The sequence below is a fragment of the Orbicella faveolata genome, unplaced genomic scaffold, assembly GCF_042242905.1.
Source record: "Orbicella faveolata isolate gen_17 unplaced genomic scaffold, um_ofav_v1 contig_13, whole genome shotgun sequence".
Taxonomy (NCBI): domain Eukaryota; kingdom Metazoa; phylum Cnidaria; class Anthozoa; order Scleractinia; family Merulinidae; genus Orbicella; species Orbicella faveolata.
Genome location: NW_028301540.1, coordinates 8,473,345 through 8,610,000, shown reverse-complemented (window position 1 = coordinate 8,610,000; position 136,656 = coordinate 8,473,345). Strand labels below are relative to the sequence as shown.

General features: G+C 41.2%; 4 protein-coding genes, 3 long non-coding RNA genes and 1 pseudogene across 11 annotated transcripts; 4 read left to right on the top strand and 4 right to left on the bottom strand.

Moving 5' to 3' along the window:
• Positions 1-2,583: 2,583 nt before the first annotated feature.
• Positions 2,584-10,431, bottom strand: LOC149114863 (uncharacterized). 3 transcript variants are annotated; one of them, XR_016206202.1, is made up of 6 exons: positions 9,618-10,431; positions 7,129-7,500; positions 6,932-7,029; positions 4,980-5,107; positions 4,320-4,539; positions 2,584-4,006 (listed from the first exon to the last, which is right to left on the bottom strand). It is a non-coding gene; the product is annotated as an uncharacterized LOC149114863 (long non-coding RNA). The 3 variants fall into 3 exon arrangements; XR_016206201.1 differs by having other exon boundaries at positions 2,584-4,539; XR_016206203.1 differs by having other exon boundaries at positions 2,584-4,539; positions 7,417-7,500.
• A 4,864-nt stretch (positions 10,432-15,295) lies between these two features.
• Positions 15,296-84,319, bottom strand: LOC110052891 (sacsin-like). Of its 2 annotated transcripts, none has more exons than XM_089285743.1 (10): positions 84,242-84,319; positions 39,563-39,606; positions 37,149-37,249; positions 34,162-34,272; positions 33,833-33,980; positions 32,223-33,231; positions 31,197-31,771; positions 19,473-30,628; positions 16,711-16,989; positions 15,296-16,194 (listed from the first exon to the last, which is right to left on the bottom strand). In XM_089285743.1, exons 2-9 carry the CDS (start codon positions 39,564-39,566, stop codon positions 16,711-16,713), a joined length of 13,383 nt encoding a protein of 4,460 aa, XP_089141869.1. In that variant the 5' UTR covers positions 39,567-39,606; positions 84,242-84,319; the 3' UTR covers positions 15,296-16,194. The 2 variants fall into 2 exon arrangements, with proteins under 2 accessions (XP_089141869.1, XP_089141868.1); XM_089285742.1 differs by lacking the exon at positions 84,242-84,319 and adding an exon at positions 40,244-40,364.
• On the top strand, positions 37,512-37,824 carry LOC149114862 (uncharacterized). Its single transcript, XM_089285768.1, has 2 exons — positions 37,512-37,717; positions 37,758-37,824. Exons 1-2 carry the CDS (start codon positions 37,512-37,514, stop codon positions 37,822-37,824), a joined length of 273 nt encoding a protein of 90 aa, XP_089141894.1.
• LOC149114861 (uncharacterized) lies at positions 42,329-57,772 on the top strand. Its single transcript, XR_016206205.1, has 2 exons — positions 42,329-42,871; positions 48,762-57,772. It is a non-coding gene; the product is annotated as an uncharacterized LOC149114861 (long non-coding RNA).
• Positions 62,382-84,325, bottom strand: LOC110052820 (sacsin-like; annotated as a pseudogene). The gene is made up of 10 exons (XR_016206204.1): positions 84,242-84,325; positions 83,517-83,560; positions 81,278-81,378; positions 80,477-80,587; positions 80,162-80,306; positions 78,517-79,528; positions 77,487-78,061; positions 65,770-76,902; positions 64,868-65,147; positions 62,382-63,842 (listed from the first exon to the last, which is right to left on the bottom strand). The product of XR_016206204.1 is annotated as a sacsin-like (transcript).
• A 6,687-nt stretch (positions 84,326-91,012) lies between these two features.
• On the top strand, positions 91,013-92,861 carry LOC149114860 (uncharacterized). The gene is made up of 2 exons (XM_089285762.1): positions 91,013-91,472; positions 91,581-92,861. Exons 1-2 carry the CDS (start codon positions 91,354-91,356, stop codon positions 91,933-91,935), a joined length of 474 nt encoding a protein of 157 aa, XP_089141888.1. The 5' UTR covers positions 91,013-91,353; the 3' UTR covers positions 91,936-92,861.
• Positions 92,862-93,102: 241 nt separating this feature from the next.
• LOC149114859 (uncharacterized) lies at positions 93,103-101,580 on the top strand. Its single transcript, XR_016206206.1, has 2 exons — positions 93,103-93,294; positions 99,164-101,580. It is a non-coding gene; the product is annotated as an uncharacterized LOC149114859 (long non-coding RNA).
• Positions 101,581-112,838: 11,258 nt separating this feature from the next.
• LOC110052535 (sacsin-like) lies at positions 112,839-135,079 on the bottom strand. The gene is made up of 10 exons (XM_089285744.1): positions 134,955-135,079; positions 134,247-134,290; positions 131,793-131,893; positions 130,947-131,057; positions 130,618-130,765; positions 128,964-129,972; positions 127,938-128,512; positions 116,227-127,361; positions 115,325-115,604; positions 112,839-114,299 (listed from the first exon to the last, which is right to left on the bottom strand). The coding sequence occupies exons 2-9, from the start codon at positions 134,248-134,250 to the stop codon at positions 115,326-115,328; spliced, it is 13,362 nt and encodes a 4,453-aa protein (XP_089141870.1). The 5' UTR covers positions 134,251-134,290; positions 134,955-135,079; the 3' UTR covers positions 112,839-114,299; position 115,325.
• Positions 135,080-136,656: the final 1,577 nt, after the last annotated feature.

The following is a 136,656-nucleotide window of genomic DNA, read 5'->3' as shown; positions in this document are numbered from 1 at the left end:
GTTATGGCTGCATTCGCATCTTTCATTATTTCAAAAATTCCGAATATTTGCATTTGGCGGAAGATTCCAGCTACACCGGTAGTAAGATCGCGGGGCTTAACAGAATCCAATCTCTTTTTTTTAGTTAATCTGAGTTTGTAACCATCCCTTTATCTATGCACTGTTATCTAATGACATTAATTTATTTATTTTCTTAGTAAAACACGGTAAACTATGTATTGAAAGTTGATTAACAAATGCTCACATGCAAAGCACAAGATGTAAATCACTAAGATCCTATCTTAAAAGTCAATCAAAGTTACTCACCCATGGATCATCCATCAATAGCTCTATTGTCAGTATTGTCCTTTTATCTGTGCAGTGTTATTTAATAACATTAACCTCGTTATTTTCTTAGTAAAACACGGTAATAGCTGATACGTTCATGAACAATGTTATTTAATAACATTAACTTCTTTATTTTCTTAATAAAACACGGTAAATTACGTATTGAAAGTTGATTAACAAATGCTCACGTGCAAAGCACAAGACGCAAATCATTAAGATCTTACCTAATCTGAAAGTCAGTCAAATTCAGTCACCCATGGATCATCCATTAACAGCTCTATTGTCAGTAGAATGGTAGTGGCATTGTTCATGAACGTATCAGCAGTAAAATTCCGTTAATGAGTCCGGTGAACCCTGAAGCTGAAGCGCACTACGCATGCATGCCTAGCGTCTGAGAAGGTGATGCTTCCGGTAGCGGTAGCTATTGGAAGATCAACAGGATAAAAGGATTACGTGATATGTTGCAAGCCATCCTTCTGTCGAAAAGTTCTTCTTTTGAAGTGTTCCAGAACAACTACACGTTCCACATCAATCAAACGTGTCCTCCCATTTATGTACGAATCTGCAACCACTTTTATTGCTACAAGGTCTAGAGTGACATTTCAACAATAAAATCCCGAATATTTGCATTTGGCGGAAGACTCCAGTTACACCGGTAGTAAGATCGCGGGGTTTACCAGACAGTCATTTTTTTTTTAATCTGCGTTTCTTACGCTCCTTTATCTATGCACTGTTATTTAATAACATTAATTTCGTTATTTTCTTAGTAAAACACGGTAAACGACGTATTGAAAGTTGATTAACAAATGCTCACATGCAAAGCACAAGATAAAATGCAAATCACTAAGATCTTATCTTGAAAGTCAATCACATTTACTCGTACACGGATCATCCATTAATAGCTTTATTGTCAGTAGAATGGTAGTGGCATTGTTCATGAACGTATCAGCAGTACAATTCAGATAATGAGTCGTGTGAGCCCTGAAGCGCACAATGCATGCACGTCTAGCGTCTGAGCATTGTGAGGTAAATGCTAACGACCAAAATGACAGAAAAAAACTTGGACTGAAGATCATAATATAAATCATTAATCCATTATGGAACTCAGCTACGTGTTATAAGGGACCGTTCATTTTTTTTTTGAGGTAGTGGGGACTGGTGAGATTCGGAAGGTAGGGGGGGTGGGTATATCAAAAAATATGGCTTTAAAGGGAGTGCCGGCAGAAAAATATATTGCTTAAAGGGGAGGGGGCACTCAAAATATTACCTTATTGACGGCTTCCACGGTAGTGTAGTGCAAAAGTTCCGCCAGAATGACTGATATAGCATTCCTGAGGTTCTGAAAATTTAAAAATTTCCCTGGGGAACATGCTCCCGCACCCCCTACTTTGTTAGGTACCCTAGCCCTGCAGCAGGAAGTAAGCCCCGACTTAGCATTTGGTTGCTAAATATAACTCAACTTCTACAAATAACTTCGTTTTGATAAAACAGAGGAAAGTCAGCTTTTGTCATGCTTTTGGCTATTTTTACCAGCGTTCCTGGGGTTCTGAAAATTCAAAATTTCCGAGGGAGTATATGAGCCGGACAGACCTCTCCTACTATACTAAGTACCCTGCAGCAGGAACTAAAACCCCTAGTAAACATTTGGTTGCTAAATATAGCTGAACCTCCACGAGTAACTTAATAGTGCAACAGGTCTGCCAGAATGCCTAAAATAACGTTCCTGAGGTCCTAAACATTCAATTTTTCCCGGGGGAGCATGCCCCCAGACACCCCTACTTTGGACCCTGTAAATACGCTCAAACCTTCACTAAAAACCATGCAACTCCCTTTCATGAAACAGTCAAGGTAATGTCAGCTCTGATTTAGGCCTGCTTTGACATGTCTACGGTGCAGTGTCAAAAACTGCTTAAACTTGCTTGAAATTGGTATATTGTTCTTCTATGTTTTTCAGACCACAGCGATTTTAATTTTTAATTTCCGTGCCGGGTGGGGGGGGGGGGGGTCATCCAAAAATGTAGGGGTTGAAGGGGGGGCAGGAAAAAAATTTGATGAAGAGGGGGTCATTAGATTTAATAGGGACTATCTATCAAATCCCACCAGCATCCCCCTCCCCCCCCTCCCCCGCTAACCCATGAAAAATGAACAGTCCCTTAGCAATTACTTTGTTAATATATAGATTTAGGCCAGCCTAAAAGCGGAGCTCCTCAGTTATTTTTCGGAATGTTGTTACTAATGAAAATAATCCAACATGTATGAGGTAAATTGCGAATGATTTAATAGTTTCAGCCGGAACTAGTATTACTTCAGCAGATCGAGGTGTAAGATGGTGTGATTATGAAATATAGAGCCACAATTTCAAGGATTTCTGGGAAGCTACCAAAAATCTTGATCACATAACAGAACTGTCTTCTGTGCTTTTTGGTGGCATTTCTTGTTCTTTCCTACCTTATTCAGAAAGACAAGGCATTGTCATTAATCATTATATTCTTCCTTAGTTAACATGGGGACTCCCACACAAAAGAAGTTTACACATTTTTTTTGTTGTGGGGACTGATTGAAATGCAGTGGTTACAATATACTCAGTCCCTGAATCTCTACCAAATGAAATCTCACAAAAATACCAAAACAGTATACATATGTGAAAAGTTGGAAAGTTTTGTTTTCTAACTTGTCCCCAAAGATACATTTAGCCATCTTCACTATTGTATGGAGTCTCCTCCTGCTGGAAGGGTTTGCAATAAGCAAAATCACCCTCGCATGAATGGTAATTACGGTTTTTTTTTTTTGCTGATCATGAATACTTGCATAGGCTCCTAATAATAATTTTATTATTCAATTTCAATGTGATTTGTTCTTTTTCTCGACTGGCATTGTGGACTACAAGAGCTGTGATTGGGTTCCATTGATTAATTTTGCTATGATTAAATTATACCTAGAATTATCAGTGAGCTAAGAGGAAGTTATATTATGTACATGTATTTTGTCTGCACTACACAACCAAATGCACTCAAAGGTTATGAGGCATAGGTACATTTGTCAGAAGAGCCCAGCATATCCAAGATATGTTTTGATTGACACATCAATTAAGATAATTTACAGCAAAATGGATAAAAAATACATCAATATCCCACATGCACCAAAGCCAGACATGGGGTTATAAGGCAATCGTTTAAACAACAGATTGAAATAATTTATAAATTAGAGAACACTATTTCTACAACAGAATGGAACAAATTAACCTTATTGGACATTGCGAATGGCAAGGCTGTCTGTAGAATGTCACAAATTTCTCAACCCTTTCTTTCTACAAAAATGCTAATCCTGCAACTTTGCTTAAGACCCAGTTCTCCATTTCGTGTTGGCAAAATATCAATTTATGCCATGTCCAATGCAGATTATCACAAAATTGAATTAAAAGCTCAATAAATATCATTTTAAAGCCAAAAAGCCAATTATTTAAATAAACAATGAGTAAATTATCTCTAAGAAAAACTGATTAAATTAACAGGCACTTAAAAATAATTAGTTAATATGTGTTTCTTAATAATGTAATGCAGTGTATCTGTCACAATGTTGCAGCTATGATATTACTACAAACAGGATGGGTTGCAGAACTGAACCTCCAAGTCAGTTTATTCAATGAACTTGATGCAGAAATATAATCCCATCAAGTTGTCTGTAAATACAGAGAAACCAAACAAAGCATTACAATCATAAGTAATGAATTACTAAACTCTTTTACATGTACTGTATGAACAGTGTATGTTCCATTAATATTGGGGATCTCTCAGAAGCTGCATCCATGATAAATTAATTTGTTCCCAGATGCATTTGTTTATAGAACTTTTCACAAATTAATATCTCTGTCATAACAGTGACCTCTGTGTTCTCCAACAATTAGCACACAAGAAAAATACACTCAGTAAGATATTGTTTACAATAAAAATCAATGCCTATAAGCAATCATAAGGACCTTAAATTTATATTACCTCAGAAATATCTCACCAGGCCATGGTTGCTTTGAAAATCTTTCATGTTTTAATACAGGCTCCCCATCTGTAACCTGTTCATATATTGACTGACAGGAACAGGCATGTAATTCCTTTCTTTGATATACAGTGTACTTCATTGTTAGCTGTTTACTGAGTGTTAGTAGTGAATCAAATGCTAGGGGTTGGTACTCCAACTTTCACTGTGGCAGGCTCTGCCCTGAGATACAAAGCAAACTTACATAACTGTTATGAACTTCACCACTTGCTTTCGAGAGCAAATGCAATTTGCTTCAAACAAGCAACTGGAACATTGAGGGTTACAACAATGTGCACAGTCCCAATCACAGGGTCATCCAGGCTGTTTGGTTGTACATATAACTGTACAACTGTATATGAGTTCAGCTTCCAGAAGAAAATCAGAGTTTGTCAGGATAAATACTGATGTTCTTGCCTACTCAATGAATGAATGTGCAGTTCCAGAAGATATTCACACCCAACACCCATTCACGGCCAGTCTTTAGAAATTCCAAATTAAAGTATCAGGAATCAAGAGCTCTAATAGAGAAAAAACCTCCATGTGGGGTATGAATCTTTTCTTGAAGAAAACAATGTCTGAGAAATCATTAATTACAAAATAATGTTTAAGAAACATCTTACCTTTCAGAGAATTTTGTAATCTACACTGTCTGGCCAGTTCATATACATGTATTTGACAAGTTGACACTGGGCATGTTTGTAAATTTGTGCACTTCAACATCACATTACTATGTAGTAGCACTGGCCAACTAAAAACAAACAGCATAATTTGGTTAATTAATATACATTGTACATTATTAGGTTGAAATATTGGTGTAGATTGTTGCACATCAACAGATACAGAAACTATTTGCACCTGAATCATAATGAGTGAAAAATCGTGCATGAGACATTTGCATGTACATGTAACAGCCCTCCACCTCAGAACCATCGCAGATATGATATGATATTTTTAAACTCTCTGAAATTTCAGATTATTCAAGATTAACATATGCACATACATCATCTGGGGCAACCCTAAAACACTGAATTTGGAAACCGAAATCCGGAATCCAGAATCTGGAATCCAGAATCCGGAACTAAAAACCAGAATCTGGAATCCAGATATTATGAATGATGATAGAAATAATTCACTTCAGCAATGTCTAATAAATAAATATGAGCAAAAATCATTTTGTTGTTATTTATTTTCTTGGCTTTACTTCAGCCACAGACTGTAATTGCTAAAAAATTATTGACTAGTTCTGAACAACCCTTAGCTATATATCTGGCCCCGTTGTTCAAAAGCTGCATAAAGCTATTCATTCGGTACATCACTATCCAGTCAGGGTTACTGATTTTTTGGGTGGATAGAGTTACTCATAGCCTGCGAGCAGGCTCTAGTATCTGTCTCTATTGTCTGAGCAGGCTAAATAGGTGTCTAGTGTTTTTCTGCATTGGCATGTCACCAAGAGCCTTCATGCGGCTTTGCCAATCACACCCCCAGCCCAAACACGAGAGCCTGCTCATAGGCTAAGTTATCCATCTTTTGTTCAAGCTGGCCCTGGTGAGAGCCCAGTTCTTGTCTAGATCAAATTGCTCTGAGAAGACTGGTGAGCAGCACATTAACAACAAGCTATTATAGGCTATTGCAGTGAGTTTCTGGCAGTCTTTTAGCATCTTTGAACAGGATGTGGTCTGATCTGTCAGCAAGTGAGAAGCAGACGGAAGTAAGTGTGCAACATTTCTACAAATTGTTTTAATATGATGGCCGCCAAGAATATGAAATGCTGATTTGTCACAGTATGTGTGGAAATTGTGTTAATCTGGAATTGGTCTCATATCTGTTGGAAAAATCAAATTTCATATTTAGACCAGACGGGTTAGCCCTTGGACTTCGAAATTGGGGGGCGTGACCGTCAATGTACAGGGGGCTGCCACTGATGGATATCCTGTTCCCTATGACATTTTCTATCTTGTTCAGTATGTACTAGACATAAAGGATAAATTTATACTTCCGGTAAATTGAAGATCACTTATTAAACAAAATGGCAATTACCAGCAAGCTTATTTTAGACACTCTCAAGGTGCTTGGAGTAAAATTAAGATGCACTTTACTGAGATTCTCATAATCATAGCCCTCACTAAAAATAACGGTTGCACAATTTCAACAGACGGGGAATTTTCGTTTCAAAAGAGGTTAAGTTTGAGGTCCTTTTTACTTGGCAACTTACTTTTTACAGTCGAAAAGCTAAGCAAAACAATTTTCGCGTACTTGAAGAACTTATTTTCTTTGATTTGCGGATTCCGGTTTCCAGTTTCTGGATTCCGGGTTTTGGTTCCAGATTCCGGATTCCGGTTTCTGGGTTTTAGGGTTGCCCCATATTTAACATATTGTTTGCTTCACATTCAGTTTACACATGGCTGTTATCCAGCATAGGCAGACTTACAAGTTTTCCTTCAAAAATATATTGCAACAACTATTGCATCTTTCGTTACCTATTCTTGTGATGAAATGACACAAAATTCAAGAACAAGAAGTCATAAGCATAAATTAAACTAACTTACATGGTAGTGCTTACAGTTCCTCTTACCGTCTGCATATGCTGTCCATAAACTGATGCTGCCTGGACAATGTACTCATTATTTTTCTGATCACACCTTTTAAAACGTCACTGTTATATAATTTGTCCTGAAAAAGCAATACATGAAATGTTATGCCTTTGGCCCCACCAAATGCCTTTACAAGATGTATAATGTACACCATATCAACATTCACAATTCTCTTTACTTTCATTGTAACTCTTTTGTGTCATTTTCCCTCACTTGAAGACAGGACTTCCACATTAGGTTATAATTGCCTCTGGAATCTCTATGAATTCACAGGGAGTGATAACAATTAAATCATGACTAATTTTAGCAAAGGAGGCATTCAAATGTCAGATTTTAATGCTAAGTTTATACAGTAACTTTACATTACTCTTCGTACATATATATAACCTCTCAATTATTGCACCTATAGACAGAAGGTGTGCTGGGGGAAGAAATGTTCTAAACTCTCTGAACTTTTCCCCCTTACCTGTAATAGGATGACTATTATGAACTACAGTTTGTAACCAACACCAACATCAGGTTATGTATACACATGTATATTTGTTGTCATCTGTAATCATAAAAAAATAAAAATTTAAAATCCCCCATAAAGTTCACACTCAATAACACTGCTACATGTAGCGCTGTTACTGGAAATCAATTTAAGTGAAACTGTTGAAACAGCTCTGCCAAAATTTTTCCTAGCAGTTAAGGCAGGATAACAGAATATACATGTAGCTTCTGTGCTGTAGGTATGGTGGAAAATAATAGATTATCAGAAATGAAGGTTCCTGAGACATTTTGACAGCACTGAGAGGAATTAATATATAAATTCACAAAAGAAGGAGAAGTTCTTGCCCTGTCCAGTTCTCTGTAATAAAAATATCATTTATATGAGTCATTTATAATATGTGGTTTGTGTTTAAAGCCGATATAATGCACACTCTGATTCGCCAATTCCAGTGCATTATTTACATTTACATGGTATACCTCGGTAAAACCATAAAACATTGCATGGGACTAAAATAAAAAATATAAAAAATAAAAAGAAATGCCTAATTCATAACAATTTAAAATACTCAACACTAAAACGAATGTAATTCTTTCCTTGAAAATTATTCTCCCGTAATGCCCATGGGCCAATTACAGGCAGGTTAAAAAGTCCTAACACAAAGTAAAAGGAAATTAAGAAAACTATTGCTTTTTTCCGGAAAATTGTAGCGACTGAAGACAATGATGGAACACTCTGAGAGTGCATTCTATCAACCTGATGAGATAAAATTTAAGGAGAATAGAGAATTCACGAAGTTATATCACAAACAAATTGGTACAGGACAGGAGAAAGGAAACTGTACAGCCAGGAAGAAACTGAAACTTTCTTCGACCAGCAAAAAAGTATGCATGCACAACAAAGAAAACAGTCAGTGACATTCATTTAATAAGTTAGTAAATAAAAAATTAGTGTGAAGAAGAGAGTAAAGAGAGAGAGAGAGTGGAGATAGGAGAGCACTCTCTCCAACTAAATTGTGTATATATGTATGTAAAAGTTCTTCTTATTACTGAGAAATGGTCAGGGTAAGAACTTCTATTACACTGTTCAATTTACCGAGTCAATTAGTACTATCTCACTTTTTTGGAACATTTCCATATTAAGTGTAAATACCGCATTGGGGAATAACCTCTTATTAACAAAATACGGTCCATGTACCCCCAACCAAAAGCAATGGCACAAATAACATGAAATAGCCAATCAAAATCAAAGCAGAGCTTCATTTGCAGACAGGATTGCCATGCATAATCGTCTACTCGACATTTTGGACTATATAAGCATTTCACCAAACCGAACTAATTGGACAGACAACAAAATAAAACGAGGAAATCTACATTATAAACACAAGATGCATATCACTACATCTGAGCTCGAGTATCAACAGCAAATCCCTTTTCAGTGAACGGTGACCGAATAAAAGAGAGGGTAAAGAAAATTCGTTTAAGCTTGCGGTGTTAAAGTTGAAAAATTATTCACGCTTAAATTTGAATATTACTGAGAGTCTGTATTTTTGCCGACGGCTTAATTTAGCTATGCAGTCATTTCATTGGCAGTAGCTTTTATTACCAGTCTTCAACCAATTTAACCTCGGAATTCACAAAAGCATTTCGCCAAACCGAATAAATTGAACTAACAAAACGAGGAAATCTCCATACTTTGTAATCACAATATGCAAATATTCACATAGGAACAAAAGTAAATTTAGCAAATCCTGTTCGCTTCGGCTTAAAATGGTTTGTAGACCTTTCTTGGTTCAGTTTTCAACAACAGAAGAACAAATTTTAGCAGTCTACGAAGCGGCAGTGCTACCTAAATCAGAGAAAACTTCAAAACTCGCCCGGCCGTGTTTACAAGTACGATTTTGGTTAAGCTTATTTTTAGATGTGAGGTTATAAGCTTAAATTGACGACGAAAATCGATAGAAAACATAATTTGTTTACAACTTACAGCAACCTCCAAAGCGACCCACGTGTTATTGTTTAGAGACGAGCGAAATTAAAACGATGCAATTTTTAAAATCTCTTACAGCATGGCTTCAAATAAGGAAGACTTTTAATGGATTCCAATTGAAAATAAGCTTATATCGCCGATGAAACTTGTTAATTTTCATACCAAACGCAACAACAAAAGTCACTTACCGCAAGTTGGCAATTCAGTTCGGCCAGTGTAAATCTTCCAGGCAGAAACTTGCAGCAAAAGTTGTGAAGAATAAACTGAAGTTATATTTTCGATAGATCAACGAATCAACCACTTCTTTCCGCTACGTTTAGTGTTTTGCAATTTCTCTAAAACACTCGGGTACGTTTGATTTCTCTAATGTTCATCACCTGACCAAATCAGGTGACTTTTGAATTTTCTTGCACGGCTGCACAGCATCACGTTCGCGCGAATTTTGAACTTGGCCATGGGGAGTTCGGCAGTCTTCTGAATCAATTTGTCGGGTACTTTCGCCTCCTTTCTATAGCCCTCGTTAGCTTTGGTTCACGGCATTGTTCGGTATTATTTCACCTCCTTTCTCTAGCCCTTGACTAGCTATAATTCACGGCATTGTTTAGTACTGTTTCGCCTCCTTCCCCAGCGCTGGCCCGCTCAGTCTTTTTCGCGATATTCTTCGCTACTTCTTTGCCTGTTAATTCTTGCTTTCTGTCTTTTGCTTCAGCGCAACCCTGTCTTAAAAATATTAAATCAACCTCCGCTATCGTTTTTCTTTAAAAGTCCCGCCAAGAAAAATGGCATTCACCCGCTACCAACTGAGGGTGCATGTCTCTGCCAACCTATTAGCTGGAGTATGGCCGCCATCTTGCGCGACTCCGTCGTCGTCGTCGTCGTCGTCGTCGCCGTCGTGCGTACGCGCCCACGAGCAATACCGCTAGCCATGATAACCATGAGAAAATCAATTCATGGGTTTCCTTTTCTCCCCTATATGGGTATGGGGCTCCGCCGGAGCTCCGCTAAAAAATGTGAAATGCAAAACGTTTATATTGATCTGCAATGCGCTTAATTGAGGTGCACCAAGGTAGTTATCAGGTATGCACCTGAAAGAAACAGACATGTTAACACCAGAAACACTAAGAAACACTTGCTGTCTATATTGAAATAATTAAGATATAAACAAATGCATGAATGTTCTCGGCTTTTTGCGGATTGAATTTTATCCAACCGCACAGACTTGCATTTTAAAAATATTCTTACTCCGTAAATAAGCACAAATAAGCATTAGGGAGATTGTCTTGAACTGCGTTGAACGAATTAAGAAGGATTCGAAATTGCTTGAAATGAAAAAGTTCAAGCGGGTAATTTATTTTGTTTCCCAGCGAATGCGAGGGAAGTGGCAGCATGTAACAACGACACTAAATGATCAATAATCTTCAGAAACCGAAGTGATCTAACAACTAAAAGATGTGGAAAGTTGCAAACGTGGCACCAAAAACAATAACGTATTGATCAACAATCGGGAGTACAAGCTTACTCATACCCCCCCCCCCCTCCACCCTCGCCTTAGTACAAGGGCGAGGGGGTGGTAACCCCCTTGGGTTTTCGCTCTGTTAAGGCACAGCGAAATAAATTTACATTGATTAGATAGCCCTGAGCTTGCATTACAAATGATACCATATTTGTTGGTTGTGACGTAATATGAGGTCAAATGACGTTATTTGACCCGCCATCTTGGATTTTACTATTTTCTTACAAATCAATACAACTCAAGCCAGAATGCTTATGAGATGTTCAAATCGGTGAATTTCTGGAATTTGATGAAGAAAACTGGAAAAAATACAGAATTATGTCAAAAAAGTTGATTTTTGGCCAAACCTACATGAAATTTGCCGTTGTCATGGCAACGTCTAAAACGATGGACACACAACTGACATATCATAAAACATCAGTTGCAAGACTGAGACTTTTTTTTAAAAAATTATTTACATGTTTGCCGTGTGAGAATACGAGGAGGACAGTTGGCGATTTATCTCATACCTAAAGTTAATAAGTAATGGTAATAGGACTGAGTGGAGTCCAATTCGGTCCGTTTTGTTTATCACGAGTATGATTACAGACCGAATTGGACGACACGAAGTCTTATTACCAATTAATCATAAAATCACAATTTCCGAGAAAAGAAGAATAGCCAAGTTATGAATGAAAAGGAAAATTTGCATTTAAATACCTACAAAGAAGATGTAAACATTCTAAGGCCACCGCGCCCCCTACCGGCAATTAGACGCCAAAAACACAAAAGCAAGCGCGCGCGCGCACGCACGTACCACAACTTTGAATGTGATTGCTTGATTTAAACTACAACTCTGAATGTGATTGGCATATTGAACTGTCCGATAACAAACTGTCCAATAACAAACTGTCCGATAAGAACTTGGCAAGTGAATTAGTGGAAAATAGGAGTTTTTTAAACCAATCACAATCGAGGAAATTGTAATTTTTATGATCAAAGATCTTATGGCTCTGACGTTAGATGGAGGGCTATTACACTAATGCGCCCTACTGTGGCAGAAACTGCGTTTCAAAAAATCGGTACGGGGCTTAGGCAGAGCCAATTTGTTTTTAATACTTCTGAGTCCATAAACCGTGCTGAAGGGTTTAAATAGGCTTTTCAGGTACTTCAGAGACTGATCATTCAAAGTTTTAAACATTAATTTCAATTTTTGCTTTTTTCTTCTGATATAGAGAGGGTTAAGAATGGAGATGAAGGAAGACAAAAGTGAGAGTAAAAAATAAGTTTGCCAGTACCTATAGTTCTGGGAATGCGCGCACGCGAAAAAGCAGCGGTCAATTTCGTCTAAGGCACACTCAGAAATACATGATCAATTTCTAATTTGCAGGGAATATGTGATCGCTGAAAAGGTAAATAAATACGTCGAGTCATAAGTACTCGATAGACATTTGAACAACCATGCATGCGTTTAGAAAACCCCACCTACTACAACGATACTGAGCGTACTTCGAAATGTGCTGTTGTAAAAATATATTCTGCCCTTACCGTGTTACTGTAAGAGTCTGTGGGAGCCCATATGATCATCCCATGCCGAAAGTGAGATGCTTCCACTAGCGGTAACCATTGAAAGATCAAGAGGATAAAGAGATTACGGGTATCCTTCAAGCCATCTTTCTGCTGAAGTGTAGTTGTTCTGGAGGGTTCCAGGAAGGTGATAAGACTATATCATTTACACGTCAATCAAATCTGTGCTCCTATTTGTGGACCATTCTGCAATCCACTTGTTTTGGAACGAAGTCGCGAATGACATCTCAATAGAAAAATCCTTGTAATAGTCTCTTAGCTTGTGACTCGATTTACTTCCTTTCAGATCAGAAAACTGGTAGTGAGCACGCGGGGCCAGAATCCAATCACTTCCTTTTAGATCTAATTTGCTTACCATCGCATTATCTACTATTCACTTCTCTTTACTTCCTTTGTTTAAGCTCCATCCACAACTAATTCATAACTATGTTAAAATGGCTGAACTCATTCCCGACTGTTTTGATGCTGATGCCGGTTAATCAGCGCTTGACGATCAATACTAGTGAACAGACAATTTCAAGGGGAGACAAATATAATTATTTAAGCCAAACTTAACAGCATAAAGGAGACCTTTAGTAAAGGGATTGCCTCGTTTAGAATCAAGCATTTCATAATATAAAATGAAGTTTCATCAGTCCCGGTATCGATCTCTGGGCTTATAAGACTCGACTCGCTTTCCTTTACGTGTCACTGCATTGCTCATTTCTGGATCGATCCTCAATGCTTAGTATAGCTAAAAAGCACGACATAAATGGATCACTACCTGAAGTTCTTAAGTACACTCGCATAAAAAATAGGCACTCAAAGGAGTGCATGCGGCTAGAGTCAATAGGACTACTTTTGGGTTGCATAGCCTCTATATACTCCTTCGAACCCGGTCAGCTACGAAACTATCTGCTCTTGGGCTTAAGCAACTGATAGGACGAAAGGCTAAACTAGATAGGGAGCAGCTTGGGAAATGTAAGATGTTTGAAACCACGAGAAAACTAAAAGCTCTTAAAAACTTACAATGTTTAAAGAAGTGAGCGGGTCCTCTATCCCGATCGAATTGGAAATTGAAGATGTTGGTTTTTGTGAAGGGAGGAAAACTGGGAAACCCGGAGAAAAACCCTCGGCGCAAGGCGAGAACCAACTACAAACTCAACCCGCATATGACACCGGGCTGAAACTGAACCCAGCCCACATTGGCGGGAGGTGAGCGCTCTGATCACTGCGCCAACTCCGCTCCCCAATATATTTTCCCCGAGATATTTTCTGTAATCAATAGACCAAAATAGAGTTCGAAAAACTCTTAATTGTCACGCTCCAACTGCGAAAGTCGATTAAACGTTTCTGGCGATGATCTGTCTTAACAGAAGCACAAGGCAGTAAACATAGGTGGATGTGAGAGGCACAAAGGCGGGATCAAAGGTACAGAGGTAACGCAGAATTCTGGAGAATGAAAGGACTAGAGAGGGGTAGACTACCCAGGGGTATACATGGGTACCGACGAATTGTTGGGGAAACCTAACAAATTGCAAGGGAGTGACCAGCGATGGACTAGCACCCCGTCCAGGGGGAGTAGAAATACTCCAAGCCGCTTCATGCTACAGAAACCGGGATAAGCTCCGACAGCTATGAGCCAGTCGGCTTCAAGGCTTCACTTTATTTATTATTTAGAGGGCGATCGTTTCGAATTTTTTCCTGAAAGTGCCCAAAATCACAAAATCTAAGTCTCCTAACTTTGCCAAATACAGTCGAATCTCGCGTAAGCGACCACCCAAAATGTCAAGCCTATGTGGTCACTTACGAAAGGTGGTCACTTACGAGAATCTTGGCCATATTGAGTCAAACTTTTGATCCATTTAAGACTGATAAAGTACAGTTTAAGTGCATTTTTTCTTCAAATTTTTAACTGCGTTTCCTAGTGGAATGTCAATTTCGAGAAAATATTCCGGTAATTCTCAATGAGAATTTCCGTCTCTTGAACAACCCAGGAATACAACTCCTTATTATCCAATTTCCACTCTATTATATGACAGATGGTCGTTTACAGAAGGTTAAAAACAAAAACAAAAAAATTCAAACTTTAAGCTCTAGACGTGGTCGCGGTCGTTTACGACAGGTTCCAAATAGAGTGATTTGACTTGGAAATTCTGGAAAACTGGTCGCTGAGGAGAGGTGGTCGCAGCCGGAAGTTCGACTGTATAGGTCTGGCTGAACTATTTGTAAAAAAAATACTTTAATTCCGATTAGAGTTTTATATACCACGGACGGCGGCCAAATTGGTTTGGCGGCTCTCAAGTCAGTTTCAGATGCACACAATCCATCATTTGAATGTCGCTTAAAAGTGAACAAAACGAAAATATCTGACCACTGAATATCGTAGTTAAAAGAACACATATTCACGAACAGTCTGAAATGTTATTTGCCCGATTCCATATCGAACTAAATTTTTTGGGGATAATAACCACAATAGCCTCCATTTGGCGCGAAAATATATGCTCGGATATTTGTCCTTGGACATTATCTCTTCCTCGAAGCTCACAGCTTTCCTAGATCTTCGCTCTCGGGAAACTCTTCGCCTCTCGGAACTGGTATAAACGTCCAAGGACAAATATCCGAGCAAATCTTTTCGCGCGAAATGGAAGCTTTTGTTTATTTAGCTACACGTTTCTTCCCCAGGAGTAATCTTTATAAGACCTGACCGTAATAAACAATGCGTTAACTTCATTTGATTGACAGGAGAGTTGTATTACGTGACAAGCTTAGTGGGGGAGTGGCCTAAAGGAGGTGGTAGCGTCAAAGTGAGAAACAACCTTAAATCTTTATTAAACTAACTTCTTGCTTTATAATGACCATCCGTAACACCAGTTAACTGTCGGTTGAAGAGAACCCAGCTATTTTTACCATACTAGTTACGTTGTGTAGTGACGTACGGCAGTACAATATCTCGCTCACACAATTCCCTTGTTGGAAAGATCACCATGAGATAAAGCAATGCTCCATGCTACTTCAATAGGGTTATTAATGCTGTTTCATCAATTAAACCCATGGTCAGAACTATAGCTACTTTTGATCTTAATGAAACTCCTTTACCCCTTGTAAATCATACCCTTTTTTCACTAGTCACTTTGCGTTACTAACGGTAACCTCGCTAAAATAATCAGAAGAGGGTATACGAATACAACAGTACTACTTAACTGTAAATTAAGCGTAAAACAAAGAAACGATCCTTAAATGATAAAGTACTTCAATGGAGAATAGCAACTAGTTTAACTACAAAACTTACTCGGCTCCTCGCCCTGACACTGGCCTTTACCAAGCAACATAACATTTGGATATCTCAAAGGAAATTACGCGAAATACCTTCTAAAGCAAAGCTCGTTCAAAGTTATAACTCTTATATACTAGTCCTTCATGCACAAAAACTATTCCTAAAACTGCAGTATATGCTACCGTAAGTCGTCCTGTAAGGTCATTCATAGACATGGTTTCAAAATGCTAGACTACATCAAGTTTTACTTTAGCTCTATCAAACAACTACTATTTCAAAGACGTTTGCACTTTCCAAATACAAGATACATCGATCTCTATCGTGGCTAAAATTATTGTAGTAAGAATCGCACTAACATCTTGGCATGGAAGACATCTTTGGCTGCAAATTTAATTGTCTTGTGATGTGTGGTAATCTAGTGCAGCATTTCCTGAAACCAAAATTAAAGAGAAATTAATTATCGATTTAAAATTAAAGAAAATATATTATATCGATGAAATACATTTGCAACAACAAAGAAATATTTGTTTACTTGCCTATTGCCCGACCTCTCTACTAAATTTAGCCTAAATACAATTTAGCTGAAATCTGGAGCGAGGGAGGTGGCGAGTCAACGTAAAGCGAGGAAAGAGAGGGTGAACACGTACAATATACCATATGACTTCTTGAGAGAAAAAAAAATTCCTTGCAAGCTTTTACACTAATGAAAAGCCGCCATTCTGGTAATATGCATGTGGCACTTCCCGATAACTTGGATGCTTAACTTCTAAAGCATCTTCTCGCGTTCGCAATACTTAAACCTTAGCTGACCTCAGCTGGCAAGGTTTTGTCTGTGTGGATTAGTGTTCTGGACATAACAAAGGAACAGAATGAATATCAAAAATGAACTGCGTCCCATCCTTCTTTGCCTTCTTATTTTTTTCTCAGTCTCTATAGAGGTACGCACCTATAAAACTCTGCCTCTGACTCTGTCTAGGATACTCCTGGCTAGTCCTAGTGCTTCTTGGGCCATGTCTCGAGAGTAAACGTCGTGTGGAATCCGAGGAAAACAAACCTGATCGGGGTAGCGCATGCGCGTTGAATCACCCAGGCAACTCTCAAGTTGGCTTGATAGCGTGGTCAACTGCGAATCATCCAGTGTCAGTGAGTTTTGGACTAAGTTGTGAATGTTAGTCTTGTGAGCATCTACAGAATATTGGGCAGCCTTCAGTGCTTTTTCCGCAGCCTGCAACACGAACAGCCTTTCTTGTTACTCGGTCATATGATTGGAAATAAATAATTACACATAGAGCAGTTTTCACTTAGGCCTCGAAATAAATTCGCATTTGTTTGGATTTTGCATTACTACACCGGGAGCTTGGTTTAAACCTCACGCCACTTTTTGATCCAATCAGTGGTAAAGGACTGTGCAATAATTACCTGGAGGGAGGGGGGGGGGGGTTGGAAAATTAGAGGGGGGGGCATAGGAGAAAATGACAACGAGAGAGGGGGGTTGGATGTAAAATTTAATACATACAGGGGGCATTACTTTTTCGTTCCTTTTTGCAAACTGGAAAAGTAGTGGAAGAATTATTAGAGTTCAAATATAAATACTAACATTGGAATAAAACTAACAAACTTATCAACTCTAAGGTGTTCTGATCTATGAAATGTTGTTTTCCTATCTGTCATGCAGTAGGAAAGGAATGCCTTTGTTATATATGTTAAAGCAGTGCTACTTTATTTGCACTAGGATTTAATAAAACAGGAAACTTTAATTAAAAGTTGCCAAAGCAGCACTGTTATTCAATGAAAAAGAAAGATGCCAATATTAGCACACATGGCATCATAATTGCATGAGGTATGTTCCCAGTACAACGTGGACGAGACTGCATGCTTAAGTTATGTACAGCACCTTGAGTTCCCCGATGCAAAAGCCAAAAAAAAAGAGTACCAGAAAGGAACGCTCTTCCACTTATTTCTTGGACAATTGAAAAAGATGTAAAAGCGCTTACCAACAAGCAGCTGAAAATGTATCTAAAACAAAAAGGCCTTTAGATAAGTGGAAGCAAGGCCGAGGTGATTGATCAAGTTCTCACCCACGCACGCGGTAACCTTAGTGCCAGAGATGCTGTAGAAGATGAGGAATCTCCCAATTCATGCGAAGACGACACAAGCTCAGAGTCCAGTGATTCTGATGACTCTTTAAATGACTCTTCGACATACGACATACGAAGTGATGTTTGTACCGGAGGAACTCCAACGAGCTAGGTATGAGGGAATCAATAGGAGGAGACTTTTTTCAAGGGGGAGGGGGGAGGGGGCGCTAGCCTTAATAGTATCATTATGTGACGGGGGGGGGGGGTGAAATGAATTTTTCCTTAATAAGACGGGGGTATGACTTAGTTTTGGGACATATTTCACTCATTTCCCCCCCACCCCGTCCTCCAGGTAATTATTGCACAGTCCCTAAAAGCAGGACCAATCGTGACTCACTCGTGCACTTTTTCCCGTACTTTTTTTGCTTAGTTCACTGGATTGCCTGTGTACTTTGTGATTGGCCAAAGTGATTGCTTTGGTTTTGGTTGGGTTTACGACACTCAGCTGAAATCAGCTCTATGAAGATTGTTACAGAGTTATTACTTAGTCATTGGCATATGCTACCGACACTTTCAGCTCACCGGTCGACCACTGCACCCCTAAGTTACAGGAGATTCGTACGGGAGCTAAACTATGTAGAACTAGTTTCAAGCCCCCTGCATAAAGATAAGATTGTTACAAAAACCGTATACTGCGACTTTTAACAAAACGCGAACACTTTTTAGACCAAGGTAGCTCTTTTCACTGCCATTAATTACCTTAGCGGGTCTCCCAAGAAACAGTTGTTCACTTTAAAAGGCTCAACATGTCACTTTTGAAGGTTGCGATTTGTTACCTGTGATCGAATTAATTCGCTTCTTTTCAAGGTTCTTTGAATGCCATCGTAATTATGATGGAAAGACACAATGGTTAGTTAGGTTTTGAACTTGAGTTTGCCATTTATCCAAAGGCACAGTTATGCGCCAGTCATTCAAGGCGGTTGTATTAAGCGGAACTGCAAACTAATGGCGTGTAGGATTCGCGTCTTGACAGGATGAGCGCTTTCATGTTGGTACTCTCTATGGGAAAAGACACGCTTACAGACTTTTTTATGACAGAAATACAGGCCATTTTTTTTTCCATAGCCGGTTGTTGTTACCGTAAGAATCGCGACCATTTCTCTTTTTTATATCACAGTCAAAATTGTTCTAGTGCTGCTCCCAGTAACCACGTAGTGAGTTCTTTACCAGAAATTTGATTTTAATTCCTTGTTTTGAAATCTTTATAAAACGTGCAAGATTGAAACGAGTTGCATCAGCAATTTAGATGTAATATTCTTACCTGCAGTGGACAAGCGGTTACCTCATGGTTAGCGTGCTCGACTCCGGATGGAGCGGTCCGGGTTCGAGCCCTGACAGGTGACATTGTGTTCTGTACTTAGGCAGGACACTTGACTCTCGCTGTGCCTCTCTCCAACCAAATGGGTACTGGCGAATTTAAGGCTGGGGTAACCCTGCGATGGACTAACATTCCATCCAGAGGGGAAAGAAATATTCCTAGTCGCTTCATGCTCCAGAAACCGGGATAAGCTCCGGCCTGATGGGCCACTTAGCTCGCATGTAGAATTTACCTACCTTCACTTTTTCTTACCTGGTGGCATTTGAAGCAGGCCCACTCGTACGATGGTTTTATAACGGTAACAATGTCATTATCAGCAGCCTCCAGGTCCGCTTCAGCTTGTCGGAACCAGCGTCGTGCCTCTCGTGGTTGGGGATTCGTTGTGCAGAAGCTTGGAGGCACGTACCAGGAACGTGTTCTATAACCAGATGACCCATAGTGTCGAAAGAAGCTGTCACGGTACTCCTGGCGCTGTGAGCTATACTGCCTTGCACGCCTTCCCCAGAAACCATAGAAAGCACCATAGGTAGAGCTCCAGCTTCCACCTCTGCGTGTTTCTCCTCTTTCCAATCGTTCGATTTCACTCTTTATGTGCTGAAATACTTCCGTACAGAACACCTCATTTCCTGGGTTTTTGTCGGGATGCCACTGTAGAAACAGTCGCTTGACAATTCGTCTTCTTCTTTCTTCTGGCAAATTCCATGCTTCTTCGAGCGCTCTTGAAATTTCATCAAAAATCTTCTGTTTATCTGTCGTGGAGTGTGAGCTTCTTTGTTGGTCAGATAGGGCTACCTGAGTTGATGTTATCTCTTGGGCACGGTGAAATTTGTACAACATAGTAGCCTCGACAATTTGTGGCTTCTTGCCCTCTCCAATGTTGATCTTGTAAAACTTCGAAAGGAGGCTGGCATGGTCACTTAGCACTTCTTCGATTATCACAGCGTAGATGTAGGTGGCATCTCCTTCCTGCAGCTCAAGACTTGGATCACCTAACTCGTACCCCACATATTCTCCGGGAGTAAACGCTTGAAACGCCGGATTCAGAAGGTTATGCATTGCTATAGGAATGAAACTACCTGGTGGCGGAAAGACGTCTCCTTTGTCTGTATCATAAGAGTTGTCTTGACGAATATTCCTCCTATCCAGTAAGGAAAATATCTTCCCAGGTTGGCTGAGCAGCATGGCAGAAATGTAATGCGTTGTGTTCCGCAACAGCCCTTTGCACGCTTCATCGATCACTTCTGTTAACGTTAGAATTATCGCAGAGATTGTTTCCTCTGCGTCTTCGACGATATTGACGTAAACTTTCCAAATTTCTTGACCCGACTGCAAAACCTTCTCCAAAAAGTATGGCACTTCAATTTCACTCCCACGAATCACTTCCCCATTATGAACTAAATGAGTGACAATTTTATTCATACCAAGCAATTCGATACTTTGTAAATTGTTCCTCACAGTTGCAACCACAGCTTCGTCAAGACCACAATCTTGATTAGCGTGACGAATAAGCCTGACAATTCCGCGGTAGAATTCTTCTGAGTGCAGCTGCTTTCTTAATGAGCTAGCAGCACCAACATCAAAACGCTCGCTACAGCCTTCAGATTCTGCGAATTTCTCTATGATTACGCATGACATCATCTTTGGCTGTACAGCTGTGGGAAGTAGCACGATTAGGTCCTTGTAATTTGCATTGCCTTTGCAGACAACATTGGCTCTCTTAAGATCCACCACAAATGGCAGGTTGAAGTCGTGAACACGATCAAAGTAGTGAGGAGCGTCATTAAAAATAAGCTCGGAAGCCTTCATTAAAACAACAGGAAAGATAGTGTCATTCACAATGAAATCACTACTGAATGGATATGTGGCTGGTAGGTACAAAGTAGATATATCCTGCTTTGCGTCAGGATTGTCTTGCATCGTTTCAAGGAGACCTTTAACCGCTCTTAAGGCACTGTCCACCTCATTTGGCTCCAGCTCGTTTGCCTTACACTGACCGTGTAACATGTCCAACACCATAGCATAGTGCGAAGGTGTGACAGAAGGGGAACATCCCAGATATTTAAACAGTGTCTTGAACTCACTGAGTTCAGCGGGCATTCCGTAAAGGAACGGCTTGATCTCAAGGTTCTTGTACAATTCAATGATTACTTGTTTGGCATAAACAAAACGTCCACCTTCCTCGACCAAAAGGCAAGGGATGTGCTGAAGGCGTTCTTTTGCAGTAATGCTTAACACGGCTTTTCGTTGAAGGAACCTGTAGATATTCGACATTACTGACGTCCGTATCTGTTGCTGATCAGGTCGAGGAGTAACATCGTTTTCTTTTGCCAGTTGACAGGATACATTTTGGCAGTGAAAAATAACCATATCCACAGTTGGTTCTGCGAGAATCTGGAGTTGGGAAAGAATGGCATTGCAAACATCACTGGCACATTTCCAGCCTTTAGGAACTGTAATGTTATACTGATAATTCCTTGGATTTGCCCAGTTTGGAAGAACAGCTGCTGTCGTCCAAACTATCTTTGTGTGTTTTGCTAACACAGAACCTTTGAATGAAATGTATGGTGCCTGACCATCCCTACCTCCACCGAACGGACCACAGATATTCCGAAGTTCTTGCCCCACAGGATCTGCAGCCACAAAGCGGACGTCACGGACTTCTTGAAGGACGTCTTCTTCTACAACATCCTCTCGGTTGAAAAGGTGTTTTACTAGAACTCTCGATTTTTCATCAGTTTTCGCAGTCTGCTGTCTTGCACCCTCGCGGGCAACTTCAGTAGCAAACGTCTTGAAAAGATCTTGGGAAACTTCATAGATTAATCCAATGCGTTTCAAAAACGGCAGCCATTCATATTTGTTGAAAGGCTCTGGTGGAAACTTGTCTTCAGAAAGCATTATTTTGAAAACATCATTGTGGGGATAGTAGTATGAAGATGCTTTCTGCAAAGTCCCATCTTCGGAGGTAACAATCGCTGTGTTCTTCAAACAAGTTAGCAACCTCTCCTTGTCACTCTCACTGGTTGATGTCAATTTTGACGTCGATGTTGATGTCAAAATAGAATCACGGATGTACTTAAGGTGAGCGAGCCGTCCTTCCGAGCTAAAAATATCAAAATTCTTCAAAATGAAATTACAATATACGGCGACTGCCGAGAGACACTCGAAACCTAGAAATTTGAAGAGTGGGGACAGACTGTGCCAGCCTTCCAAAAACACCACATGTAGTTGAAGGCTTAACTCTTCCATCTCTTTCCGTGGAATGCCAATGGGAAGGGCGCATACATTTGTACTATTTACACTGATGAGGCCACCATGTGTTGCTTGATAAAAAGGAAGTCTTCTTAGCACCTTCTTGTCGCTTTCTTGTAGATTTTCAACGTTGTTGCTGAAATACTCCAAAATGGTCCTGCATTGTCCATTTTTCAGTTTTCCTTCAAGAGCTTGTGGGTATATCTTCATCTTCTGCTCCAAGGATTTGACGAGGGTTGCTGGTGTTTTTAGCGAAGCTACTAACTTGCTGGCAAGATGGAAGGAATCCAACGACAAAACAGCAGAGTTTACTTCAGCCAGGCCGAGCATTTTCAAAGCCTCAACAAGTGGACGACTATTAGCATCTGGACCTGTGAAATCAAGAACAGTATCTGCTAGAATCAAGGGCACGAGGAAATGTTCTGGTACCACAACCAAAGCACTTTCACTAGAGGATCTTGTCATAGGGATCGTCTCTGTGCAAGGAAGGACGCTCCAGTTTGAGAGAGGCTGAAGAAGTGTACGAATTCTTCTGACTTCGTGTTGCTTTATTTCACAAATGCTTGTGAACTGCTGTTCAATTTCCTTGAGGACAATTTCTGTTTCTTCATTCAGGAAAGTCCAAACCTTGTACAACCAAGGTTGATTTGGTACTGAGCCTTGTGTAGGAGACCACCGAACGTACCCATCTGCGCTGCAATATTCACCTGGTAGAGTTCGATGCAAGTTACTAGCGAAGTCCTGTACTCCAAAACGCTTGAAGACAGGGAACTGTAGACATGACACATGGCCAAAGACTTGTATCCTTACTCGTTCATGAACAAACATTTCTTTGCAATGCGGTAGAATTCCATGATGACGCGAGAGAAACTTCGGACTAGAAGTGCTGAATTCTTGCAAACGATTGTCTTGAGTTACAAGTAGGGGAAGTCCTGGCAGGTTTGGCAAGAAATGTTCGTCATCCTTGCAGTACTTAAGCACGAGTGTGACACTGTCAATGTTCTTAAATGGTGTCTTTGTAACATCAACATAAGTCGATCCAATGCGGCAAAGGGGATCTTCATTATTGAAAGTCTTGTAGAACTCCATCACAGAAGAAGGAGACACGCAACGAGAACTCACACCTGCTTCTTGAAACGCTGAGTATACAGATAAGAAACATTTTACAAGGTTAAATCCCGTTTCCAGTAGAATTTCTTCAAAGGACGTTTTCAGCTCCAATCTTCGTTTCTCTTCCTTTTCAGGATCGTTTTGAAGAGAAAAATCTCCTGGTCGGGGCGCAAAACAATCGCTTTCTCCAAGATTGTTGAAGAACGCTTCGTCTTTCCCTTCGCCTGTTGGAGGAAGCCATTTTAGATTAACTAAAGGAGTGGCAGCTTCTGATAGTGTACTTCGCACCACTGGAAGAAGTCTTAATCTCTTTTTGTCCATTCCTTGATACACGGATCTTACCAAAGTTTCCCAGTACGGATTGCCTGAGACTACCAATGGAAACAGATTCTCGTATTCCTCGATCTTTTCTACCAAGGCATCTTTACTATAGTCCGGCGTAACGTCTTCAGCGCTGTGTGTAATTGGCAAATGAAGGTAACACCTTACCTCATCCAAAAGTGTTAAATAACACGAGGCTATCACATCTCTCAGCAAAGCGTTATTCCAGTCACTGCGATAGCCATTACCTTGGTCTCTCCAAAGATTTCTTCTGGCTTCATGGTCCAGTGCAAAATGACCATTGACATGGACTGGAAGATCGGTTTCTAAAGGAAGTGGAAGAAAGCAGTAAGCTTTTTTCCTGGTAGTCCCTGAGTCCCCCTGCTTGGAATTCTGCTCCAAAAGGCAAGCGACACCACCGCGCGGAAGCATTCCCAGATCACCCTTTTTGTACGCTTCCACGATGCTTGTTGGCACTTCGTTATCAAATCCAATTTTCCTGACAATGAGCCACTTTTCTTCTTTGCCAAGACTGTCTCGTAACCTCAGAGCATAAGAGCAATCTTTCACCTTGACGTTCCCTGGAAAAAATTGGTCTGATTTATCACCTGTCTTTGCAACTTGTTTGACGTAGGTGGCAAACTGTTGCCTCTTGGTTGCATCCTCTTCTGACATTTCTGCTTCGACGGAATAAGAGTTCACCACCTTTCCACTTTCTTCATCGATGTCACACAGAGTGATCTTCCTGACGTTATTCACAAAAAGCAGAACTTCAAATAATTCTCCTTTAAGTGCCTCCATCATGTCACCTAAGTCTGGCAGCGTTACTGGAGAGTTCGAAATCTTGGAGTTATCTGCCATCTCTTTGGTTCTCAGTGGAAAACGGAACATTGTTGAATTTTGCATTGGAAACTCCTGATAATCTTCAATATAGCAAGAAAACACATCTGGAAACATGTGCTTTAACTTCGATGTTTCTCTGAACATCATCCCAGGTTCCGAGGCAGTTGCACCAGGCACGTACTTGTAGTGTGGATCCAGCACACACAAGACGTCTCCAATCTCTTCTCCACTAGAGACAAATGACGGGACATCAGTCAAATGGTACACTGCATTGAACCCTACACCATACTGGCCAGTCTTGTTTGGATCGTCTCCTTTACTACCTTCTCCAAGGTTCTGTATGCCCACAATATCAGCTTCAGTGAAAGGCTTGTTGTTATAGACGCACAATGCAGGACCCTGCAGTGGTTTCCATGAGTCTTCAAACACTTTCTCATCTTGGTGCTCTCGAGGGTCTTTAATAAAGCAAATCTCTGTTGCTTGAGCATCATCAGCATTCTGAAGAAGTTCTTTCAATATTTCTTTCTCACATGGATAAGCTGTTAGAATGCGTTTTAAACGATTTGTGAGTTTTTCTTTTTGGCCAAAGGGGATACCACGCGAAAAATGCCTTAATGCCTCTTTACGGCGCGTTTTCACACCCAGTTGGCTGCTCGTTTTGGGCGGAATCATGTCACTTACAAAGTGAACCCCAATTTCGTCAGGCATCCAAGGGCAGTCTCTCATGCAAAGTTCGCCAACCGATTGCATTACTCCTTTGGAGTCAGGAAGACAAAACGAATCCCGACTATTATGAGTTTTGTTTTCGTTGCCCAATTGAACAGCCACATTGACTGTCACTTGAAGATTCTTCTCATCGAGCTCAGCATCCTGGAACGTCTGCTTTATAAGATTCAAACAAGAAATGAAATCTTCTTTTTCAAAAGCATCTTTTACACCAGTTGCTTTCATTAAACCTTCAAATGGTCTGGCCAAATTATGTGGAAGCTGATGAAGGTAAGGAGAACAATCCACATCCAACTTGAAAGCCACTTGCTTTGCATAAACAAATTCTTCCCCACAGAGAATGAACTTCTTTCCACGGAAACGCTCTCTCAATTGCTCAGCTTCGACTTCTTCACTGTCAAGGGCTCTTTGTAGATATTTGTAGGCTGCCAAGCACACTTTGTTTAGCTGTTGGGATACCGATATATCGAGACTGTTGGCGTTTACCGACGACGCAACATCAAGTTGGGATACAACATGGTTGAGTGTGGCCTTCTTTTTGTCTAAATACAGGAACTTTTGAACAACTGTTGGCATATGTTGATCTACTATTGGCTCAGTGCAGCAAACTAAGTACTTCTCGCTCTCTAAAAAGGACTCCTCGGGTGACAGCAATGTTACCTTGTTTCCAGTTTGCATTTCATCTCCTCTCCAGCGGAGAGGAAACTTGTAAGGTTTCTGAAGTAAGGGTAGAAATTTTGTTTGCAAGAATCTGTTACAGACATCATCGGGACAAGAGGTTCCCTCCTCACGCCAGAGCTTCCATTCTAGATGATCCATTAATGCCTTTACGCGGTTCAAAGCTGCTTCTCCACTAATTTCATTTAAAATGCTAACACTCTCTGCTCTTTCGGCAACCTCAGGCCATGGAAGATCATCCGTTAACATCCCAAGCTGTTCAAGTTTGGCCAGTCGCAAACCGTTTAAAAAGGTTTCTTCTGTGCCAAATGGAAACCTCTTGTCCTCGGGGCTAAAAAGAGATGCGGCAGTTTTGAACGGATTAATAAGTTGGCCCGGGCACTTCAACTTGTGGCCATCCGGTGAAACTGGAATGCATTCATGTGATTTAATGAGATAGTCGAAGTCTCCGTCGTTTTTGTCGTGTTGAGCGCACAAATCTAGAACGTACAAGACCAACTTGTCCCTCTGGTGACTTGGTACCAACTGAATGTTCGGAAAGAACAGCTCGCGGAAGAACCTTCCCTTGTCGTAGCTTCTATCCTGGATTACTGCTGCGAGATCATAATCTTGAAAAGACTCGTAGACATCTGCTGGTAGATCAATAATGGCTTCTTTCCCCTTTTTCAACAAGTGAAAAACCTCAAATGACATGTCTCCTACTTGTGGGTCTTGGCGAAAGTTTGGTTCCAGAAAGACTACTTGCGTAATGTCTACCCATCTGTTTCCATCTGAAAAGAGAGAACAGCTTCCACTAGCGAGAGTTTGGTAGAATGAGTGTGCAAGCGGCTGACAGTTTGGTTCTACTTCACAAGATTTTGGCCATAGTGAGTGGAACTCATATTTGTCCGTAGCAGTCGTCTTCAAGTCCTCAAGGAGATCTAGATATGCTGCACAGATGGAGTCTTGCATAAGAAGACTGTTCCACTCTACTCCAGTGCAGCTCTTGTCATCAGCTGTTTTCTCCTTCAAGCTTCGTCTACTGGCGGCTACTGCAAATGCCCCATTTACGTGAACTGGGAAACCACTACAGATTGGAAGCGGAAGGAAGCAGAACAGGTTTCCCTTATGATGCGGCTCTTTCGCCGGTACTTGTTCGACAACGGGTACTGGCAGAAGCTTGGGGTTCTGATAGTCAGCAGGCATCATCCGTGCAGCTACTCCAGCTGATGGAAGAAGACTCTTATCGCCTTTGGCAAATTGCATTGCATTCCCTTTGCCCATAGAAGACGCGACAAGCCAAACTTCAGATTCATCCTGCAAGTGGCCATTGTTGTCAAGGAACGATTTTCCGCTATCTGTAACGGTGCTCTTAATGGTAACCATAAGTGCCGAGCTGAGCAAATCAGTATTAGAGCTGATGGAATCTCCTGTTTGCTTGGCAACTTCAGATGATGCTCGCAGAAAGTTGCACTGTTTTAGAAAGTTCTGTTCTTCATTACTAAGGCTCCTAACAGCTGGGGAAAGAGTGACTGGGACAGACAATTCTCTTAAGATTCCGTCTTGATGCAATGCTTTGCTGACCTCAAACAACAGTGTGGGTTGTTCAGAACTAGCTGATTCCCTTGGCAAACGAAACACTTGAATCCTGCGGACATTCTGTGTAAAGAGCAGCAAGGTTTTAGCGCCATAAGTGAAAAGCCTTAAGAGTTCTTCCACTTGTTTGTTGTCGTAATGAAGTTGCTTAATTTCACTTTGTATAGCTTGCTCTTTGGTTCGTAAAGGAAAGCGAAAAAGTGTTCCATGAAAAGAGTTGTCCTCTTTTTCTAGACGAAGGTCACAGTCAAATATGCCGTTGAAGGGTTTAAATTGATTGCTAAGATTTCTCAGCCTCCTTGTGTTCCTGTTGATGTCTATCTTCATTCCAGGTTTGTTTTTGTTCCTGATTGCTTTCCCCAGATAGAAAGTGTTGGGGTCAAAAATCACAAAATAATTCCTACTCACGAACATTGGAACATCCGTCAGGTTGTACACTGCATTGAAGCCGAGTCCAAACTTTCCAATTTTCTCGGTGTCGGATTCTTTTGTAGCACCGTTCAGTTTTGTAATGTTTGTAAAATCTTCGTCTCGAAACTCGGCATCGTTGTAAACCCACAGTGCAGGACCCTGGCAGTGTCTCATTCCTTCGTCAATCAGGCAGGTCATGGCATCTTCGTTTGTTCTCTCATCATAAAGAAATCTGATTTCGGTGGCACCAGCATCATCTGCGTTTTGTACAAGTTCTTTTGGTACCGCGAATCCATCGGTGTAGTCTTCCAAAAGTCTGCCAAGTCTGCGAGTTAGTTTTTCTTCTTGCCCAAATTCTTCTCCTATTTCCAGTTCGTCCGGCTCTAGCATTCGATTCATGAGCGTTGGTACAAGCAAAAGTTCAGCTGTGCTATTCGGGATGTTTGGATGTACATACATATAATCCATCCCTTCATCATGGTTGCTTCTTTCCAACCACTCATGTTCACAGTACATGCAATCTTCAACTGGTGCAAGCTTGAGATACGTATCTCTTTCCACGTGTGTTGGAATTAGAACCTTTTCTTGAAGCGTAGAAGGCAATTGTTCACCAACGTTTGGCTTAACTTCATTCAGAATATCCACCGATAATTGGAGGTCTTTCTTCACTTCTGATGTGGAAAATTGTGTGCCATTGTCATACTTCTGTTTTATCAGATGCAGAACCTGAAGTAGGAATGCGTCATCACACTGTTCTTGCAAGCCAAAACTAGAAAAAAAGGCAGAGAAATGTTCCACTTCTGAAGGAAGGGCGTGGACGTATGGTGACAGATCAATAGGCGGTTTCTTGGATAACATCAGACTAGGAGAAGAAAAGCCATCTCCATTCCAAATCCAGGCGAGACTTTCAAGGCTACTTAATGCCCCCTTTACGTCAGCGCGATCTGCTTGACTGAGAGACTGATAGATTTCCTTGATTATCATGATATAACGCGGCTTTTCAGCTGTGTTGTAAGAGCTGATCACGTTTTTAAGATGTTGAGCGACCTCGAATATCGTTGGCTTCATATTCCAGGAAAAGAAACTCGCTATCTGGCTAGATGACTCTGTTTTAACCACTGGTTTTAAAGATCCGATGAGATTTGCCAGCTGATCGCTCTTCACTTCTGAGGGCTTGTGGAAATGTGATTCGCTGCACGTTTCTCCCCAAAACGTTAGTCTTTGCGGATAATCGCTGGGTTTTCCTCTAACCCTGGACACCCATGAAATGTCTTGAAGCAGCAATCCTAATGACGTTCCACAAGTCGTCTCTTGAAGCTTAGAAGGATTCCGTGTTATGTGTTGCATGATCGCTTCTGACTTTCTTTCCGCTGTTGGAAGGCTTGAAATGTTGCTGACTGCTTTGGCACTTTGGTAGAGGTCTTGCCCAGTGATACCTCCCTCGCCTTTCATTCCTAGAGTTTCCAAAATCACCAGGGCTGCAGGGTTGTTGTATTGCTCTCCGGTAGGAAAAACGTCTTCCTCGGCGAAAATACGCCTCAGCAAGTCCTTCCTGGGATCGAATATCTCCATAGGCTTTACTCGTCTACTTTTGGTTGAGACAAACGGCAAAGATTTTAACTTCTCTTTAAATCTCCAGTCGGCACCAGCGTAGACTTGATAGTGCTCCAGCACAAAGACCATAAGTCTGTCGATCTCTTCAGCAGAATAATGGCCTTCTTCCACACCTGGAAATACTTCTTCAATGAAAAATTCATGCGATGTGAGGATTTGGATGTCCATTAGCACTACCAATCGCTTGGAAGCGTCTTCTTTGATGTCAATGAGATCCCTTGGGGGAGCCACCGGAAACGACTCTTCAGGGGCGGCACGAAGACCGTTTTCTTTCGACACAAAAGTCTTGAATAGAGTCTCAAACAAAGGAAAGCTATAGAGAACCTGCTTCTCTTCCGGTTCTAGCGAAGAGGCTTTGGCCATGAACCTTCTCAAGGAGCGTTTGCCGTGGTCTGTTACTTGATGCATTCCAGTCGCCATCTCGGGGAGCGATGCCGCCAGAGCTCGTAAGACACCTTTAACTGATGGTGGATGGACAAAGGAATTCGCTAGCGCAGGATGGAGGCGTAAAAATTCCGGGTACTCCTGCATTACAGTCACACCAAGCACTTTCAAAACTTCAGTGACGTTCTCATCAAGGTGATCTCCGTGAAGGCTTCTTACAACTATCTTAGATGGCTGGGTAAGTCTTGCTAAAGTGACCGACACTTGTGACATGTCCAGTGGGAGCAACGGAAGGTTTCGAAGCCTTTTAAGCTCCCCAATGGTAGGAAAGTTTTTTCCGAGATAGTCCCATACAAGATTAAGCCATTCTTTACGGGGATGGTTTCCAATTCCAGGATTCCACAGTACTTTGTCCCCCGCTGACCACTCAGGTGGCAGTGATTTTGAGAGAAGGTTGACTACATCGGTTTTACAAAGGTGGCGCAACTGAGTGCATCCTGTGAAAAATGGAACGAGAATCTTGTAATAGTTTAACTATTTAGTTACGTAGTATCTGTAAAAGGCCCTTTTGGGTTCGGAGATAAAAGGTATGGTTTTCTAGCTGATCAAAAAAAATTAAATAGCGAAGAATTTTAGGAAAAGTGTCTAGAATGATATCGTGTGTTTTAGTATTGATTCCTTTTAAATCACACCTGTTCAAAGAGTCAAAATTTCAGCAAAATAACAATATAATTTGATCGGGTTTTCCTATTCTGATCAGTTGTAATCCCCTTTTAGTCTTGTGGTATTGTACACTTTCCACAAAATAATAATAATGGGGCGTAACCCTGCGATGCAGTGAGAAGAAGAAATTCTATCGTTCTATCCAGGAGGAAGTAAAAATACTCCTACAGTCGGTTCGTGCTACTGAAACTCGGACAAACTTTGGTGAAATGGACCCCTTAGCCCGATGAAGTCGTTGTCCTTACCTCAAAATTCCACCTTTTTCATGAATGAAAGAAATTTACTTTAGATATTGAGTGTAATTCCAAGATGTAGTAGAATTAACACGGATCATATCTGTACCTTGATTGGAAACTGCTTGCAAGCTTTGGAAGAGGCTATCGTCAATGTCTTGATCCAGAAATCGATCCTGCAGGCCAGGAAGAAGTTCACGTGGATGCTCTGGCGAGCACATGTAAATAGCTTGATCGGTGTTAGAAAACGAAATGAAGCTTCCATTGGTAACGGGCAACAGCTCTAATCCGAGGAGGTCTGAAAACTGCTCATCTTTGAGCACAAATTTTAGAAGCTGAATCTTCTCTAACCGACTGAGGCTTCTGTAGCAAGAAGGCGTTTCTCTGAACACTCTCCGCGTTATTGAGGGCGTTATCTCGGTTCTTAAGTTTGCGTACAAACCCAAGGCTCTCAAAACGTGATCCGGCAAAGTGGCGACGTTCTGATTCGCTACAAGAAAAACTCGCACAAGCAACTCTTTAGGATCGTTCTCTGGAAGTTTGTCAAACGTCGCGTCTTCCACGTTCAACCATTTACCTCCGTGGGCGGGAGAATAAACGACTCTTTCATTACACAGCAACTCCAACAAAGGATTCTGCACTCTTTTCCACTTTTGATCAATGACGTCCATATTTGGCCACGCTCTAGGTGTAAAGAAATACAATAAAGTAATTCAATTAGAAAAAAAGAAGAAAAAAATCGTTCCATTGTCAATGACACAGCCCGCACGAATTTTCCAATCAGCGTGCACTATTCTTTCCCAGCTCTGCGTTTTTAAGCCGGTTTTGGGTGCGGGTTTTGTTTTCGTTGTTAACCTCGTGATCTGTATCTTAAAGAGTCGTTGGAATAAACCAGCACGCGCAAATTCAATTACCTTAACAAAGAGAAAAAAATTATTAAGTGCTTGTCCCAAACACTATTACCGCATATCGGAAAAATCATTCAGCGTATTACACAAGTTGCGAAACCTCAAAAAAGGAGGAAATGATGGGGCAAAAGTGTTTTGGAACGTGCCTGGATACGGATTGGCAGCCAAACGTTTGATAAAAGCTTGAGACACTCACGACAAGTGCAACTTAAACAGTTTAGTCTTACTTGTAAATCGCATCTGGTTGGATATTATAACTCTTCTCTTTAATAGCTTCCATCAGCATCGTAGCATACGCTCTTGGGATGGCCTCTTCCAGAAGACACTGGTTCCATAACAGGGATTTGTCAGTCAGCTGCCGCCCTTCCTTTTGAGCCAAATCCTCTTGCTCAGCATTCGGAGTCTTAATATAACGTCTGTTCTGGCTCAAAGCAAAGAATCCATTGATGTGTACTGGTAAACCTGTCATGCTCGTCTTTTGCACAGGCAGTGGGAGGAAACAAAACACGTGCCCTTTAATATCAGGCGTCTGGTTTTCGGAGGGTTCTGGTATCGGCATGGCCACACCAACTAAAGGTAGATAGCTGAGATCTTTATCCTTGGCCAGGGTTTCAAATTCTGACGAGACGCTTCCGCCACAAAAATAATTTGTAACAAGAAAAGAGTGCCGATGTGTGTCGCTTATCATACCTTGGTCATAAGCAACCGTCTCGATCGTGACTGGATATGTCACCTTGACAGGCTCTGGCATAAGCTGACCGGTCGTGATCTGGTTGCGAAATTCTTCCCTCTTTCTGCGAACCAGCGGGAGGCTGTCATCTGTGATTCTGACTTGAAACGTTCTTTTGGCTTCATTGTCCGCCACGTCTCGGACGTAGAGCTCTATTGATTCGAGATACTGGAGAAAAAGGAGGACCAAGTGGGCATCAGCCGTAAAACTCTGAAACAATGTGCGCACCTTTTCGACGGAGTAAAGCGTCTGTGACAGCTTGGACGGTGCTGTCCGCAGAGGAAAACGGAACAACGTTCCATTATAAGTTCCCTCGGAGAACGCATCATCTGTACAGTCGAAGATTCCTTTGTACGGTAGGAACTGGTCCGGTATGCTGTCCATCACTGCATGGTCTTCCTTCAATCGCCATCGGTGTCCAGTTCGTCGGTTCTTCCCGCCGCCAAAGTACTCCTCGTGCGGATCGATCACTCCAATCTGTGAGCCACTGAAGATGCTCGGGAGATCTGAGATCAACAGAAGGAAAATTTGTCCAAAAAAATTTCACGTCGAGACAATTTGGCAAAAAGTGTGCGTTGCTCTTTAAAGGGTATGAACCCATGCAAATGCATAACGTTACATTTCTCTCCTTAATCTGAGAATAAAAAAAGAGATTGGCCATCTCCTGTTCATATGACGTAATGTACACATGGAAAATCTTTTCATGCGAAGGTACATCGAAGTTCAATGAACCTACCTGAGTTTCCTCGATTTTTGGGTTGCATTTATTCAGTTAATAAACAAACTAAACGGCAGATATCAAAGACAGAACGTCGCGAACAATCCTCTGAAAAAAGAGGTTGTCTTCTTTCAGAGTTTTCTGCTAGTTTAATCGCGTGTTAACTAAGAGGTAAATTTTGTTTGGTATACAACTGGCACTGGTGGTGCACGCCCGATGGCGATTTAATGATATCTCGCAGAAAAATTTCACATTTCCAGATACCCTCCAAGGTTGTTGTCGATCACTTTAGGAACAAAATCTTTGCAACAATGTGAGTCAACGGTGAAAGCAGCCACGACAGAATTTAACCATAAGAGTACTGAAAACTTACACAAAAGGAGACTCACCTGTGACATGAAATACAGACTTAAATCCAAGACCAAAACGACCCACTTTCATAGGATCTTTCACTTTGATACTATCACATAGCATTCGTATGCCCTTCCAGTCTTCGTCAGTAAACTGTGCGTCATTGTATGCATAAAGTGCAGGACCCTGTTAAATGACAAATAATTGGAGACACAAATATAAATTAGATATAATTAAAAAGAACAACTGAAAAGCCTTCTTTCCTTCTTTTTTCTGTCTTCAGAAGCGCAAAGACACATCCAGATTATTGAAGAACTGATAAGGGAAACGTTGACTCTTTTGTTCCCGCTATAAGAAAAAGTCGTACCTGGAATCGGGCGAGGCCTTCACTGTGAAGTTTCTCTATTCCATAGCTGTGCTTGTCATGAAGGAATTTCACTGTACTTGCACGTGCATCTTCGGCATTTTGAATAAGTTCCTAATATAAGGAATAAATGTTATTACAAAAACATTATGAAAAAATAAAACTCTCAAGCGATCAAAAAACTCCTAAACGTTCATTAGGGACCGTTCATTTTTTATAAGGTAGGGGGGGCTGGTGGAATTTGGGGGTGGGCCATGCGAAAAAAAATGGCTTTCGAGGGGGGGCCATCCCAAAAAAATAAGGGGAAAAGGGGGGGTCACGTGAAATATTTTAGTAAAACTTTAAAATGTCATAATGTCTGAATATCAAAAAAATTGCTATAGAATAAACATAGAAGGCAGGATATAAATTTATTACAAACTTTCCTTCTGCTTTAAAAAAACGTTTGGCGACAAAAAGCATTTGTAGATAGTAAAACAAAGTGTTTAACACTGTTATTTTGGAATGCAACTTTCACTGGCACTCATCTTCATCTTCGCTGTCGTCGAGTTCTTCGTCGCCGCTTGTGCTGCTATGGGAGTTTCTTTCACCAATGCTGCAAGAAGCAGCAATGCTTTCCGTCAGAGTGTACTCTCCAGGGTACATGAAGGTGTAAACACAATCTCTGACTTCCTGCTTAAGGTTGGTGGTGAAATAATTCCCTTCCAAGAGCTGTGCGACGTATGGCCCATCTCTTCTAAATAACGACGTGGCAACATCCTCAACCTTAATACACTCTTCCAGGACGGCCGCTCTAGGAGGGTACACAAGGCATTGTGGAAGATCATTTCCCAGCGGGTTTCCAACACAGATTCCATAAACTCGTTAGACGTTGTTTTCGGTCCGCTTCCTCTTTCTTTCATTTGACTTTCTCCGGTTTTTTTTTTTCCTTCTCCTTTTGTTGATGTGCTGTTTGAGTATGCCCTTGAATATGCTGTTACAATTGCTCTTCTTATTTTCCAGTGCTTCCATGTCCTGCGTGACCTTCGTCAACTTAGCTTCTATACATTTGATCTGTTTTACATTAAAACTGTGGGCAAATTCTTCGCCCTGCTTTAAAGCAAGCCCATTGGACTGAAAGAGTGTGGAATCGTGTTCCTTTACATCTTTCAATATGACATTCAACTTTTCCACCATTGCCCTGTGTTCTTTGATGGAGAAGTTCAGTTTTCTTCCATCACTGGGCTCAACTGGTACCCTGGCATGGAAAACTCACTCGCCCTTTCTGAACGGCCATCCGCACTTAGAAAGATTGCTTCTTTTTCTTAAACCAGTTCCTGACCATTCCTGCCTACCGGAATACCACTACCTCTCCTACCAGAAGACCCCAAAAGAAGGGCGTGATCCAGATGACTGGCAGCCAAGGGTCCAAGCGAAGAAAGAGCATGGAAGTGGCAGGCTGGTTTTATCTCACCCAGAAAGCGTTTCTCTATTTGCAGATAAGTTTATTGTCAAATCAAAGTTTGTGGTGGATTATCTTCAGCATCTTGAAGTGCTGGAATTTAAAAGGAAAAAGAGAGCAGAAGAAAAGGCAAAGTTAAGTAGGGACGCAAAAGATAAATCATATCAGGATTATCCTTGGACTGAGTTGTGCGAAGATCTAACCAAGCTTAAAACGCTACGTGTTCCAGAACTAAACAAGTACTTGAACCACCTCGGGCTGAAGCAGCATTTGAAAAGCAGCAAGAGTGAGAAAGTAAAGGCAATTGTAAGACATTCATGCTTGCAGCAGAAGAGTCCTCTCAGAGCTGGCCAACCAACACTGAGAAATGCCAGGACATTGACACAAAATGACAACAGGGCAAGTGCTGACAGCAGTGAAACGGATGAAAGTGACAATGATGAGTATGACAGTGATGCCATTGACTCTAGGGGAGAAGATGACTCAAGTGACGTCATTCTTGCATTCATCAATTCAGATGAGGAAGATGCCAATGAGAGGCCAAATGCCACACGCTCAGGGCGAGCCATAACTAGGAGATCCGAAATTGACTTCTCTTTCTTTTGATTTGTTTTTTAAACAACAGCTCTCTGTAGTATAGGGATTGTAAATATTGTCTTCATAGTGAGCACAATAACGTGAAGTAGGGGGATAATAGAGAAATATTAAAAAAGTTGAAATCTAAATATTGTATGTTCAATTTTTTGTGGGGGGGTCATCCCAAAAAATTACCGCTATAAGGGGGGGGGGGCATGTGAAAAAATTGGTAAGCTCAGGGGGGGTCATGTGATTTTTAAATGGTGCTTCCCAAATCCCACCAGCCCCCCCTCCCTCATAAAAAATGAACGGTCCCTTAACTGACTAAATTTCTATGGCGGCTCTCTTCTTCTGCTCATTCCTCATTCTCCACACTCCATTGAAATCCCTGACAGACTCGACCCAAACTAAAACATTACATGTTGATGACACTGCTCTATAAAGATTTTCGAAGTGTTCTGGTTTGTTTTTCTTTTTTTTTTTTTTTTTTTTGAGACCAACGAAATAACGACCGAGTTATTCTGGCATCGATCAGTAAGAATTAGACAAAGAAATAAGCTAGCCTGTAATTGTTCACGCATATTTCAGAATTCTAGAAGCTTGAACACTTTTCCAATGTTTACAACTTTTAAAGATGTTATTACTGGATTCAGCGATGAGTATCAATTGTCTAAAAATTTTAAGCGACATTCTTCAGTTTTAAGGGACTGGTTTCAGTTAAAACCCTTTACATAACCCTTACCACATTACGTTAAATTCATGCCTTCTTTGATCTCCTTCCAAATAACAGTAGACTTCAGGAGCCCCTGAAATCATCGTATTTAGAAAAGCATTCTTTTTGGCAATGCAATTTCTGTTCCCAAACTCAGCGTTTTGTTCTTCTTAATTTTAGTAGAGAGACTAAGCAATTTCCAGTTTCTTTGCGACTGAACCAGTGCTGCAGACTATAGATGCCTATTGTCAGCATCCTTACCTTCAGTATCTGTCCATCGTCAGGATACTGATCTAGGATGGTCCTCAACTGTTGGATGAGTGATGGCTGAATCAAGTCGAAGTCATCGTCATCGTTGTCCGCTGTTAGTAATTAAAAAAAAAAAAAAATCAGACAATCTCCTATTCAAGTGCCCACAGAGCTGATTGAACTATCTGTAAATGGCTGTTTCTGGGTAGGTAGAAAGGAAAGAAAAATGAAGAAGGAAAGGACGATAGCAATGAGGAAGAGAGGGAGAGGAAGGGTGGAAGAGACGGATGGAGGAAGGGACAAAATGAGAAAGGGGGAGGAAGGTTGGAAGAGAAGAGGGAGGAAGGGAAAAAGGGCAAAAGAGGGACAAGTAGAATGATAGAAGGGAGGAAGGGAGGAAAGGAGGAAGGGAGAGAGGGAGGAGGGGAGAGAGGGAGGAAGGGAGGAGGGAAGAAAGGAGAGAAGGAAGAAAGAGGGAAAGGAGGAAGGAGGAGGGGGAAAGAGTGGAATAAAGGAAGGGAGAAAGGGGGAGGAAGGGTGGAGAAGAAGAATAAAGCGAGGGAAGAAAGAATGGAGGAACAGAGGAAGGGAGGAAGGGAGGAAGGGAGGAAGGGAGGAAGGGAGGAAGGGAGGAAGGGAGGATGCGAGGGGGAGGAAGGAGGGAAGGAAGAAATGGGGAAAGGAGTAACGGAGAAAGAGTGGAATAAAGGAAGGGGGAGAGGGAGAAAGGTGAGGAAGGGGGAGGAAGGGAGGAAAAAAAGAAGAGAGGAGGGGGGAAAGGAGGAAAGGAGGAAGGGAGCGAGGGAGAAAGGGAGGAAATGAAAAAAGGAGGAAGGGAGGAAGAAAGAAAGGGAGAAAGGGAGGACAGTAGGAAGGGAGGAAGGGAGGACCGGAGGGGGGAGGGAGGAAGGAAAGACGAAATGGGGAAAGAAGTATGGGAGAAAGAGTGGAATAAAGGAAGGGAGAAGGGAGAAAGGTGAGCAAGGGGGAGGAAGGGAGGAAGGGAGGAAGGGAGGCAGGGAGGAAGAAAGAAAGGGAGGAAGGGAGGAAGGGAGGAAAGGAGGAAGGGAGGAAGGGAGGAAGGGAGGAAGGGAGGACAGGAGGAAAGGAGGAAGGGAGGACGGGAGGGGGGAAGGAAGGGGGAAAGAAAGAAAGGGGGAAAGGAGGGAAGGAACAAAGGGAGAAAGGAGGAAGCAGGAAGGGGGAAAGAGTGGAAAAAAGGAATGGAGAAAGGGGGTGGAAGGGTGGAAGGGACAAAGAGGGGAAGGGAGGAAGGGAGGAAGGGAGGACAGGAGGGCGATTGAGGTAGGCAAGCAGTTATGTAGTTGACAGGTAGTCAGGAGTATGGCTGGCAGGCAGTTAGGTAGGTAGAAAGGTGGATAGGTGGGTGCTGGGTTAATGTGAATAGGGGGTAGTTGGGTAGAGTAACAAAGCAGAAAGCAAACAACGACAGAAAGAAAAAGGCTGGTAGGTAGGCAGACAGACAGACCGGTATGTTGTAAATTAGGTTAAAATGGTGGGTTGGTAGCAAGGTAGAGGTAGCATGGTTAATAGGTAGGTAAGGTAGGTAATTGTTGGTGTTCTGTCAGGCAGGTTAACAGGTTACTTATGATATGGTGGTGTGGAGGCAGACAGGTGGGTATGCAAGCAGACAGATAGCTAAGTAGGTAGGAAGATTGAAAATCAGGCACCCAGGTTGAGCAAAGCAGTATAGTTAGATAGGCAGGCGGGCAGAAAGGTAGGTAAAGTAGGTAGGGGGGAGGCAGAGAGGGAGGGGGCTAGGTGTATTGGTGTTTAAAGTAGTTTTATTCATGCATTGTATTTTGAAACTAGTTTCAGAAAAAATACAAATAAATAAAATAAAGTAACAAAAAGCAAACTTGTTCCCTCTCTTTCCCCTTCCCCTACTTGACTGCAATCTCCAATCCAGTGTCATTTCTTAAATTTAGCTCATAAATCATTACTTTTGTGACCCTCCTCTCAATTTGGCAACTAGAATGAACTCCAAGACGGACGGTGAAATACAAACTAACTACAGTATTCTATCTTTTTTAACATATTTCTCATTTATTTCTCCAAAAGCACCTAGGCTTATCAAGGGGGATTACAATATTAACATTACAAATTTTACTTCATTTACTCAGGTTCACACGCACACAAACGCACAACTGAAAACAACGAGTTAAGCTGACATATCTAGTGAAAAATAATTTTAACAACCAAACAGTGGCCACCGAAAAGCGACCAGTATTAACACATTTTACTTCTCGAAAAAAAGCACAGTAGACATCGTACAATACAAAGTTTAGTTTCCTAGCGTCGCTGCTCGATGATCATGTCTCACCCTGCAATATCTGTAGCTATGAGTAAGAATGAAGCGGACCTTAGAGATTTGTGTAATTCCAAACTAGACTATTGTCACTCACCCATTCTCTCCAAGGAACTAGCGTAAGCCACTTCTGAAGTTCATCTGCAAGAAAAATATCAACATTGAATGTTACAAACTTTCATGTTTATCTGACCAACACTACATTTGGTTCTCTGAAAACGATCGTAACGAAAAACACTGCAGCGTTTCAATGTTAACATAAAGATTTGGTGTAAGAATTGAACTTTGTACTTAATATTATAGGCACAATCACCATCCTTTATCGATTGAAACTGCGTTAAGTTTAGCTTTGGGAAAAAATACAGGCTAGTTCAAGCTTAGTCTGTGACTTTATCTTGCTTTGGTTCTATTTAACAATAAATAATCTAGACTGAAACTTTGTATTTGTTGAAACATCTGCCTTTTGGGTAACCATGCGAGCAGAGCATCTTTAATTGCAGGGTACCTTTGGGTATAATTTTTGCAGAACCCTTCAGGTAATGGTCCCTTAAACTACTTGAGAGGGTCTTTCGAGATAAAACAATGAAAGCATAATTAGAAGTGTTCTCGACGCCTTTTTCATGTTGAAAACAGCACTGCACTCAACCTAAAGAGCTTTAACTTCCACATCTTCGAGGTGATTTTTCACGAATTAAGGTTCTCAGTTGTATTCAATCTTTTAAAATACACTCTTGTCCACTTCACTAGCTCATTGACTCTAACATTATTTCTTGTTTACCTGCATTTACTTTCCATGAAAACCGTTCTTCCCCTCGCAAAACTGCTGTATTGAACAAAACGCGAAGAAGGAATGTCTTCTTGGTATTAGGAAATTCCCTTTCCGAGAAATGCCAGCAACTCGATATATCACGTGATTCTAACTGTTTCTCGGAAAACGGACATTTTACTTCCGTGTCAGGACGATCACGCTGGAATCACGCCGCTTAGCAGCCAGGCTCAACGATTTTACACGTGGTTTGTGACAAGCATTGATAAACGGCTTTGCATATGTTTAGTTCTGTGTACGGTCTTTCAAACATGCGTTATTCGGAGAAATATTCCACCCAGATTTACAGAGCTTTGTTTGCTGGAGATGCCATGTTGGTTTTCCTCGGAGGGTCACCAATATGACAGCCATAAAGTCACAGAAACATCAGTCATCGAGTCAGTTGCGAAAACACGAGCATTGAAATTAATGATTAATACTCCATTTAAAACAAGAATTGACGGCTAAATTGGCAAAACCTTGCTGAGAAGTCCTTTGAATTACTTGACCAGTCTGCAGACTGCAGGCTGGGGGTTAAATGAAGACTGCAGACCAGTAACTCAGACTCGGGCAGTAACCTGAGTGATACTCAGGCTAACCGGAGTGCAGAATTTCACTACGATTAGCCTGAATGACCCTGTTTATGGTTGGCACTAGATAATGGAACAACACGATGTATAATTAGAGAATCTGTAGTCTGCAGTCTTCATTTTACCCTCAGTCTACATTTTACACTCAGTCTGCATTTTACCACCTGTCTGCAGGACCTGCAGTCTGCAGTCCGCAGTCTGCGTTTTACACTGACTGCCTCAGTAGTCGACATCCTCCTTGGGCCGCCATTTTAATGTCACTTAGTGCTTTAGCAACCCTGCTAAAACTTTGTTTAAAGGGTCTGATATCTGATGAAACTAAACTAATACTAAACTCGGAAAGTCTCGAGAATTGCCGGCTTTCATGTGAGCCTGTCACTTCCGAGATAGGAAACGGCTACGCCTTCTTCTGAGGTATGCTTTGCTGCGAGTCCCAGCGGTTCTTGTACTGCGTCGATCAAGAGCGATAAATCGCTGCAATAAAAAATATCTCGATTTAAACGCAAACGACTGATTAACATGCAGTTCCATGTAGTCTGTGTTCGTGTGGCTCTGATCTCGCGGTCAATAATCCATTGTTAATCATAACTATACAAAAATCTTTGAATCTGATTTTTTATTTTTATTTTTTATTTTTGTTGCCAAATTGCAGCACGAACTGCTGACGTGTTAAATTGACAACAAAGCGTCCAGTGGCGAAGTTTCCACAACAAAATTAGCCCGGCATCCCATTTTCATAGGTCCAGAACCTTTCAGAACTCCCTTTTATAAGTTGCTTTTATCAGAAAGATTTTAAATCAAACATGCGTCACTATTTTTACACAAAGAAAACAAAATTCAAAGAAACAAGGTTCAGAGAAACCCTGATGTCTCGGTATACGGCTGAAAGCCTTTCATTTCCGAGAAATGCTGGCATCTCTGTATACCACGTGATCCTCTTCTGTTTCTCGGAAAACGATAATTTTACTCCCTTGTCAGACCGATCATGATTATTGAATCACGCCACTGGGAAGCCAAGTTCAACACGATCAGGCAAAGAGTTGAATTAGTCATGCAGACATTTACTTCCGGTCTGCCCTCAGCAGAGCTGGAACTCTCTAGATTTTCTGCCTCGTTGCAAGCCCTCAGGGGACTTTCGATTTCCTTGTTTTTATCAATTGATTTTCCCGAAACGTTAGAAATCGAACGTATTCGTTTTTCTTCCTGTTTCTCCTCCCACCTGAGCCGTCTATGTTAACGTTTACTGAGTTACAACAAGACTATGATCATAGTCTCTTCGGGTTAAAAGCAACAGAGTATTTGTGAGGTCTTTTCACGTAATAATGATAGTTAATAGTTGTTAACATTGTGCGATTTGTATCGTATCGACAGCGAAAAAAAAAACTGCAAATAAAATAAAAACAAATTGAACAAAATAAATAGTCATTACAAGAGGTTGAGTGGATATCGAGATTTCACCTCAATCACGAGAGAAATCTTTTACTAGTTTATTTATAACCAATCTTATTATATGGAGAAGAGTGTTTTACTGGGAACTAAACCACTCGTAGATTCCATACGCCACTTCATCCGGGACCCGAGTGGCGTGTTTTCCGTATGTCACCTTTGTGAGTGTCGTATCGTTCAATGACCTCACGATTCCCGCCTTTTGCTTTGGTTGAATTGGTTTCTCCATATAATAAAAAGAACATTACACGTCGTTCGCTTCGCTCACTCGTGAGATATTGTTCTTGCCACTCGAACATAAAATTCATATCTTCTCGCCACCGTGCAATATCCTCTCTATATTTCATCCTGCGGAAGTGGACGTCACGAGCATCGAGACCTAATGACGTCATTCCATCCCAGAGTGCACATGTAGATGAGTAGCGGAAAGTTGATGAAAGAGCTGTACGTTTCGGAGTTATCATGCCTCGTTCAAGGAATACATCTACCGCTTTCCTCGTGTTAACACTATGTTTGATACAGCTGTGCCTTCTACAGGTTTCAGAGGGGAAAAGTCAGCCTGTTGGTGAGTTAGATTGAAGATAACATACGCTCAAATGTGTTGTATGTCTTCAAAGGAATTCAATATCAATTGATCACGAAGGTTCGATCTGTTCGCTTCGGTATAAGGCTTTTTTGTGACAAACGGACGGGTTTGGACACATAACAACTTAGATTTTGTAGCCTTAAATTACACCGTGTTGTTTGTGATGGTTTTGTACTAGGTGGAACGAACGGAACATGTCGCAAAGAAATCCCAAATAGATAATTTAAGCTTACATCAGTGCCACAGAGAAATCTCTTACGCAGTATCATGCGATCGGTGTTTAGTTTCAACGTCACACACACGTTTTCAATTTCGTTTCATCTGAGACCTTTCGCTGGCGAAGTTTTTCTGATAACCGTTGGCAAAATTTCGAATAACTTAACTTAACTATCCGTACGGTAAGCGAGTTTAATGACAATGTTTGGACTTATAGAACACCTACTTGAAATATGTGTATATTGTACATGTACATGATGATATTGTGGTGGCAGTTGTTCAATAGAGATATAGAAGTACAAATAAAGTCGCCTATAACCCGTGCAAGTTTATATAACAGTAACACGATTTTTGTTTAATTGTAATTTTTTAACCGATATAATTTGTGTGTACATGTACTGTATCTGTGAGAATGAACAGATCCGATGTGTCAGTTACTTATTATTCCTTGCCTTGACCAGTCTGATTGAGTCTGTAGTGACTTATCAACTGAGATATTGGTTGGATAACAAATATTGTTGCAAACTGTGTTGCCCAATGTATTCGTGTAAGCCATGGACAAGAGCCAGTGAGCATACACAGCGTTTCGGTAAAATGGTCCACTTTTTTATTTGGATATTGTACACAACAAAAACTGCTTTTTTCAGCCATCACTTGGAAGTTGGCATGTTGAGCCCATCTTGGTGCAACACCAGTGGTGTTACTTTCGGTTTTCATGGTGTGCTAAAAATAAAGAATGAACATACTCTACGAGAAGAGACTTGTTGTGTATGCCCATGATTCTCATAGCACCAAGTTAGCAAATGGCAGTAAGCCTTACACATGATCTACAAGGAGACCTGATTTGAGGGCAACACTTTGATCCTCAAATAGATCAAAGTGTTCATAGGTTTTTGAGGTCTGTTACAACAACTTTCACTCATAACAAAGCATCCTCTCCATGTGACGCAAGACCTCAACATAAATCTTGCAGTTCATGCTTAAATAAACTTGGCTATTTATAATTAGTAAGGTTAGTTGACATGCTTATTGTGTTCCCACCAGATATATTCAAAACTTGTGTATTTAAAACTCTCTAAAGTCAAGAGATGAATTTGAGAATCAAAACTCCAGTTACATGTAATCACTTTGAGGAAAAACAGTGAATATATTCATTTCCTGTAGGGCAACGTAAGGTGAGATTCTAAGTAGCATTTTCATTGGCAGTTTGTAAGGAGGACCACCGACGCTTTTTACTATTTGTAAACAAACTGTTACAAAAATATTTAATAGAGAACAGTTCTACAGTACAATAGTTCTGGACTGAAAATTACACCATGGGCAACACATTTTACACTTAAGTTAAGTGTTCGCCAGTACAGATGCCAGTTGTGTCTTGATTGTGTTCGAACCATGTACAGCTGTATTCAAGGCCCTCAAGGTAAAGACATATGTACTGAGCCATTCTTATCTGTCAGACTCATTTAAGAGAATACTTTTGGAATTTGTTGGCTTGCATCAAGGTCTTCCATGTGTATATTCTGTCAAATCTGAGCAAAAATTGAAAAACTTAAGTTTATGATCACAACAATATGGTTCAAGTGAAAACAAAAGAGGTTGAATCCTGACGTGTATTTACAACCAATGGTATATCAGAAAACTATAGTTGAACTTGGCTCTAGGGTTCAGACACTGTTTGACTGCAAACAGATGATTTTGTCAACCAAAACATATATTTTGCAACAAAAATAATAATAATTTTTCTCTACAGACTAAAGTGCAGACTGAGAGTAAAATGCAGACTACAGAGTTTTGACTTTTTAACTGAATGATGTTACCATTTGCACCATTGAGACCTAACAGTAAACAGGCTAACTGGAGCATTATTTAGGCTAACCTGAGTGATATCCAGGCTAACTGGAGTGATATTCAGTCTAACTGGAGTGATATTCAGTCTAACTGGAGCGTGATTCAGCCTGACCGGAGTGCAGCCTTTCACTACAATTAGCCTGAATAATCATGTTTAAGATCAGCGCCTGATACTATTATTATAAAACGATATATACTTATGACGTCTGTAGTCTGCAGTCTGCATTTTACCCAGGTCTGCAGTTCACAGTATGCGTTTTACACTGACGATTTTCAATTTGATTGCCAGCACAGTGGAAGTGAAACCTGAACATATCTTTGTACATTACTAAATTACATAGCCCATCAAAGAATATTCGATTGTACAGTCATTCCCATAGCCCTTTCATAAAATAACCACAGAATCATTAAAATATATAGAACACCTAAACTGTTGGAATCTTGTAAGCAGTGCCAGGGGTGGCGAATGGTAAATGCGAGACTTTGTGAGACGACGAGATTAGCGTTTTTCTTTGCGCGCCCGAAACATTTCAATTTCTTCAATTGCGAGACCGCGACTTTAAAGTGTTTGAAATGCGAACTCAAGACGTTCAGGTTCTAAGATGTTGTGATGTCATTTAACTTTACTAAAAAAGAAAATAAACAAATCAGTACTTCACGACTTTCTTCCTTACTTACTTAATCCTCTTCGTTCCTAAGTGGAACATAGGTCCTCAACTAGCGCGCGCCACCTAACCCTATTTTGTGCAGTGCCTTTTGCCTCATTCCACGTAACATGCTTCGCCGCCAACTCTGCCATTCTCGTGCGCCTCCAGCTGTTTTGGGGTCTCCCTCTCTTTCGCTTCCCCTGTGGGTTCCACTCTAGTGCCCTCTTGACTACGTGTCCATCTGGTTTCCTCAGTGTGTGGCCGATCCAGCCCCAAGCTCTCTGTCTTATCTCTTCCTCTATCGGTCGTTGCCCTGTTTGACTCCAAAGGTCCTTGTTGCTGATTTTTCTAGGCCACCAAATCTGCAAGATGTTCCTCAGGCTCTTATTGATAAACACTTGCAACTTCTGCTCCAATCCCTTGGTCAGCCTCCAAGTTTCAGAACCATTCGCGACTTTCTTAGCCTTGAACAAAAATCGAGACTGCAAGACAGCTTTGTGAGAAAAATCAAGACTGCGAGACACACATAACAGCTAAAAAACAAGACTGCGAGACCTGTGAAATTTGGCAAAAATGTTGCGAGACTAATGGTTTTTGAAGGACCATTCGCCACCCCTAGTGCCATCAGTACAGAGTAAATGATGCATTGCATAAATTAGTATCTTTAGAACATAAAGGAAAAAGAGTCTACTCCCATATGCAATGTACTTAAATGTTGGAACAAATTTGTTTGGTGACCGGTCTCAAAATAAATCCTCTATTTCAGTTATACAAGAAATGAGATAATTGCTGTTACAGACCATTTAAACACTAGCAAAGAGGGTTTGGGATATTTTTAACGAGAGAAAACTGTTTTCACAAACCAATGTGCTGGGCTGACACGACTGGCGGCCATTGAAACACTCAAGTGCAAACAATCCAAATAACTTTCATTACTTCGTTTCATTACAGGTATGATAATTTTGATAACGACGAAAAGCGATGAGTGGCATTGATGAAAATGGAAGTCTTCCATTATATTTTGTAAATACGTGAATCAAGTGCAAATTTATTTGGAAAGGACCAGTGGAAAATTGAGGTGTTTACTGATTGCCTCAACTAATATCAAAATTAGCAAACATTTCCATTTATCATGGTCAATCTTTTCAGGGTGTTTAGATCACCGAACCACCCGGCCCAGGGGATTGTAATTATTTGCTAAAATAATTTGAGTCGCTAGTTTAACCAAAGATGATCCCAAGGTTAGTGAAACCACCAGAATTTTAAATTTTTACTCATCCCTATTTATAGCTGTGTCAAATTAACCATCGCTTTGCTCGAGTAACTGTATGCTTCAGCGGAATTCTTGTTTTCCAAAATGATAATCCCACAAACTTAATACTGGATATGGTCCTTGATACAAAATTTAGACTTTCATTAATATATAAAGACAGAAGGTGTATCTTAGGACGAAGCAAAAACCAAAACTATGCAGTATTTAATGTTCCGTGACCAATGCAATACATCCATGCTCTGTGGTTTCTGTGGTTGAAGATCTCACTCGTGAATGGTTATTACACAATAAACATTCCAGACATATTTTAGGCTTTCACGGTTTTGTGAGTTTGACTGTAATAAGTATTTCTTTGTAAAATAGCGTTTCCTGTGTTTTACAAATACATAATTGGGAAACTTTGCTTGAACCCCTAACAGGTAAGCTGTTTGTGGTATTTCTGTGTTATGTAGTTTTGACTTGCAGGAGTCACAACCAGAAAGTGGAACATAAAAGATTTTGTTTACTCACATCACTCCTCTCCTCTTGCAAAGCAAGCTTAAAATGTATAGGGCTGTTTGTACTTCAAGCAACACCATTTACTTAAATCTGTTTGGTCTTCAATTTTCAGGGTAGTTAATTTTTCAGACATTCTAAGGCGTCACCCACTATATTTAGTATATCCATATGAAGTGGGAGAAGTTGTGTTCTTGCTAAAAAAAAAAATTTGGCTCCCTCTTTCTGAATTTTCTGTATCTACCTCTAGGTTTGATCATTGACAAAAGAGCATGCATTTTAAATGTAATGGAAATTTTGATCATGTAACAAAAAACTGTCTCCTCTGCTTGATGACATTCTTATTCCTTGCCACCTTCTTAAGCAGAAAGACAGCATTTTAATTAATCATTATATCCTTTATTGGTTATACTCAGTTCCTAATCTCTACCATATCTCCCCCCAAAATATCAAAAGTTAATAGTATACCCTTGTGTAAAGTTGGAGATTTTTGTCTCTTACTTCAAGATACAATTAGATCTCTTCACTCCTGCTGGAATGGTTTGCACTATCTCCCAAAGTAAGCATCAGCAGGGTGCGAAGAAATGAAAACCAATTTTTTGGCCTATCCTCTCTGCAAGCTGTAATTATACCATACTTGCCTAAAAGTCATTCTCCCTAGCCCCCCAAAATTTCATCTCTCACAGTACTTGTGTAATTTGATTTCCTCAAAATATTTCTCAAGGAACTGCTAGGCTTTGTGCTATCAGACACAACTTTCTTTGCAAGCTAATAAGTTCAGAAGCTAAAAGTTATTTTTCTTGAGTCAAACAATTCCTTCATGTACATGTAGAAGGAGTTGCTGTTTTCCCTCGGCTGATAAGCCTTACAGGCAATACAGGTACTTAAATAATTAAGCTATTTAGTGAACTACTAGGTTCTAATTTGTTTGAAATAAAATCAATATTGAGACGTTAATGCTAAAATATTTTGACAAATATCTGAAGCTTGGGAAAATGCACAGCCTGTAGAGCTAAAACCTGGAAGTGTCTTCTTTATTTATCGCCTATAACGTCACAATGTTTTGAATTTATCCACTGAATGGTTAATTCGAATTAATTTTTTTATTGTGTGATAGTGCAAATGAAGAATACCAGCTCTAGAACTCTGTCTACTTTTTTTCCAAATTTAGCTAATTGAAAGTCATTTGCTTTTATGCTTATTTAAAGTTTTCATCAGCAATGTATATGCTCTCATGAAAAATCAGCGCATGCATCATGTTTATCAGTGCCATAGTTGCATCTTGTATCATTAATTGTTGAGTGCTGTTTGAGAAGGATCAAGAACCATTCATTTGATGTATTTCATGTGATCTAAAGAGTTCATGCGAGCCTTTTTTGTTGTCTTGCAGGTAGGATTGTCAAAGCTTAATCAGCAGTTCTGGAGTATGTAAATTTGGTATCTCTCTTACTTTTTATAATCGCAATCAACAAATGACACTGGAAGATCTTCCTTTCTTTGCTGAGGCGATGTCATCCACTATTGCAATAGGCCAATTACATGTAAGAAAATTATTTCAAATATTATCCTTGCAACCTTTTCATGAAATATATGATCTTGAACATGATGGCACTTTAGTCAGGACTGAAAAGAAAAAAGTAACACTTTTGCAGCATCTTCTCAATTGATGCTTATTGTCTTGGTCCAGCTAATTATAGACTTCCTGATCTTCCATTTAGGTCTTAAAACTGTTTGCATTCTTTAGACTTTATTGAATGTGCTGGTTAAAGAAAAAAACTCTACACAAATTGGGATGTCTAGTCATTTTGGCAAACATGCATATCTGGCATTATGCAATCCCAAGCTTCCGTTTTTAAAAAAAACAGTCAGTAGATCTGATCTTGACTTTGCCTTTAGGTCATGAAGGTTATGCAGTCTTGGGTGATATTGATATAATTGTTTAATCTACATCTAGAATAAGGATATAGTTCAGAATCACTCTGTTGTAAATGCTGTGTCTTCAGGGTTAACATATGCCTTTTGAAGTGTCTTGCATCTAAGCGATGTAGCTAATTTGACATGTAAACAATAAAAACAGTCAGAGAATATATTTTTTTTTAAATATTTTTTTTTTCCCAAGAGGGATTTTTGTACAATCACTCCATATATTTTTTTAAATCCGATTTCAAAAATGTTCGGTAACTTTTCACTGGAATTGAATATGGCAAAATTCAGACACATTCAGCTGGAACCTGAGTGACAAATTAAATTAGCAAAAAAATTGTATTGACCTGTAGCTTTCTAAAGGTGATTTGGATGCTCCCAATAGGGGGCCTGGATAATTGGACAGTTCATTTTATTTCGAAATTCTTGGTCTTGTTTGACAACCAGCTCTATAAGCTTTAATTTGATATAGGGGTTTAGGTATCTACAGTACAGTATAAAACAGAAGCATTACTTCTCTTGGATGCAAAACACCTCTAAAGGTATATGATAACCTTAAACCACGAACTTATTCCTTACTTCCATTTTTTCTGAAACAATTTATGATACAGCCACCTTCATAGCGGAGCTCCTGGCAGCTGCCACCAAGCGGAGCCCCATAACTATAGAAACAGAACCACATGCATGCATAGAAATAGAAAACCATACAACTCTTTTTTCATGGTCAACATGGCTAGTGGTGTGGATTGTGGTGCTTGCGCCCAACGATGCCAATGACGCGGAACATGGCGGCCATACTCCAGCTAATAGCAAGTCATGTAGCCTTGATTTAATCACACATAATTTATGATTTTGGACATCCATGTTATGGTCAATTGACAGCTGTCAAAACAAGGTATCCACTGACCAGTATCATGTGACAGTATCATGGGCTCAAGTTTAGAGCTCATCAAGGTGACATGTTTGTTTGAAAGTTGACCACTGACCAAGTACCAGTTTTCGATTAGATCATGGGCTCAAGCTAGGTTAACTTGTTAATCAGTTTTTCACTGCTTATGTTTTATGTAGTTTGAGATTATTGAAACTCAAAACAGAAGGCCAGACATTACAAACAGAAAACCTCAAAAACTCAAATCAAAATTTTTGCTTATCCTGTGTTAGCTTGATCGGGCTTTGAGCAAACCAGCCCAGGAGCTCCACTTTTAGGCTTGGCTAAATCTATATGTTACAATGTTTACAATTGACTCAGTGGTGGCGTGAATTTGTGCATGTATTTTATAGCATAATCATGCATTGCTATTTGCCTTTATGCTGTTCATCTATCAACATTTCAGTTTTTTTCATAAAATATACTACCTAATACTAATACTAATACTACCTTTTGAAAATTACTGCAATTCTACATAGCCTTAGGACACTTCCCAAAAGTGACTGTAAAAAGATACAGTTAAAGGTATGACAGCTGTACAGTATTAAGAACAGCATACAGGAATATAATGAGGTCCATTCCCTACTGCAAAATTGCAACATTCACAATAACAAAATTCCTCTGACATAAATGGTAAAAATAACACTTTGTTAATGAATATTTATATGTAGGCTTCCAATAATAACTTTATAATTCAACTTCAATAATTGATGTGTTTTATTTTTTCCTACACTAAGATTGTGGATTACAGGGACTGTTAACTACTGGGTGACTCCATTAATTATAAAATTTGACACTAAATTATGTCAAAAATTAATAAGTAAGCTATAAGTAAGTTATACTTGCCTTCACTACATGCAGACAATTGAACACACTCGGAGGGTGTGATGTATACATGTATGTCCATTTGGTCAGCTGAGCCATATGTTTAATAAACACATCAGTAACATTACAGCTAAATGGATAAAAAATATATCCTACATGCACCAAAGCTGAACACATGAACCCCCCAAAACTTGAAAAAATAGGGACCGTGTATCCCCAACCAAATGCAGAAGCACCAATGTAATCAAACTCAGTGCAGAGCTTTCTTTGCATGCAGGGTCACTGATTGATGCAGAAGAAATAGTTCATGTTCATGTACAAAAGGGGATATGGAGGTACTATTAGCAATTTACCAGGTTTCAGAAGAGTATGGATTTAGTATTTTGGTTAATTCTATTCCATACTTGCTGCATCAGCCTAGTGCAATACTAATCACCCACTGAACATTTCAACAACAACAAAACCGAGGAAAACTACATAAACATGATAGGCATATCCCTACATCTGAATCAAACGAAGGATGACAGAAATGCCCGGAGCGGGGGGTACTCCGTTATATGGGCTATATAGGTATGTGCAGCCCCAAAGGGTGTGGTTTTTCAGCCGTTTTGGTCAAATAGGGAATCGATTTTAGCTGATTTTGGCCATTTTTGGTCATAAATAGAGCATGGATTTTGCACTCTAGCCTTGATATGGGTATGTTTTTACGAAGAAGCTACTTTTCGTCATTGTCGAAAAGAAAATCAACAAAAGCCCTTCACAAATTATTCTTACGGTAATTTAACATTGGTCTGAACTAGGGAACTAATTGTAACGTAGGTCTGAAACAGGGTTTTGATTTAAGGGTCAGGTCATAAAGGGTAACCCGAAAACACTGACGCCCGGTCCGCGGACCCCCACTAGGGACCGGGTCCGTGGACTACCCATGGACCGGTCCACGGACTACCCCTACGGACCCCTCTACGGACCACCCCCCAAAATAGAATAAAATGAGAAAAAAATATTTCATTAATGGGTTGTCTAATAGATAACTCATATCGGCGAAATTTCGAGTGTTACACTGTGCAAATGAAATTAACACGCCCCCCTCCCCCCCCCCCCCCAAAAAAAAAAACAAAAATGCCTAAAAGCGTAAGGAGATGCCGACGGCAAAAAGAAGGAAAGTTTTTAACTTTCATTTGTGGCTCAATCGGGCTATGGGAGGTGTTTTTTTAGGTTCAAATAGGCGGTTTAAGCTTATTTGTATCTGTAATTCCGCTAAGCAAATTATGAAGCCTGTAACGACTTCACGAATCTACGCGAGAATAGGCTGTACAAAATGGCAGAGAGGAAAGAGCACAAATTTCGAGGCTTCCCGGAGGCTTCCCGGAGGCGTCCTGGAGGCTTCCCAGGCTTTCATATACTGTATGGCCACGGTAAAGAAAATGGCAATTTGTAATGATATATCTTGCGCCGGAGCCTGAACCCAAGAATGTTACATTTGCACACTGTAACGTTGGAAATTTTGCCGACACAAGTAATCTATTAGACAACCCTTAAGTGAAATATCTGTTTCTTATTTTCATTCTATTTTGGGAGGTGGTCTGTATAGGGGGTCCGTAGGGGTAGTCCGTGGACCGGTCCATAGGTAGTCCGCAGACCCGGTCCGTAGTGGGGGTCCGCGGACCGGGGGTCAGTGTTTTCGGGTTACCCGGTCATAAATAGGGTTTCGAATTTATGGTCAGGTCATAACTGGGGTGGGATTATCGCAGATTTCCGTCGTAAATAGGGTAAGGGTTTTGGGAAGCGGGCCGCACACCCCCGCCCAATTTTTCCAGGTGTTCCCCCTCCATCCTCCCGGCAGAAATGTTTCAGAAAATTCGTTTAAAATTGATTGTCATTCCAGTTAAAGCCAAGAAATGCATTTAGAAGGCGGAAAACGTCCAAAATCTCAAAGACTTACAGTGTTCAAGTTTAATAATTATTCGTACTGAAGCGTAATTTGAATATAATTTTGCCGACGACTTTGCAGTCCTTTTTCGGCCGTAGCTTTAGCAGTCTTTTACCAATAACCTTAGAAGAAATTCAGCCAAGCATTTCGCAAAACCCAACAAATTAAACAAACAAAATGAGGAAGGCTCCATAATTTGTAAACGCAGTATGCGTGACAACAAACGAGCGTCAAAAGCTGTCAAAGATAGCAAATCAATGGTTTTCCGTCTTCCAATGGTAAACAAGAAGAAATTATAGCAGTCTACGAAGCGGCTGTCCTTACTAACACAAAGAAAACTTCAAAACTCGTCTGGCAGTATTTACAAATACAGTTTTATTACTTTTAGACGTGAGGTTATCGGTATACGGCGAAAACCGACAGAGAACTAAGCTTATTTGTTTACAATGTGCAACTTTATATTCAACAAAGACTCTAGTCTTATTGTTTGAAATTTATCAAATGTCTCCCCGTATGGTTCCAAATCAGGTAATCAGGAAGACTTTAAAACTCCTATTGAAGATGGGTCTGCTAAATCTGCGAGCCAGCGAGCCATGCGAGCCACGGTGCGAGCCATGCGAGCCATGCGAGCCACGCAAGCCATTTTTGCGAGTATTTTTTTTTTTCTTCGATCGGTCTGGGAGGTCGTCGATCATTTCACCAAGAAACATCTAGCGCCCGACTATCACTAAATTAAACTACCGCTACAAACCGTCCGCTCGCCATCTTGAAAGCGGAGATGACCCTGGGGACGAGTGTAAACGGTACAACCTCGCTCCTAGGGTACTCTCTCTTTCCCTGGGAAATTAATTTTAAATTTATCTACAAAAGTGCCTAAAATTGAAATATTCCCAGAAAAAGTCCTAATCTCGCTTCGGTTGCCAGAACTATTGTTAGTGCGTCAAATATGAAAAATGCTCTGAACATCTGAACATCGTGCTTGCGTCATAGTAATGGCTGCCCTGAGTTGGACGAATTTTTTTCCTTGTTTCATATTTTTGTTATGTGTAGAACGTAGAACGTAGTTTCTGTTTCTGAGATTTCAGCCGTGAATTTGATCGTTGGGTGAAAACTGTTTGCCGTTAGAAGGAAATCTCTTATTTTGTCTTAATTTGTGTTCCACATAGATATGACGTCATCGATAAATCTTCTCCAAAAGATGGGTTTCGTGTTGCTTTGTCTGAGTATTTCTGTTTCTATTTTGGCCATAAATATGTTAGCAAAAGCTACGGCCATTTTCGTTCTCATGTCTGTTCCATGAGTTTGGAGGTAATCTTTTCCACTGAATTGGAACGAGTTTTCTTGTAAAATCAGAGTGAGCATTTCTCTTAAATACCTAGGAATTGGAGGGTTCTCGTGATAAAACTCTTCGTATGCTTCGCATACTGTGGTAATACACTCTTCCTGTGGTATGTTTGTTTAGAGGCTGGTGACGTCTATTGAGACAAGAATGGTGTTCTTAGGCAGTTTAGTCTTCTCAATGAAGTTAAGAAAGTCTGCTGTATCTTTAAGATACGAGGCTTGTCTTTGTGCTATCGGCTGAAGAAGGTGGTCAACAAAAGATGAGATTCTTTCTGTAGGGCCGTCACACCCTGATATAATAGGTCTACCGACAGGTGTCGGTTTGTGGGCGTAAGGGAGAGCCATTAGGCCGTCATTTCGTCTATGTGGCCTTCTTGAAGTAGTGATCGAATCAATCGATGAACTTTTTTGGCCGTGGTGTCAACCATAGGTTTGTCGAAGGGTCGGTATGTATATCATCAAGTTGGACTTCACTCTCGTCGAATTTATGTGTTCTGTTCATTATGACAGTTGTGGTACCCTTATCGGCTTTCCGTGCATTGTGAGGCATTTGTAGCGATTTGATTTTTTCAGCTTGGCTTCTGATTGGCCGATTCAAAAAACGTCTTGGTGACGGTTTGTGTAGTCGCTGCAAGAATTTAATACATGTATTGCGATCTTATTCATCTTGTTCCGTTGCTCTTGCTCTTGTTCTCATGCGAATATAAATGTAACATAAAAATTCTTAACATTTGTACTGTGGCTCGCATGGCTCGCCCCTTGGCTCGCATGGCTCGCTGGCTCGTAGGTTTATAAAACTCATTGACGATATAAGCTTAACTTATAAGCTTATCTCGCCGAAGCAACTAGATAATTTTTATGGAAAACGCGAAAGTTTTTATGTAACAAAGTCGTATGCCGCAACTTGGCAGACAATTTTTGAAGACTGGACTGAACTAATCTTTTCGATAGATCGACGAATCAACCACTTTTTCTCACTGTGCTTTTTCCTCTAAACACGCGAAACACGTTTGATTTCTCTTGTTGATCACCTGATGAAGTCATGTGACTTCTTGCACGGCTACACATCTTGACGCGCGAAGTTCTGTAGTCTTCTGAATCAATTTTTCGGGTATTTCAGCTCTTTTCTATACCCCTCGTTTGCTCTGCCTTACAGCATTGCTCAGTATTATTTCATTTCCTCTCTAGCCCTGACTCGATCAAATTTACAGCATAGCTCAGTGCCATCACGCCTCCTTTCTAGCCCGGGCCCGCTCTTTCGCGATCTTCTTGGCCATTTCTTTGGCTGTTAATCCTTACTCTCTGCCATTCTCTTTCACGTTCTGCTTCAGTTAAACCCTATCTTGAAAACATTAGGTTAACCTCTCCGATCGTTTGTTGACATAACAAATAGAAATAAGTTTTTTTTTCTGATTTCTGAAAAATTCCGCTAAGAAAACCTAGCTTCTCCGCGAGGGTTACCGCGAGACGCCCCTCCCCCTTCCCCAGAGTCTGTACGGACGGACGGACGTTCGCTCGCTCGTACGCTGACGTCATAACCAAATTTTCACGGCTTGATGGAGTTACCAATTTTCTTTTCCGATGGTGCTTCGCTGGCACGCTTCGCGCGCTGAAGCTACGCGATAATCCATTCAACTGCGGCACCAGGCGGATCATGCTTTACAATTTCAACATCTTGTCCTCCGATCCCGAGGCACGCAGGATTTTCCCCGAATCTCCGCTGGTATCATATCGGCGTGAGCGAAACCTCGGTGATATCCTCGTACACTCCGCTGATGCCTCACCGTCTCCCACTGATGCCGGTTTATTGCCCTGCCGAAGGCCTCGATGTCAGACGTTCAAGCGCATAACTTTTCAGACTTTTCTGCAAGGCCTTAAGAGCGCACACAACATTCGTGACCACTTTACCTGTCAGTCTGAGAATGTTGTGTATTGCATTTCTTGTCGTCGCTGCAATTCTCTATACATCGTAGAGACTGGAAGGCGACCACGGGAACGTTTCAGTGAGCCCCTCCGCAGCATTCGGAAACGATCGCGAGAATTTCCCGTATTTCAACTCCGCCTCCCACTCTCTGGGTGACATCATGGTCTGCGGCTAGAAACAGTGCTCTGGCAGTAACATTAGCCGCAAGCAGCATGAAATGAAATTAATCTTAAAGCTTGGCGAGAAGGGGGGAGCGGTTAATTCATTGTGTTAAATCATAACTATAACAAAATCCTTGAATCTGATTGGTTTTTAGCATGCCCGTATTTTTTACCAAATTGGAACACGAACTGCTGAAATGTTAAATTAAACGCTGTGGTTAAATGACCGGCGGCCTGTCAAGGTTTTCAAATCACTATAAATGACCAGCAGTCTGACATTTTTCTCAAATTTTATAAGGAATCGAAAGACCACATCTAGTTCAAACTATCTTCTGACGATTGAGAACTGTCAGCGATCCAGAAGAGCTTTATATATCGCAATTCTAACGGTTGGTTTACCCTAGTCTCAGAGAAAAAGATCATGGTTTGTGAACGTGACTTGGCTCTTATTTAGGTCGACTACCGGTCACGGCTTTCAAATGATCGGCGGTCAGATACTTTCGACAAATTTAGGAAATTGAACGAAACGATTATGTCCAAATTATCATATGTCAAGTAAGAAGTACGAATCAACCTGGACAAAGTGAAATCACCAGACTTCTAACAACTGCTCATTGACAAAACTCACACTGGGGGACGCACTGGGGGCCACACTGGTCCCAAAAGATGGAGTGAAAACCTGTCTTTAAATGAAGATCACTGGGGAAAGATTTTTAAGTCTCTGAGAACAGTTTGCAAGGAAACAAAGCTAAGAGAATTTCAGTTTAAGTTTATTCATAGAATTGTAGCGACAAAGGGAGAACTATTCAAATATGGGATTAACCGGACGATGAATGTTGTTTCTGCGGTGGAAAGGACTCCATCAACGATACCCTCATTTACTGCTCCTTCACTAAGTAATTCATTTAAAAAGTAACACTTTGGTTCAATAAAACAAATAACGCTCAAATCTCTCCAACTACTGAGGAGCTGTTATTCGGCATTATCACTGGTTCGCCCGGAAATAGCGTCATAAAGAAATTAATTGCACAACACTATTCATGCGCTACTATATCTATAGCAAAAACAACAAGCCCATTTCTCTTCGCGATTTTATAGATGCGGTACAACAAAGATACATGTTTGAAAATTCCTCTAACTAAACAGGACCTAGAGAGCGCTCCTTCTTTAGTTGATAAAGTATTTCTCTCCTATTTCCTAAAAACAGGAATGTGCAAAATAAAGAAATTATTTTTCAGCACCACTTGTACCTATAGCAAGCAAAAAAAAAAAAAAAAAAAATAGTCACATAGTGTATAATAACTATTCAATGTATTTTAAATAATGCCTAGTGTAGGTAGCCATAGCACAAAAAAAAGAAAATGAAAAAGTTAATGTAAGGTTAGTTATGTAATGCACTGTAGCGTTATGTAATGTTAAGTACATGTAATATACTGCAATGTATTGTAAATTAAAGAAAGCTACTTTAACGTGTGAGAAATCGGTACAAAGTTTCTGATAGCATTTAAACTAAATCAGCCGTGTACAAAAAGTAAAGAATACCACTATCGTAGCTATAGTAGAATATCTCAACAAATATCCGCAAGTGACTTTTAATGTAATGGCGTGTAAGCGTTCATATCAAAGTCACGTTGAACAAAAGGTCAAGAAATTTGATCTGCGTCACGTGGGATAACTTAGACCTCTTTAAAATTATTCATTTTTTGAATTTTGCCTTCGTTTGTACAGTAAAACGCAGAAAAGCGAAAAAGGTCACATACAATAGCAAAGTTTAAGGTATTGAGCATCAATGAAATCCCATTTCGGGGGAATCAGAAAAATATCAAGGTCGGCCAATGCCGATTCTGGTTTGTTTTACAGAAAAAAATATTCGAGCGATTTCTGGACTATCAGGGAGACTAAGTTCCAATGATTTCTCGTCACGTAAGGATGTTTTTCTAAAAGGCCCGCTATTTTCCAAAGCTACGTTAAATGTGACGCGTTTTGATACCAAATTTGTCGGAGTTTGAAGTATTTTGCTGTCGGCCTTATGGCAGGGAAGTTTGTAAAGTTCGGCTCAATAGCTCTCATTGTATCCTGCGCTTTGATTGTCCGTGTCGCAAAAGCTGCAGCTGGTCATGAGAGTAAGAATGAAGACGATTTCCGTGTAGGTAGCCTTGGTGATAAACCATTGTTCGTTGAGGAAATCAACAAGTAAGGCCCAAATATTTAATACCGTTGAATTTTCGATTGATTTCTTTCGGGGATCTCAAAAAAACAGTCATTTAAGTAATTTTATTTTTTATACCCACATGTTTACATTGTAGGTAAATAATTCACAGGCAAGTGAAAATAATTCTACATCAACTATTCATAGATATAGAAAAATCTCAAAGTTCCTGGGACAACATGGGCAAAATCCCAAGGAGGTTTGGGACCAATTTAAGCAAATGTTCAGGTTTCTATGGGATCCGTTTGATCTGTGAAATAAAATAAAATTAAAAAAATAATAATCAGAGAAATCCTGATTTCTCGGTATACGGAAGTCACGGAAAGCCCTTTCCAAGAAATACCGGCATCTCTATATGACTTTGGTAGAATTCTACTGGTATACTAATGCAAATGCTGTAATCTGATTGGCTGAGCCATTGTACACTAATAGCCATTAATATGCAGTGGCTTGGTGTGGTCGACAAAATTGCAACGTTTTCTCGTTTCTCCGAAGTTTTGAAAGAATATTTAGCAACAAATGGATAATCAAATTCCCGAGAAGACTAAAAGTAGGGCATTTACGGTTTCTTGAATTAAAAAAGCTCGAAATTTTTGAGAGAAACTGATAAGCGCCCGTGCACAACTGCAAATGTCAATTTGACAATTCAGTCCGAGCGAATTCTCTAAAGCCTGAAGTTTAATAGTAAGACCAGAAATAATTGGAATATGGCTATTTGAAGGAACTTTCAGTTAGAATTCTACTAAAACAATTAGATTATTCGCTCTCGATTTCTATGAGGCGATAGTTGATTCAAGCTGCAGCCTCATCACCTATCACCTCAGAAATCTCGAGCTCAGAATCTAATTGTTAAATAGAGGCCCTGTTAGGGGGTGTCTGAATAATCCATAATCCTGGGTAAATTTTGGAAACAATCCGTATCCCAGTTTTGCAAAATATAACAATAGAAGAAGAAAAAAGTAAAATTCTAAAACAATCTATTTTAGTAAGCCCTAGGTAACATTTTTGTGTCACGTTTCCTGGACACTTGTGTTAACAAAGGCAATAGATTAAAAAAAAAAAATTATCCTTAACGCGTACACTCACTACAAGCCTACGAAAACATTGCAGTACAATTTTCTCTTCGTGCCACCCACCATGAGTCAGGAAAGGCTTCAACAAAGGCGAAGCACTTAGGTTGCCACGAAGTAACTATTCAAAAATACCGTTTTGAAAGAATATTAGGGAATTTAGATCACGGCAACAAGCGAGAGGTTATCTAGATGTTCTGGTAAATTACGTTCTCCCAGAAGTGAAATTCGAAGGGACAAAGTCGGTTCTTTAACAAAGGGGAAAACGTTGAAGAAAATTGCATCTTTGGTCAGAAAATCAGGGGCGTAGCGTGCATTTTTCAATAAGTACGCGCACCAAACAGAAAGGTCATCAAGTTCTGAAGGGCGAACTGCCAGGAAGTTTTGGGGGCATCTCCTAGAAAATTCTTATTTTTAGGGTCCCGGAAATGTCATTGCCCATGTTTTCCAGGGAACAATTTCATAAACCAAAGCGCGGGAAAATGCTTTATAGTAATAATAACTTATGTTGTCTATATGCCAACCTTTGGGGAAATTGATAGTAGATTTAACAGGAGAAACTAGAGACTGTCAAACCCCGTGATTTAAATACTAAAGACCTTTTTTTGCCAATGAACATATCTGAGCGATTTCACAAAAACATGCCCGCTAGGTTTTCGCCTGGATTCGGGCAGGGCCCGAATCCAGGCTAAGCTGACGTCCTTAAACCTAGGGGGGCTCCGTCAAGGCCAGGCCGGGCACATGGCCCAGGCACTGGGCTATCTGCTGGTGGTTTGCTAGCGGCCAGCTGTCAAACGCAGGGGGAAGGGAGGGTGTCTTGTACTGACACCCCCAGCTAGCCACACTTTGAGTTTTCAGTGTTAAATAGCCTTGATATTAACTGTGTTTCTGGGAATTTTACTCAGTTGTTTAACCTTGTTTGAGGCTTCCGTGTTGACATGGCACCCTGCTGGAGTGGTCCACGCCACGTGCATGCGTGAGGGGCCAATCTCCTAGCCAGGGGGGTGGTCAGAGGACTTCTGGCTGGTGGGACTGTCTTTGAGTCAATGCGGGCATGTTTTTGCGAATTCGGACAGATATATATTTTCTGGATTTCCGGAGGTAAGGGGGTACGCGCTGCGTATATTGTCGCTATGTCCCTCGCAATACTACCCAGCGGAGTAAAGAACGTCCTATAAGCCTTTGTTGAAGGAGATCTGTAAAGAGGCTCTCATTAAGAGGAAAGCCGCTCAAAGACACACACGTGAGATCCAAACTCTAAAGAGCTATAAAGGCAAAGAAACTATTGGAGGGATCACTGGAGATAAATATTTGTCATTCTTTGTATGACTTTAATCTCTCTTTTATGTAAAAAAGCAATTTATGCAGTCATGACCGATAATAATCGTAATCTTAACATGCGGCACAAATAATCCGTAATCTTTAAATTTGGTGGCCAATAATCCGTCTCCCTTCTGCAAAAATCCCTAATAATCCACTGAATCCTAAAGCCCTAACAGGGCCTCACTCTATGCCACTTGATCCTCTTCTGTTTCTCGGAAAACGATCGTGTTACTCCTGTGTTAGGCCAACCATGATTGAATCACGCTGATGGGCGGCCTGGCTCAACACGATGGGGAAAAAGTGAAATTAGTCGTCATGCAGACATTTTACTTCTGGTCTGCCTTCAGCAGAGCTGGAACTCTCAGGACTTTTCGCCTCGTTGCAAGCCCCCAGCGGTGTTTCGACTTCTTGCTTTTATCAATTGATTTTGCAAGAGATATTATAAATCGAACGCACTTTACCTTAGCATTTTAGTCGTCAAATGTTTTTTTTTTTTTCTGAGTTAGGAGTACAGGTCAGTACGATATGAGAGAAAGTACTTGGTTTTATGTTATTTGGCTCCCGCTTTGTAACTCAACCAGCCCGGTACTCCCTTTAACCTGAATGAAATACACGGGGCGATAGTCTATAGGGACGGGATTTCACAAGTTCAGGAAAATGAAAGGGTAGGGAAACTGGCCTTTAGGTATTTAAAAGGGCCTTTAACTGGGACATTTCGAACAGACGCAGCTTACGGCTGTGAATGGGTTACCATTTTTCAATGAAGGCATTCGAAAGAGGTACCTTTTTCTGTCAAAATGATATGCAAAAGGTACGGGGTTGGATCTCGGGGCTCACTATCCCCGTCTAAAACTTTGTAGTGTCGGAATATAATACCGAAAGTACCTCGGAGGTTATCATGACCAAAACCAACAACTACTCAAAATGTGACAGTCACTGGAAGAAAATTAACAATTGTTATTGAAAAAAAAAAAAAAAAAAAATCGGAAAAGGTCGTGTCAAAGTTACCCAATGTTATGCTCATATGTAGTTTCTTTAACTAGGTGGAGTTGAACCTATTAAAGAAAAACAAGTCTAGCGGCGAGATTTCGATTAAAGTGAAGTAACCTCGCGCGATGGCTCTCTGCCAGCTGTCTAAAATCTAAGATATATCAGGTCTTAATTTTTAGAGCGGTGTATAATTTATATTCAAATCGAAAGTAAACTCATCATTGGAACTAAACTTCACCCTGTTATACCCGACATGCGATCCGGATCGGGTCTGACTGTAATAAAAATCGAAAGTCAAGGCAAATCAAAAATACAGCATCTCACCAACTAGATTTGCTTGAAAAACGTCGTGTGAGGTGTGACCCAAAGGAGTTGATGGCCTCATGTCGAGTAACAGCATTATCTTTATTAGTCTTACTGCTAGTTTTACAATGATCATCAACTACACTACTTCACACGGCAGTTTAAGCAAAACATGTTGTTTAATCTTAATTTTTTCTCTGCTCGCTTAATACTACTACGAGTACTGTGGGCAACAGACAAAAAAGGCTATTCGAACACAACAGAGCTTGCGTTGTAAATATGATGTAATAAAACGTGCCTTAAATAGGAAACCATTGCGTATAGAAAAAGCCTTTAACTACGTTACTTACTTGGTACCGCACCTTATTACGTAACTTTTTAACTTAATAATATGTATATGGCTACGGACGAATGGCGTTTATAGTACACTGTGAAATTCATTGATATAACTCAAGGTGACAGCTATCTAATTTAGAAAACCTAAACTGTGCACATCAATCAATCAATCAGTCAATTAATCAATCATTTATTTTAACACGTTTCGTCGAGGAGCTAAGAACTTGTTCAAAACACGAACGTGTATAAATGAGAACTAAGTAATTACAGCTAATAATATTATTCTATTCTAGCTAATAATATTATTCTATTTTAAAACAACTTAATAGATATAGAAAAATTAGCAATAAATGCATAATACATGATTTGCTAAGGCCTACAAAAAAAATCTTAATTGTTGGTAATCTCTTATTCTTACGTACTAGTCGGCCTTCACGCATGCAAACTTTACTTTACATATCTAACTCACAGCTACAGTTTAATATTAAGCTCGGCCATTATAGAGCGCTTTCATTGTCACGCAATAGAAAATAAACTCAAAACCTATTCAGTGGATAAGGTCAAGAAATTGTGATATCACAGACGATAAATAAAGAAGACAGTTCTCCAAGTTTAAGGTGTGTGCGTTGTCTTGAAGTTGAGATATTCGTCGAAATGTTCCGCGCAAATGTACAGAGCCTAGTATGGGGCCGCCATGTTGGTGTTCCTCTGTGGTACACCAACATGGCGGCCTGAAAATCCGTGTTAACATCTGGAACTTACGCTGGTTATCTGGGACAATGATTATCTGCACTGAACAAATAAAAATTTAACTAAGTACTTTTCCAAATACGACAAAGTCTTAAATAGCTAAAAATCACGAGATAAATACATATTTTTAGACAAACGCGATCGTAGCTTTATGTCACGCACCCCCATAACTTCAAAATTCAAAATGCGCTGGTTTCCAAACGAAGGGCGCTATTGAGCTGAAAAGTTGTAAACAGATATAACTTTAGTGGCTCTTTAGTTTTGAATTTAACAATTTGATGACGCCACGTGAAAACGCTCTATAAGCAGGGCTAAAATACTACAAAGTACGCCAATTTCTGAATTCCATGAAAATCTGTAATGAGCTTACGTATCTACGATGCTACAGGCACATGTAAGTTATTGTTTTGAGAATCACACTAAAATATTGACTTGGAGTGCATCTCTGATATGGCAATCTAAAAAAGAAAAAGAAAATTAGAGGAATTAAAACTAAAAATTAGAAAGAGCTGCTCCCGGTTGTTCCAAGGGTGGTTACCGCCATCCGCCTGATATTTCGCTATTAGCGGATAGCGTAGTACGCTTGGCTAACGTTTATCCACTGGATAGTGGTTTATCCACCGAATAGCGTTATCCAGTCTTTGAGCAAATGGCCCTTGATTTGATAAAAGGGAGCTTTAGATTTGAGTACGAGTACAAGATGGAGTACGAGATGGAGTACGAGATGGAGTACGAGATGGAGTAAGAGAACGACGTTTCAATTCTAGTTTTGCAGGCTCCACATGATCAAGTCACATACCCATCTCTCTCCATGAGCTACCCTCTATTCCTAAACCCAACATGTTTTGAAATTCGAAAATCGTGCTCGTACTCAAACTTGTACCCGTAGTCCAATCTAAAGGTCCTTAATATTGATGGCATTCACTTGCATCAATAACAATAAAGATATCGTTTCTTGACTAATACTTAATATCGTCGGTCACAAATTACTCCTTAATTTCGACGCGCGAAGTTTCAGCGTTAATTTGTAATTACCATTATCCTTGTCACAGGGGGAGACGGGAGAAAACAAAGATCGAAATTTAAAGTGGTTGGGAAGTCTACAGGAGGCGGGAAAACGGTTGATTGAAAGTGGATGACAATTTTAGAGAAAAAAACTTACACAGGTGCATACACCATAGGTAATTGTAACAGTATGTTACAATAATTATGTGTTTGGGGGATAAAGTGTGTTCTGGGAGCTTCTAATTTTCACATGTCCTCTTGAATTTGCAACGCTTTTTCTTGCATCCTTAGCTGACCTTAGCGGGTAACATGATTTTTTGTCAATTGGCATTACTTGGGCAAGTAATTTAAAAGGTGTGCCACAGAGAGGGAGCAGAGAGAAGCAAACAGATTGAGTTGAAACATATCTTTTTCCTCGTGACCTCTTTTCCTGTATATTTCTTTCTCTAGGAAGAAACTGCATTCTCAAAGTACGCACCTTATAAAACTCTGCTTCTGATTTGGTCTAGGATCCTCCTGGCTAGTTCCAGGGCGTTGCGGGCCATTTCCTGAGAATAAACGTCGTTTGGAATCTGAGGAGACCACACTTGGTCTGGGTAGCGCATGCGCGTTGAATCGCCCAAATGATTCTCAAGTTGGCTTGATAGCCTCGTCAACTGAGAATCATGCAGGATCAGTGAGTTTTGGACTAAGTTGTGAATATTGGTCTTGTGAGCATCTACAGAATATTGGGCAGCCTTCAGTGCTTTCTCCGCAGCCTGCAAAAGGAACAGCCGTTCTAGTTAACTAAGAAATAAATTGAAAATAGTTCGTCCTCGGTCCTTGGCCAGACGAATTGGAAAGAGCAAATTGTAAATAATATCAGGCTTGTTACCATCGTATTATTTAGTTCGTAACACATGCTAGCGAAGAAAGTAAAATCTTCGACTGATCGGTCGAACACTGTATCCCTGAACTGTAAGACTGACTCGTGTGGGTGCTGGGAAAAATAATTAGGTTCGAATGTGACAAGCCCCCCGCGAAAACGTAAGATTATTCTCATGATTGTTAAAGGTAACAGTCATTCGTTTCAAACAAAATCTTCAAAATAACTGAGCCTGGACTCAGGTCTAGCTGAGATGAACGTTTGCATGCTGGTACGTTTTGGGGTAAAAGAATGTTTACACTTTTTATTTTTGGCAAGAGAGATGTAAATTATGCAATGCGCGAGATCACCTTTTTGAAGGGCATTTGATGTTACTTTGAGGAATTCAGACCGGAATCTTCTTTATTTTCCCTTTACGCCCAAAAACGAAGTAACGAATTCATCTCCGAAAACTGATTTGATTCCTCGTCTTGAATTAATTATAAAAAGCATAATATTGCATGTGATATTCTTACCTGGTGACATTTGAAGCATGCCCACTCGTAGGATGGTTTCACAGTAGCAATATCGTTATCAACAGCTGCCAGATCTGCTTCGGCTTGTCGAAACCAGCGTCGTGCCTCTCGTGGTTGGGGATTCGTGGTACAGAAGCTTGGAGGCACGTACCATGAACGTGTTTTGTAACCACTTGATCCATAGTGGTGGAAGAAGCTGTCTCGGTACTCTTTGCGCTGGGAGCTATACTGCCTTGCACGCTTTCCCCAGAAACCATAGAAAGCACCATAGGATCCCCTGTGGGACGGGCTATCCGAGCTCCAGCTTTCACTTCTGCGCGATTCACCTCTTTCCAATCGTTCGATTTCACTCTTTATGTGCTGAAATACTTCCGTACAGAACACCTCGTTTCCAGGGTTCTTGTCGGGATGCCACTGAAGAAATAGTCGCTTGACAATTTGTCTTCTTCGATCTTCTGGTAGCCTCCAAGCTTCTTCAAGCGTTTTTGTAATTTCGTCAAGAATCTGCTGCTTATCCGTCGGGGGATGTGAACTTCCTTGGTTAGACAGGACTATCTCAGATGACGTTATTTCTAGAACGCGGTGAAATTTGTACAAGTCGGTTGCATTGACAATCTTCCGTTCCTTGTCATGCCCAATGTTGATCTTGTAAGACTTCGAAAAAACGCTTTCACTGTCACTTGGTACTTCCTCAATTATCACAGCATAGATGAAGGTGGCATCTCCTTCCTGCATTTCAAGACTCGGATCATGTAGCTCGAATCCGACGTATTCTCCGGGCGTAAACGCTTCGAAAGCCGGGTTTAGAAGGTTATGCATTTTTATAGGAATGTAACTTCCTGGAGGCGGGAAGACGTCTCCTTTGTCTGTATCGTAAGAGTCGTCTTGACGAATCTTCATCTTATCCAGTAACGAACATATCTTGTCAGGTTGGCTGAGCAGCATTGCGGAAATGTAATGAGTTGTGTTTCGCAGCAGTCTTTTGCACGCGTCATCAATCACTTCTGTTAAAGTTAGAGCTATAGTAGAGATGGTTTCTTCTGCGTCTTCGACGGCATTGACATATACCCTCCAAATTTCTTGACCGGATTCCAAAACCTTCTCCAAAAAGTATGGCACTTCAAGTTCACTCCCTCGAATCACTTCCCCACTATGAACCAAATGAGTGACAATTTTACTCATACCAAGGAATTCGATACCTTGTAAACTGCTCTTCACGGTTGCGACCACAGTTTCATCAGGACCACAATCTTGATTGGCGTGACGGATAAGCCTGACAATTCCGCGGTAGAATTGTTCTGAGTGCAGCTGTTCCCTCAATGAGCTAGCAGCACCAACATCAAAACGCTCGCTACTGTCTTCGGATTCTGCGAATTTCTCTTTGATTACGCAAGACATCATCTGTGGCCGTACACCTGTGGAAAGTAGCATGATTAGGTCCTTGTAATTTGCATTAGCTTTGCAGATAACATTGGCTCTCTTCAGGTTCACCACAAAAGGCAGGTTGACGTCTTGAATACGCGCATGGTAGTGAGGAGCGTCATCAAAGATAACCTCAGTTGCCCTCATCAACATGACAGGCGGTACAGTGTCATCCAAACTACTACTGAAGGGATGTGTAGCTGGAAGGTACAAGGTAGATATATCATGCTCTGCGTCGGGACTGTCCTGCATTGTCTCAAAAAGACCTTTCATGGCTCTTAAGGCACTCTCGACTTCATTTGGATGTAGTACGTTTGCGTCACATCGCCCGTGTAGCATGTCAAGAACCATAGCATAGTGCGAAGGTGTGACCGATGGGGAGCATCCCAGGTATTCAAAGAGCGACTTGAACCTAGTAATTTCTGCAGGCATTCCGTAAAGAAACGGCTGGATCTCACTTTTCTTGTACAATTCAAGGACAACTTGTTTGGGATAAACAAAACGTGCACCTTCTTCCACCAAAACGCAAGGTGTATGCTGAAGTTGATCTCTTGCAACAGTGTTTGAGATGGCCCTTGCTTGAAGAAACTGATAGATATTCGACATCACTGACGTTCTTGTTAGAAGCTGATCATCACTATGTGCCACGCCGTTTTCTTTCTCCTATTGAAAAGAAACATTTTGGCAGTGAAACGTTACTAGGTCCACGGTTGGCTCAACAAGAACCTGGAGATTGGCAAGAATGGCGTTGCAGTAATCAACCGTACTTCGCCAACCTGGAGCCCTCATCTGGTACAGATATTTCCTAGGATTAGCCCAGTAAGGAAGGAGAGCTGCTGTCGTCCAAGCTATCTTGGAGTGTTCAGCTAACAAAGAGCCTTTGAATGCAATGTATGGAGTACTACCATCTCTTCCTTCACCGAACTGACGATAGATATCTCGAAGTTCTTTCTCCACAGTCTCTGCAACTACGAAGCGGACATCGCAAATAGCATGTAAAAGGCCTTCATCCACAACCCCTTCTCGGCTAAAGAGGTGCATGACCAATACCTCGGACTTTTTGTCGGTTGTCGCAGTCCGATGTATTGCACCCTCGCGTGCAACTTCGGTAGCAAACGTCTTGAAATGGTCAGCGGAAACTTCGCAGATAAGCCCAATGCTTTTCAAAAACTGCAACCATTCTTGTGTGTTGTAAGGCTCTGATGGAAACTTGTTCTCAGGGAGCATTATACTGAAGACACCATTGCGGGGATCGTAGCAAGACGAAGCTTTCTTCAGAGTCCCTTCCTTAGAGGTAATTACTGCGGTATTTCTCAAACAATCCAGTAGCTTCTGCGTGTCGATTGTTCCTTTTGGCAAAATAGAGGCCCGGATGTGCTGCAGGTGAGCTAGCCTTGCTTCTTTGCTAAGAATGCCGAAGTGTGGCAAAATGAAATGACAGTATACGTCAATTGACGAAACGCATTGAAAAGCCAGAAATTGGAACAGCGAGGACAGACTTGACCATGTTTCCAGAAATATCACATTCAGTCGACGTCCAAACTCCTCCATTTCTTCGCGTGGAATATCGCTAGGAAGGACGCAGACGCTTTCTTTGTCTAGACTGATAAGACCCCCATGTGTTGCTTGATAGAATGGAAGCCTTCGTAGCGTATTTTTGTCACGTTCTTGTAGACTTTCAACGTTGTTGCTGAAATACTGCAAAATGGTGCGGCATTCCCTAGGATTCAATTTTCCTTCAAGTGTTTGTGGATTTGTGGACATCTTCTGCTCTAAACATCTCAGAATAGATGTTGGCGTCTTAAGTGATGCTACGAGAGTACGTGGAAGTGCGCATAGATCACTTGATAACACAACATAGTTCACCTCAGGCAGACTGAGCTTTCTCAAAGCTTCGACAAGTAACGCATTAGAGGCATCACGACTTGTAAAATCAAGGACAGACTCTGCCAGCCTTAAAGGCACCAGAAAGTGTTCGGCTATCACAGCAGAGGTACTGCTATCGTTTGACCGTGGTTTTCGGATCGTCTCCGTGCAAGGAAGGATACTCCAGTTTGAAAGTGGTTCGAGTATTGCATGAATTCTTCTCAACCTCTCTTTGTCACATAGCTTTGCGTCCTTTAGAACATCCCCTGTTGCTTCATTCAGGAAAGCCCAAACACTGTACACCCAACGACCATTTGGCACTGACTGCTGTGTCGGACACCATGAAACGTAGCCGCCTTTCCAGAAATACTCCTGTGTTGGTAGTGTTCCATTCAAGTTACTTGCAAATTCTTGCACTCCAAAATGCTTGAACACAGGTGACATCCGACTTGACGCATCGCCAAAGATTTGTACTCGTAAATGATCATTGACAAACATCTCGGCGCAATGTGGCAGGATGCCATAATGGCGAGAGAGGAACTTAGGATGACAACTGCTGAATTCCTGTAAACGATTGTCTTGTGTTAGAAGCAGAGGAAGGCCGGATAGGTTTGCTAGGAAGTGTTCATAATCCTTGCAGTACTTAAGCACGAGTGTGACCCCATCAACGGTCTTAAATGGCGTCTCTCCAACTTCAACAGGAGTCGAAGTCATCAAACAAAGGTGGTCTTCCTTGTTGAGTATCTTGTAGAACTCCATTACAGAAGAAGGCGAAACACAACATGAATTCACACCTGAATTGTGCAATGCTTCATACACTGACAAGGAGAACGTCAGTAGGTTAAAACCAGTTTGCAGAAGAATTTCTTCAAAACGCTTTTTCTGCTCAGTTTTTCTTGTCACCTCTTCTTGAAAGTCGACGTCAGAACGGAAACGTGCAGCTCTTTGTGGTCGGGCAAAACAATCACTTTTTCCAAGATTGTTGAAGAATGCTTTCCCTTTTCCCTCACCTGTTGGAGGAAGCCACGTTAGCTGAACAGCAGGGGTGGTACCTTTTGATGGAATACTTCGCAACACTGGAAGCAGTCTCAATCTCTTCTTGTCCATTCCCTGATACACGGACGTTACCAAGGTTGTCCAATATGTATCGCCTGGGAGAAACAACGGGAACAGCTTCTCGTATTCTTGAATCTTTCTCATCAAAACATCTTTACTGCCGTTAAGCATAACTTGTTCAACGTTGTGTTCAACTGGCAAATGAAGGTGACTCTTCACCTCATCCAAAAGAGTCAAATAGGATGAGGCTATCACATCTGTCAGCAAAGCGTTGTTCCAGTCACTCCGTTAGCCAGTAATTTCGTCCTTCCACAGATTTCGTCTAGCTTCGTGGTCCAGAGCAAAGTGACCATTTACATGGACTGGAAGGTTGGTTTCTAAAGGAAGTGGAAGAAAACAGTAAACTTTTTTCCGACTACTCCCTGATTTCCTTTGATTGGATTTCTTCTCCAAAAGGCAAGCGACACCACCTCGGGGAAGCATCCCCAGATCACCTCGTTTGTAAGCATCCAGGATACTTCTTTGCACTCCGCTTTCAAACCCAACTTGCCTGACAATGAGCCACTTTTCTTCGTTGCCAAGACTGTCTTGTAACTTCAGAACATAGGAACACTTTTTCACTTCAATGTCTCCAGAGAGGAGCTCTCTTTGGTTACCTTTCTTTGTAATCTGCTTCACGTAGGTGATAAACTGTTGCCTCTTGGCTGCATCTTCTTCTGACATTTCTGCTTCAACGAAATAAGAGTTCACAACCTTATTACTTGCTTTGTCGATTTCACACAACGTGATCTTCCTGACGTTATTCACAAAAAGTAGAACTTCAAAAAGCTCTCCTTTCAGTGCTTCCATCATGTCATCCAATGTTGCAAGCGTTACTGGAGATGTAGATAACTTTGAATCATTTGCCATCTCTTGGGTTCTCAATGGGAAACGGAACATTGTTGAATTTTGCATCGGGAACTCATCTTCAATATAGCAAGAAAAAACGTCTGGAAACATGCGTTTTAACTTCGCTGTTCCTTTGTACATCATTCCTGGAAAAGAAGCAGTTGCCCCAGGCACGTACTTGTAGTGTGGATCCAACGCACACAAAACATCTCCAATCTCTTTGCCACTGGAGGCAAATGTCGGCACATCAGTCAAATGATACACTGCATTGAACCCGACACCATACTGCCCGGTCTTGTTTGGATCGTCCCCTTTACTTCCTTCGCCAAGGTTCTGTATGCCCACAATATCAGCCTCAGTGAAAGGCTTGTTGTTATAGACACACAATGCAGGACCCTGCAGTGGTTTCCATGAGTCTCCAAACACTTTCTCATCTCGGTGTTTTCGAGGGTCTTTAATAAAGCAAATCTCTGTTGCTTGAGGATCATCAGCGTTCTGGAGAAGTTCTTTCAATATTTCTTTCTCGCATGGGTAAACTGTTAGAATGCGTTTTAAACGATTTGTGAGTTTTTCGTTTTGTCCAAAGGGAATACCAAACGAAAAATGTCTTAGTGCTTCTTCACGGCGTGTTTTGACACCGAGTCGTTTGTTCGTTTCAGGCGGAATCAGATCACTCACAAAATGAACCCCAATTTCGTCAGGCATCCAAGGGCAGTCTCTCATACAAAGCTCGCCAACGGATTGCATCATTCCTTTGGAATCAGGAAGACAAAACAAATCCCCATTTTCATGAATGTTGTTGCCATCGTCCTTAGAGTCTGCCACGCAGTTGCCCAATTGAACGGCCACATTAACTGCCACTTGGAGATTCTTCTCATCGAGTTCAGCATCTCCAAACTTCTGCTTTATTAGATTTAAGCAAAAAATGAAATCTTCTTCTTCAAAAGTATCTTTCGCACCAGCTGTTTTCATTAAACCATGAAATGATCTGGCTAAATCATATGGAAGCTGATAAAGATATGGAGAACAATCCACATGCAACTTGAAAGCCACTTGCTTTGCATAAACAAATTCCTCTCCACAGAGAATGAACTTCTTTAAACGAAAAATCTCTCTCAATTGCTCAGCCTCGACTTCTTTACTGTCAAGAGCTCTTTGAAGGTATGTGTACGCCTCCAAGTACACTCTGTTTAACTGATTGCTTCCCTGTATATCAAGACTGTTAGCGTCTATTGACGAGGCAACATCAAGTTGGGACACGACATGGTGGAGGGTAGCCCTCTTTTCGTTTAAACGCAGAAATCTTTGAACAACTGTTGGCATATGTTGATCTACTATTGGCTCGGTGCAGCAGATTAAGTACTTTTCGCGCTCTAAAAAGGATTCCTTCGGTGACAAAAATTTTCTCTCGTTCCCAGTTCGTACTTCATCTCCTTTCCAGACAAGAGGAAACTTCTCTGGTTTCTGAAGTACTGGAAGAAATTCTGCGTGCAAGAACCTGTTACTGACATCATCGGAAATACAGTTTCCATTTTTATGCCCCAGCTTCCATTGCAGGTAATACACCAACGCCGTTATGCGCTTTTGAGCTGCTTCTCCACTAGTTCTGTTTAAAACGCTTATACTCTCTGCTCTTTCAGCAACCTCGGGCCATGGAAGATCATCCGTCAACATCCCAAGCTTTTCAAGTTTGGCAGGCCGTAGACTGCTTAAGAACGTTGCTTCTGTGCCAAATGGGAACCTTTGGTCCTCCGGGCTAAACAGAGAGGCGGCAGTTTTTTCCGGATTAATCAGTTGGCATGGACACTTCAGCATTTGACCATCTGGTGAAGCTGGAATACAAGCATGTGATTTAATGAGATAGTCGAAGCCTCCGTCGTTTTTCTCGTCTTGAGCGCACAAGTCAAGAACGTACAAGACCAACTTGTCCCTCTGGTGGCTTGGTACCAAGGCGATGTTCGGAAAGAACAGCTCACGGAAGAACCTTCCCTTGTCGTAGCTTTTATTCTGTATTGCCGCTGCGAGATCATATTCTAGAAAAGACTCATACACATCTGCTGGTAGATCAATGATGACTTTATTCCTCTCATTCAGCAACTGAAAGACCTCAAAGGATATTTCTCCTACTTGTGAGTCCTGGCGAAAGGTTGGTTCCAGAAAGACAACTTGCGTAATGTCTACCCATCTGTTTCCATCTGAGAAAAGAGAGCAGCTTCCACTAGCGAGATTTTGGTAGAATGAGCGTGCGAGCGGCTGACAGTTTTGTTGTACTTGACAAGATTTTGGCCATAGTGAGTGGAACTCGTATTTGTCTGTAGCAGACTTCTTCACGTCCTCCAGGAGATCTAGATATGCTGCACAGATGGAGTCTTGCATGAGAATATTGTTCCACTCTACTCCAATGCAGCTTTTGTCATCAGATGTTTTCTCCTTCAAGCTTCGTCTGCTGGCGGCTACAGCAAATGCTCCATTTACGTGCACTGGGAAACCACTGCAGATAGGAAGCGGAAGAAAGCAGAATAACTTCCCCTTACGATGCGGCGCTTTTGCTGGTATTTGCTCGACAACCGGTACTGGGAGAAGCTTTCTATGGTCGTCGGGCATCATCTGAGCAGCTACTCCAGCTGATGGAAGAAGACTTTTGTCGCATTTGGCAAATTCCATTGCTTCCCCCTTGCCAATAGAAGACGCGACAAGCCAAACTTCAGATTCATCCTGCAGGTGGCCATTGTTCTCAAGTAGCAATCGTCCGCTATCTGTAACGGTGCTGTTGACGGTAAATAGAAGTGCTGAGCTCAGCAAATCAGCATTAGAGCTGGTGAAATCTCCTGTTTGCTTGGCAACCTCAGATGATGCTCGCAGAAAGTTGCACTGTTGAAGAAACTTCTGTTCTTCATTGCTAAGGCTCCTAACGGCTGGTGAAAGAGTGACTGGGGCAGACAATTCTCTTAAGATTCCGTCTTGATACATTGATTTGCTGACCTCAAACAACAGTGTGGGTTGTTCGGAACTAGCTGATTCTCTCGGTAAATGAAACACTTGTATGCGGCGGACATTTTGCGTAAAGAGCAGCAAGGTTTTAGCGCCATGAGTGAAGAGCCCTAAGAGTTGCTCCACTTGTTTGTTGTCGTAATGAAGTTGCTTAATTTCACTTTGTATAGCTTGCTCTTTGGTTCGTAAAGGAAAGCGAAAAAGTGTTCCGTGAAAAGAGTTGTCCTCTTTTTCCAGACGAAGGTCACAGTTAAATATGCCATTGAAGGGTTTGAACTGATTGCTAAAATTCCTCAACCTCCTTGTGTTCTTGTTGATGTCTATCTTCATTCCAGGTTTGTTCTTGTCCCTGATTGCTTTCCCCAGATAGAAAGTGTTGGGGTCAAAAATCACAAAATAATTTCTACTCACGAACATTGGAACATCCGTCAGGTTGTAAACTGCATTGAAGCCGAGTCCAAACTTTCCAATTTTCTCAGTGTCGGATTCTTTTGTAGCACCGTTCAGTTTTGTAATGTTTGTAAAATCTTCGTCCCGAAATTCGGCATCGTTGTACACCCACAGTGCAGGACCCTGGCAGTGTCTCATTCCTTCGTCAATCAGGCAGGTCATGGCATCCTCGTTTGTTCTCTCATCATAAAGGAATCTGATTTCTGTGGCACCGGCATCGTCCGCGTTTTGTACAAGTTCTTTTGGTACCGCGAATCCATCAGTGTAGTCTTCCAGAAGTCTACCAAGTCTGCGTGTTAGTTTTTCTTCTTGCCCAAATTCTTCTCCTATTTCAAGTTCGTCTGGCTCTAGCATTCGATTCATGAGCGTTGGTACAAGCAATAGTTCAGCTGTGCTATTCGGGATGTTTGGATGTACATACATATAATCCATCCCTTCATCGTGGTTGCTTCTTTCCAACCACTCATGTTCACAGTACATGCAATCTTCAACGGGTGCAAGCTTGAGATAGGTATCTCCTTCCACATGTGTTGGAATTAGAACCTTTCCTTGAAGTGCAGAAGGCAACTGTTCTCCAACGTTTGGCTTAACTTCATTCAGAATATCTACCGATAATTGGAGGTCTTTCTTCACTTCTGATGTGGAAAATTGTGTGCCATTGTCATACTTCTGTTTTATCAAATGCAGAACCTGAAGTAGGAATGCGTCATCACACTGTTCTTGCAAGCCAAAACTAGACAAAAAATGCAGAGAAATGTTCCACTTCTGAAGGAAGGGAGCGGACGTATGGTGACAGATCAATAGGCGGTTTCTTGGATAACATCAGATCAGGAGAGGAAAATCCATCTCCATTCCAAACCCAGGCGAGACTTTCAAGGCTACTTAATGCCACCTTTACGTTAGCCTGATCTGCATGACTTAGACACTGATAGATTTCCTTGATTATCATGATATAACGCGGCTTTTCATCTGTGTTGTAGGAACTGATCACGTTTCTGAGATGCTGCACAACGTCGACTACAGTTGGCTTCGTATTCCAGGAAAAGAAATTGGCTACCTGATAAGGTGACTCTGTTTTAACCACTGGTTTTAAAGATCCGATGAGATTTGCCAGCTGATCGCTCTTCACTTCTGACGGCTTGTGGAAATGTGATTCGCTGCACGTTTCTCCCCAAAACGTAAGTCTTTGCGGATAATCGCTGGGTTTTCCTTTAACCCTGGATACCCATGAAATGTCTTGAAGCAGAAATCCCAATGACGTTCCACAAGTGTTCTCTTGAAGCTTAGAAGGATTCTGTGTTATGTATTGCATGATCGCTTCTGATTTTCTTTCCGCTGTTGAAAGGCTTGGAATGTTGCTGACCGCTTTGGCACTTTGGTAGAGGTCTTGCCCAGTGATATCACCTTCGCCTTTCATTCCTAGAGTTTCCAAAATCACTAGGGCTGCAGGGTCGTTGTATCGTTCTCCCGTAGGAAAAACGTCTTCCTCGGCGAAAATACGCCTCAACAAGTCCTTCCTGGCATCGAATATCTCCATAGGCTTTACTCGTCTACTTTTGGTTGAGACAAACGGCAAAGATTTTAACTTCTCTTTAAATCTCCAGTCGGCACCAGCGTAGACTTGATAATGCCCCAGCACAAAGGCCATAAGTCTGTCGATCTCTTCAGCAGAATAATGGCCTTCTTGCACACCTGGAAATACCTCCTCGATGAAAAATTCATGCGATGCGAGGATTCGGATGTCCATTAGCACTACCAATCGCTTGGAAGCGTCTTCTTTGATGTCAATGAGATCCCTCCGGGGAGCCACTGGAAACGACTCTTCAGGGGCGGCACGAAGACCGTTTTCCTTCGACACAAAAGTCTTGAATAGAGTCTCAAACAAAGGAAAGCTATAGAGAACCTGCTTCTCTTCCGGTTCTAGCGAAGAGGCTTTAGCAATGAACCTTCTCAAGGAGCGTTTGCCGTGGTCTGTTACTTTATGCATTCCAGTCGCCATCTCGGGGAGGGATGCCGCCAGAGCTCGTAAGACACCTTTAACTGAGGGTGGATGGACAAAGGCATTCGCTAGCGCAGGATGGAGGTGTAAAAATTCCGGGTACTCCTGCATTACAGCCACACCAAGCACTTTCAAAACGGCAGTGACGTCCTCATCAAGGTGATCTCCGTGAAGGCTTCTTACAACTATCCTAGATGGCTGCGTAAGTCTTGCTAAGGTGACCGACACTTGTGACATGTCGAGTGGGAGCAACGGAAGGTTTCGAAGCCTTTTAAGCTCGTCAATGGTAGGAAAGTTTTTTCCGAGATAGTCCCACACAAGAGTAAGCCATTCTTTACGGGGATGGTTTCCGATTCCAGGATTCCACGGTACTTTGTCCCCCGCTGACCACTCAGGTGGCAGTGATTTTGAGAGAAGGTTGGCTACATCGTTTTTACAAAGGTGGCGTAACTGAGTGCATCCTGTGAAAAATGGAACGAGAACCTTGTAACAGTTTAACTATTTAGTTACGTAGTCTCTGAAAAAGGCCCTTTTGGGTTCGGAGATAAAAGGTATGGTTTTCTTTAAGCTGTTCAAGAAAACTTAAATAGCGAAGAATTTTAGGAAAAGTGTCTAGAATGATATCGTGTGTTTTAATATTGATTCCTTTAAAATCACACCTGTTTATAGAAGATTCAAAATTTCAGCAAAATAACAATATATTTTGATCGGGTTTTCCTATTCTGATCAGTTGTAATCCCCTTTTACTCTTGTGGTACTGTACACTTTCCACAAAATAATAATAATGGGAGGGGGGGGGTGGTAACCCTGCGATGCAGTGGGAAGAAGAACTTCTATCGTCCTATCCAGGAGAAAGTAAAAATACTCCTACAGTCGGTTCGTGCTACTGAAACTCGGACAACCTTTGGCGAAGTGGACCCCTTGGCCCGATGAAATCGTTGCCCTTACCTTAAAATTCCACCTTTTTCATGAATGAAAGAAATTTACTTTAGATATTGAGTGTAATTCCAAGATGTAGTGGAATTAACACGGATCATATCTCTACCTTGATTGGAAAGTGCTTGCAAGCTTTGGAAGAGGCTTTCGTCAATGTCTTGATCCAGAAATCGATCCTGCAGGCCAGGAAGAAGTTCACGTGGATGCTCTGGCGACCAGATGTAAATAGCTTGATCGGTGTTAGAAAACGAAATGAAGCTTCCATTGGTAACGGGCAACAGCTCTAATCCGAGGAGGTCTGAAAACTGCCCATCTTTGACCACAAATTTTAGAAGCTGAATCTTCTCTAACCGACTGAGGCTTCTGTAGCAAGAAGGCGTTTCTCTGAGTACTATCCGCGTTAATGAGGGCGTTATTTCGGTTCTTAAGTTTGCGTACAAACCCAAGGCTCTCAAAACGTGATCCGGCAAAGTGGCGACGTTCTGATTTGCTTCAAGAAAAACTCGCACAAGCAACTCTTTAGGATCGTTCTCTGGAAGTTTCTCAAACGTGGCGTCTTCCACGTTCAACCACTTACCTCCGTGGGCAGGAGAATAAACGACTCTTTCATTACACAGCAACTCCAACAAAGGATTCTGCACTCTTTTCCACTTTTGATCAATGACGTTCATATTTGGCCACGCTCTAGTTGAAAAGGAATACAATAAAGTAATTCAATTACAAAAAAGGAAGAAAAAAAAAATCGTTCTATGGTCAATGACACAACCCGCACGAATTTTACAATCAACGTGCACTATTCTTTCCCAGCTCTACGTTTTTAACGCGGTATCGGGCGGGGATTTTGTTTTCGTTGTTAACCTCGTGATTTGTATCTTAAAGAGTCGTTGGAATAAACCAGCACGCGCAAATTTAATTACCTTAACAAAGAGGAGAAAATTATTAAGTGCTTGTCCCAAACACTACTACCGCATATTGGAAAAACCACTCAGCGTATTACACAAGCTGTGAAACCTCAAAAAAGGGAGGAAATGATCAGGCAAAAGAGTTTTGGAACGTGCCTGGATACGGATTGGCCGCCAAACGTTTGATAAAAGCTTGAGACACTCACAACATGTGCAACTTAAACAGTTTAGTCTTACTTGTAAATCTCATCTGGTTGGACATTATAACTCTTCTCTTTAATAGCTTCCATCAGCATGGTAGCATACGCTCTTGGGATGGCCTCTTCCAGAAGACATTGGTTCCATAACAGGGACTTGTCAGTCAGCTGCCTCCCTTCCTTTTGAGCCAAATCCTCTTGCTCAGCATTCGGAGTCTTAATATAACGTCTGTTCTGGCTCAAAGCAAAGAATCCATTGATGTGTACTGGTAAACCTGTCATGCTCGTCTTTTGCACCGGGAGTGGGAGGAAACAAAACACGTGCCCTTTAATATCAGGCGTCTGGTTTTCGGAGGGTTCTGGTATCGGCATGGCCACACCAACTAAAGGTAGATAGCTGAGATCTTTATCCTTGGCCAGGGTTTCAAATTCTGACGAGACTTTTCCGCCACAAAAATAATTTGTAACAAGAAAAGAATGCCGATGTGTGTCGCTTATCATACCTTGGTCATAAGCAACCGTCTCGATCGTAACTGGATATGTCACTTTGACAGGCTCTAGCATAAGCTGACCGGTTGTGATTTGGCTGCGAAACTCTTCCCTCTTTCTCCGAACCAGCGGGAGGCTGTCATCTGTGATTCTGACTTGAAACGTTCTTCTGGCTTCATTGTCCGCCACGTCTCGGACGTAAAGCTCTATCGATTCGAGATACTGGAGAAAAAGGAGGACCAAGTGGGCATCAGCCATAAAACTCTGAAACAATGTGTGCACTTTTTCGAAGGAGTAAAGCGTCTGTGACAGCTTGGACGGTGCCGTCCGCAGAGGAAAACGGAACAACGTTCCATCATAAGTTCCCTCGGAGAACGCATCATCTGTACAGTCGAAGATTCCTTTGTACGGTAGGAACTGGTCCGGTATGCTGTCCATCACCTCACGGTCTTCCTTCAATCGCCATCGGTGTCCAGTTTGTCGGTCCTTCCCGTCGCCAAAGTACTCCTCGTGCGGATCGATCACTCCAATCTGTGAGCCACTGAAGATGCTCGGGAGATCTGAGATCAACAGAAGGAAAATTGGTCCAAAAAAACTTCACACGGTAAAAAAATTTCAGCGTGTCGGGACAATTTGGCAAAAATTGTGTGTTGCTCTTTAAAGGGTATGAACGCATGGAAGTGCATAACGTTACATTTCTCTCCTTAATCTGAGAATAAAAAAACAAATTGGCCATCTCCTGTTCATATGACGTAATGTACACATGGAAAATCTTTTTGATCCCTCGAACGTCCATGCGAAGGTACATCGAAGTCCAATGAACCTACCTGAGTTTCCTTGATTTTTGGGTTGCATTTATTCAGTTAACAAACAAACTAAACGGCAGATATCAAAGACAGAACATCGCTAACAATCCTCTGAAAAAAGTAGTTATCTTCTTTCAGAGTTTTCTGCTAGTTAATCGCATATTAACTCAGAGGTAAATTTTGCTTAGTATACAACTGGCACTGGTGGTGCACGCCCGATGGCGATTTAATGATATCTTGCAGAAAAATTTCACATTTCCAGATACTCTCCAAGGTTGTTGTCGATCACTTTCGGAACAAAACCTTCGCAACAACGTGAGTCAACGGTGAAAGCAGTCATGACAGAATTTAGCCATAAGAGTAAAACTTACACAAAAGGAGACTCATCTGTAACATGAAATACAGACTTAAATCCAAGACCAAAACGACCCACTTTCATAGGATCTTTCACTTTGATACTATTACATAGCATTCGTATGCCCTTCCAGTCTTCTTTAGTAAACCGTGCGTCATTGTATGCATAAAGTGCAGGACCCTGTTAAATGGCAAATAATTGGAGACACGAATATAGATTAGATATAACTAAAAAGAACAACTGAAAAGCCTTCTTTCCTTCTTTTTTCTGTCTTTAGAAGCGCAAAGACACATCCAGATCCTGATAAGGGAAACGTTGACTCTTTTGTTCCCGCTATAAGAAAAACGTACCTGGAATTGGGCGAGGTCTTCACTGTGAAGTTTCTCTGTTCCATAGCTGTGCTTGTCATGAAGGAATTTCACTGTACTTGCACGTGCATCTTCGGCATTTTGAATGAGTTCCTAATATAAAGAAGAAATGTTACGACAAAAATATATAATGAAAAAATAAAACACTCGAGCGATCAAAGAACCTCTTTTCTCCTGCTCATTCCTCATTTTCCACATTCCAGTGAAGTCCCTGGCAGACTTGACCCATACCAAAATATTCCATGTTGATGACGCAGCTCTATAAATATCTTCAAGGTGACCCGGATTTTGTTGTTTTCTTTTTTGAACCAACAAAACGAGTGAGTTTTTATGGCATCGATCAGTAAGGATTTGACAACGAAATAAAATAGCCTGTTTGTTCTCACTTATTTCACAAGCAGAATTCTGAAAGCTTGAACACCTTTCAAATATTTATAACTTTTAAAGATGTTATTGCTGGATTCGGTGATGAGTATTTATTGTCTAAAAATTTTAAGCGACATTCTTCAGTTTTAGGGGACTGGCTTTGGTTAAAACCCTTTACATAACCCTTAACACATCACGTTAAATTCATGCCTTCTTCGATCTACTTCCAATTAACAGTAGACTTCAGGAGGCCCTGAAATCATCGTATTTCAAAAGGCATTCTTTTTAGCAATGCAATTTCTGTTCCCAAACTCAGCGTTTTGTTCTTCTTAATTTTAGTTGAGAGACTAAGCGTCCAGTTTCTTTGCGACTCAACCAGTGCTGCAAACTATAGATGCCTATTGTCACCATCCTTACCTTCAGTATCTGTCCATCGTCAGGATACTGATCTAGGATGGTCCTCAACTGTTGGATGAGTGACGGCTGAATCAAGTTGAAGCCATTGTCATCATTGTCCGCTGGTGGAAAGTAAAAAAAGTATCAGAAAATATCCTCCTATTCAAGTGCCTACAGAGCTGCTTGAACGATCTGAAAATGGCTGATTCTGGGTAGGTAGGAAGGGAAGAAAAATAAAAAAAGGTGAGGAGGTTAGTAATGGGGGAGGGAGGGAGAGGAAGGGTGGAAGGGCGGAATGGAGGAAGGGTGGAAAGGAGGGATGGAGGAAGGGACAAAAGAAGAAAAGGGGAGGAAGGGCGGAAGAAAAGAAGGGAGGAAGGGAAAAAGGGCAAAAGAGCGATGAGTGGAATGATGGAAGGGAGAAAAGGAGAAAAGGAGTAAGGGACAGAGGGAGAAAAGGACAGAGGGAGGAAGGGAGGAGGGAAGGAAAGATGGAAGGAAGAAAAAGGGAAAGGAGGAAGGGGAAACAGTGGAATAAAGGAAGGGAGAAAGGGAGAGGAAGAGTGGAGAAGAAGGAAAAAAGGAAGGAAGGGAGGAAGGAAAGGGAGGAAGAGAGGAAGGGAGAAACACAGGAAGGGAGGAAGGGAGAAGGGAAGAAAGGGAGAAAGGGAGGATGGGAAGAAGAGGGGATGGGAGGGGGAGGAAGAAGGAAAGGAAGAAATGGGGAAAGGAGAAAGGGAGAAAGAGTGGAATAAAGGAAGGGAGAAAGGGAGAAAGGGGAGGAAGGGAAGAAGGGAGGAAGGTGGGAAGGGAGGAAAGGAGGAAAGGAGGAAAGGAGAAAAGGAGGGAAAGAGGGAGGGAGGAACGGAGCGAGGGAGGAAAGGAGGAAGGGAGGAAGGGAGGAAGGAAGAAAGGGAGAAAGGGGGAAGGGAGGACAGGAGGAAGGGAGGACAGGAGGGGCAAGGAAGGAAGGAAGGAAGGGTGGAAGGAGGGAAGGAAGAAAGGTGGAGAGGAGGAAGCAGGAATAAAGAAAGGGAGAAAGGGGAAAAAGAGGAGGAAAGGTGAAAGGGAGGAAGAGGGGAAGGGAGAAAGGGAAAAAGGGAGGATAGGAGGCGGATTAAGCTAGGCAAGCAGTTATGTAGTTGACAGGTAGTCAGGAGGAAGGCTGGCAGGCAGTCCTCTAGGTAGAAAGGTGGATAGGTTGGTGCTGGGTTAATGTGAATAGGGGGTAGTTGGGTAGAGTAACAAAGCAGAAAGCAAACAATGACAGAAAGAAAAAGGCAGGTAGGCAGACAGACAGACAGGTAGACCAGTATGTTGTAAATTAGGTTAAAATGCTGGGTTGGTAGCGAGGTAGAGGTAGCATGGTTAATTAGTAGGTAACGTAGGTAAGTGATGGGTAGTCTGTCAGGCAGGTTGACAGGTTACTTAAGATGAGTTGGTGTAGTGGCAGACAGGTGGGTGTGCAAGCAGACAGATAGAAAAGTAGTTCGGAAGATTGAAAGTCAGACAGCCAGGTTGAACAAGGCAGTTTAGTTAGATAGGCAGGCAGGCAGGCAGAAAGGTAGGTAAGTAAGTATAAAGTAGGGAGGGAGGTAGGGGGGGTAGGTGTATTGGTGTTTAAAGTAGTCTTATTCATGCATTGTATTTAGAAATAAAAATAAATAAAATAAAGTAACAAAAAGCAAACTTGTTCCGCCACTTCCCCTTCTCCTACTTTACTGCAATCTCCAATCCAGTGCCATTCATTTGTTAACTTTAGCACATAAATCATTACTTTTGTGACCCTACTCTTAATTTGGTATCTAGAATGAAATCCAAGACGGACGGTGAAATACAAACTAACTACAATATTCTCTCTTTTTTAACATATTTGTCATTAATTTCTCCAAAAGCACCTCGGCTTATCAAGGGGAATTACAACACAGTTAATATTACAATTTTTACCTCCTTTATTTAGGCTCACACGCTCATAAACACACAAACAACACACACAGATTGCACTGAAAACAACGAGTTAAGCTGACATATCTGGAGAAAAATAAGCGAAAAGCGATCAGTATTAATTATAAAACTTTGTACTCCTCCAAAGAAAGCACAGTTGACATCGTAATTTACAGACTGAACACAGTAAAATAAAGAATTTAGTTTCCTAGCTGCTCGATGACCATGTTTCACCCTACAATGTCTGTAGCTATGAGTAAGAATGAGGAGGACCTTAAAGATTTGTGTAATTCCAAACTAGACTATTGTTACTCACCCATTCTCTCCAAGGAACTAGCGTAAGCCACTTCTGGAGTTCATCTGCAAGAAAAATATCAACATTGAATGTTATTAACTTTCATGTTTATCTGACCGACACTGCATTTTTTTTTCTGAAAACGATCGCAACGAAAAACACTTCAGCGTTCCAATGTTAACAAAAAGATTTGCTGCAAAAAATTGAACTTTGTACTTAATTAATACAGTTAGGCACAATCACTATCCTTTATCGCTTGAAACTGCGTGAAACTTGGCTTTGGAAACAAATATACAGGCTAGTTTAAGCGTAGTCTGTGACTCTGTTTTGCTTTGTTTCTATGTAAGAATAAATGATCTAGACTACAACTTTGTATTTGTTGAAACATCTGCCTTTTGGGTACCCTTCGAGCAGAGCCTTACTTTTTGGTAAGCTTATAATATGATTTTTGCAGAAACCCTCCAAGTACTGGTACCTTAAAACGACTTCAGAGGGTCTTAACACTTTCGAGATAAAACAATGAAAGCACAATTCGTGATCTCGACTCCTTTATCGTGTTGAAAACAGCAGTGCACTGAAAACGCAATGTTTACATAAAGAACCTAAAGAACCTTAACTCCCACATCTTCAATGTGATTTTTCAATGTGATTTTTCACGAATTAAGGTTCTCTGTTGTATTCAATCTTTTAAATACACTCTCGTCCACTTCACTAGCTCATTGACTCTAACATTATTTCTTGTTTACCTGCATTTATTTTCCATGAAAACCGTTCTTCCCCTCGCAAAACTGCTGTACTGAACAAGACGCCAAGAAGGAATGTCTTCTTGGTATTAGGAAATCCCTTTCCGAGAAATGCCAGCAACTCGATATATCACGTGATCCTTACTGTTTCTCGGAAAACGACATTTTACTTCCGTGTCAGGACGATCACGCTGGAATCACGCCGCTTAGCAGCCAGGCTCAACGATTTTACACGTGGTTTGTGACAAGCATTGATAAACGGCTTCGCCAATGTTTAGTTCTGTATTCGGTCTTTCATACCTGTGTTACTCGGAGAAATATTTCAACCAAATTTACAGAGCTTCGTTTGCTGGAGATGCCATGTTGGTTTTCCTCGGAGGGTCACCAATATGACGGCCATAAAGTCACAGAAACATCAGCCATCGAGTTTTGCGAAAACACGAGCATTGAAATTAATGATTAATATTCCAGTTAAAGCAAGAATTGACGGTTAAATTGGCAAAACCTTGCTGATAAGTCCTTTGAATTACTCGACCAGTCTGCAGACTGCAGGCTGGGGGTTAAATGAAGACTGCAGACCAGTAACTCAGACTCGGGCAGTAACCTGAGTGATATTCAGGCTAACCGGAGTGCAGAATTTCACTACGATTAGCCTGAATGACCCTGTTTATGGTTGGCTCTAGATAATGGAATAACACGATGTATAATTAGAGAATCTGTAGTCTGCAGTCTGCATTTTACCCTCAGTCTACATTTTACACTCAGTCTGCATTTTACCACCTGTCTGCAGGACCTGCAGTCTGCAGTCCGCAGTCTGCGTTTTACACTGACTGCCTCAGTAGTCGACAGCCTCCTTGGACCGCCATTTTAATGTCACTTATCGCTTTAGCAACCCTGCTAAAACTTTCTTTAAAGGGTCTGATATCTGATGAAACTAAACTAATACTAAACTCGGAAAGTCTCGAAATTCGCCGGCTTTCATGTGACCCTGTCACTTCCGAGATAGGAAACTACGCCTTCTTCTGAGGTATGCGTTGTTGCGAGTCCCAGTGGTCCTTGTACTGCGTCGATCAAGAACGATAAATCGCTGGAATAAAAAATATCTCGATGTAAATGCAAATGCTAATTAACATGCAGTTCCATGTAGTCTGTGTTCGTGTGGCTCTCGCGGTCAATAATCCATTGTTAATCATAACTATACAAAAATCTTTCAATCTGATTGGTTCTTAGCACACCCTATTTTTAATTTTCTTTTTTGTAACCAAATTGGAGCACGAACTGCTCAAGTGTTAAAATGACAACAAAGCGTCCAGTGGCGAAGTTTCTACAACAAAATTAGCCCGGCGTCCCATTTTTATATGCCCAGAACCTTTTGGAATCGCTTTTTACAAGTTGGTTTTGTCAGAGAGATTTTAAATCAAACAAGTCTCATTATTTTCACATAAAGAAAACAAAATCCAAAGAAACAAATTTAGAAAAACCCTGATTTCTCGGTATACGTCTTTAACCCTTTCATTTCCGAGAAATGCTGGCCTGTTTCGGACAACTTTCCTGACAAAGTGTTCATCAGAGTAATTGACTCGTCAGTGGGTGGTCTGTCACAGTCCATGGAAACACGGATCAACCTACTGCTCACTTGTATGACGCAATAAGCTGGGCGCCACAAAGAAAAGGAGAAGGAGAAGGCCTAAGACAACATGGAGACGAGCAGTAGAAAAGGAACGGAAAGAGGCAGGGTGGAGTTCATCAAGTAGAAAGAACGAGAACGGTCGCAGCAGACCGAGAAAAGTAGAGGACCTCTGTAAAGGTCCTATGCGCCACGAGGCACGAGGAGGATAGGTAACCGGTAACAGGTCAGTTGTATGACATTTGAAGGCGTCTGAAATTCGTAAACTTGAGAGGATTCAAGGGAAAGCACTCAGGGTAATGTATACCGTGACATAGTCTCGACTTATGAATAAGAAAAGAACGTAAATTATTAATTTTTATATAATAACCAAACTTGGATAAACTATACCACCTATACAAGATGGCGGCTGCTAGGAGCTTCGGGTCTCCAGTCTTTGAGGCGTTTACTGTAGTATTTTGTCATCTTATATTTTCTGACCTGCACCAACAGCTCATTAAGATCACTGCCCGGCCATTTATGGAAAACAAGACTTCTCCATCATCGTGCTCTGAGCGAAAAGTTGTTATTCAACTTGGTCATCTCATAAGAGCCTCTTTGGCGAAGCACGGATTCCGAAGATCTCGTGTGGGTTTTTCAAAATGGTTGAAGCATGGCCATACAACTTTACTAGTGGCTGGACATGACCAACCCATTACCTATCTACTCAGATGTGCCTACGAATCCTGGCCCACAATACGGGAATAAGATCGAGTCTTTACCTACAAACAGTACAAAGACGAAACCAAAAGATCGGTCGCGCCATTATTCAAATTTGGTTCAAGTCCATTGACTGCACCGGCAATTGTTTATAACAATAGACCACGGCTAATAAGGTGTTGTGTCAGTCAATTAGGAACAAAGGGCCTGACTTTCTTGACTATGTTTGTGATTCTAAAGTCGACATTGCTGTTATTACCGAAACCTGGTTGAAATCTGCTGATTCCGCTGTTAGGATTGCTGCTACACCGCCAGGATATCGGTTATTTGATCATCCTCGCCGAGACAGAAATGGTGGTGGCACTGGTATTCTGGCTCGGGACTCGCTTGTTGTTAAACAAGCTAGAGCGGGTATTTGTGATACCATCGAGTACTCTGAGTGGATTATTGCGTCCGGCTCTGCGCGTCTCCGCCTAGTTGTCATTTACAGGCCGCCCTATTCATCAAGTCATCCGCGTACTGTGGGTATGTTGGCCACAGAATTCGCTGAGTTCCTAGAATCGGTTGTCATGACAACTGAGCCTCTTGTGCTGGCTGGTGATTTTAATATCCATGTTAATATCAAGACTGACAACGACGCGGCTAACTTTTTAGACCTACTGTCATCGATGGGTTTACATCAGCATATTGACTTTCCTTCTCATATCTCTGGGAACACTTTGGATTTGCTGATATCCAGAACTTTGAATTCTAATCTTATACAAGATGTCCGACCTGGTACCTATTTTTCTGACCACTGTTTAGCACTTTTCACTATAAATATTTCGATACCTCAACTGTCAAGAAAGAAGGTATCTTTTTGGAAAACAAAGGCTATTGACATAACAGCATTTATGGAGGATTTGTCTGCTTCAGGATTGTGCCAGGACCCACCATCTGAGCCTGCGAAATTGATAGACTGTTATAACACCACGCTTGCTGGATTACTCGATCGTCATGCGCCGCTAAAAACCAAAACTGTCACGGTTAGACCCCAACTACCTTGGTACTTGTAACGAAAGATAGCGGTAAAATGTTGTCTTTAATGGCGCACAAACAGCGCTAGCCGTTACATTGTGAAACTGACCGCAAGACGCATAAATTACAAGACTGCATCTTAAATACCGCATATGTGCACGTGCACTTACGAAAATAACAACAATCATAATAACACCTAATTACGGGTATGCATAGTTCGTCACAGTACTCGGAGGAAATCCGTGAGGCTAAGAGAGCACGCAGGCGCGCCGAAAGGAGATGGAGAACTACCAGGTCTGTCGCTGATCTCGTTTTATTCAAACGACACAAAAACCATGTTACGCATTTGCTGAAAGAAGCAAAATCAGCTTTTCTAACGGATTTTATCACCCAGAATTCTGATAACCAAGGCAAGTTATTTCGTGCTGTGAAAAACCTTCTAGTGGAAAAGAACTCGTTATGCTTCTCGGACTATACGGACAAATCAGCGCTTGCAAATGACATTGGGAAGTACTTTGTGCAAAAAATCAGTCGACTACGCGAAGAGCTCGACCAGGGTTATGTCCCGAATGATCAGGGTTATGTCATGGATGACAGTGTTGTAAATAGTGACTCTACAATTCCTCCGACTCGTATTGAAGCTTTTGAGCTATTAGCCGAGGATGATGTGCGTATGCTCACTGCGAACTCTAAATCAACATCCTGTTGCCTCGATCCCATATCCACGCACTTACTGAAGTCCTGTAGTGAACCACTTATTCCGGTGATCACCAACATAATTAACAGCTCGTTGGAATCGGGAATTTTCCTGACAGCTGGAAAGAGGCCGTGGTCATACCACTGTTAAAGAAACTGGAACTCGAATCTCTCTTCAAGAACTTGCGTCCTGTAAGCGACTTGGCTTATATTTCCAAGCTCACTGAGCGTGCAGTATTCAATCAGACATACGACCACCTTGTCCGGTTCGGTCTCTATCCGCTATTACAATCGGCATATCGCCGGTATCACAGTACGGAGACAGCGTTGGTCAAAGTTGCTAATGATATTCTATTGAATATGGACTCGCAGCGTGTTACACTACTTGTCCTCTTAGACTTAAGCGCTGCTTTTGACACCGTGGAACACGCGATTTTGCTAAAACGCTTGACCACTGATTTTGGTATTGGCGGGAAGGCTTTAGAGTGGTTCTCGTCGTATTTGTCGGGACGCAGCCAGCGTATTTTGTTTGAGGGGGCTACATCTGATAGCTTCGATCTGCGTTTTGGTGTCCCACAAGGCAACTGTCTCGGCCCGCTTCTGTTTGTGGTTTACGCCTCCAAGCTCTTTGAGATAGTACAAGTCCACCTGCCGAATGCGCACTGCTTCGCTGATGACATGCAACTTTACTTGTCTTTTAATCCTAACAGTCCTACGGATCAAGTGAAGGTATTGGAAGCCATGGAGCGATGCATTAGTGACTTACGTAAATGGATGTACCGCGACAAATTAAAGATCAACGATGATAAGACTGAATTTATTGTTATCGGATCGAGACAACAGTTGTTGAAAATTAATCACAGTTCAGTCCGTGTTGGCATGATCGATATTAAGCCTGTTAAGGTAGTGCGTAATCTAAACGCCTAGTTCGACTCGCATTTTTCTATGTCGACCCATATTTCTAAGTCTTGTAGTGCGGCATTTTTCTGGTTACATAATATCAAGAGAATAAGCCACTTTCTGCCTAGGGATAAATTAGAAATGGTATTGCATGCCTTCGTTACAAGTAGAATTGATTATTGTAATGGACTTCTCTATGGACTACCGGACTGTGAAATAGCTAAATTGCAAAGAGTACAAAGCGCTGCAGCTAGGCTGCTTATGTCATGTAAAAAGTATGACCATATTACGCCCATTTTGATAAATTTAAACTCGTTACCAGTAAGACATAGAATTAATTTTAAAATTTTATTACTTACTTTCAAAGCCCTCTATGGCATGGCACCTAGTTACATCATCGATTTAATTCATATTAAGACTATTACACGCTATTCGCTGCGCTCTACTGAAGGTGTTTTATTAAAGCATCCTTCGGGGAGAATGAAAAAGTCATTTGGTGACAGATCCTTCAGTGTGGCTGCGCCCACTCTGTGGAACGCTCTTCCTGTTAGCCTCCGTATGATCAACTGTATTTCCACTTTTAAGTCAAATCTTAAAACTTATCTTTTTAAATTAGCTTTTAATATTTCTTAAATACGTACAGTATATAATAAATGATGTAGTGTTTTTTTTTTTAAATTATTTTTTAAATTTTATTGTAGATTTTTTAATACTTGTATAGTTTTAGGTTATTTATTGCTGTAATGCGCTTTTGATCACCTGGTATATTAAAAAGCGCACTATAAATCAATAAATTATTATTATCTCTACATGCCACGTGATCCTCCTCTGTTTCTCGGAAAACGATAATTTTCAAGTGACTCCCTTGTCAGACCGATCATGATTATTGAATCACGCCACCGGGAAGCCAAGCTCAACACGATCAGGCAAAGAGTTGAATTAGTCATGGAGACATTTACTTCTGGTCTGCCTTCAGCAGAGCTGGAACTCTCTAGATTTTCCGCCTCGTTGCAAGCCCCCAGGGGACTTTCGATTTCCTTGTTTTTATCAATTGATTTTGCCGAAATGTTACAAATCGAACGTATTCGTTTTTCTTCCTGTTTCTCTTCCCACCTGAGCCGTCTATGTTAACGTTTACTGAGTTACAACAAGACTATGATCATAGTCTCTTCGGGTTAAAAGCAACAGAGTATTTGTGAGGTCTTTTCACGTAATAATGATAGTTAATAGTTGTTAACATTGTGCGATTTGTATCGTATCGACAGCGAAAAAAAAACTGCAAATAAAATGAAAACAAATTGAACAAAATAAATAGTCATTACAAGAGGTTGAGTGGATATCGAGATTTCACCTCAATCACGAGAGAAATCTTTTGCTAGTTTATTTATAACCAATCTTATTATATGGAGAAGAGTGTTTTACTGGGAACTAAACCACTCGTAGATTCCATACGCCACTTCACCGGGACCCGAGTGGCGTATTTTCCGTATGTCACCTTTGTGAGTGTCGTATCGTTCAATGACCTCACGATTCCCGCCTTTTGCTTTGGTTGAATTGGTTTCTCCATATAATAAAAGAACATTACACGTTGGCTCGGAGATATGAATTTTATGTTCTCGTGGCAAGAACAATATGTCACTCGTTCGCTTCGCTCACTCGTGAGATATTGTTCTTGCCACTCGAACATAAAATTCATATCTTCTCGCCACCGTGCAATATCCTCTCTATATTTCATCCTGCGGAGGTGGACGTCATGAGCATCGAGACCTAATGACGTCATTCCATCCCAGAGTGCACATGTAGATGAGTAGCGGAAAGTTGATGAAAGAGCCACAGGGAGCCCTCACATCCGTTTAGAACATGAATAAAAGATGAACCTACCTTTATCGCGCGTGTTTTGTGTTTTGTGGCGGCCATTTTGAATTTTTAATACGCGCGCGGTGTGCTAGTGCGAGGTCTGGAGCCGAAATTACGGAAGTCTGGGACGGGCGGGAAAATTCGCAAATTCTCGGGGGTAGCCGATCGCTCACCGAGGATAATAAAGTGACAAGGGATGAAATTTCTGACTAGCTTTCGTCGTATGTCTCTGCCAGTTGGGGGGAACGGAAATAGGATGTGAAAGAGAGACCGGAAGTCAAAATGCGGGTTTCGTGACGTGCGTTCAAAGTGTTGCAATATGGCGGACCAATGGCCTCCTCTTAATGTTGCAAATGTTTTGAAAAATAATTCAGCCAGCGCTGTGGAATGTGAAGGAATCAACATTGAGTCGAGAAACAAACTTAAAATAACGGAATGGTGAGTACAAAAGTTCAAGAGGCTTAGTTCGCTACTCGAATTTTAATGAAGATCGATGGTGTACGCGTCAGTCAGGTAGTGAAAAAATTTTTTCTCGACTTAAACTAGGCTGGTTGAAAACTACAGTGAGGCGAATGAAAGAAATTATGTGCCCTGTGCGGAGTTGTACGAAAGATATTTGGCGAATGGTTGGCAGGCGAAAGAAAACTGCCCGGATTTGAAGCCAGTAGATGCGAGTGCATTTGGTCGTGTAATTAGAAAGATCTTCCCAAATGTCACGAAAACCAAACGAAGAACTGAACGAGGGAAGCCACCTACTCGTGTCTATCTTGGGCTAAAGAAGAATAATTATCCCCTTGTCTGCGATGTCGCGTCTTCTACTATTCATGGTGTCACTCTAGGAAAACAACAGAGACTGCTTACAGTCTATTTTCGGCAGCGAGAGCCGATGACAACACTGTAACGCAGGAATTGTCACGTAAACGAATTTCCGTGGAACCGACATCTAGGAGCTCTCTCTACTTCTGAACATGGTGAACTAAAAGTATTTTGAAAAAAGCAGTGCCTTTTCCGGTGAAGATCTACTAAGACGCTGTGGTTTGCCTCGAACATTAAATGTGACCAAGGCATGATGTCGCGAACTCGTGGCTTTTCCTCCAGAGCGCTTTGTATTCCATGCCCAGTGTTAACAAAGAGAGATGTGAGATCCACAGGTAGCTTAGCACTTCTCAATCGGCATATCGTGGTTTTTAATGGCAAAGTTGTTTTGATTTACAAAAATTAAAATTAAAACAATTTGGACTCCTGGTCATAAATATTAGTTGACCTTGTATGTTCTACGGCCGCGGTGACCTTGACCTCAGGTCACGGCTTAGTATTCAGCGTAAAAAGAGGGTTGTGTTTGAGATCTACATGTACATGTTTATAGCACTCGTGAATCACCTAACAGATTTAAATCGACATATCGTAATTTGGACTGGCTACGTTTTATGGCTTCACAAGCATTTAAATAGAAATCGGACTAAGAGTAGAGTGGAATAAAGAGCCATTTCATGTCAGATGATTTGGCGCGCGGTACAGTGAAAAAAAAAATGATTCGGATTTACTCCAGTACAAGAAAATTGCACGGAAAAGTCGGCCCAATCTAGTTAATCCAAGGAAAAATGGAATAAAACGGGTTTTGTGTGAAAGAGCGAACGATTTATCGCTTGTAATGAATGTATTTGTGAATGTTTAATCTTTTTTCAAGGCCCCGTGGAACCACCGGCCACTTTTAAACGATCAACATTTTCATCCGTCATCCTCGGCAGTTGAAGTCACTAAAGCAAGAAGCTGAATGAAAATGTTTGAGTTAAAAATTCTACACTAAATGTGTATTGCAAAAAAGAAGCTTTGATGGTTTAGCGGGTTTCATCCATCATGACGTGCACATTGTATGAAAATGTTTGATCATTGGGAAAGCCGACAGACCGGCTTAAGATTCCTCCTTAACTTCAACTGTTTCAATGATCTGTTTTCAGAGCCCATATTCAGCCGGATAATTTGTGATCAATTTAACTTTAGATATTGTGCTTCAATGACATAACGAAATTAATTCAAAATGGCCGCCACAAAACACAAAACACAAAACACGCGCGATAAAGGTAGGTTCATCTTTTATTCATGCTCTAAACGGATGTGAGGGCTCCCTGTGAAAGAGCTGTACGTTTCGGAGTTATCATGCCTCGTTCAAGGAATATATCGACCGCTTTCCTCGTGTTAACACTATGTTTGATACAGCTGTGCCTTCTACAGGTTTCAGTGGGGAAAAGTCAGCCTGTTGGTGAGTTAGATTGAAGATAACATACGCTCAAATGTGTTGTATGTCTTCAAAGGAATTCAATATCAATTGATCACGAAGGTTCGATCTGTTCGCTTAGGTATAAGGCTTTTTTGTGACAAACGGACGGGTTTGGACACATAACAACTTAGATTTTGTAGCCTTAAATTACACCGTGTTGTTTGTGATGGTTTTGTACTAGGTGGAACGAACGGAACATGTCGCAAAGAAATCCCAAACGGATAATTTAAGCTTACATCAGTGCCACAGAGAAATCTCTTACGCAGTATCATGCGATCGTTGTTTAGTTTCGACGTCACACACACGCTTTCAATTTCGTTTCATCTGAGACCTTTCGCTGGTGAAGTTTTTCTGATAGCCGTTGGCAAAATTTCGAATAACTTAACTTAACTATCCGTACGGTAAGCCAGTTTAATGACGATGTTTGGACTTATAGAACACCTACTTGAAATATGTGTATATTGTACATGTACGTGATGATATTGTGGTGGCAGTTGTTCAATAGAGATACAGAAGTACAAATAAAGTCGTCTATAACCCGTGCAAGTTTATATAACAGTAACACGATTTTTGTTTAATTGTAATTTTTTAACCGATATAATTTGTGTGTTCATGTACTGTATCTGTGAGAATTAACAGATCCGATGTGTCAGTTACTTATTATTTCTTGCCTTGACCAGTCTGATTGAGTCTTTAGTGACTTATCAACTGAGATATTGGTTGGATAACAAATATTGTTGCAAACTGTGTTGCCCAATGTATTCGTGTAAGCCATGGACAAGAGCCAGTGAGCATACACAGCGTTTCGGTAAAATGGTCCACTTTTTTATTTGGATATTGTACACAACAAAAACTGCTTTTTTCAGCCATCACTTGGAAGTTGGCATGTTGAGCCCATCTTGGTGCAACACCAGTGGTGTTACTTTCGGTTTTCATGGTGTGCTAAAAATAAAGAATGAACATACTCTACGAGAAGAGACTTGTTGTGTATGCCCATGATTCTCATAGCACCAAGTTAGCAAATGGCAGTAAGCCTTACACATGATCTACAAGGAGACCTGATTTGAGGGCAACACTTTGATCCTCAAATAGATCAAAGTGTTCATAGGTTTTTGAGGTCTGTTACAACAACTTTCACTCATAACAAAGCATCCTCTCCATGTGACGCAAGACCTCAACATAAATCTTGCAGTTCATGCTTAAATAAACTTGGCTATTTATAATTAGTAAGGTTAGTTGACATGCTTATTGTGTTCCCACCAGATATATTCAAAACTTGTGTATTTAAAACTCTCTAAAGTCAAGAGATGAATTTGAGAATCAAAACTTCAGTTACATGTAATCACTTTGAGGAAAAACAGTGAATATATTCATTTCCTGTAGGGCAACGTAAGGTGAGATTCTAAGTAGCATTTTCATTGGCAGTTTGTAAGGAGGACCACCGACGCTTTTTACTATTTGTAAACAAACTGTTACAAAAATATTTAATAGAGAACAGTTCTACAGTACAATAGTTCTGGACTGAAAATTGCACCATGGGCAACACATTTTACACTTAAGTTAAGTGTTCGCCAGTACAGATGCCAGTTGTGTCTTGATTGTGTTCGAACCATGTACAGCTGTATTCAAGGCCCTCAAGGTAAAGACATATGTACTGAGCCATTCTTATCTGTCAGACTCATTTAAGAGAATACTTTTGGAATTTGTTGGCTTGCATCAAGGTCTACCATGTGTATATTCTGTCAAATCTGAGCAAAAATTGAAAAACTTAAGTTTATGATCACAACAATATGGTTCAAGTGAAAACAAAAGAGGTTGAATCCTGACGTGTATTTACAACCAATGGTATATCAGAAAACTATAGTTGAACTCGGCTCTAGGGTTCAGACACTGTTTGACTGCAAACGGATGATTTTGTCAACCAAAACATATATTTTGCAACAAAAATAATAATAATTTTTCTCTACAGACTAAAGTGCAGACTGAGAGTAAAATGCAGACTACAGAGTTTTGACTTTTTAACTGAATGATGTTACCATTTCCACCATTGAGACCTAACAGTAAACAGGCTAACTGGAGCATTATTTAGGCTAACCTGAGTGATATCCAGGCTAACTGGAGTGATATTCAGTCTAACTGGAGCGTGATTCAGCCTGACCGGAGTGCAGCCTTTCACTACAATTAGCCTGAATAATCATGTTTAAGATCAGCGCCTGATACTATTATTATAAAACGATATATACTTATGACGTCTGTAGTCTGCAGTCTGCATTTTACCCAGGTCTGCAGTTCACAGTATGCGTTTTACACTGACGATTTTCAATTTGATTGCCAGCATAGTGGAAGTGAAACCTGAACATATCTTTGTACATTACTAAATTACATAGCCCATCAAAGAATATTCGATTGTACAGTCATTCCCATAGCCCTTTCATAAAATAACCACAGAATCATTAAAATATATAGAACACCTAAACTGTTGGAATCTTGTAAGCAGTGCCAGGGGTGGCGAATGGTAAATGCGAGACTTTGTGAGACGACGAGATTAGCGTTTTTCTTTGCGCGCCCGAAACATTTCAATTTCTTCAATTGCGAGACCGCGACTTTAAAGTGTTTGAAATGCGAACTCAAGACGTTCAGGTTCTAAGATGTTGTGATGTCATTTAACTTTACTAAAAAAGAAAATAAACAAATCAGTACTTCACGACTTTCTTCCTTACTTACTTAATCCTCTTCGTTCCTAAGTGGAACATAGGTCCTCAACTAGCGCGCGCCACCTAACCCTATTTTGTGCAGTGCCTTTTGCCTCATTCCACGTAACATGCTTCGCCGCCAACTCTGCCATTCTCGTGCGCCTCCAGCTGTTTTGGGGTCTCCCTCTCTTTCGCTTCCCCTGTGGGTTCCACTCTAGTGCCCTCTTGACTACGTGTCCATCTGGTTTCCTCAGTGTGTGGCCGATCCAGCCCCAAGCTCTCTGTCTTATCTCTTCCTCTATCGGTCGTTGCCCTGTTTGACTCCAAAGGTCCTTGTTGCTGATTTTTCTAGGCCACCAAATCTGCAAGATGTTCCTCAGGCTCTTATTGATAAACACTTGCAACTTCTGCTCCAATCCCTTGGTCAGCCTCCAAGTTTCAGAACCATTCGCGACTTTCTTAGCCTTGAACAAAAATCGAGACTGCAAGACAGCTTTGTGAGAAAAATCAAGACTGCGAGACACACATAACAGCTAAAAAACAAGACTGCGAGACCTGTGAAATTTGGCAAAAATGTTGCGAGACTAATGGTTTTTGAAGGACCATTCGCCACCCCTAGTGCCATCAGTACAGAGTAAATGATGCATTGCATAAATTAGTATCTTTAGAACATAAAGGAAAAAGAGTCTACTCCCATATGCAATGTACTTAAATGTTGGAACAAATTTGTTTGGTGACCGGTCTCAAAATAAATCCTCTATTTCAGTTATACAAGAAATGAGATAATTGCTGTTACAGACCATTTAAACACTAGCAAAGAGGGTTTGGGATATTTTTAACGAGAGAAAACTGTTTTCACAAACCAATGTGCTGGGCTGACACGACTGGCGGCCATTGAAACACTCAAGTGCAAACAATCCAAATAACTTTCATTACTTCGTTTCATTACAGGTATGATAATTTTGATAACGACGAAAAGCGACGAGTGGCATTGATGAAAATGGAAGTCTTCCATTATATTTTGTAAATACGTGAATCAAGTGCAAATTTATTTGGAAAGGACCAGTGGAAAATTGAGGTGTTTACTGTTTGCCTCAACTAATATCAAAATTAGCAAACATTTCCATTTATCATGGTCAATCTTTTCAGGGTGTTTAGATCACCGAACCACCCGGCCCAGGGGATTGTAATTATTTGCTAAAATAATTTGAGTCGCTAGTTTAACCAAAGATGATCCCAAGGTTAGTGAAACCACCAGAATTTTAAATTTTTACTCATCCCTATTTATAGCTGTGTCAAATTAACCATCGCTTTGCTCGAGTAACTGTATGCTTCAGCGGAATTCTTGTTTTCCAAAATGATAATCCCACAAACTTAATACTGGATATGGTCCTTGATACAAAATTTAGACTTTCATTAATATATAAAGACAGAAGGTGTATCTTAGGACGAAGCAAAAACCAAAACTATGCAGTATTTAATGTTCCGTGACCAATGCAATACATCCATGCTCTGTGGTTTCTGTGGTTGAAGATCTCACTCGTGAATGGTTATTACACAATAAACATTCCAGACATATTTTAGGCTTTCACGGTTTTGTGAGTTTGACTGTAATAAGTATTTCTTTGTAAAATAGCGTTTCCTGTGTTTTACAAATACATAATTGGGAAACTTTGCTTGAACCCCTAACAGGTAAGCTGTTTGTGGTATTTCTGTGTTATGTAGTTTTGACTTGCAGGAGTCACAACCAGAAAGTGGAACATAAAAGATTTTGTTTACTCACATCACTCCTCTCCTCTTGCAAAGCAAGCTTAAAATGTATAGGGCTGTTTGTACTTCAAGCAACACCATTTACTTAAATCTGTTTGGTCTTCAATTTTCAGGGTAGTTAATTTTTCAGACATTCTAAGGCGTCACCCACTATATTTAGTATATCCATATGAAGTGGGAGAAGTTGTGTTCTTGCTAAAAAAAAAAATTTGGCTCCCTCTTTCTGAATTTTCTGTATCTACCTCTAGGTTTGATCATTGACAAAAGAGCATGCATTTTAAATGTAATGGAAATTTTGATCATGTAACAAAAAACTGTCTCCTCTGCTTGATGACATTCTTATTCCTTGCCACCTTCTTAAGCAGAAAGACAGCATTTTAATTAATCATTATATCCTTTATTGGTTATACTCAGTTCCTAATCTCTACCATATCTCCCCCCAAAATATCAAAAGTTAATAGTATACCCTTGTGTAAAGTTGGAGATTTTTGTCTCTTACTTCAAGATACAATTAGATCTCTTCACTCCTGCTGGAATGGTTTGCACCATCTCCCAAAGTAAGCATCAGCAGGGTGCGAAGAAATGAAAACCAATTTTTTGGCCTATCCTCTCTGCAAGCTGTAATTATACCATACTTGCCTAAAAGTCATTCTCCCTAGCCCCCCAAAATTTCATCTCTCACAGTACTTGTGTAATTTGATTTCCTCAAAATATTTCTCAAGGAACTGCTAGGCTTTGTGCTATCAGACACAACTTTCTTTGCAAGCTAATAAGTTCAGAAGCTAAAAGTTATTTTTCTTGAGTCAAACAATTCCTTCATGTACATGTAGAAGGAGTTGCTGTTTTCCCTCGGCTGATAAGCCTTACAGGCAATACAGGTACTTAAATAATTAAGCTATTTAGTGAACTACTAGGTTCTAATTTGTTTGAAATAAAATCAATATTGAGACGTTAATGCTAAAATATTTTGACAAATATCTGAAGCTTGGGAAAATGCACAGCCTGTAGAGCTAAAACCTGGAAGTGTCTTCTTTATTTATCGCCTATAACGTCACAATGTTTTGAATTTATCCACTGAATGGTTAATTCGAATTAATTTTTTTATTGTGTGATAGTGCAAATGAAGAATACCAGCTCTAGAACTCTGTCTACTTTTTTTCCAAATTTAGCTAATTGAAAGTCATTTGCTTTTATGCTTATTTAAAGTTTTCATCAGCAATGTATATGCTCTCATGAAAAATCAGCGCATGCATCATGTTTATCAGTGCCATAGTTGCATCTTGTATCATTAATTGTTGAGTGCTGTTTGAGAAGGATCAAGAACCATTCATTTGATGTATTTCATGTGATCTAAAGAGTTCATGCGAGCCTTTTTTGTTGTCTTGCAGGTAGGATTGTCAAAGCTTAATCAGCAGTTCTGGAGTATGTAAATTTGGTATCTCTCTTACTTTTTATAATCGCAATCAACAAATGACACTGGAAGATCTTCCTTTCTTTGCTGAGGCGATGTCATCCACTATTGCAATAGGCCAATTACATGTAAGAAAATTATTTCAAATATTATCCTTGCAACCTTTTCATGAAATATATGATCTTGAACATGATGGCACTTTAGTCAGGACTGAAAAGAAAAAAGTAACACTTTTGCAGCATCTTCTCAATTGATGCTTATTGTCTTGGTCCAGCTAATTATAGACTTCCTGATCTTCCATTTAGGTCTTAAAACTGTTTGCATTCTTTAGACTTTATTGAATGTGCTGGTTAAAGAAAAAAACTCTACACAAATTGGGATGTCTAGTCATTTTGGCAAACATGCATATCTGGCATTATGCAATCCCAAGCTTCCGTTTTTAAAAAAAAACAGTCAGTAGATCTGATCTTGACTTTGCCTTTAGGTCATGAAGGTTATGCAGTCTTGGGTGATATTGATATAATTGTTTAATCTACATCTAGAATAAGGATATAGTTCAGAATCACTCTGTTGTAAATGCTGTGTCTTCAGGGTTAACATATGCCTTTTGAAGTGTCTTGCATCTAAGCGATGTAGCTAATTTGACATGTAAACAATAAAAACAGTCAGAGAATATATTTTTTTTTTAAATATTTTTTTTTTCCCAAGAGGGATTTTTGTACAATCACTCCATATATTTTTTTAAATCCGATTTCAAAAATGTTCGGTAACTTTTCACTGGAATTGAATATGGCAAAATTCAGACACATTCAGCTGGAACCTGAGTGACAAATTAAATTAGCAAAAAAATTGCATTGACCTGTAGCTTTCTAAAGGTGATTTGGATGCTCCCAATAGGGGGCCTGGATAATTGGACAGTTCATTTTATTTCAAAATTCTTGGTCTTGTTTGACAACCAGCTCTATAAGCTTTAATTTGATATAGGGGTTTAGGTATCTACAGTACAGTATAAAACAGAAGCATTACTTCTCTTGGATGCAAAACACCTCTAAAGGTATATGATAACCTTAAACCACGAACTTATTCCTTACTTCCATTTTTTCTGAAACAATTTATGATACAGCCACCTTCATAGCAGAGCTCCTGGCAGCTGCCACCAAGCGGAGCCCCATAACTATAGAAACAGAACCACATGCATGCATAGAAATAGAAAACCATACAACTCTTTTTTCATGGTCAACATGGCTAGTGGTGTGGATTGTGGTGCTTGCGGCCAACGATGCCAATGACGCGGAACATGGCGGCCATACTCCAGCTAATAGCAAGTCATGTAGCCTTGATTTAATCACACATAATTTATGATTTTGGACATCCATGTTATGGTCAATTGACAGCTGTCAAAACAAGGTATCCACTGACCAGTATCATGTGACAGTATCATGGGCTCAAGTTTAGAGCTCATCAAGGTGACATGTTTGTTTGAAAGTTGACCACTGACCAAGTACCAGTTTTTGATTAGATCATGGGCTCAAGCTAGGTTAACTTGTTAATCAGTTTTTCACTGCTTATGTTTTATGTAGTTTGAGATTATTGAAACTCAAAACAGAAGGCCAGACATTACAAACAGAAAACCTCAAAAACTCAAATCAAAATTTTTGCCTATCCTGTGTTAGCTTGATCGGGCTTTGAGCAAACCAGCCCAGGAGCTCCACTTTTAGGCTTGGCTAAATCTATATGTTACAATGTTTACAATTGACTCAGTGGTGGCGTGAATTTGTGCATGTATTTTATAGCATAATCATGCATTGCTATTTGCCTTTATGCTGTTCATCTATCAACATTTCAGTTTTTTTCATAAAATATGCTACCTAATACTAATACTAATACTACCTTTTGAAAATTACTGCAATTCTACATAGCCTTAGGACACTTCCCAAAAGTGACTGTAAAAAGATACAGTTAAAGGTATGACAGCTGTACAGTATTAAGAACAGCATACAGGAATATAATGAGGTCCATTCCCTACTGCAAAATTGCAACATTCACAATAACAAAATTCCTCTGACATAAATGGTAAAAATAACACTTTGTTAATGAATATTTATATGTAGGCTTCCAATAATAACTTTATAATTCAACTTCAATAATTGATGTGTTTTATTTTTTCCTACGCTAAGATTGTGGATTACAGAGACTGTTAACTACTGGGTGACTCCATTAATTATAAAATTTGACACTAAATTATGTCAAAAATTAATAAGTAAGCTATAAGTAAGTTATACTTGCCTTCACTACATGCAGACAATTGAACACACTCGGAGGGTGTGATGTATACATGTATGTCCATTTGGTCAGCTGAGCCATATGTTTAATAAACACATCAGTAACATTACAGCTAAATGGATAAAAAATATATCCTACATGCACCAAAGCTGAACACATGAACCCCCCAAAACTTGAAAAAATAGGGACCGTGTATCCCCAACCAAATGCAGAAGCACCAATGTAATCAAACTCAGTGCAGAGCTTTCTTTGCATGCAGGGTCACTGATTGATGCAGAAGAAATAGTTCATGTTCATGTACAAAAGGGGATATGGAGGTACTATTAGCAATTTACCAGGTTTCAGAAGAGTATGGATTTAGTATTTTGGTTAATTCTATTCCATACTTGCTGCATCAGCCTAGTGCAATACTAATCACCCACTGAACATTTCAACAACAACAAAACCGAGGAAAACTACATAAACATGATAGGCATATCCCTACATCTGAATCAAACGAAGGATGACAGAAATGCCCGGAGCGGGGGGTACTCCGTTATATGGGCTATATAGGTATGTGCAGCCCCAAAGGGTGTGGTTTTTCAGCCGTTTTGGTCAAATAGGGAATCGATTTTAGCTGATTTTGGCCATTTTTGGTCATAAATAGAGCATGGATTTTGCACTCTAGCCTTGATATGGGTATGTTTTTACGAAGAAGCTACTTTTCGTCATTGTCGAAAAGAAAATCAACAAAAGCCCTTCACAAATTATTCTTACGGTAATTTAACATTGGTCTGAACTAGGGAACTAATTGTAACGTAGGTCTGAAACAGGGTTTTGATTTAAGGGTCAGGTCATAAAGGGTAACCCGAAAACACTGACGCCCGGTCCGCGGACCCCCACTAGGGACCGGGTCCGTGGACTACCCATGGACCGGTCCACGGACTACCCCTACGGACCCCTCTACGGACCACCCCCCAAAATAGAATAAAATGAGAAAAAAAAATTTCACTAATGGGTTGTCTAATAGATAACTCATATCGGCGAAATTTCGAATGTTACACTGTGCAAATGAAATTAACACGCCCCCCTCCCCCCCCCCCCCCCAAAAAAAACAAAAATGCCTAAAAGCGTAAGGAGATGCCGACGGCAAAAAGAAGGAAAGTTTTTAACTTTCATTTGTGGCTCAATCGGGCTATGGGAGGTGTTTTTTTAGGTTCAAATAGGCGGTTTAAGCTTATTTGTATCTGTAATTCCGCTAAGCAAATTATGAAGCCTGTAACGACTTCACGAATCTACGCGAGAATAGGCTGTACAAAATGGCAGAGAGGAAAGAGCACAAATTTCGAGGCTTCCCGGAGGCTTCCCGGAGGCGTCCTGGAGGCTTCCCAGGCTTTCATATACTGTATGGCCACGGTAAAGAAAATGGCAATTTGTAATGATATATCTTGCGCCGGAGCCTGAACCCAAGAATGTTACATTTGCACACTGTAACGTTGGAAATTTTGCCGACACAAGTAATCTATTAGACAACCCTTAAGTGAAATATCTGTTTCTTATTTTCATTCTATTTTGGGAGGTGGTCTGTATAGGGGGTCCGTAGGGGTAGTCCGTGGACCGGTCCATAGGTAGTCCGCAGACCCGGTCCGTAGTGGGGGTCCGCGGACCGGGGGTCAGTGTTTTCGGGTTACCCGGTCATAAATAGGGTTTCGAATTTATGGTCAGGTCATAACTGGGGTGGGATTATCGCAGATTTCCGTCGTAAATAGGGTAAGGGTTTTGGGAAGCGGGCCGCACACCCCCGCCCAATTTTTCCAGGTGTTCCCCCTCCATCCTCCCGGCAGAAATGTTTCAGAAAATTCGTTTAAAATTGATTGTCATTCCAGTTAAAGCCAAGAAATGCATTTAGAAGGCGGAAAACGTCCAAAATCTCAAAGACTTACAGTGTTCAAGTTTAATAATTATTCGTACTGAAGCGTAATTTGAATATAATTTTGCCGACGACTTTGCAGTCCTTTTTCGGCCGTAGCTTTAGCAGTCTTTTACCAATAACCTTAGAAGAAATTCAGCCAAGCATTTCGCAAAACCCAACAAATTAAACAAACAAAATGAGGAAGGCTCCATAATTTGTAAACGCAGTATGCATGACAACAAACGAGCGTCAAAAGCTATCAAAGATAGCAAATCAATGCTTTTCCGTCTTCCAACGGTAAACAAGAAGAAATTATAGCAGTCTACGAAGCGGCTGTCCTTACTAACACAAAGAAAACTTCAAAACTCGTCTGGCAGTATTTACAAATACAGTTTTATTACTTTTAGACGTGAGGTTATCGGTATACGGCGAAAACCGACAGAGAACTAAGCTTATTTGTTTACAATGTGCAACTTTATATTCAACAAAGACTCTAGTCTTATTGTTTGAAATTTATCAAATGTCTCCCCGTATGGTTCCAAATCAGGTAATCAGGAAGACTTTAAAACTCCTATTGAAGATGGGTCTGCTAAATCTGCGAGCCAGCGAGCCATGCGAGCCACGGTGCGAGCCATGCGAGCCATGCGAGCCATGCGAGCCATGCGAGCCATGCGAGCCATGCGAGCCATGCGAGCCATGCGAGCCATGCGAGCCATGCGAGCCATGCGAGTATTTTTTTTTTCTTCGATCGGTCTGGGAGGTCGTCGATCATTTCACCAAGAAACATCTAGCGCCCGACTATCACTAAATTAAACTACCGCTACAAACCGTCCGCTCGCCATCTTGAAAGCGGAGATGACCCTGGGGACGAGTGTAAACGGTACAACCTCGCTCCTAGGGTACTCTCTCTTTCCCTGGGAAATTAATTTTAAATTTATCTACAAAAGTGCCTAAAATTGAAATATTCCCAGAAAAAGTCCTAATCTCGCTTCGGTTGCCAGAACTATTGTTAGTGCGTCAAATATGAAAAATGCTCTGAACATCTGAACATCGTGCTTGCGTCATAGTAATGGCTGCCCTGAGTTGGACGAATTTTTTTCCTTGTTTCATATTTTTGTTATGTGTAGAACGTAGAACGTAGTTTCTGTTTCTGAGATTTCAGCCGTGAATTTGATCGTTGGGTGAAAACTGTTTGCCGTTAGAAGGAAATCTCTTATTTTGTCTTAATTTGTGTTCCACATAGATATGACGTCATCGATAAATCTTCTCCAAAAGATGGGTTTCGTGTTGCTTTGTCTGAGTATTTCTGTTTCTATTTTGGCCATAAATATGTTAGCAAAAGCTACGGCCATTTTCGTTCTCATGTCTGTTCCATGAGTTTGGAGGTAATCTTTTCCACTGAATTGGAACGAGTTTTCTTGTAAAATCAGAGTGAGCATTTCTCTTAAATACCTAGGAATTGGAGGGTTCTCGTGATAAAACTCTTCGTATGCTTCGCATACTGTGGTAATACACTCTTCCTGTGGTATGTTTGTTTAGAGGCTGGTGACGTCTATTGAGACAAGAATGGTGTTCTTAGGCAGTTTAGTCTTCTCGATGAAGTTAAGAAAGTCTGCTGTATCTTTAAGATACGAGGCTTGTCTTTGTGCTATCGGCTGAAGAAGGTGGTCAGCAAAAGATGAGATTCTTTCTGTAGGGCCGTCACACCCTGATATAATAGGTCTACCGACAGGTGTCGGTTTGTGGGCGTAAGGGAGAGCCATTAGGCCGTCATTTCGTCTATGTGGCCTTCTTGAAGTAGTGATCGAATCAATCGATGAACTTTTTTGGCCGTGGTGTCAACCATAGGTTTGTCGAAGGGTCGGTATGTATATCATCAAGTTGGACTTCACTCTCGTCGAATTTATGTCTTCTGTTCATTATGACAGTTGTGGTACCCTTATCGGCTTTCCGTGCATTGTGAGGCATTTGTAGCGATTTGATTTTTTCAGCTTGGCTTCTGATTGGCCGATTCAAAAAACGTCTTGGTGACGGTTTGTGTAGTCGCTGCAAGAATTTAATACATGTATTGCGATCTTATTCATCTTGTTCCGTTGCTCTTGCTCTTGTTCTCATGCGAATATAAATGTAACATAAAAATTCTTAACATTTGTACTGTGGCTCGCATGGCTCGCCCCTTGGCTCGCATGGCTCGCTGGCTCGTAGCTTTATAAAACTCATTGACGATATAAGCTTAACTTATAAGCTTATCTCGCCGAAGCAACTAGATAATTTTTATGGAAAACGCGAAAGTTTTTATGTAACAAAGTCGTATGCCGCAACTTGGCAGACAATTTTTGAAGACTGGACTGAACTAATCTCTTCGATAGATCGACGAATCAACCACTTTTTCTCACTGTGCTTTTTCCTCTAAACACGCGAAACACATTTGATTTCTCTTGTTGATCACCTGATGAAGTCATGTGACTTCTTGCACGGCTACACATCTTGACGCGCGAAGTTCTGTAGTCTTCTGAATCAATTTTTCGGGTATTTCAGCTCTTTTCTATACCCCTCGTTTGCTCTGCCTTACAGCATTGCTCAGTATTATTTCATTTCCTCTCTAGCCCTGACTCGATCAAATTTACAGCATAGCTCAGTGCCATCACGCCTCCTTTCTAGCCCGGGCCCGCTCTTTCGCGATCTTCTTGGCCATTTCTTTGGCTGTTAATCCTTACTCTCTGCCATTCTCTTTCACGTTCTGCTTCAGTTAAACCCTATCTTGAAAACATTAGGTTAACCTCTCCGATCGTTTGTTGACATAACAAATAGAAATAAGTTTTTTTTTCTGATTTCTGAAAAATTCCGCTAAGAAAACCTAGCTTCTCCGCGAGGGTTACCGCGAGACGCCCCTCCCCCTTCCCCAGAGTCTGTACGGACGGACGGACGTTCGCTCGCTCGTACGCTGACGTCATAACCAAATTTTCACGGCTTGATGGGGTTACCAATTTTCTTTTCCGATGGTGCTTCGCTGGCACGCTTCGCGCGCTGAAGCTACGCGATAATCCATTCAACTGCGGCACCAGGCGGATCATGCTTTACAATTTCAACATCTTGTCCTCCGATCCCGAGGCACGCAGGATTTTCCCCGAATCTCCGCTGGTATCATATCGGCGTGAGCGAAACCTCGGTGATATCCTCGTACACTCCGCTGATGCCTCACCGTCTCCCACTGATGCCGGTTTATTGCCCTGCCGAAGGCCTCGATGTCAGACGTTCAAGCGCATAACTTTTCAGATTTTTCTGCAAGGCCTTAAGAGCGCACACAACATTCGTGACCACTTTACCTGTCAGTCTGAGAATGTTGTGTATTGCATTTCTTGTCGTCGCTGCAATTCTCTATACATCGTAGAGACTGGAAGGCGACCACGGGAACGTTTCAGTGAGCCCCTCCGCAGCATTCGGAAACGATCGCGAGAATTTCCCGTATTTCAACTCCGCCTCCCACTCTCTGGGTGACATCATGGTCTGCGGCTAGAAACAGTGCTCTGGCAGTAACATTAGCCGCAAGCAGCATGAAATGAAATTAATCTTAAAGCTTGGCGAGAAGGGGGGAGCGGTTAATTCATTGTGTTAAATCATAACTATAACAAAATCCTTGAATCTGATTGGTTTTTAGCATGCCCGTATTTTTTACCAAATTGGAACACGAACTGCTGAAATGTTAAATTAAACGCTGTGGTTAAATGACCGGCGGCCTGTCAAGGTTTTCAAATCACTATAAATGACCAGCAGTCTGATATTTTTCTCAAATTTTATAAGGAATCGAAAGACCACATCTAGTTCAAACTATCTTCTGACGATTGAGAACTGTCAGCGATCCAGAAGAGCTTTATATATCGCAATTCTAACGGTTGGTTTACCCTAGTCTCAGAGAAAAAGATCATGGTTTGTGAACGTGACTTGGCTCTTATTTAGGTCGACTACCGGTCACGGCTTTCAAATGATCGGCGGTCAGATACTTTCGACAAATTTAGGAAATTGAACGAAACGATTATGTCCAAATTATCATATGTCAAGTAAGAAGTACGAATCAACCTGGACAAAGTGAAATCACCAGACTTCTAACAACTGCTCATTGACAAAACTCACACTGGGGGACGCACTGGGGGCCACACTGGTCCCAAAAGATGGAGCGAAAACCTGCCTTTAAATGAAGATCACTGGGGAAAGATTTTTAAGTCTCTGAGAACAGTTTGCAAGGAAACAAAGCTAAGAGAATTTCAGTTTAAGTTTATTCATAGAATTGTAGCGACAAAGGGAGAACTATTCAAATATGGGATTAACCGGACGATGAATGTTGTTTCTGCGGTGGAAAGGACTCCATCAACGATACCCTCATTTACTGCTCCTTCACTAAGTAATTCATTTAAAAAGTAACACTTTGGTTCAATAAAACAAATAACGCTCAAATCTCTCCAACTACTGAGGAGCTGTTATTCGGCATTATCACTGGTTCGCCCGGAAATAGCGTCATAAAGAAATTAATTGCACAACACTATTCATGCGCTACTATATCTATAGTAAAAACAACAAGCCCATTTCTCTTCGCGATTTTATAGATGCGGTACAACAAAGATACATGTTTGAAAATTCCTCTAACTAAACAGGAACTAGAGAGCGCTCCTTCTTTAGTTGATAAAGTATTTCTCTCCTATTTCCTAAAAACAGGAATGTGCAAAATAAAGAAATTATTTTTCAGCACCACTTGTACCTATAGCAAGCAAAAAAAAAAAAAAAAAAAATAGTCACATAGTGTATAATAACTATTCAATGTATTTTAAATAATGCCTAGTGTAGGTAGCCATAGCACAAAAAAAAGAAAATGAAAAAGTTAATGTAAGGTTAGTTATGTAATGCACTGTAGCGTTATGTAATGTTAAGTACATGTAATATATTGCAATGTATTGTAAATTAAAGAAAGCTACTTTAACGTGTGAGAAATCGGTACAAAGTTTCTGATAGCATTTAAACTAAATCAGCCGTGTACAAAAAGTAAAGAATACCACTATCGTAGCTATAGTAGAATATCTCAACAAATATCCGCAAGTGACTTTTAATGTAATGGCGTGTAAGCGTTCATATCAAAGTCACGTTGAACAAAAGGTCAAGAAATTTGATCTGCGTCACGTGGGATAACTTAGACCTCTTTAAAATTATTCATTTTTTGAATTTTGCCTTCGTTTGTACAGTAAAACGCAGAAAAGCGAAAAAGGTCACATACAATAGCAAAGTTTAAGGTATTGAGCATCAATGAAATCCCATTTCGGGGGAATCAGAAAAATATCAAGGTCGGCCAATGCCGATTCTGGTTTGTTTTACAGAAAAAAAAATTCGAGCGATTTCTGGACTATCAGGGAGACTAAGTTCCAATGATTTCTCGTCACGTAAGGATGTTTTTCTAAAAGGCCCGCTATTTTCCAAAGCTACGTTAAATGTGACGCGTTTTGATACCAAATTTGTCGGAGTTTGAAGTATTTTGCTGTCGGCCTTATGGCAGGGAAGTTTGTAAAGTTCGGCTCAATAGCTGTCATTGTATCCTGCGCTTTGATTGTCCGTGTCGCAAAAGCTGCAGCTGGTCATGAGAGCAAGAATGAAGACGATTTCCGTGTAGGTAGCCTTGGTGATAAACCATTGTTCGTTGAGGAAATCAACAAGTAAGGCCCAAATATTTAATACCGTTGAATTTTCGATTGATTTCTTTCGGGGATCTCAAAAAAACAGTCATTTAAGTAATTTTATTTTTTATACCCACATGTTTACATTGTAGGTAAATAATTCACAGGCAAGTGAAAATAATTCTACATCAACTATTCATAGATATAGAAAAATCTCAAAGTTCCTGGGACAACATGGGCAAAATCCCAAGGAGGTTTGGGACCAATTTAAGCAAATGTTCAGGTTTCTATGGGATCCGTTTGATCTGTGAAATAAAATAAAATTAAAAAAATAATAATCAGAGAAATCCTGATTTCTCGGTATACGGAAGTCACGGAAAGCCCTTTCCAAGAAATACCGGCATCTCTATATGACTTTGGTAGAATTCTACTGGTATACTAATGCAAATGCTGTAATCTGATTGGCTGAGCCATTGTACACTAATAGCCATTAATATGCAGTGGCTTGGTGTGGTCGACAAAATTGCAACGTTTTCTCGTTTCTCCGAAGTTTTGAAAGAATATTTAGCAACAAATGGATAATCAAATTCCCGAGAAGACTAAAAGTAGGGCATTTACGGTTTCTTGAATTAAAAAAGCTCGAAATTTTTGAGAGAAACTGATAAGCGCCCGTGCACAACTGCAAATGTCAATTTGACAATTCAGTCCGAGCGAATTCTCTAAAGCCTGAAGTTTAATAGTAAGACCAGAAATAATTGGAATATGGCTATTTGAAGGAACTTTCAGTTAGAATTCTACTAAAACAATTAGATTATTCGCTCTCGATTTCTATGAGGCGATAGTTGATTCAAGCTGCAGCCTCATCACCTATCACCTCAGAAATCTCGAGCTCAGAATCTAATTGTTAAATAGAGGCCCTGTTAGGGGGTGTCTGAATAATCCATAATCCTGGGTAAATTTTGGAAACAATCCGTATCCCAGTTTTGCAAAATATAACAATAGAAGAAGAAAAAAGTAAAATTCTAAAACAATCTATTTTAGTAAGCCCTAGGTAACATTTTTGTGTCACGTTTCCTGGACACTTGTGTTAACAAAGACAATAGATTAAAAAAAAAAATTATCCTTAACGCGTACACTCACTACAAGCCTACGAAAACATTGCAGTACAATTTTCTCTTCGTGCCACCCACCATGAGTCAGGAAAGGCTTCAACAAAGGCGAAGCACTTAGGTTGCCACGAAGTAACTATTCAAAAATACCGTTTTGAAAGAATATTAGGGAATTTAGATCACGGCAACAAGCGAGAGGTTATCTAGATGTTCTGGTAAATTACGTTCTCCCAGAAGTGAAATTCGAAGGGACAAAGTCGGTTCTTTAACAAAGGGGAAAACGTTGAAGAAAATTGCATCTTTGGTCAGAAAATCAGGGGCGTAGCGTGCATTTTTCAATAAGTACGCGCACCAAACAGAAAGGTCATCAAGTTCTGAAGGGCGAACTGCCAGGAAGTTTTGGGAGCATCTCCTAGAAAATTCTTATTTTTAGGGTCCCGGAAATGTCATTGCCCATGTTTTCCAGGGAACAATTTCATAAACCAAAGCGCGGGAAAATGCTTTATAGTAATAATAACTTATGTTGTCTATATGCCAACCTTTGGGGAAATTGATAGTAGATTTAACAGGAGAAACTAGAGACTGTCAAACCCCGTGATTTAAATACTAAAGACCTTTTTTTGCCAATGAACATATCTGAGCGATTTCACAAAAACATGCCCGCTAGGTTTTCGCCTGGATTCGGGCAGGGCCCGAATCCAGGCTAAGCTGACGTCCTTAAACCTAGGGGGGCTCCGTCAAGGCCAGGCCGGGCACATGGCCCAGGCACTGGGCTATCTGCTGGTGGTTTGCTAGCGGCCAGCTGTCAAACGCAGGGGGAAGGGAGGGTGTCTTGTACTGACACCCCGAGCTAGCCACACTTTGAGTTTTCAGTGTTAAATAGCCTTGATATTAACTGTGTTTCTGGGAATTTTACTCAGTTGTTTAACCTTGTTTGAGGCTTCCGTGTTGACATGGCACCCTGCTGGAGTGGTCCACGCCACGTGCATGCGTGAGGGGCCAATCTCCTAGCCAGGGGGGTGGTCAGAGGACTTCTGGCTGGTGGGACTGTCTTTGAGTCAATGCGGGCATGTTTTTGCGAATTCGGACAGATATATATTTTCTGGATTTCCGGAGGTAAGGGGGTACGCGCTGCGTATATTGTCGCTATGTCCCTCGCAATACTACCCAGCGGAGTAAAGAACGTCCTATAAGCCTTTGTTGAAGGAGATCTGTAAAGAGGCTCTCATTAAGAGGAAAGTCGCTCAAAGACACACACGTGAGATCCAAACTCTAAAGAGCTATAAAGGCAAAGAAACTATTGGAGGGATCACTGGAGATAAATATTTGTCATTCTTTGTATGACTTTAATCTCTCTTTTATGTAAAAAAGCAATTTATGCAGTCATGACCGATAATAATCGTAATCTTAACATGCGGCACAAATAATCCGTAATCTTTAAATTTGGTGGCCAATAATCCGTCTCCCTTCTGCAAAAATCCCTAATAATCCACTGAATCCTAAAGCCCTAACAGGGCCTCACTCTATGCCACTTGATCCTCTTCTGTTTCTCGGAAAACGATCGTGTTACTCCTGTGTTAGGCCAACCATGATTGAATCACGCTGATGGGCGGCCTGGCTCAACACGATGGGGAAAAAGTGAAATTAGTCGTCATGCAGACATTTTACTTCTGGTCTGCCTTCAGCAGAGCTGGAACTCTCAGGACTTTTCGCCTCGTTGCAAGCCCCCAGCGGTGTTTCGACTTCTTGCTTTTATCAATTGATTTTGCAAGAGATATTATAAATCGAACGCACTTTACCTTAGCATTTTAGTCGTCAAATGTTTTTTTTTTTTCTGAGTTAGGAGTACAGGTCAGTACGATATGAGAGAAAGTACTTAGTTTTATGTTATTTGGCTCCCGCTTTGTAACTCAACCAACCCGGTACTCCCTTTAACCTGAATGAAATACACGGGGCGATAGTCTATAGGGACGAGATTTCACAAGTTCAGGAAAATGAAAGGGTAGGGAAACTGGCCTTTAGGTATTTAAAAGGGCCTTTAACTGGGACATTTCGAACAGACGCAGCTTACGGCTGTGAATGGGTTACCATTTTTCAATGAAGGCATTCGAAAGAGGTACCTTTTTCTGTCAAAATGATATGCAAAAGGTACGGGGTTGGATCTCGGGGCTCACTATCCCCGTCTAAAACTTTGTAGTGTCGGAATATAATACCGAAAGTACCTCGGAGGTTATCATGACCAAAACCAACAACTACTCAAAATGTGACAGTCACTGGGAGAAAATTAACAATTGTTATTGAAAAAAAAAAAAAAAAAAATCGGAAAAGGTCGTGTCAAAGTTACCCAATGTTATGCTCATATGTAGTTTCTTTAACTAGGTGGAGTTGAACCTATTAAAGAAAAACAAGTCTAGCGGCGAGATTTCGATTAAAGTGAAGTAACCTCGCGCGATGGCTCTCTGCCAGCTGTCTAAAATCTAAGATATATCAGGTCTTAATTTTTAGAGCGGTGTATAATTTATATTCAAATCGAAAGTAAACTCATCATTGGAACTAAACTTCACCCTGTTATACCCGACATGCGATCCGGATCGGGTCTGACTGTAATAAAAATCGAAAGTCAAGGCAAATCAAAAATACAGCATCTCACCAACTAGATTTGCTTGAAAAACGTCGTGTGAGGTGTGACCCAAAGGAGTTGATGGCCTCATGTCGAGTAACAGCATTATCTTTATTAGTCTTACTGCTAGTTTTACAATGATCATCAACTACACTACTTCACACGGCAGTTTAAGCAAAACATGTTGTTTAATCTTAATTTTTTCTCTGCTCGCTTAATACTACTACGAGTACTGTGGGCAACAGACAAAAAAGGCTATTCGAACACAACAGAGCTTGCGTTGTAAATATGATGTAATAAAACGTGCCTTAAATAGGAAACCATTGCGTATAGAAAAAGCCTTTAACTACGTTACTTACTTGGTACCGCACCTTATTACGTAACTTTTTAACTTAATAATATGTATATGGCTACGGACGAATGGCGTTTATAGTACACTGTGAAATTCATTGATATAACTCAAGGTGACAGCTATCTAATTTAGAAAACCTAAACTGTGCACATCAATCAATCAATCAGTCAATTAATCAATCATTTATTTTAACACGTTTCGTCGAGGAGCTAAGAACTTGTTCAAAACACGAACGTGTATAAATGAGAACTAAGTAATTACAGCTAATAATATTATTCTATTCTAGCTAATAATATTATTCTATTTTAAAACAACTTAATAGATATAGAAAAATTAGCAATAAATGCATAATACATGATTTGCTAAGGCCTACAAAAAAAATCTTAATTGTTGGTAATCTCTTATTCTTACGTACTAGTCGGCCTTCACGCATGCAAACTTTACTTTACATATCTAACTCACAGCTACAGTTTAATATTAAGCTCGGCCATTATAGAGCGCTTTCATTGTCACGCAATAGAAAATAAACTCAAAACCTATTCAGTGGATAAGGTCAAGAAATTGTGATATCACAGACGATAAATAAAGAAGACAGTTCTCCAAGTTTAAGGTGTGTGCGTTGTCTTGAAGTTGAGATATTCGTCGAAATGTTCCGCGCAAATGTACAGAGCCTAGTATGGGGCCGCCATGTTGGTGTTCCTCTGTGGTACACCAACATGGCGGCCTGAAAATCCGTGTTAACATCTGGAACTTACGCTGGTTATCTGGGACAATGATTATCTGCACTGAACAAATAAAAATTTAACTAAGCACTTTTCCAAATACGACAAAGTCTTAAATAGCTAAAAATCACGAGATAAATACATATTTTTAGACAAACGCGATCGTAGCTTTATGTCACGCACCCCCATAACTTCGAAATTCAAAATGCGCTGGTTTCCAAACGAAGGGCGCTATTGAGCTGAAAAGTTGTAAACAGATATAACTTTAGTGGCTCTTTAGTTTTGAATTTAACAATTTGATGACGTCACGTGAAAACGCTCTATAAGCAGGGCTAAAATACTACAAAGTACGCCAATTTCTGAATTCCATGAAAATCTGTAATGAGCTTACGTATCTACGATGCTACAGGCACATGTAAGTTATTGTTTTGAGAATCACACTAAAATATTGACTTGGAGTGCATCTCTGATATGGCAATCTAAAAAAGAAAAAGAAAATTAGAGGAATTAAAACTAAAAATTAGAAAGAGCTGCTCCCGGTTGTTCCAAGGGTGGTTACCGCCATCCGCCTGATATTTCGCTATTAGCGGATAGCGTAGTACGCTTGGCTAACGTTTATCCACTGGATAGTGGTTTATCCACCGAATAGCGTTATCCAGTCTTTGAGCAAATGGCCCTTGATTTGATAAAAGGGAGCTTTAGATTTGAGTACGAGTACAAGATGGAGTACGAGATGGAGTACGAGATGGAGTACGAGATGGAGTAAGAGAACGACGTTTCAATTCTAGTTTTGCAGGCTCCACATGATCAAGTCACATACCCATCTCTCTCCATGAGCTACCCTCTATTCCTAAACCCAACATGTTTTGAAATTCGAAAATCGTGCTCGTACTCAAACTTGTACCCGTAGTCCAATCTAAAGGTCCTTAATATTGATGGCATTCACTTGCATCAATAACAATAAAGATATCGTTTCTTGACTAATACTTAATATCGTCGGTCACAAATTACTCCTTAATTTCGACGCGCGAAGTTTCAGCGTTAATTTGTAATTACCATTATCCTTGTCACAGGGGGAGATGGGAGAAAACAAGGATCGAAATTTAAAGTGGTTGGGAAGTCTACAGGAGGCGGGAAAACGGTTGATTGAAAGTGGATGACAATTTTAGAGAAAAAAACTTACACAGGTGCATACACCATAGGTAATTGTAACAGTATGTTACAATAATTATGTGTTTGGGGGATAAAGTGTGTTCTGGGAGCTTCTAATTTTCACATGTCCTCTTGAATTTGCAACGCTTTTTCTTGCATCCTTAGCTGACCTTAGCGGGTAACATGATTTTTTGTCAATTGGCATTACTTGGGCAAGTAATTTAAAAGGTGTGCCACAGAGAGGGAGCAGAGAGAAGCAAACAGATTGAGTTGAAACATATCTTTTTCCTCGTGACCTCTTTTCCTGTATATTTCTTTCTCTAGGAAGAAACTGCATTCTCAAAGTACGCACCTTATAAAACTCTGCTTCTGATTTGGTCTAGGATCCTCCTGGCTAGTTCCAGGGCGTTGCGGGCCATTTCCTGAGAATAAACGTCGTTTGGAATCTGAGGAGACCACACTTGGTCTGGGTAGCGCATGCGCGTTGAATCGCCCAAATGATTCTCAAGTTGGCTTGATAGCCTCGTCAACTGAGAATCATGCAGGATCAGTGAGTTTTGGACTAAGTTGTGAATATTGGTCTTGTGAGCATCTACAGAATATTGGGCAGCCTTCAGTGCTTTCTCCGCAGCCTGCAAAAGGAACAGCCGTTCTAGTTAATTAAGAATTCCATTGAAAATAGTTCGTCCTCGGTCCTTGGCGAGACGAATTGGAAAGAGCCAACTGTAAATAATATCAGGCTTGTTACCATCGTATTATTTAGTTCGTAACACATGCTAGCGAAGAAAGTAAAATCTTCGACTGATCGGTCGAACACTGTATCCCTGAGCTGTAAGACTGACTCGAGTGGGTGCTGGGAAAAATAATTAGGTTCGACTGTGACAAGCCCTCTGCGAAAAGGTAAGATCATTCTAATGATTGTTAAATGTAACAGTCATTCGTTTCAAACAAAATCTTTAAAATAACTGAGCCTAGACTCAGGTCTAGCTGAGATGAACGTTTGCATGCTGGTACGTTTGGGGGTAAAAGAACGTTTACAGTTTTTGTTTTTGGTAAGAGAGATGTAAATTATGCAATGCGCGAGATCCCCTTTTTGAAGGGCAATTGCTGTTACTTTGAGTAATTTAGACAGGAATCTTCTTTATTTTCCCTTTACACCCAAAAACGAAGTAATGATTTCATCACCGAAAACTGATTTCATTCCTCGTCTTGAATTAATTGTTATAAGTATAATATTGCATGTGATATTCTTACCTGGTGACATTTAAAGCATGCCCACTCGTAGGATGGTCTCACAGTAGCAATATCGTTATCAACAGCTGCCAGATCTGCTTCGGCTTGTCGAAACCAGCGTTGTGCCTCTCGTGGTTGGGGATTCGTGGTACAGAAGCTTGGAGGCACGTACCATGAACGTGTTCTGTAACCACTTGATCCATAGTGGTGGAAGAAGCTGTCTCGGTACTCTTTGCGCTGCGAGCTATACTGCCTTGCACGCGTTCCCCAGAAACCATAGAAAGCACCATAGGATCTCCTGTGGGACCGGCTATCCGAGCTCCAGCTTTCACTTCTGCGCGATTCACCTCTTTCCAATCGTTCGATTTCACTCTTTATGTGCTGAAATACTTCCGTACAGAACACCTCGTTTCCAGGGTTCTTGTCGGGATGCCACCGAAGAAATAGTCGCTTGACAATTTGTCTTCTTCGATCTTCTGGTAGCCTCCAAGCTTCTTCAAGCGTTTTTGTAATTTCATCAAGAATCTGCTGCTTATCCGTCGGGGGATGTGAACTTCCTTGGTTTGACAGGACTATCTCAGATGACGTTATTTCTAGAACGCGGTGAAATTTGTACAAGTCGGTTGCATTGACAATCTTCCGTTCCTTATCATGCCCAATGTTGATCTTGTAAGACTTCGAAAAAAGGCTTTCACTGTCACTTGGTACTTCCTCAATTATCACAGCATAGATGAATGTGGCATCTCCTTCCTGCATTTCAAGACTCGGATCATCTAGCTCGAATCCGACGTATTCTCCGGGCGTAAACGCTTCGAAAGCCGGGTTTAGAAGGTTATGCATTTTTATAGGAATGTAACTTCCTGGAGGCGGGAAGACGTCTCCTTTGTCTGTATCGTACGAGTCGTCTTGACGAATCTTCATCTTATCCAGTAACGAACATATCTTGTCAGGTTGGCTGAGCAGCATTGCGGAAATGTAATGAGTTGTGTTTCGCAGCAGTCTTTTGCACGCGTCATCAATCACTTCTGTTAAAGTTAGAGCTATAGTAGAGATGGTTTCTTCTGCGTCTTCGACGGCATTGACATATACCCTCCAAATTTCTTGACCGGATTCCAAAACCTTCTCCAAAAAGTATGGCACTTCAAGTTCACTCCCTCGAATCACTTCCCCACTATGAACCAAATGAGTGACAATTTTACTCATACCAAGGAATTCGATACCTTGTAAACTGCTCTTCACGGTTGCGACCACAGTTTCATCAAGACCACAATCTTGATTGGCGTGACGGATAAGCCTGACAATTCCGCGGTAGAATTGTTCTGAGTGCAGCTGTTCCCGCAATGAACTAGCAGCACCAACATCAAAACGCTCGCTAGTGTCTTCGGATTCTGCGAATTTCTCTTTGATTACGCAAGACATCATCTGTGGCCGTACACCTGTGGGAAGTAGCATGATTAGGTCCTGGTAATTGGCATTAGCTTTGCAGATAACATTGGCTCTCTTCAGGTCCACAACAAAAGGCAGGTTGACGTCTTGAATACGACCATGGTAGTGAGGAGCGTCATCAAAGATAACCTCAGTTGCCCTCATCAACATGACAGGTGGTACAGTGTCATCCAAACTACTACTAAAGGGATGTGTAGCTGGAAGGTACAAAGTAGATATATCATGCTCCACGTCGGGACTGTCCTGCATCGTCTCAAGAAGACCTTTCATGGCTCTTAAGGCAGTCTCGACTTCAATTGGATGTAGTACGTTTGCGTCACATCGCCCATGTAACATGTCAAGAACCATAGCAAAGTGCGAAGGTGTGACCGATGGGGAGCATCCCAGGTATTCAAAGAGCGACTTGAACTTACTAATTTCTGCAGGCATTCCGTAAAGAAACGGCTGGATCTCACTTTTCTTGTACAATTCAAGGACGACTTGTTTGGGATAAACAAAACGCGCACCTTCTTCCACCAAAACGCAAGGTGCATGCTGAAGGTGATCTCTTGCAACAGTGTTTGAGATGGCCCTCTCTTGAAGAAACTGATAGATATTCGACATCACTGACGTTCTTGTTACAAGCTGATCATGACTATGTGCCACGTCGTTTTCTTTCTCCAATTGAAAAGAAACATTTTGGCAGTGAAACGTTACTAGGTCCACGGTTGGCTCAACAAGAACCTGGAGATTGGCAAGAATGGCGTTGCAGTAATCACCCGTACTTCGCCAACCAGGAGCCCTCTTCTGGTACAGACATTTCCTAGGATTAGCCCAGTAAGGAAGGAGAGCTGCTGTCGTCCAAGCTATCTTGGAGTGTTCAGCTAACAAAGAGCCTTTGAATGCAATGTATGGAGTATTACCATCTCTTCCTTCACCGAACTGACGATAGATATCTCGAAGTTCTTTCCCCACAGTCTCTGCAACTACGAAGCGGACATTGCAAATAGCATGTAAAAGGCCTTCATCCACAACCCCTTCTCGGCTAAAAAGATGCATGACTAATACTTCGGACTTTTTGTCGGTTGTCGCAGTCCGATGTATTGCACCCTCGCGTGCAACTTCGGTAGCAAACGTCTTGAAATGGTCAGCGGAAACTTTGCAGATCAGCCCAATGCTTCTCAAAAACTGCAACCATTCTTGTGTGTTGTAAGGCTCTGGTGGAAACTTGTCCTCAGGGAGCATTATACTAAAGACTCCATTGTGGGGATCGTAGCAAGACGAAGCTTTCTTCAGAGTCCCATCCTTAGAGGTAATTACTGCTGTATTTCTCAAACAATCCAGTAGCTTCTGCGTGTCGATTGTTCCTTTTGGCAAAATAGAGGCCCGGATGTGCTGCAGCTGAGCTAGCCTTGCGTCTTTACTAAGAATGCCGAAGTGTGGTAAAATGAAATGACAGTATACGTCAATTGACGAAACGCATTGAAAAGCCAGAAACTGGAACAGCGAAGACAGACTTGACCGTGTTTCCAGAAATATCACATTCAGTCGACGTCCAAACTCGTCCATTTCTTTACGTGGAATATCGCTAGGAAGGACGCAGACGCTTTCTTTGTCTAGACTGATAAGACCCCCATGTGTTGCTTGATAGAATGGAAGCCTTCTTAGCGTATTCTTGTCACGTTCATGTAGACTTTCAACGTTGTTGCTGAAATACTGCAAAATGGTGCAGCATTCCCTAGGATTCAATTTTCCTTCAAGTGCTTGTGGATTTATGGACATCTTCTGCTCTAAACATCTCAGAATAGATGTTGGCGTCTTAAGTGATGCTACGAGCGTACGTGGAAGTGCGCATAGATCTCTTGATAACACAACATAGTTCACCTCAGGCAGACCGAGCTTTCTCAAAGCTTCGACAACTACCGCATTAGAGGCATCGCGACTTGTAAAATCAAGGACAGACTCTGCTAGCCTTAGAGGCACCAGAAAGTGTTCGGCTATCACAGCAGAGGTACTGCTATCGTGTGACCGTGGTTTTCGGATCGTCTCCGTGCAAGGAAGGATACTCCAGTTTGAAAGTGGTTCGAGTATTGCATGAATTCTTCTCATCCTCTCTTTGTCACATAGCTTTGCCTCCTTTAGAACATCCCCTGTCGCTTCATCCAGGAAAGCCCAAACACTGTACACCCAACGACGATTTGGCTCAGACTGCTGTGTCGGACACCAGGAAATGTAGCCGTCGTTACAGAAATACTCCTGTGGTGGCAGTGTTCCATTCAAGTTACTCGCAAATTCTTGCACTCCAAAATGCTTGAACACAGGTGACAGCCGACTTGATACATCGCCAAAGATTTGTACTCGTAAATGATCATTGACAAACATCTCGGCGCAATGTGGCAGGATGCCATAATGACGAGAGAGGAACTTAGGATGACAACTGCTGAATTCCTGTAAACGATTGTCTTGTGTTAGAAGCAGAGGAAGGCCGGATAGGTTTGCTAGGAAGTGTTCATAATCCTTGCAGTACTTAAGCACGAGTGTGACCCCATCAACGGTCTTAAATGGCGTCTCTCCAACATCAACAGGAGTCGAAGTCATCAAGCAAAGGTGGTCTTCCTTGTTGACTGTCTTGTAGAACTCCATTACAGAAGAAGGCGAAACACAGCATGAATTCACACCTGAATTGCGCAATGCTTCATAAACTGACAAGGAGAACGTCAGTAGGTTAAAACCAGTTTGCAGAAGAATTTCTTCAAAACGCTTTTTCTGCTCAATTTTTCTTGTCACCTCTTCTTGAAACTCGATTTCAGAACGGAAACGTGCACCTCTTTGTGGCCAGGTAAAACAATCACTTTTTCCAAGATTGTTGAAGAATGCTTTGGCTTTTCCCTCACCTGTTGGAGGAAGCCACGTTAGCTGAACAGCAGGAGTGGTACCTTTTGATGGAATACTTCGCAACACTGGAAGCAGTCTCAATCTCGTCTTGTCCATTCCCTGATACACGGACGCTACCAAGGTTGTCCAATATGCATTGCCTGGGAGAAACAACGGGAACAGCTTCTCGTATTCTTGAATCTTTCTCCCCAAAACATCTTTACTGCCGTTAAGCAGAACTTGTTCAACGTTGTGTTCAACTGGCAAATGGAGGTGACTCTTCACCTCATCCAAAAGAGTCAAATAGGATGAGGCTATCACATCTGTCAGCAAAGCGTTGTTCCAGTCACTCCGATAGCCAGTAGTTTCGTCCTTCCACAGATTTCGTCTAGCTTCGTGGTCCAGAGCAAAGTGACCATTTACATGGACTGGAAGGTTGGTTTCTAAAGGAAGTGGAAGAAAACAGTAAACTTTTTTTCGACTACTCCCTGATTTCCTTTGATTGGATTTCTTCTCCAAAAGGCAAGCGACACCACCTCGGGGAAGCATCCCCAGATCACCTCGTTTGTAAGCATCCAGGATACTTCTTTGCACTTCGCTTTCAAACCCAACTTGCCTGACAATGAGCCACTTTTCTTCGTTGCAAAGACTGTCTCGTAACTTCAGAACATACGAACACTTTTTCACTTCAACGTCTCCAGAGAGGAGGAGCTCTCTCTGGTTACCTTTCTTTGTAATCTGTTTCACGTAGGTGATAAACTGTTGCCTCTTGGCTGCATCCTCTTCTGACATTTCTGCTTCAACGAAATAAGAGTTCACAACCTTATTACTTGCTTTGTCGATTTCACACAACGTGATCTTCCTGACGTTATTCACAAAAAGTAGAACTTCAAAAAGCTCTCCTTTCAGTGCTTCCATCATGCCATCCAATGTTGTAAGCGTTACTGGAGATGTAGATAACTTGGAATCATTTGCCATCTCTTGGGTTCTCAATGGGAAACGGAACATTGTTGAATTTTGCATCGGGAACTTATCTTCAATATAGCAAGAAAAAACGTCTGGAAACATGCGTTTTAACTTCGCTGTTCCTTTGTACATCATTCCTGGAAAAGCAGCAGTTGCCCCGGGCACGTACTTGTAGTGTGGATCTAACGCACACAAAACATCTCCAATCTCTTTGCCACTGGAGGCAAATGTCGGCACATCAGTCAAATGATACACCGCATTGAACCCGACACCATACTGCCCGGTCTTGTTTGGATCGTCCCCTTTACTTCCTTCGCCAAGGTTCTGTATGCCCACAATATCAGCTTCAGTGAAAGGCTTGTTGTTATAGACACACAATGCAGGACCCTGCAGTGGTTTCCATGAGTCTCCAAACACTTTCTCATCTCGGTGCTTTCGAGGGTCTTTAATAAAGCAAATCTCTGTTGCTTGAGCATCATCAGCATTCTGGAGAAGTTCTTTCAATATTTCTTTCTCGCATGGGTAAGCTGTCAGAATGCGCTTTAAACGATTTGTGAGTTTTTCGTTTTGTCCAAAGGGAATACCAAACGAAAAAGGTCTTAGTGCTTCTTCACGGCGTGTTTTGACACCGAGTCGTTTGTTCGTTTCAGGCGGAAGCAGATCACTCACAAAATGAACCCCAATTTCGTCAGGCATCCAAGGGCAGTCTCTCATACAAAGCTCGCCAACGGATTGCATCATTCCTTTGGAATCAGGAAGACAAAACAAATCCCCATTTTCATGAATGTTGTTGCCGTCGTCCTTAGAGTCTGTCATGCAGTTGCCCAATTGAACGGCCACATTGACTGCCACTTGGAGATTCTTCTCATCGAGTTCAGCATCTCCAAACTTCTGCTTTATTAGATTCAAACAAAAGATTAAATCTTCTTCTTCAAAAGCATCTTTCGCACCAGCTGTTTTCATCAAACCATGAAATGATCTGGCTAAATCATACGGCAGCTGATAAAGATAGGGAGAACAATCCACATGCAACTTGAACGCCACTTGCTTTGCATAAACAAATTCCTCGCCACAGAGAATGAACTTCTTTCCACGAAAAATCTCTCTCAATTGCTCAACGTCGACTTCTTTACTGTCAAGAGCTCTTTGAAGGTATGTGTACGTCGCCAAGCACACCCTGCTTAACTGTTTGCTTCCCTGTATATCAAGACTGTTAGCGTCTATTGACGAGGCAACATCAAGTTGGGACACGACATGGTGGAGGGTAGCCCTCTTTTCGTTTAAATGCAGAAATGTTTGAACAACTGTTGGCATATGTTGATCTACTATTGGCTCGGTGCAGCAGATTAAGTTCTTTTCGCGCTCTAAAAATAATTCCTTGGGTGACAGCAATTTTCCCTCGTTCCCAGTTCGTACTTCATCCCCTTTCCAGACAAGAGGAAACTTCTCTGGCTTCTTAAGTACTGGAAGAAATTCTGCGTGCAAGAACCTGTTACTGACATCATCGGAAATACAATTTCCATCTTTATGCCCCAGCTTCCATTGCAGGTAATACACCAATGCCGTTATGCGCTTTTGAGCTGCTTCTTCACTAGTTCTGTTTAAAACGCTTATACTTTCTGCTCTTTCTGCAACCTCGGGCCATGGAAGATCATCCGTCAACATCCCAAGCTTTTCAAGTTTGGCAAGCCGTAGACTGCTTAAGAAGGTTGCTTCTGTGCCAAATGGAAACCTTTGGTCCTCCGGGCTAAACAGAGAGGCGGCAGTTTTTTCCGGATTAATCAGTTGGCATGGACACTTCAGCATTTGACCATCCGGTGAAGCTGGAATACAGGCATGTGATTTAATGAGATAGTCGAAGCCTCCGTCGTTTTTCTCGTCTTGAGCGCACAAGTCAAGAACGTACAAGACCAACTTGTCCCTCTGGTGGCTTGGTACCAAGGCGATGTTCGGAAAGAACAGCTCACGGAAGAACCTTGCCTTGTCGTAGCTTTTATTCTGTATTGCCGCTGCGAGATCATATTCTAGAAAAGACTCATACACATCTGCTGGTAGATCAACGATGACTTTATTCCTCTCATTCAGCAACTGAAAGACCTCAAAGGAAACTTCTCCTACTTGTGAGTCCTGGCGAAAGGTTGGTTCCAGAAAGACAACTTGCGTAATGTCTACCCATCTGTTTCCATCTGAGAAAAGAGAGCAGCTTCCACTAGCGAGATTTTGGTAGAAGGAACGTGCGAGCGGCTGACAGTTTTGTTGTACTTGACAAGATTTTGGCCATAGTGAGTGGAACTCGTATTTGTCTGTAGCAAACTTCTTCACGTCCTCCAGGAGATCTAGATATGCTGCACAGATCGAGTCTTGCATGAGAATATTGTTCCACTCTACTCCAACGCAGCTTTTGTCATCAGATGTTTTCTCCTTCAAGCTTCGTCTGCTAGCGGCTACTGCAAATGCTCCATTTACGTGCACTGGGAAACCACTGTAGATAGGAAGCGGAAGAAAGCAGAATAACTTCCCCTTATGATGCGGCGCTTTTGCTGGTATTTGTTCGACAACCGGTACTGGCAGAAGCTTTCTATGGTCGTCCGGCATCATCTGAGCAGCTACTCCAGCTGATGGAAGAAGACTTTTGTCGCATTTGGCAAATTCCATTGCTTCCCCCTTGCCAATAGAAGACGCGACAAGCCAAACTTCAGATTCATCCTGCAGGTGGCCATTGTTCTCAAGTAGCAATCGTCCGCTATCTGTAACGGTGCTGTTGATGGTAAACAGAAGTGCCGAGCTCAGCAAATCAGCATTAGAGCTGGGGAAATCTCCTGTTTGCTTGGCAATCTCAGATGATGCTCTCAGAAAGTTGCACTGTTGAAGAAACTTCTGTTCTTCGTTGCTAAGGCTCCTAACGGCTGGTGAAAGAGTGACTGGGACAGACAATTCTCTTAAGATTCCGTCTTGATACATTGATTTGCTGACCTCAAACAACAGTGTGGGTTGTTCAGAACTAGCTGATCCTCTCGGTAAATGAAACACTTGTATGCGGCGGACATTTTGCGTAAAGAGCAGCAAGGTTTTAGCGCCATGAGTGAAGAGCCCTAAGAGTTGCTCCACTTGTTTGTTGTCGTAATGAAGTTGCTTAATTTCACTTTGTATAGCTTGCTCTTTGGTTCGTAAAGGAAAGCGAAAAAGTGTTCCGTGAAAAGAGTTGTCCTCTTTTTCCAGACGAAGGTCACAGTTAAATATGCCATTGAAGGGTTTGAACTGATTGCTAAAATTCCTCAACCTCCTTGTGTTCTTGTTGATGTCTATCTTCATTCCAGGTTTGCTCTTGTCCCTGATTGCTTTCCCCAGATAGAAAGTGTTGGGGTCAAAAATCACAAAATAATTTTTACTTACGAACATTGGAACATCCGTCAGGTTGTAAACTGCATTGAAGCCGAGTCCAAACTTTCCAATTTTCTCAGTGTCGGATTCTTTTGTAGCACCGTTCAGTTTTGTAATGTTTGTAAAATCTTCGTCCCGAAATTCGGCATCGTTGTACACCCACAGTGCAGGACCCTGGCAGTGTCTCATTCCTTCGTCAATCAGGCAGGTCATGGCATCCTCGTTTGTTCTCTCATCATAAAGAAATCTGATTTCTGTCGCACCGGCATCGTCAGCGTTTTGTACAAGTTCTTTTGGTACCGCGAATCCATCGGTGTAATCTTCCAAAAGTCTACCAAGTCTGCGAGTTAGTTTTTCTTCTTGCCCAAATTCTTCTCCTATTTCAAGTTCGTCTGGCTCTAGCATTCGATTCCTGAGCGTTGGTACAAGCAATAGTTCAGCTGTGCTGTTCGGGATGTTTGGATGTACATACATATAATCCATCCCTTCATCGTGGTTGCTTCTTTCCAACCACTCACGTTCACAGTACATGCAATCTTCAACGGGTGCAAGCTTGAGATAGGTATCTCCTTCCACATGTGTTGGAATTAGAACCTTTCCTTGAAGTGCAGAAGGCAACTGTTCTCCAACGTTTGGCTTAACTTCATTCAGAATATCCACCGATAATTGGAGGTCTTTCTTCACTTCTGATGTGGAAAATTGTGTGCCATTGTCATACTTCTGTTTTATCAAATGCAGAACCTGAAGTAGGAATGCGTCATCACACTGTTCTTGCAAGCCAAAACTAGACAAAAATGCAGAGAAATGTTCCACTTCTGAAGGAAGGGAGCGGACGTATGGTGACAGATCAATAGGCGGTTTCTTGGATAACATCAGATCAGGAGAGGAAAATCCATCTCCATTCCAAACCCAGGCCAGACTTTCAAGGCCACTCAATGCCACCTTTACGTTAGCCTGATCTGCATGACTTAGACACTGATAGATTTCCTTGATTATCATGATATAACGCGGCTTTTCATCTGTGTTGTAGGAACTGATCACGTTTCTGAGATGCTGCACGACGTCGACTACAGTTGGCTTCGTATTCCAGGAAAAGAAATTGGCTACCTGATAAGGTGACTCTGTTTTAACCACTGGTTTTACAGATCCGATGAGATTTGCCAGTTGATCGCTCTTCACTTCTGACGGCTTCTGGAAATGTGATTCGCTGTACGTTTCTCCCCAAAACGTAAGTCTTCGCGGATAATCGCTGGGTTTTCCTCTAACCCTGGATACCCATGAAATGTCTTGAAGCAGAAATCCCAATGACGTTCCACAAGTGTTCTCTTGAAGCTTAGAAGGATTCTGTGTTATGTATTGCATGATCGCTTCTGATTTTCTTTCCGCTGTTGAAAGGCTTGGAATGTTGCTGACCGCTTTGGCACTTTGGTAGAGGTCTTGCCCAGTGATATCACCTTCGCCTTTCATTCCTAGAGTTTCCAAAATCACTAGGGCTGCAGGGTCGTTGTATCGTTCTCCCGTAGGAAAAACGTCTTCCTCGGCGAAAATACGCCTCAACAAGTCCTTCCTGGGATCGAATATCTGCATAGGCTTTACTCGTCTACTTTTGATTGAGACAAACGGCAAAGATTTTAACTTCTCTTTAAATCTCCAGTCGGCACCAGCGTAGACTTGATAGTGCTCCAGCACAAAGACCATAAGTCTGTCGATCTCTTCAGCAGAATAAAAGCCTTCTTCCACACCTGGAAATACCTCCTCGATGAAAAATTCATGCGATGCGAGTATTCCGATGTCCATTAGCACTACCAATCGCTTGGAAGCGTCTTCTTTGATGTCAATGAGATCCCTGCGGGGAGCCACCGGAAACGACTCTTCAGGGGCGGCACGAAGACCGTTTTCCTTCGACACAAAAGTCTTGAATAGAGTCTCAAACAAAGGAAAGCTATAGAGAACATGCTTCTCTTCCGGTTCTAGCGAAGAGGCTTTGGCAATGAACCTTCTCAAGGAGCGTTTGCCGTGGTCTGTTACTTTATGCATTCCAGTCGCCATCTCGGGGAGGGATGCCGCCAGAGCTCGTAAGACACCTTTAACTGATGGTGGATGGACAAAGGCATTCGCTAGCGCAGGATGGAGGCGTAAACATTCCGGGTACTCCTGCATTACAGTCAGACCAAGCACTTTCAAAACGTCAGTGACGTTCTCATCAAGATGATCTCCGTGAAGGCTTCTTACAACTATCCTAGATGGCTGCGTAAGTCTTGCTAAGGTGACCGGCACTTGTGACATGTCGAGTGGGAGCAACGGAAGGTTTCGAAGCCTTTTAAGCTCGTCAATGGTAGGAAAGTTTTTTCCGAGATAGTCCCACACAAGATTAAGCCATTCTTTACGGGGATGGTTTCCGATTCCAGGATTCCACGTTACTTTGTCCCCCGCTGACCACTCAGCTGGCAGTGATTTTGAGAGAAGGTTGGCTACATCGTTTTTACAAAGGTGGCGTAACTGAGTGCATCCTGTGAAAAATGGAACGAGAATCTTATAACTGTTTAACTATTTAGTTACGTAGTCTCTGTAAAAGGCCCTTTTCGGTTCGGAAATAAAAGGTATGGTTTTCTTTAAGCTGTTCAAGAAAAATTAAATAGCGAAGAATTTTAGGAAGTGTCTAGAATGATATCGTGTGTTTTAATATTGATTCCTTTTAAATCACACCTGTTAATAGAAGATTCAAAATTTCAGCAAAATAACAATATAATTTGATCGGGTTTTCCTACTCTGATCAGTTGTAATCCCCTTTTACTCTTGTGGTACTGTACACTTTCCACAAAATAATAATGGGGGGGGGGGGGTAACCCTGCGATGCAGTGGGAAGAAGAAATTCTATCGTCCTATCCAGGAGGAAGTAAAAATACTCCTACAGTCGGTTCGTGCTACTGAAACTCGGACAAACTTTGGTGAAATGGACCCCTTAGCCCGATGAAGTCGTTGTCCTTACCTCAAAATTCCACCTTTTTCATGAATGAAAGAAATTTACTTTAGATATTGAGTGTAATTCCAAGATGTAGTAGAATTAACACGGATCATATCTGTACCTTGATTGGAAACTGCTTGCAAGCTTTGGAAGAGGCTATCGTCAATGTCTTGATCCAGAAATCGATCCTGCAGGCCAGGAAGAAGTTCACGTGGATGCTCTGGCGAGCACATGTAAATAGCTTGATCGGTGTTAGAAAACGAAATGAAGCTTCCATTGGTAACGGGCAACAGCTCTAATCCGAGGAGGTCTGAAAACTGCTCATCTTTGAGCACAAATTTTAGAAGCTGAATCTTCTCTAACCGACTGAGGCTTCTGTAGCAAGAAGGCGTTTCTCTGAACACTCTCCGCGTTATTGAGGGCGTTATCTCGGTTCTTAAGTTTGCGTACAAACCCAAGGCTCTCAAAACGTGATCCGGCAAAGTGGCGACGTTCTGATTCGCTACAAGAAAAACTCGCACAAGCAACTCTTTAGGATCGTTCTCTGGAAGTTTGTCAAACGTCGCGTCTTCCACGTTCAACCATTTACCTCCGTGGGCGGGAGAATAAACGACTCTTTCATTACACAGCAACTCCAACAAAGGATTCTGCACTCTTTTCCACTTTTGATCAATGACGTCCATATTTGGCCACGCTCTAGGTGTAAAGAAATACAATAAAGTAATTCAATTAGAAAAAAAGAAGAAAAAAATCGTTCCATTGTCAATGACACAGCCCGCACGAATTTTCCAATCAGCGTGCACTATTCTTTCCCAGCTCTGCGTTTTTAAGCCGGTTTTGGGTGCGGGTTTTGTTTTCGTTGTTAACCTCGTGATCTGTATCTTAAAGAGTCGTTGGAATAAACCAGCACGCGCAAATTCAATTACCTTAACAAAGAGAAAAAAATTATTAAGTGCTTGTCCCAAACACTATTACCGCATATCGGAAAAATCATTCAGCGTATTACACAAGTTGCGAAACCTCAAAAAAGGAGGAAATGATGGGGCAAAAGTGTTTTGGAACGTGCCTGGATACGGATTGGCAGCCAAACGTTTGATAAAAGCTTGAGACACTCACGACAAGTGCAACTTAAACAGTTTAGTCTTACTTGTAAATCGCATCTGGTTGGATATTATAACTCTTCTCTTTAATAGCTTCCATCAGCATCGTAGCATACGCTCTTGGGATGGCCTCTTCCAGAAGACACTGGTTCCATAACAGGGATTTGTCAGTCAGCTGCCGCCCTTCCTTTTGAGCCAAATCCTCTTGCTCAGCATTCGGAGTCTTAATATAACGTCTGTTCTGGCTCAAAGCAAAGAATCCATTGATGTGTACTGGTAAACCTGTCATGCTCGTCTTTTGCACAGGCAGTGGGAGGAAACAAAACACGTGCCCTTTAATATCAGGCGTCTGGTTTTCGGAGGGTTCTGGTATCGGCATGGCCACACCAACTAAAGGTAGATAGCTGAGATCTTTATCCTTGGCCAGGGTTTCAAATTCTGACGAGACGCTTCCGCCACAAAAATAATTTGTAACAAGAAAAGAGTGCCGATGTGTGTCGCTTATCATACCTTGGTCATAAGCAACCGTCTCGATCGTGACTGGATATGTCACCTTGACAGGCTCTGGCATAAGCTGACCGGTCGTGATCTGGTTGCGAAATTCTTCCCTCTTTCTGCGAACCAGCGGGAGGCTGTCATCTGTGATTCTGACTTGAAACGTTCTTCTGGCTTCATTGTCCGCCACGTCTCGGACGTAGAGCTCTATCGATTCGAGATACTGGAGAAAAAGAAGGACCAAGTGGGCATCAGCCGTAAAACTCTGAAACAGTGTGCGCACCTTTTCGACGGAGTAAAGCGTCTGTGACAGCTTGGACGGTGCTGTCCGCAGAGGAAAACGGAACAACGTTCCATTATAAGTTCCCTTGGAGAACGCATCATCTGTACAGTCGAAGATTCCTTTGTACGGTAGGAACTGGTCCGGTATGCTGTCCATCACTGCACGGTCTTCCTTCAATCGCCATCGGTGTCCAGTTCGTCGGTCCTTCCCGCCGCCAAAGTACTCCTCGTGCGGATCGATCACTCCAATCTGTGAGCCACTTAAGATGCTCGGGAGATCTGAGATCAACAGAAGGAAAATTTGTCCAAAAAAATTTCACGTGGTGAAAAAAAAAAAAATTTCAGCTTGTCGGGACAATTTGGCAAAAAGTGTGCGTTGCTCTTTAAAGGGTATGAACCCATGCAAATGCATAACGTTACATTTCTCTCCTTAATCTGAGAATAAAAAAAGAGATTGGCCATCTCCTGTTCATATGACGTAATGTACAGATGGAAAATCTTTTCGATCCCTCGAACGTCCATGCGAAGGTACATCGAAGTTCAATGAACCTACCTGAGTTTCCTCGATTTTTAGGTTGCATTTATTCAGTTAATAGACAAACTAAACGGCAGATGTCAAAGACAGAACGTCGCGAACAATCCTCGGAAAAAAGAGGTTGTCTTCTTTCAGAGTTTTCTGCTAGTTTAATCGCGTGTTAACTAAGAGGTAAATTTTGTTTGGTATACAACTGGCACTGGTGGTGCACGCCCGATGGCGATTTAATGACATCTCGCAGAAAAATTTCACATTTCCAGATACCCTCCAAGGTTGTTGTCGATCACTTTAGGAACAAAATCTTTGCAACAATGTGAGTCAACGGTGAAAGCAGCCACGACAGAATTTAACCATAAGAGTACTGAAAACTTACACAAAAGGAGACTCACCTGTGACATGAAATACAGACTTAAATCCAAGACCAAAACGACCCACTTTCATAGGATCTTTCACTTTGATACTATCACATAGCATTCGTATGCCCTTCCAGTCTTCGTTAGTAAACTGTGCGTCATTGTATGCATAAAGTGCAGGACCCTGTTAAATGACAAATAATTGGAGACACAAGTATAAATTAGATATAATTAAAAAGAACAACTGAAAAGCCTTCTTTCCTTCTTTTTTCTGTCTTCAGAAGCGCAAAGACACATCCAGATTATTGAAGAACTGATGAGGGAAACGTTGACTCTTTTGTTCCCGCTATAAGAAAAAGTCGTACCTGGAATTGGGCGAGGCCTTCACTGTGAAGTTTCTCTATTCCATAACTGTGCTTGTCATGAAGGAATTTCACTGTACTTGCACGTGCATCTTCGGCATTTTGAATAAGTTCCTAATATAAGGAATAAATGTTATTACAAAAACATTATGAAAAAATAAAACTCTCAAGCGATCAAAAAACTCCTAAACGTTCATTAACTGACTAAATTTCTATGTCGGCTCTCTTCTTCTGCTCATTCCTCATTCTCCACACTCCATTGAAATCCCTGACAGACTCGACCCAAACTAAAACATTACATGTTGATGACACTGCTCTATAAAGATTTTCGAAGTGTTCTGGTTTGTTTTCCCTTTTTTTTTTTTTTTGAGACCAACGAAATAACGACCGAGTTATTCTGGCATCGATCAGTAAGAATTAGACAAAGAAATAAGCTAGCCTGTAATTGTTCACGCATATTTCAGAATTCTAGAAGCTTGAACACTTTTCCAATGTTTACAACTTTTAAAGATGTTATTACTGGATTCGGCGATGAGTATCAATTGTCTAAAAATTTTAAGCGACATTCTTCAGTTTTAAGGGACTGGTTTCAGTTAAAACCCTTTACATAACCCTTACCACATTACGTTAAATTCATGCCTTCTTTGACCTCCTTCCAAATAACAGTAGACTTCAGGAGCCCCTGAAATCATCGTATTTAGAAAGGCATTCTTTTTGGCAATGCAATTTCTGTTCCCAAACTCAGCGTTTTGTTCTTCTTAATTTTAGTAGAGAGACTAAGCAATTTCCAGTTTCTTTGCAACTGAACCAGTGCTGCAGACTATAGATGCCTATTGTCACCATCCTTACCTTCAGTATCTGTCCATCGTCAGGATACTGATCTAGGATGGTCCTCAACTGTTGGATGAGTGATGGCTGAATCAAGTTGAAGCCATCGTCATCATTGTCCGCTGTTAGTAAGTAAAAAAAAATCAGACAATCTCCTAGTCAAGTGCCCACAGAGCTGATTGAACTATCTGTAAATGGCTGTTTCTGGGTAGGTAGAAAGGAAAGAAAAATGAAGAAGGAAAGGACGATAGCAATGAGGAAGAGAAGGAGAGGAAGGGTGGAAGGGAGGGATGGAGGAAGGGACAAAATGAGAAAGGGGGAGGAAGGGTGGAAGAGAAGAGGGAGGAAGGGAAAAAGGGCAAAAGAGGGACAAGTGGAATGATAGAAGGGAGGAAGGGAGGAAAGGAGGAAGGGAGAGAGGGAGGAGGGGAGAGAGGGAGGAAGGGAGGAGGGAAGAAAGGAGAGAAGGAAGAAAGACGGAAAGGAGGAAGGAGGAGGGGGAAAGAGTGGAATAAAGGAAGGGAGAAAGGGGGAGGAAGGGTGGAGAAGAAGAATGAAGGGAGGGAGGAAAGAATGGAGGAACAGAAGAAGCGAGGAAGGGAGGAAGGGAAGAAGGGAGGAGGGGAGGATGGGAAGGGGAGGAAGGAGGGAAGGAAGAAATGGGGAAAGGAGTAACGGAGAAAGAGTGGAATAAAGGAAGGGGGAAAGGGAGAAAGGCGAGGAAGGGGGAGGAAGGGAGGAAAGAAAGAAGGGAGGAGGGGGAAAGGAGGAAACGAGGAAAGGAGGAAGGGAGCGAGGGAGAAAGGGAGGAAAGGAAAAAAAGGAGGAAGAGTGGAAGGGAGGGAGGAAGAAAGAAAGGGAGAAAGGTGAGGAAGGGGGAGGAAGGGAGGAGGGGGGAAAGGAGGAAAGGGGAAAAGGAGAAAGAAAGCGAGGGAGAAAGGGAGGAAAGGAAAAAAGGAGGAAGAGAGGAAGAGAGGAAGAAAGAAAGGGAGAAAGGGAGGACAGGACGAAGGGAGGAACGGAGGACGGGAGGGGGGAGGGAGGAAGGAAAGAAGAAATGGGGAAAGAAGTATGGGAGAAATGGTGGAATAAAGGAATGGAGAAGGGAGAAAGATGAGGAAGGGGGAGGAAGGGAGGAAGGGAGGCAGGGAGGACGGGAGGAAGGGAGGACGGGAGGGGGGAAGGAAGGGGGAAAGAAAGAAAGGGGGAAAGGAGGGAAGGAAGAAAGGGGGAAAGGAGGAAGCAGGAAAAGGGAAAGAGTGGAATAAAAGAATGGAGAAAGGGGGAGGAAGGGTGGAAGGGAGAAAGAGGGGAAGGGAGGAAGGGAGGACAGGAGGGGGATTGAGGCAGGCAAGCAGTTATGTAGTTGACAAGTAGTCAGGAGGATGGCTAGCAGGCAGTTAGGTAGGTAGAAAGGTGGATAGGTGGGTGCTGGGTTAATGTGAATAGGGGGTAGTTGGGTAGAGTAACAAAGCAGAAAGCAAACAATGACAGAAAGAAAAAGGCTGGTAGGTAGGCAGACAGACAGACCAGTATGTTGTAAATTAGGTTAAAATGGTGGGTTGGTAGCAAGGTAGAGGTAGCATGGTTAATAGCTAGGTAAGGTAGGTAATTGTGGGAGGTCTGTCAGGCAGGTGGTGTGGAGGCAGACAGGTGGGTATGCAAGCAGACAGATAGCTAAGTAGGTAGGAAGATTGAAAATCAGGCACCCAGGTTGAGCAAAGCAGTATAGTTAGATAGGCAGGCAGGGAAGCAGGCAGGCAGGCAGGCAGGCAGAAAGGTAGGTAAAGTAGGTAAAGTAGGTAGGGGGGAGGCAGAGAGGGAGGGGGCTAGGTGTATTGGTGTTTAAAGTAGTTTTATTCATGCATTGTATTTTGAAACTCGTTTAAGAAAAAATAAAAATAAATAAAATAAAGTAACAAAAAGCAAACTTGTTCCCTCTCTTTCCCCTTCTCCTACTTGACTGCAATCTCCAATCCAGTGTCATTTCTTAAATTTAGCTCATAAATCATTACTTTTGTGACCCTCCTCTCAATTTGGCAACTAGAATGAACTCCAAGACGGACGTTGAAAGACTAACTACAGTATTCTATCTTTTTTAACATATTTCGCATTTATTTCTCCAAAAGCACCTAGGCTTATCAAGGGGGATTACAATATTAATATTACAAATTTTACTTCATTTACTCAGGTTCACACGCTCACAAACGCACAACTGAAAAACAACGAGTTAAGCTGACATATCTAGTGAAAAATAATTTTAACAACCAAACAGTGGCCACCGAAAAGCGATCAGTATTAATACTTTGTACTTCTCGAAAAAAAAACACAGTAGACATCGTTCAATACAAAATTTAGTTTCCTAGCGTCGCTGCTCGATGACCATGTCTCACCCTACAATATCTGTAGCTATGAGTAAGAATGAGGCGGACCTTAGAGATTTGTGTAATTCCAAACTAGACTATTGTCACTCACCCATTCTCGCCAAGGAACTAGCGTAAGCCACTTCTGAAGTTCATCTGCAAGAAAAATATCAACATTGAATGTTACAAACGTTCATGTTTATCTGACCAACACTACATTTGGTTCTCTGAAAACGATCGTAACGAGAAACACTCCAGCGTTTCAATGTTAACATAAAGATTTGGTGTAAGAATTGAACTTTGTACTTAATATAAAAGGCACAATCACCATCCTTTATCGATTGAAACTGCGTTAAGTTTTGCTTTGGAAAAAAATACAGGCTTGTTTAAGCTTAGGCTGTGACTTTATCTTGCTTTGGTTCTATTTAACAATAAATAATCTAGACTGAAACTTTGTTTTTGTTGAAACATCTGCCTTTTGGGTAACCGTGCGAGCAGAACATCTTTAATTGCAGAGTACCTTTGGGTATAATTTTTGCAGAACCCTTCAGGTAATGGTACCTTAAACTACTTCAGAGGGTCTTAAAACTTTCGAGATAAAACAATGAGAGCATAATTAGAAGTGTTCTCGACGTCTTTTTCGTGTTGAAAACAGCACTGCACTGAAAACGCGATGTTTACATAAAGAACCTAAAGAGCCTTAACTTCACATCTTCGAGGTGATTTTTCACGAATTAAGGTTCTCACTTGTATTCAATCTTTTAAATACACTCTTGTACACTTCACTAGCTCATTGACTCTAACATTATTTCTTGTTTACCTGCATTTATTTTCCATGAAAACCGTTCTTCCCCTCGCAAAACTGCTGTACTGAACAAAACGCGAAGAAGGAATGTCTTCTTAGTATTAGGAAAACCCTTTCCGAGAAATGCAAGCAACCCGATATGTCACGTGATCCTTAACTGTTTCTCGGAAAACGAACATTTTACTTCCGTTTCAGGACGATCACGCTGGAATCACGCCGCTTAGCAGCCAGGCTCAACGATTTACACGTGGTTTGTGACAAGCATTGATAGACGGCTTCGCCAAAACACAGCGGTCAAACGTCGGGCATGCGCAAATTGGTACATTTTTTGGCAGCCGCGCGCCAATTTCGCGCGCAAAAATTTAAAGGAAAACATGGGAAACAACCGGTGTCACGCAAAATTTACGAAAAAAAACGTGAAAAGTTCATAGAAATCTGTGAAAGGAAAAGAAAGCAGGTAAAAGGAAAACTTAAGACTTTTCAGACACAAAGTTTATTAAGTTACCGGTATTCGGTTGATTTACCATTTTGTTTTGAGCTTTACCAAAAAAGTTTACAAGTCTTAAAACCCGTGTCATGCTACGAGCCGACGGCGTAGTATATTTTTATTTGTTTTTATTAATCATACGATGCGTGACGCCGGAAACGGACGACAAACGATGTGTAAAAGACGGAAAAATGGGAGAAGAAAATGACAATTGCAGTGATTCGGCTTCGCTCAGACGAGCTGGAAATATTTTGGCAAGGACTGCGGGGATTCCATCCGGATCCTTGATTTGTCTGAAGCACAGGAACGAGATGAATCGAAACGACAAACGATGTTCATGTCCATCGTCATGGGGGCATAGCTGGCCAAAATACCGATCCCAAACTGCCTGTACCTGGTCTTTGATCATGACCAGGTGGGAAAATCTTTTCTAAACTACAAACCTGGGAAAAACTGGTGCACTAAATGCAAAGTCGAGGCGGACAAAAAATTCAAGGAGCACGGAAAATACTTACCACGGAAAAGAAAGACCTGCAACAAGCAGAAGGTAGAACAATTTTTAACTCTCAAGTTATTTCTGTTAGCTCTCGTTGTACAGGCTAAAACATAAACAAATATATAAATAGCGAGGAAAATGTCATTTATAGGATACCGATGACCCAAGAAAAGAACAGTGTCATGAAAATATTTTGGCCGCCTTTTAGTTGCTCCATTGCTCGCACATGCGCAGACGTTTGACCGCTGTGTTCTTCGCCAATGGTTAGTTCTGTATTCGGTCTTTCATACCTGTGTTACTCGGAGAAATATTTCAACCAAATTTACAGAGCTTCGTTTGCTGGAGATGTCATGTTGGTTTTCCCCGGAGGGTCACCAATATGACAGCCATAAAGTCACAGAAACATCAGCCATCGAGTCAGTTGCGAAAACACAGGCATTGAAATTAATGATTAATATTCCAGTTAAAGCAAGAATTGACGGTTAAATTGGCAAAACCTTACTGATAAGTCCTTTGAATTACTTGACCAGTCTGCAGACTGCAGGCTGGGGGTTAAATGAAGACTGCAGACCAGTAACTCAGACTCGGGCAGTAACCTGAGTGATACTCAGGCTAGCCGGAGTGCAGAATTTCACTACGATTAGCCTGAATGACCCTGTTTACGGTTGGCTCTAGATAATGGAATAACACGATGTATAATTAGAGAATCTGTAGTCTGCAGTCTGCATTTTACC

Excerpts from the sequence above, each read along its gene's own strand:
- LOC110052891 (XM_089285743.1), bottom strand. Across the intron at positions 34,273-37,148 it reads ACGATGGACAGATACTGAAG|GAACTTATTCAAAATGCCGA; the intron begins GTAAGGATGCTG and ends TCCTTATATTAG. Across the intron at positions 30,629-31,196 it reads GCAAGCAGTTTCCAATCAAG|GATGCACTCAGTTGCGCCAC; the intron begins GTACAGATATGA and ends CATTTTTCACAG.
- LOC149114860 (XM_089285762.1), top strand. The coding sequence starts at position 91,354 with ATGGCGGACCAATGGCCTCCTCTTAATGTTGCAAATGTTTTGAAAAAT. Across the intron at positions 91,473-91,580 it reads AAACTTAAAATAACGGAATG|GCTGGTTGAAAACTACAGTG; the intron begins GTGAGTACAAAA and ends GACTTAAACTAG.
- LOC149114862 (XM_089285768.1), top strand. The coding sequence starts at position 37,512 with ATGATAGAAGGGAGGAAGGGAGGAAAGGAGGAAGGGAGAGAGGGAGGA. Across the intron at positions 37,718-37,757 it reads GAAGAAAGAATGGAGGAACA|GAGGAAGGGAGGAAGGGAGG; the intron begins GAGGAAGGGAGG and ends AAGGGAGGAAGG.
- LOC110052535 (XM_089285744.1), bottom strand. Across the intron at positions 131,058-131,792 it reads ACGATGGACAGATACTGAAG|GAACTTATTCAAAATGCCGA; the intron begins GTAAGGATGGTG and ends TCCTTATATTAG. Across the intron at positions 128,513-128,963 it reads CAACCAGATGCGATTTACAA|AGCGTGGCCAAATATGGACG; the intron begins GTAAGACTAAAC and ends CTTTACACCTAG.